Raw genomic sequence first — 144,179 nt, 5'->3', positions numbered from 1 at the left:
TCGAAGTCATTTATGTTAAAGATAGGGTCTGGTGGGGGAAAGTGGTCAATGGGGTAAATTGATCATACGTCAAATAAATGGCTATAGTTTGGAAATAAATGTTTCGAATGAATGTGAAAATTTTATTTTACAATAGGGCAGTTAGAAATTATATTTTGAATACAAAATTTTACAACTGGCCAAATTTTATTTGGTAAAATAAAATATTTTGTGTGAATATGAAAAAATTCAAAATCTAAACACCTCTTTTAACTTTCTTGGAAAATTTTGTTTGTTAGAATTATGAACAGATTGACTGCACAGGAAGCTTCCTACTTGTCTCAAGAACTCTTACTCATTAGCAGTTAGCTGAATCTATTTCGGTTAATTTTTTGGAACAATTTAAGTAAGATGGGGTAAAGTGATCATAATATTAGGCTTAACGAATACTGTCCTTCTAACGTCACTTAATCTTTAAGTATGAGGCAGACATAAATGAAATATTAATTTCACTTAATATGTATTGTTTTTACAGTAAACAGGGTTAAATATACAAATATATGCGTATGCATACTCATATACTCGTGTAGGCACGTATATATACGTATTCACATAAATGCACCAATAAACACGTAGTATATGGGTATCTGCAAGTATTTTTTGTCTATAAAGATATACATTCGACTATACACGAATATACCCGCTTATTACTCGTATATATACGATCACCTATATACTCAGGTAGACACGTATATATGCGTACGTACTCGAAACTCGAGTATACACAAGCATATGATATACATGTAGACAGGGTGAGTTTAAACTATAGGGCAAATTCTTAAAAGATGTAAGAGGGGAGTAGAAGAAGCAAGAATCATAAGAAACATATGGTCACAAAAAAAAAAAAAAAAAAAAAAAAAAAAAAAAAACGCTGACGCGCTACATGCACGCAAAGTCAGAACTTGAAGGATGCAAAACAGGTCACAAATTGATTACACAAAGACAATTTTACGCAACATTTTAGGTCCTAAGAAAGGGTTAAAGTGATTGATGAAATTTGTGGCCGGCTGCTGTAATACATGCGTCGCAATCACAAAGCACTCTCTGTTGCAATAATGAGACTTTTGAAAAACTTTCATCAGTCACTTTGCCTTTGTTGCGATGCGTGTATTAGAGCTACTACAAGCCGTAACTTTAACATCTGCTCTAAATAATTCTAAAAAACTAAAATGTTGGTTAAAATGATCTTTTTTTCCCCAATGGGGCTGTATAAGAGTCCCACCTGAAGAGGCGTCTGGACCATAACCAGACCTAGTGCGCTCCCCTACAATGCATCAGTCTTTTATGTGTCACCATTAAGACGCTGATGCATGACACGGTAGTTTTTTTGACGCCCAGTTTTCACCAGGGGGAGGCACTTGGGCTCTCTTTGATGCGAAATTGCACTAGGAATTTAATTTAGCCTAGGAATTCTAAGCCAAACGAATACCCTAGGGATCTTTTACATGTCGCATAATCATACGACATGAGCGCTGATGAGTTTCTGCGTCTCGAAAATCCACCGACCGGCATCCCCAGGTCAGAACCCGGGTCCACAGACGTACAAGGCCAGCGCCTAACCATCACGCCACCAGCCGGTCAAGTAAAATCATCTTTGTGTAACAAGTTTGTGGCCTGTTTTGCATCCATTAGTTTCTGGCTTAGTGTGCATGTATTGCGTCAGCGACCATAAGTTCATTATGAATCTTTGCTTCGTATCCTCCCTTCTCACACCCCTTTGTTTTTTGCCCCAGAGCTTGGATGCACTCTGTAAGCATACATGTGTATTAGGGGATATACCCGTGTATACATACATGTACTGATATACGTAAATACAGTTATACGTGTTTACACGTAAACATACGTGTATACTCGTTGCTTCCATATGTATGTACGTGAGTAGGCATGTACAAACACGCACTTGATGTATCCTCGAAATAACTCGTGTATACCCGTATATGTATGAATGTATACCAAGATATGGGTAAATATGTCAACTATACACACATATATTCAGGTATACATGTATATACTCGAGATACAAGTGCATACACGCATATGATGTTCGTTTATGCGCGTATATACTCTTATAGACGCGTATATTGTAGGTAATCACGTATACATGCTTATGTATACCCGCATATACTCGTGCATATACTTGTAACTATAAAAATAACCGAAATATACAAATATTACGGTTATTTATAACGGTTTTGCATCTATTTTTAACTATGACCACTTTACCACATGCTATGACCACTTTTCCCCACCCCATGGGGTAAAGTGGTCATAAATACATAGGGAAATGAAACTCTTATAAACTACTTAAATCAATATTTTTCCCCTGAAATTCTATGTATTGTGTTCTTTAATAATGCAATGTAAAATAACAACAAAAAAAGTTGAAGTGTTTAAAGAATTTATTATACTTAATATCCACTTAAGTTGAAAACCTACGATTTTATGACCATTTAAGCCACCAGACCCTATGCGCAGACGATTTTTTTTTTTTGACAATGAAAATTATTTTTTTAAGTTGACATTTTATTGTTTTTATTTATTTTGGTAAGTGCATTAATTCGTTTAAAAATTATTTTTGGCAACAGGGGAAAAAGAAACGATTTTTTTTATATGATGTATTTATTTTAATGAACTTATTATTATTATTTTTTCTGTTAAAGATTATTTTTTTTAATGGAAAGAAGTGTATTAGCTGCTTTGCTTAAAAAGTGCTGCTATTTTATTTGTTCGTTTTTTAAAAGAAAAGTAAGGAATGTTTTATTCCTAGACATCAGCTTAAAATATTAAAAAAAAAATATTTGAAAAAATTTGCGATTTTAGCTTTTTTTGAGAATATTGATCAGGTACTAGAAAGTAGTATGGGTATACGGGAAAGTAGGCTCATCTAGTTCTAGACAGAACTTTTTGTTTAGCATGAAATACAAAACGCATTTCTTCAACTATCACAAAAACTTCCTTCTGCAGATACTGTGCGCGGCTGTATTCATTTGTTGCAATTGCACGATATTTCGTCAATTCCAGTTGCTCCCTGATACCCGCCACGAATCCAGTTTTCATCCTCAGCAGTTGCCACGAAACACCTGTAAAAAAATTGCCCGTTTATAGAAAAGTATAAGAAACATAGCTCCCATAAAGGATTCTATAGTAACGATACAGCTCCTTGTTAAGGAGTGTTTCCTAGGAGAAGCTGTATTAATAACACGTTACGTAAGTAATTGTTAACATCGTTACTAACAAACTTGATTCGTAAAGATTTTCTATAAAACGGTAAGTTTTTTTTTAGTGTACACCGGACGATCGCCATGTTGATACGTGCTTTTTGTGCACGCCATTTTAAAAAGATTATTTTTCTATTAAATACGTAGTTATGAAGATTACTGCCTATTTATTGTCCTCTACCGCAGTTAAATCAAAATTCACTCACTGATTTCGTGCAGATAAAATCCAGAAAAATTAGAAAACTCCAATAAAAGTTCTGGCAGCCGATTGGAAACAATAAACGAGATCGCGGGTCCAATCTCCGCCACCGCTTTGGGTGTAACTTCTTTTTCTTTGTGATGAAAATGTTTTCTGTAAGATCTTGAGTGGAATAAATGACTTTTACCAATAAATTGTCATGATTATATGAAATGGAGGGGCACAATTCGGGGTTCATTATAATGAAATGGAAGGACACAATTTTGGGGTCCCTTTCAATTAATGTGATCGGCAGCTCTAAATGTAACAGTAAATCTAAGCAGTTCTTTTAGTATTGTCCACATAACATATTTATCTTTAACTGAGATTTCCCCGTGGGAAAATGATTCTAAACTGTAAAGCTTATATCGGGGGGGGGGGGGGGCGTAGCTTATTAGGTATATGCCGGTCAGTTTTTCCATGTCCAAATAATTATAAACTTAATTATGAAGTCTTTTCAATATTTTCTGTAACTCCTCTAGTAAAATTTAGTGTTATTTCAAGCAGGAATACGAGCTTTATTTTTGTCGGTTAGCAGTGAGTAATCACACTTTTACCTCAAATAGGGCGCAATGTGAAAATCTTAATTCCAAAAGGGCGTCTTGACGAAAACGTTTAGGAACCATTGCCGCAATCACTTTATGTTACATATTCTCGTCGCAACCTTAGAGCAGAAATTAGTAAATGAAGGAAGCAAGTCCAATCATTGGCTTAGCAAGAGCTGAGACAAAGACGCCAAGTCACGTGACTCAACAACGAGGAATGGTTGACATGTCTGGCGTAAAACTAGAAAACGAAATCTGATTACTTCCAATGCTTTGTTTTAAAATCTCTTACGTGACTTGTAATCTTTGCTTCACGAATGAGTCTTCACTCCCTCCAATTTACCTCTTCTCAATGGTCGCAACTAAGATCTTTGATTACGTTTGACAGATGTAATAAGAATACAGAAAAGGGGCACGTTGGAGCATGTCGACTTGTTTGAATTTCTTCTTTGGCTGAAACAGAAAAATATTGTTCATGCTAGCGCACCGTTGGCTCCTTATTCTTGAATTTTGCATTTTAATTTAAATTTCTATGGTTTTAAAGACTATGTATGTAAATTTAACGTATTATTTTCGTTTAACAGAGCGTTATTCTGTCATTTATAGATTCATTTGGAGGATTATTTTACGTTTCTATTTGAATTTTAAATATTTTCATTGATTTGATATTTTGGCATATTATTTTGTTTATTTCCTTATAACTTCTAAATTTGTTTATCAATTTGTGTTATTATTATTGGTGCAGTTGGGATATTTGTGCTTCCTTGAAAAGCATTGATTTAAAAGCAGGGACCCAAACGCGTCCATTAAAACAATCCTGAAAATCCATTTAAAGTAAGAAGTTTAAATGCAACCACAATCAAATATGGCTGCAAAAATGAGGGTTTCCTCTCAGTTGTACAATGTTGCAAAACTGAGAAAGGGATAGTTTCCAATAGCGAAAACTACGAATCGCCAATACACTCTCTACGCATTTGCAACTTTAAAATGATGATTTTAATTGCTTTTTAGTTTTTATTTGATTGTGGTGCATGGAATACATTTTTTATGACTTTTTTTTTTTTTTTTGCACTTTGTTCCTTTACTACTATAACACTCATTTCAATACCTAGTTTTTCGTGCCAAAAGGGAGGGGGAAAAGGCTTAATAAAGTTACTCGGGGCCAATCAAATTCCTCCAATTCAACTACTGTGAGTAATCACAAAGGTGTGGACTCTCTCATTTTAGGGCGTAGCCTAGGGGAAGAGGAATAACGATTAACTGCGGATGGGATTGTTCAGAGCCATAATGGGAACGGGTAATTAAGAAAAGGCACTTTTTAGTGAATCACATTTATTTCCAACATGGGAATGTTCAGTCGCCGCTTTTGCTGTAATCGTAAGCGCAGAATGAGAAGAAATTAAGTCCACCTTGCCCTAGAGCGGGTATTTCGTGGCGCCACCGAATGAAAGAGTGAGAAATGGCGTTATTTTTTGAAGAAATGAAAATGGGTTTTCTAGACAAATAAGGATAGATCATTTGTAAGAGTTATTTTTGCATTTTTTATTTTAATTTTGGAAACTAGTTTTTAAACTAGTTTGATCATCTGGTGTTCTAGAACACGCTGTCTGTTACTGTTCGTAACTTAATGTTTGTTGAATTAGAAATTCCTTAAGCTTTAGAGAAGAGGTTATACACAAACTTGGATTATCTTTATTTGTTAAGTATTTTGACCAAACAGAGAAATCCAAAATATTAAGGCTCTTGCGCCAAAAAACCCAATAGAGCCAACAAACCAACCAAACTCGTGATATAGAGTCAAAAATACCTATTTCTTCAGCTTGAAAAAAAATCAAGTTATATTGAAAACGGCATATTGCACGTCCACGGAACTTTCTTCTGCATATTTCACATAAATACTCTAAATTTCAGAACAATTAAGCAAAACTGAGTTTGCGCTTTTTGTCTCAAAATCTAATCTGGAGTATTTCTCCTTCAAAGTCCATATTATATACATTCCAATTTTCATTGAATCCTCGTACTATTTCGTTTTTCTAAGCAGGCACATTTAGGGAGGAAAGCGTTTTGTTGAGCTAGCACCTTACAACGATCGGCTTAAAAACTAATCATCGATCGGCATCATTTCTCGTTATTGTCCCATGACTCGTCCCGCGTATAGACACACATAAGCGAAAACTTTCTAAAAATGATTAAAAATATGTTCTTAAAATGCACAAATGGTCGCAGAGTAAAAATCTATAAAATTATTATGATCCGAATCCTTTCTTTTGTGTTCTTTGAATTTAAAAAAAAATGAGGGAAAAATCTTTGTATCTTTGAAAACTAGTTTAGTTCATGCGTAGATAGTTGACTCGCTGCCTCAAAGTTAAACAGCGACAGTTATTAATATAATATTTTGTGTGACCAATTTCATTGTTAGGAGTGAAGTAGTTGGAAAAGATACAACGCTGCAAACATACGTCAATTTTTTCACGTTGTCAGTTAAGAACGGCATTCAAACCAAGGTTTAACCACTTTTTTTAAATCCCAAAGAGGTTAAAGTTGAATCTTGCACAAGACACAAGCTATTATACAGCTAGAGGATTTTGTATTTTCCAGGGAGGAGGTTCTGTTTCATTTGAAAAAAAAAAGCAACTAAAGCTCCGGGACCAGATAATATTTATCCAAAAATTTTAGCTGAATGTGCAAAGGAATTAATGGATGTTATTTTAAATATTTTCAACACTTCTTATAACTCGTGGACAGTGCCAGAGGACTGGAAGCTGGCTGATATAACACCGCTCTTGAAGAAAAGGTCTAAAGGTAAAGCAGGGAATTATAGACCTGTAAGTCTGACTTCAGTGGTTTGTAAGATTTTTGAAACTTTGATCAAAATTAAGATTATGTATTTCTTAGAGACTAATTGTCTGTTGACTAGTTTACAGTATGGGTTCAGGAAAGGCAAATCGTGTTCTACTGCCGTCAAATGGTACAACTTTGTGCCAAGGGGGCAACAATGGACCACTTTTGCCATGGCGAAAATTTTGCTCTCTAGTGACCTCTTTTTCAAACTTAGGAGCTCCAAAAAAAAAAAAAAAATCATCAGGTAGTGTAACCATTTAGATAACTAAAGACGCTTTATCAGAGATTGCCAGTCGTTCTTAGTACGTGATTCGACTCATTCGTGGAAGAGCCAAAAGTCTCTTTTGGACAGACCCTTTATACTGTTTTCCAAGATCTGGTAAGTTCGGATTTGCTTTGCTAATATGTCAGTAAGTACGAGCGCACAATAGTAAATTGATTGCACGCAATGGAAATTTAACCTATTTGCTGATTTGTGCTTCATCTACGTTATTTACTACCATTAACGTATAAAGTTAAGTCAATAATGCTATTATTTACAAAAATGTCATATCTCAAATAAAAATTTGATAATGTAATTCAAACACGCAAAGTTTTTAGTTTCATGAATTTAAATTTTTAGATAAAGGAAAAACCATAAAGGCGTAAACATAAAATGAGAGTCATGCAGAATATATATACGTTTAAAAGTAAGTTGTTTGCTTGTTTTTAAAAATATAAAAAATGAATAATAAACAAGTAAAAGCAAGTAACTATTATTTTGAGTCAAATTTTAATGTGCTCATATTTTTCTTCCCATGATGTGTACTATTTAAACTTAATTAAAGAAAAATATAAAATCGTAAAAATATTTTCTAACATTTTTCTTCATATATTTTTAAAAAAGATAAAAGGAAAGATTAAAATAACTTGCAGTTTTTCCAAACAATAGTAACTGTTTAAAAAGTATATTATCAAAAAAATTCTCTCCTATATTGCTGCAGTTTTAAAAAGATTTAAGGGATAGCAAACATTAATTTCAGTCCGGCAAACATTTATTTGAAAAAGTAAGTCAACAGAAAGTGATGTCACAACCTAAGAAAGGTTCTAGATTAGATTTTCCCTCGCTTGTTAGATGCATATTTCAAAACAACAGCTAGATTTTATGTTTTCTCATAGCAAATAAAATTGTTTACCTTCCGAAGAAAATGGCCGCCGGATAATGTTCACGCTACGTGTCGAAAAACTGTTTTCCCTCTCATCAGTTTCTTTAAAAAAAGTTCAAATAAACTGCGTCTATTGAAGCTCTTAACTTCTTAGCTGCTGGAGCATATATTTCCGTAATGGTTGGCATTTTGGAAACACATATGAACTCTGAGATAAATTTCTTTCTCTGATACGATTTTGTTCCAGAGATACAGTTCAGCGGTCTCGTTAAGTTTTTCTTCTTCGAAATAAACGTCAGACATTGCTATTTTTTGTGAAAAAATAGCATCCTACAAATGACATTTTTGCTAGTGCTGAGCTAGAGGCTAAAGTTTAGAAGCGTGATATACATTTCAAAATGAAACAAGAACAGTTAAAGTGCGAGATAATACCATTAAAAACTTTTCATCCTCGAAGAAAGCAGAATTTTCGTGACCGCAACTGGAAACACATTTTCAAAATTATTATTTTGTGTTGAAAATTATTATTATTTTTTGTTGTTTCCTTAAGTGAAAAAGGCTCCATTATAAGTATCGTAAACTAGAACGTTGATGAAAATTTGAACTGCCTTCAATATTGTTCTCCTGTGGAAAATGGAAAACATTTGTTTCAGAATTCCAGTGAATAATTTATACTTTAGAAAGTATTAGAATTTAAAATACACGTCAGTAGGTGTACCTTATGTGTTGAGATTGGAAAAAATCATTTTCTGATTAAAACATCAATAAAGTAAACTAAAAAAACGTTTTCTAATAAATTAACAATATTGAAAATTGTTAATGATTTTTTTTTCTGTTAAACCTTTAACCGATGAGGGGATTTTTTTGTAAAGTAAATGGCGAGGTGTTTTCTGTAACACTGACATACACTGGTGTCCAAAAGTTAAGCATAATTGTTATTTATGTGAGTAATGTGAGAAATATACATCGAAATAGGGGGAAACGTGATATGCGAGTGCAACACGGTTACAAAATAAGGAGACTACTCAAAAAAACGGTAATATTTACTTTTATCATCCCAAAAAATAGTTTAAATGAAAATTAGGCATATGAGGAGTTTACTCTTTGCACAAAAAATGTTCTTTAAAAGATGATGCTGAAGTTCATTAGTGTATATGGCCACCTCTGACTGCCAGGCATGCTGCACAACGATTACTCATACTTTCTATGAGGTGGTGGATGAGTTGTGGGCTTAAACAGTTCCAAGCATGCTAGAGAGCTCTTTTTAGCTCCGGAGCGGAGCTTGGCGGGGGCGAACGGGCTGCAAGTTGTCTCCCGAGCATATCCCATACATGCTCGATAGGGTTCAGATCAGGGGTGTTCGCAGGCCACGTAATTCGCTGGATATTTTCTGATTCGAGGAAGTCATCGACCACAGCTGTTCGGTGACATGGCGCGTTATCGTATACGAATATGAACTCAGGAGCAACAGCACCTCGAAACAAGCGAACATAAGGCTCAAGAACCTCGTCTCTGTATCTTTGACCAGTGACTGAGAACTGTCTCAAAAATATGGAGGTCGGTGCGGCCATCCAACATAATACCCGCCCAGACCATTACTCCTGCTGACGCAAAGTGATGTCTTTCTCTTATGTTTTGCGGTTGGAAACGAGTCCCCTTTTCTCTCCAGATTGTTACCTGACGAGAATCACTTCGTAGAATAAAGCGGGACTTATCACTAAACATCACATTAGCCCACTGTCCCAGACTCCAATGCCGATGTTGCAAGCTCCAGTTTAAACGAGCGCGTTTATGCGCTGATGTGAGAGGAATGCAAACTGCTGGTTTTCTGGCATACAGACCGACATCATTGAGTCTCCTGTAAACAGTTTGCCTCGAAATTGTTACTCCTGTAACGGCACTGAGCGCCGAACCCAGTTCTCTGGCACAGCTGTCCCTATGACGTCGTGCAGAAATTGCCAGAAAACGATCTTGGCTTGCGGTTGTGACTTTTGGTCGACCTGGTACTGGTCGGCGGGTAACATCTCCCGTATTTGAAAACCTCTGCCACAGTCTCGAGATTACACACTGAGGCACATTAAGAATACGAGACACTTCAGTTTGTGATCGTCCACATTCTAGCATTCCAACGATTCTTCCTTTCGCAAACATGTCCAATTGGCGTCTTTGTGCCATTATTAGTTCTGTTTCACCAGATCCAATGTTTCTTGGTACAGCAATTGCATGAAACGTGCCTGAACTCTCTAAAGCGTGCGAGCTGTTTTATTCACATTCCGAAACGCGCACCTAATTCGCGCATGACACCATCGACTATACTATTTTGCATAAACGTATTGTTTCTTCTTCAAACAATGAATCCCCATAAGTAACTTTATATAATTTTACGAAAATTTACAGATTTTTCTCGCATTTCATGAATTATGCTTAACTTTTGGACACCAGTGTAATACTTAAGTGCCCATACTTGAGACCATTTTGAACTTTTACCTTTAATGGCATGTTAATCATATATTTTCCGTTTGAACGAAGTATTCTATGTTTAGGATGTTCCTTAGTACTTCACCTCATGACAAGGTATAGGGTGTAGATATGTAAAACACCCTTTAAGAACAAAATTTAAAAAAATGTTCATTTTCCCAAGTTAGGGATCTCTCCTCCTTGACTTGGGACACTCTATACTTTTATCCCTCTTTTCGATGTTAAAAATGAAGAATTTCCTACTTTTCACTTTGTTAACGAATTTTTCGTAAATATTTCTGAGTTTTGAAAAAAAAAAGAAAGAAAAAAAAAACAGCACTTGATATCCAAAACATCAGATTTGCAAAAGTCGGTCGTTAAGTTGATTATTATTTTTGACTCTTAACTTACGTGCTCGATACCAGCGGAGGAGGAGATTAAGGGGGATTTATTACATTAAGGAGGTACATGGATGAATATACACTATTTAAATTGCAACGGCTCTGCGCATAGAAATTCTTTAGGTAAAACTAATTGTTTTATTGTTATAATACGCTTAATTAATAAAACATATAGTCTTTTATTTTGCCCACACAGCCAATTCTCCATAACTGTTTCATTTTAGCATTAATATATCTGAAAGTAAATAAAATGTTATATTCCCTTCTTTCGACTTTTCGTACAAACATGTTCAGCTTTCTTTTCTAAATAACCTGGCATAATGCTTTTTACCATAATCAGACACCTAAATAAACATCGAAATTTATTTTATCAGAACACATGGTAAAAATACTTATTAATATACAAAATAATACTTATTTTCATGTCAAGTAAAAATAATGTTACCCTCACCTGGCTCAAAAGACTGAAATTTAACATGAAAACTGCAAAAGGATGCTTTTGACCGCGAATAATCTACGTAATGACTAAATTTGAAAGCAAGCTAACGGTGTTAAGCAAAATTCAAGTAATACTGCATCAATTCTTGTTGCACTGCCTTAAATCATGCTTGTGCCAGCCGATGCAGCATTTCCCCTGACAAGTATATGTTTTTATATTTTATCTTTACCAAAATGTATGTTTGTACATTGAAATGTTTATTGTGTGTAAACATCACGGATTACGTTCAAAATCTGGTAAAAAGGAAGCGTGATGTTGTTTTTATAAGTTAGGTATGATTTTGTCACTTCTCTGGAGTCACTCCTCTGGCAGTTTTTTTGCCAATAGCTTCACCCCCTGACAGTCTATTTTCTCCTGGTGCCTATATTACTCAAGAGAAAGTTCAAACATCTTCTGACCTTCATCTTTACAAATACAAAAATAACGTCAACTGCTTAAATAATGAATATAAAAGTAAACAGAAAAAAAAACATTTACTGTATTATTCACCCACAGACTATTTTAACTGTAACTATTCTCGAATTACTAGTGGTATCGCTCGTTTTTAGCTCTAAATAAAAATACTGATTGCTGCAAAATTAAAGATTATTGAACTTAGGTAAATATGATTACTACAACTCCATACTAGTCAGCTAAGCATGCAATTGGTTTTTTCAGTAAATTACCGCCTTATAGCCAGGGATAAGGCAGAAATACATGAAATACACCGTCAGCTCAGTCATTCCAGCTGAGGACTGCAGTTTCGTGCTTATTAGCACTCATCAGCCCGGCACAGAAGTGACTGAGCTAGAGGTGGGAAACCTCTAAAGGAAGCCAAGAGTGCCAAACAAACTGGTAGCTAATATATCCATACGCACAATAATCCATTATGCACAATATGTGTATGCGATCATATGCATAATATAAAAAATTATGAAGCTTGAGGGTATACACTGTATGTCTAAAAAATGTTTGAGAGTATACGGCGTATATCAGGGGAACACCCCTGATCGTATCTCATCATCATGTAGATTTCTGTATCTTCTTCTTTTTTTTCTCCTTTTTAAAATTGATTCGGAGTAAGATTTTTAAGAAGTTCATATGAAACTTAGTATGGCATTCAGTAACTGAAACATGTTTGTAGCAGAAGAAAGTGATAAACACTCATTAAATAAACATACACTTAAAATATGAGCGTAAAAGTGAATGTAAAATAGGAATGCATTTTCTTGTAATGACCATGCAGCTACACCACTAGCACAGGCCTTTCATATTGGACATACCATCGTTATACTGGGCACACATGTATGAAATATTTAGCCAGCATGAGGAAATTTCGTTTTTAGTTGAAATTAACAATGGTTCCTCATCATTTTTTCCGTTCTTGTAATGACCATGCAGCTACACCACTTGCACAGGCCTTTCATATTGGACATACCATCGTTATACTGGGCACACATGTATGAAATATTTAGCCAGCATGAGGAAATTTCGTCTTTAGTTGAAATTAACAATGGTTCCTCATCATTTTTTCCGTTCTTGTAATGACCATGCAGCTACACCACTTGCACAGGCCTTTCATATTGGACATACCATCGTTATACTGGGCACACATGTATGAAATATTTAGCCAGCATGAGGAAATTTCGTCTTTAGTTGAAATTAACAATGGTTCCTCATCATTTTTTCCGTTCTTGTAATGACCATGCAGCTACACCACTTGCACAGGCCTTTCATATTGAACATACCATCGTTATACTGGGCACACATGTATGAAATATTTAGCCAGCATGAGGAAATTTTGTCTTTAGTTGAAATTAACAATGGTTCCTCATCATTTTTTCCGTTCTTGTAATGACCATGCAGCTACACCTCTGGCACAGTCCTTTCATATTGGACATACCATCGTTATACTGGGCACACATGTATGAAATATTTAGCCAGCATGAGGAAATTTTGTCTTTAGTTGAAATTAACAATGGTTCCCCATCAGTTTTTCCGTTCTTGAAAGGTTGGAAAATGCTTCATGAATTTCTAAGTCATCATCCAAATAACGGAAAACACTTGCTCGTGTCTGGGAATGTGTTGAGTTTCATCAAATATTTACTGAGAACCAGCGAATTTTTTAAAAATGAACATTGATTTTCGATTTACATAAATTGATTTCACCTATTTTCTATCATTCTGCTCAAAACATTTGGGGGTGCGACCGCACCTCTCGACCCCCCTATTTGCCACTCCTGGTAGATAGCAAATCAGGAAACTTGGACAAGATTAGATGATTGCATCAATACACCCGAACCTGTTTTTATGCGGTAGATAGGAACCGCAGAAAAAAATCACACACAAAAAAAAAATTGTTGGAAACTTCACCAGTAGCTTTAAAAAGGTGTATTCACGACACAGTTTAAATTTTTTTTTATGCGGTGGATAGGGATCGCATAAAAAAAGCCACACATAATAAATACCCACAAACTTACAAAATAATCTTTAAACCAATTCAAAATAAACCAAGTGGTGATAATTTTTGCCGAGTTGTCGGACAAAATTTCCGGAATAAGGAAATTTTTGGGAGGTCACAGTGACTTCCCATCGAGGTGCCTATTTCGTCACTCGAAGATACTAGCTCGCACTCGTTTTAAAAATAATTTCGTTAGTTGAATTCCAATCTGATTGAAATTTTAATATAAGGCACACACACAAAAAAGACCGCATAAAAAAAGGTTTGAGTAAACTTTTCCTTAATTATCCGCTTAAAAATATTAAAGAATCTACAAATCAAAATATATTATAAAATAAATTATTGCCGTACATTACTAAATTCGCTTAGGAAAGAACTAATAGTTTTCATTGTTTTTATTAAAAACTATTGGATCGCGTACTCAAAATCATTTAAGGCAACTTTGAAGCTTGCAAGTAACTTCGCATCACTTATCTCTTTTTAGTATAAATATCAAAAGAAATGAAAGGAGAACAATTATGCACTCTGATGGCAACATTGTAATATCAGTTTTATTCAATTCATTTTGCAAAAGAAGTTGCCAACACTATAATCCAATAAGTTGCTGTTTGGATGTAACTCTTGAATCCCGAAGCTATCAAAATACCTCATCTTACATCATAATACTCTGTCTATGTAATAGGGGATTTTTTAGACACAGAAATTTTAATTTTATGGTCGTAGTTACGTTAAATATAACTAGCTCGTTCAGTTTCCATTGTATTCCTGATATGGTACAACTACGTTTAAGTGGCTGGATAACTTCGAACCAGTTAATTAGTTCATTTTTCCAGATTAATGATTCATTCAGGAGGGAGAAATCATTTCAGCACCAAGCGTTGGCTGTAGCGATATTACATTTTTGCCAATGTTTTTCTCATACAATCTTAACTTTAATAATTGTAAATGTTGGTGTTTGGCTGTCTTCTTTTTAAATTCACCAACACGTGCTATGTGCTCTTTGAAAATGATTTTCCAAATTAAAAGTAATACAAACAATATAAAAGATAATTCATTTCCTCGCGGATATTTCATGTAGTTTTACGTCTTATATTCGAACTTTTTATTGTCTAAAATTTTCAAAGCATGTAACGAAACAACATTGAATTCTAAGATTGGAAACTGGTTACTTCATATGTTACTCAGAATCTTAAAATACCTTGCTTAAAAAATATCGCAGACGTTAAAAAAAATAAAGGTGGGAGGGAGGGGGTTGAATGAGAAAATTTTGTAAAAAACGAGACGGTTTTTCTTTTTTTCTTTTTGCGGAAGGAAAAACACTGTCAATTTTATCAGAAATTTTTTGACGCAGTGCAAAGTTTTTTTTAAAAATCATATATTTTATCTGTTTTTTTTTTTTTTTAACACAGAGACGTAAAATACAAAAAAAAAAAAGTATCGAGAAAGCACCATTGCATTAAATGCAATTCAGTCAAATATGCAAGCAAATGCAATTGTGTTTTACTTACCTTACCTTCGGAATTTCAGCGAATAAAAATGTTGCATCTTCAACGTTGTAGGATGAAATAAAAGCAATTCTTTTAGATGATCCTGTACTAATAGCAGCTCATTCCAAACAGTAAAGTAATCACGTTGTTTCTATTATTGTCCGTTCTATTAAAATTCACATCTCAGGGCGAAACGGTTGCCAACACTTAAGTGAATACTATCGCTTCGAGCGTTTTTTTTTTTTTTTTTTTGCTTTTTATATGAGCAAACTTTCCAACATTTTGCACCATCTTGAAAGCGATACGATGTTTTATTCTCGGCGCATTTCACAGGCCACTTACGTGAAAAGGACGCCATTTCAAGTATCGTAAACTGGAACGTTGATGAAAGTTTGAACTGCCTTCCGTATTATTCTCCTGTGGCTATTGAAAAACATTTGTTTCAGTATTCCAGTGAATAATTCATACTTTAAAAAGCATTTGCCTTTAAAATACACGTAAGTAGGTGTGCCTTAAATATTAAGTTCTCAAAAAAAAAAAAAAAAAAAATCATATTTTCTTCACTAAACTTTGAAAAAGTATTGTCAACATATGTATAATGTTTACTAATTGATGAACGAGATTCAACACTGCTTATGTTTTTCGTTTTTTTTTTCTGTTTAACCCTTAACCGATGAGGATAATTTTTTTACAAAGTATATGGTGAGGCGGTTTTTGTAGCACCGAAATTATATTTTTTGTGCACTCTCAAAAATTTATAAGCTTAAGTAGGAAAATTTCCAGTGATTTTGTATCATTTATCTATGAAAACCCGACTAAAGCAGTATTTCCATGTAAGTATGAATTACAGAACATTTGAATGAACAAGTCCAAATCTGCTGGACGCAAGACACCCCTCACTACTTAAGGGATAATTTATTTAAAATTATTTCAGTGGTTGATTAGTTGGTCTATATTGAAATCTATACAAAGAACTCGCATTTTAATTTTTAAATTTATTTGAGAATACGCAAACACTTAAAAAAAAAATCGACTGCATAATCATCTCTTTAAAGCTTAAGGTCGATTACACTTTTCGTAATCCTTATTCGCTGACAATATTTATGATTCCCATAAGGTGAAGTCACTGGTTGTGTATCAACCTATGCTGATTAGAGGGTTGTAAAAAATGGGAATTAAAGTAACCTTCTATGTACAGCAACGTGTGAGACCTCGATAGCGGCAACCGCTGCGCTGGTCGTCATTAAACGAGGGAGGTTTTTTACTTCCTTTTATAAAAAAGGATGTATTGTATTCGAGAAAAAAATTTCACTTAAAAATCGGCCTTAATTTCCATTTTGCTCGCCCCCGAAAGAATATTGATTTTTTTTTCAACCCGACCACACGTGGATACACGCCTAAGAATGTATAGACACCTGAAGAATCCATTTAGACGATTACAACAAGTTTCCTCGTGACGTCCGTATGTACGTATGTGCGCATATGTGTATATGCGTATGATTGTATCTCGCATATTTCAAGGACGGTATGTCCTAGAAAGTTGAAATTCGGTACATAGACTTCAAGTGGGGTCTAGTTGTGCACCTTCTCTTTTGGTTGCATTCGGATGTTCCAAAGGGGGTCTTTTACACCTTTTTGGGGTAAAATCATTGTTAATTTCAATCTTAACTCAAGCGGTGCTATAATTTGGCTAACACTTGGCAATATATCGCCAAGCTTTTGGTCGCCAAGTTTTGTCGTCAACTTGGCAACGAATTTGGTGGTGTTTTTTTTTTTTTTTTTTTTTTTTTTTAATATGGTTTCAATTTGGCCATATTTAGAGAGTTAACCATTGAATCACATTAAAACTGCCAATATTGGAAAAATTTATCTGTATAAAACGTTTTCTTTGCTTCGGTTCGCAACAGACTTGGAATGAAAGCATTTAAAGTGTTTTTTGCTCACTCCGACACACTATTATCTTTAAAATGGAGTAAAAGGAAGTCATGTGATGCACAAATCAGCTCGTTTTTTCTAGATCTTGAAATAAGAGGGCAAAAGTTGTTTGCGCCGCATAAAAGAAAAATATATTGCTTTCGTTGATTGAAATTTGCGTGTCTGGCTAATGCTACGTGTAAGGGTAATATAGTCAAGTACTTTTCCCTCAGCACATTTTTCAAGTTAAATGCACAGATATTTATGCTACGAGCATGCTCCTAATACAAGTTCGTGTGCCTTACACATAGTTGTAGTTTAAAAATCAGTTGTATCACACATGTATTCACATTCTGTAAGCAACGCGCATATGGAATTTAGGAGCGATTGGTCAAACCGTGGAACAGCTCGAAACTTTGCGATCTTATTTACTTTCGAGCTCAGGTTATTAAAACGTGAATCATAGGTGAACGGGTTAGGTAATTGTCGTACTTGCAATATATTACATAAAATAAAGCTGTTCACAAACTCAGCTGAATGCAAGGTTGAACAGTTTTGTTAAATCCAATAGAAAGAGATATCGGTGATATTCATGGATATATCTTTTTAAGTTTTTAACAGAGCTGTATTTCATAGCTCAACTGGTCACTACCGGTTAACCAATCACGTCACAGCTACTGATCACGTGTTTCAATCAACCAATCAACAGCTTGAAATGGTAACCGGTGAGATAACCGATAGATGATGGAACACTGCGGTTAGTAAGCGGATACTCTCCGGTCGACCGGTGAGGTTCGTCGAACGCAAGCATAAAATGCTTGAAGTAGAATTCTGAAAATTGGCTGGTTTACGTATCTTGTCATATGTTTCTTTCACACGAAATTTCATTGAAATCGGAAACGGTGAGGAGGTCAAAAAGGTGACTGACCTGGCATATGGAAATGTAAAACACGTGAAACGTTTCCAGATTTTTTTCAGTACCTTGCCATAGTGATTCCAGCCTAAATTTTGGTGTAATGGAAGAATAATGTTAGAGCTATAAAATATTTTTTTTGAAGAAATTCTAAGGAGGCATTTTTTGAGATATTCAAAGTCAAAAACCACGGTGAATGATTTTGAAACTTAAACCTGTCGTAAGATAGTCAAGGTTTATATCAATAGAGTGCTCTATTCTTTAGTTTTACAATGATTTATGAATTTTTATTCCACTATAACTAGGAGAAATGTTAGTCATTTGTATGTCACAACTTTTCGTTTTTTTTTCTTTTTTCTGTACTTTTTCAGTTTTTTAACAGCTCTATATTTCGTAAAATTTCTAAAGTAGAATTCTAAAAATTGGCAGGATTACTTATGCTGTCACATGTGTCGCTCAGACCAGTTCTCGTTAAAATCGGAAATATTGAAGTCGAAAAACTTATTTTTTTAATTGCTTTGACGTGGAATTGCCCCTCTTTTTTTCATTGCAACTTCAACTTAGTGCTTATTTTTTTCTGCAAATGTCAGTAATGGCATTTGATACACAACTAAAACCCAGGTTATAGCTGGTGATTAGGTAAAAAGAAAAAGAAATCTTAATGAGCTAGAAGATAACATGAAAATTATTATTGCAATCCCTAATTATTACCTCAAATACAACGAAGTTTCATGACGATATCAAGAAGATGCATGGTTTTAAACATCATATTTAAAAATTGTAAACATTGTGTGCACAAAAAACCTTTAGAATTGAGTTTCAAGTCACGTAAAAATGACACACTCTGTAATACAAAAACATTAATCCGTTGAAATTGATTTACCTAGATTTGTTAGCACTTCCTTCTTCAATGGAAAACCATTATACCATGCATTACGTTACAAAAAGCATGTTTGGGAAAAATTGATTGGGGGATATTGAGGCATAGTGGGACAATTTTCATTTGAATAAAGTTCGAATTTCTTTCATATTATTTAAAAAAAAGTTTAAATGCAGGATATGACAATAAAAGCTGAGAGTTGTCAACATATGTTTTTAAAATTTAGCCTCGTTTTTTAAAAAAAATAAATTTTAAAAGGTGGTCAAGTTGTCCCACGGTGGTTTATTTTTTATTTATTTGACTTTAAAAACCGTAATCAACTATATCTGTTAAACCTGTTACAAGAGCATCATATGAGTCAACTTTAATCTTGTACTTTCCAAATAATCTTTTAGTTCAGGCTATGAAATTGTTGAAATGCAATTCACTCGGATTTTTTTGAAGTTCTTTTCTAGTTAGGATTACGACTTTGCTGAAATCCAATTCATTTGAAATTGTTTTACTTTCTTTTTCTCTAACGGCAGTGTTGAAATCAAGTTCAAGCATTAGTCAACTAAATTAATTAAATTGATGATTATGGAGGAAATTTAAAGCTTATTTTAACCTTTAACTGATGAGGTGGTTTTTTCGTAACGTGAGAGTAACCAAAATGTTATATTTCTTGCGTGCAACACAATTTAGCGAATTTAAGTAGGGAAATTACCAGTTGCTTTTAGTATTAATTTTCATAAGTGGCATATCCCGCGACCTATGAACATATCGCATCCCGTTAAAAAAAGCGACACAGCAATAAAAAAATGGAAAAAAAATGAATTTTGACATCTGTAATTCAAATTATGTTTTTCAAATCACAAATATGTGTATGTAGGCATGTGTGTTTGTGTCTGTGTGCAGGCATTAGTGTGTGGGTATGTGTGTTTGTGTGTCTGTGTGCAGGCATGAGTGTTGTGGATATGTCTGTATGTATGCGCGTGAGTATGTAGGTGTGTGTATGTATGCGTGTGTGTGTGTAGGTGTGTATGTATGCGTGTGTGTGTGTAGGTGTGTATGTATGCGCGTGTGCGTAGGATATGGACGCAACCTGGAAACTGTTTTCACTGGAGGATCAGCATCGAGAGGGACCGGTCGACGGTGGCGCTGCAGAGGGAGGCGGAGGGAAAATAAAATAATAGGAACATCAAAACCGTCAAGTAACCGTCAAGTCAATAAGCAATGTGATTGCTCAAAAAAAAAAAAAACTCAGAAAAGTAATGTTTTACGCAATAGCAGCTTTGAGTTATTTCATCTCAAATGCTACAATACGCACAAAAATATTATCTGATTTGCTGGTTAATTTTTGTTGTCTACATTAATAATCCATACTTAGTTTTAAAATTTTTCTCCTAAATTATAAAATTTTAATAATGTCCCACTGTTGCTTTTATTGTTTTTTCGCCACCACGTACCAGTTATGTTAGCTTTGTACGAGTTTTTTGGCAAGAAAGAGAAGTAAATTTAGATTTTAAATCAATAGCTGGTACGTTTTTCCCAAATTTTGAGTTGTGTTTTTCCCTGCCGGGGTGAGATACGTTAATAAAGCCGTATGGGTAAACATTAAAAAAAATGTAAATGCAGCAGTTCATTTCTTCAGAGGTGTAAGACAACCCACTTCACCCTTTACTGTTAAGCGATAATTCGTAAATTTAAAAGAAAACGTTTCCTAATTTCTTGTCAAAAAGTTTTGGTACAGTGGCTGTGAAATGTTTTATGCGTAAGACAACTCATTAGAAAAAGTTATTCCTATCTGGAGGCAATGATTAGAGGGATATACAGTATTTAAAGAAATAGAAAATTAATATTGAGATAATGGCGTAGCAATGATCATACTGATTGAAGGAAGAAAACAGCATCTGGAAAATTTCTATTAAAAATCTAGTTCATATATAAAATACTCTTTGAGAAACATACAAGTAAGATAAACAAGGAGGGAAAAACCTTTTTGGGAAAGAGAAATACTCCAAAATTTTATTCTTGCTTTCTATGATGGCGGTTAACCTAATTGTAATTAAGGGCCAAGTTTTGCCTATGGAAGGAATTCAATTTTTATATAGACACTGTATTGTTTTAAAATAAATTTCATTTCGTTTAGTTTGAAAATTACCTTTAAAATCGATTTTCTGCACGAAGTATAATTGAAATAGCAAAACATATTTAAAAAAAAAAAAAAAAAAAAAATCCGAAATTTGTTACAAAAGACAAACCTAATAAAAATGACCGGAAAGGTGATTTTTTTTAGTTCAATGAGAAATCTAACATTTTCTCTCTTTTATTGATCTATCAACATTGCCTTTTTTGTTTGAGGAAGTAATCCAAAGAGAATTCGTGAGATGAGTGTTAAAAGCACGATTCCTCAGCTTTTACTTTCCAGTCTTCATTTTGGAGAACAGTTCCTTCTAGGTCTAAGTGCTTCTAAAAACGGATGTTATAAACAGATCACGAGATCTAATTGATGGATATTAATTTTGTAAAAAAACTTTCAATAAATAAAAATTCAACTATCTAACTTTTAAAATTTCCACTGCAAATCACTATTACAATGAAACGCAATAGGTTCTGTTTAATACATTAGTGATTATTGAAATGCCATCATATATGGAAAACAAGTATCGAAACTAAATCATTAGGCGACCCATAGAAATCTACACAGCGAACCACAAACGGTCTTCGGGCCGCAGGTAAAAGATCACTGCCTTTTAGACACTTTCCCTGTAACTTATGAGGTGGGCTTTCTTATAACCCCCAAAAATTAGAATTGAGGCAGTGATAATAAAAAATATGTAAGTGGCCATTTTAAAGTTTCGAGTAAAACGCATTTAAAGATAAGGTCATAGGTAGGGTTTCATTGAAAAGTTTTTCTAAATTATGCTGTATAACAGAACCTACCAGGGCTACTAGCACTATCTCTTGCCCAAGACAGAGGAGAGGTTCACCTACCATTTGTCTATTGGTTATCTCCAAATTTTTAATTTTGCCTCTTACATCCCTTTGCTTCTCACTACCTCAATTCTGCATTCAATCGCTTTGTAATGTTTAGATATATGTGGTTTTAGTTATGGTTTCAGCTGCATTTAGGTAAATCAAAACTACAAAGGTCATTAATTAGCTAAATTTTATGGCGTGGACAAGCAAATAACGCTGGGGATGCATAACATTCCTTTCACCACTTACGTTGCATAAAAATAATCACCTATCTGTTAAGGAAAAACTTGTCTGGAATCAGGCCAATATGAGTCTCCTTATGAACTGCCCCAGTGACTTGCAAACTTTCGAAATGCTTGCAAATTTTGAAATCTTTTATCTTTCGTAAGAAAGGTCTTCATTTTAGACGAAGGGCAGAAAGGGATGAAGAGCGGGAAGCATAAATCACGGCGGCTGTCCGCTCGGCGGTCATTTATAATTCCGCGTTCGTCGTTACTTCGGACATGATTCCGTGACTTTTCCCGAGCGGTCTCGCGAAGGTAGAAACGTGACCCAATTTGAGAATGGAAGAGAAGGAGGGGTTCGATGCCAATCGATGCAAAATGAAGATGCTCGTAAATTTTGTATTCTAGTTTTCTATTTACTGAAACCGATAAAATAGCTGCACGTTCCAAAACTTAAAGCTCTCAAAAAGGCAGCCCAAAAAAGTTCTATTGTGTAAACCCGATTCAAATTCCGAAGACATTTTTGGATTTCGACTGAATTTCAGAAATTAATGTAATGATAAAAGTAAGTACTCGTATAATAAAGAAAGCTGACTTTTTTTTAAAACCATCCGAGAATACTTTCGGTCAATGAAAAGTGATTGTAAGTTGCAAAGAACATTTTTTGGGTGATACTTTTAAATTTCGGCGTCAAATTTTATATTCTAGAACATAGTAGCTAATTTGTTATTATATTTGTTCTCCCGAACAATTTTTTACCTAAGGTGTACGAAGGTAAAAGCATCACTAGTTGACACTGCACTATCAGTAGACACTTTTGAAACAAACGTGAATTAACAAGGAAAACACAGGGGCCAAACAATTGAAATTTGTCTTTATGTGTAGCATAACTCTCTAGTGAGGGCGGAGCAAACTCATTTGCCACCTAGTATAGCACCAAGGTCACCGCGATCGTCTAAAGACAACAGTGTCGTCCAATCGTTGAGTGTAATTTCCTCGAAGAGTTTGCTAAGGACAAGCGGAAAGGTAAGCATTGCAAAAACTCAAACACCATTTTATAATTTTGATCAATTTGATTATAATTTTGAGCAATAATGTTTACTCAGTCACCAAACTCCAATTTTTATGTAGGAACTCCACAGAGTCTCATAACTGAGTAACTTATAACCTATTGAGTCGGTATTTAATCTCTGTACTTTTCTATAATGTTCCTGCAGAGCCGGATCTTCGATTTTTTAGAACCCACGCTAAACTTTGAAACTGCCAAGGAAATATGGGTGTATCTTTCCTTTTAGTTTTATATTAAGGTTAAACAGAAAAAAAAACACCCCATTGAAGCGCGGTGAATTTGCCACCTCCTAGAAGTTGCCGTCAGGAGAATTGCGGACAAGCCAAGAGCGCCGGCTCCCGGTTTGCTCCCCCCTATATACAGCACTGTGATTCCTGTATTCATACAATTAGTCACAAATTCATTTATTGGGCATTTTCTGTTTTCTTATTTCAAAGCATGTGTCAATTACTGAAAATAAAGAGTGTTAATTACTAAATGTTCTCGTCTGCGTTTGGTGTCAAGTACTGGCGCAAGGCCTTTTTTTATTTAAATACACATATCAATTTCACATTCCTTTTATTAGTCTTATTGAATGAGTCCCTAGAAGACGGGTATATGCTACAAATTAAAAAAGGAACTAAATATTAATGAAGATCAAGTGTAACATATGCCTTTCTTCTAGAGACCCATTTAATTCCTGCCACATTATAATAGGGGACTACTTGGTGCAGCTATCACTTATTAAATGTTTCCCCAGGATGAATTCACTCCATGCTATGTCAAAAAAACAAGGGAAAAAAAACCTTTAAAGTGTCAATTACTATTGGTTTTACCTTAAATTGTTCTATTGATCTATGAAAAAAAAAAAAAAACACGTTTGTCTGCTGTAAATAATTGATAAGATGTGTTCTTGGACCTGATTCATCAAAAGTGTTGCACTAAAATTAGTACTTAGTCCTTTCAGCTTTGTCTTGTCGACTACCGCTTTTGCCGGTTCCTTTATGCGTATCCAATTCTATATGCATTTATAGCCAACCTGTATCATTAATCCCTTCCCACTCCATCCGAAAACGAGTCGCAGACGGTCTCCGTGTTTGATGAGAAACAAACGAAGGGGACAATCCAATAACGATCCATTACCAAAATCGAAACAAAGGCTGGGTTCCCCGGATTGTGTGTCCATCTCGACTCCTCCCCTCCTGTCCTTTCCTTCGTTCCACTCGGTTCTGATGAAATTAGTAACATTGCAAATGGCTGTCACCCGGATCAGCACTTCTGAGTGGCATCACAATTCCATAACATCTTTCTTTGTCTTGCAAAAGGGAATAATAAATAAATAACATACTTTGTTATGTTGTGCTTTCTATAGGAACATACATTTACACGCACATACAGATGCATACATGCTATATATATATCTTCCAAGTGATGAATTTCAAATTTTTTTTTCCTTCAACATTTTAAAGAAATTAATGACATAAAAAATGACCTTTATAAGAACTTTTTTTTCATGCTAAGCAGAAAGAGTCTTATGAAGTCAGGGGTCTCATTTTCCCCCTGATGACGCATCAGTCCTTGCTTAACGTTATGTATTTATGATCTTTTTTCTATTAGTTGTTTCCCTTTCTTAACCTTTTCAAATTTTTTACTTTATGTTTTTAATATTTTGTGTTTCTTGATGATTCATGCTTTTTCAGAATACACACACACACACACACACACACACACACACACACATATATATATATATATATATATATATATATATATATATATATATATATATATATATATATATATATATATATATATTACCCGCAGCTTCACTCCAGTTGATATAGATTGTCAAAAAATTCAGGTTAATAATCAGTAATCATTATAAATCAGTATTACGTATAGAAGTTGAAAAGAGTTTAGTAAAAAAAATTCCTAAAAAATAGCTTTCGAATTAGGTCAACAATTATTAAATAAAGTCAAAATTTTCCTTAAAATCATGATCCTTGTCAGATTGCAACTGGAACTACGTGGCTATCTAATTTATTGCATTGCTCCGTGCACGAGAAAAAATCGGAAATCATGTCACGCATGTCCGTCCTGAACAAATAAGGAGAACTATACATTAAATTACCATAACAATAAAACAACAGTCCCAAAATAATGTCAACAGTCAATACAAATCCTAATTGGAATCAAGTCCCTAAAGTCCCTTTGTGAGAAAATTTATCCCAATCTCCAAAGTCAACGGTTCCGTTTTAAATACGCCCCCTCCCCCCCCCAAAAAAAAACATTATAACAATCCCGTTAAAATAAAAGCATGCACACCAGTTTTCGAAAATTCTCACTTGAATGAGCAGCATAATACACAAAACTACAAATGGGACCGAAAAATATTCCCTAAAATCTACTTTATCAATATCGTTGGTAGTTTACACACTTTAAAAGTCAACGTAAATGCAATACACATTTGGAATGGTCTTTCGTACTTGATTGTCCTAGTACAAGATGATTATGCTTCTCGGGAATAACAAACTTCAGCTTTCTACGAGTGGAACAACATGTTCTCTTTGGTTAATGGTTAAACCTCGATTTCTGCTCATTTAAAGTTCAATACCTGTTTTTGTAAATGATTGTTTCATTGCACGATTTAAAAATTATTGTTAATATTTTTCCAGGTTTTTTGTAAGTATTTGTTTTTATTTCAGATTTTTTAATCGATATTTTTGAAAGAAGTCAAACATGTTTAGAATTAATAGTTGAGGCCGTGGTAGCCTGATCGGTAGGGCATTGGACTCGGGGCCGGAGGGGCTCGGGTTCGATCCCCGCTGGTCGAAGACCCACCGTCGTCATTAAAGGGGACTGGGCGACGTTAAATATGCTCGTGGTCTCAATGTCCTCCAAGTGAAACGATACCTCTGGGGGTGCTAGTACCAGGTAGCTATTAGCTCTTGGACTAGTTCTAAATTCTCATTAACTGTTCGATCCGGTGATGGTGCTGCCATCTATCGGTATATAAAATAATGGAGGCAAGGCACTTAGTATGCAGTCCTCGACATAAATACAGTTGTAGTCAGTTGTGACTCTTGAATAGAATAGAATAGAATTAATAGTTTTGTGTAATTTTCTTACTCGGATCTAGTTTCTTTCGCTGAAAAAGTACTTCTTTATAAGTCCGCAACAAGTACAGTGCTGGCCAAATTATTAGACTAAAGAGTTTTTTTGTACACTATTTGTACTAAAATACTATATATTTTACTGTTAAAGTACAGTGCATACTGTACAATGATTATTACGTTATTTTATCATAATTTAATGTTTGCAGGTGGCAGCACTGTCTGCTTTGTCTATGTTCTTTGTTTATCTACCTACCAGGAACATAACCTCAATCAGCTTAAACAGTTCACTAGTTCTTTTTATTAGTGTGTTCTGTTATATTTAAAGTTAGTTTTAGGTAATAAGTGAGTATGTGTATGTGAGTATATATAATAGTGAGCATAAACAATTTTTTACCTCCTTTTTTAAAAAAGTTAAGAAATGGTGTAAACCTTGTGAAAAGTATGCCAAAAAGACTTAAAATGCTCATCAAGAACAAGGGAATGCATACTAAATATTAGATAATTATTTCACTGTTCGTTAATGTGTCTATAGTTATGTAATCAATAAAGAAGTCATCTTAGTCTAATAATTTAGCCAGCACTGTAATCGCAATATCGGTACTTCGAGTTATTTTACAGTTTCGTAATACGTATTTTACGAATCTGCAAAATAGCTCGTTTCAGATTTCGTTTTAGCTGATAGAAAGTACCGGTCGTTTCTGTGTTTGCTGAAAATTATAAAAAACATATTTCATGTTTCTGTTTAACTCAGGAAACATCTACTGCTATTTAAAAATTGCATTTCGTTTTCGATGAGACTTCCGATATACATAAAGATGTATATCGGTAGTGTTTTAAAGACATAAAAATTTGGCTTCAAAAGCACAAATTAGTAGAATAAAAACGCATAAAAGTTGCGGAAAGAATACAAAATATCATTTTCACCACTAGATGGTGTGATGAACTGCATATTCGTGTGTTAATGTACATCATGTTTTTATTTTTTCCACTTCCTTGATAACTCACCCTTTTGTGAACGTTTACTTCAAGGGAATTTAAAGATGTATTTGCGCTATCAATTATTTATTCCGGCCATGAATTAATGCAGTATAAAAAGATATTTTTCTAAATATTTGTTTCATCTGTTTGGTGAATTTCGAGAGAGATCTTTTTCTGTTAGCAGTATAACAAATGTTAATTTGTAAACACTGGTATTGGCGCGCCGTCTTGTCTCGCAATTTTTCTAAACACTTGGAGAGATAGTCCAGTCAATAGGTAGAAAAAAAAGGGCTTCCCTTACAAAAAATGGGGTCAAAGATTTTATTTTTTAAATTTGTGTATACTAGTGCCAATATGAAAAAACCAAGTTATCCAACACGAAAGACCTCGGGAGAACTTTTGGGGGCCGAAAACCCCCCAAAATTTGTGACTTTTTGTAGTATTTTCAAAATATCTCAAAAATGGTTAAAATCACAAAAAAACGTCCAATCGAAATGTTAAAGAGGATTAAATTTCCTTCAACTTTTGTCATTACAACATTTTTGTAGCATGAAAAGCAAGCGAGTTACAGCTTCTTGAAAGTCACACTTTTCTGAACCCCTTCAGCGAATTGCGTGAAAGCGCATCGGATAACGGAGGAAAAAAGGAGAAACGCCAGCAGTCTGACCTTGGAAATCATTTGTCTTTCACAGCTGAGGGTAAATGCCTCCGTTCCCTTAAATTTAAACAAAACACCCCCATTCCATCCCCCCCCCCTTTTTTTTCTCCAAATGAGAAGAATCGACTCAATAGCTACTCATGTTGGTCACTTCAGGGTTTGAGCGAGAGTATGTTTTATCAATTTGTGTGTTCTGAATTACAATTTTTTTCCTAGAAATGATTACGCCTGATCAAGGTGTTTTTTTTATTATTATTATCATTATTATTTGCGAAATCAGTTTGCATGAATGCGAAATAAAGATTGTGAAGGAGAAGGGAACAGAAAATCTTCAAAGATGCAGCGCAAAACGGCAAAATGAAGAACATCAGCGTTTTTTGAAGTTCTTAAAAGAAGTGACAATTCACACTGCCTGTCACAAATTTTATATCAATGAGCAATCAATCTCTTCCCTTGAAGTAATGGTTGAACCTAACATGTTAACTAAATTCCTTAAGAAAGATTTCTGGCAAATTTTAACAAAAAGAATTGTCTTATTCTACTTCTTGAGACATATTTCGAAGAGTGTGGCATTGAAGTTAGACAGACTCAAGATGATGCCGACTCACTCACTTACTGCTCTTCCAAAGGCAAAAGAAATTGAAAAGGTTGTTATAGTGAGCGAGAGTACTGATGACAGCTTTAGGACAGCCTTTCAGCAACTTGTTCTTTTTAAAACCTGGAAGAGGGAATGCTTGTGATTTGTTTTTTTCCCCAATAAATCTTTTAAGTTTGACCCCAGCAATATTATTTTCATCCATGCGTCTAGTGGGTGTGATACGACTTCGGCGATCTTTGACCAAGGCAAAATTAAGTTGTACAAAATAGTAAAAAAAAAAAAAAAACATCCTGAAATTAAGGAAGCTATTGAAGTATTTATGGACCCAATCTGTCATCATGATGTCTTCCTTAGCTGCAGCTGGAGAAAACATTTTGCAAATATTATACACAGGTGACGTAAAGTATTTGAACCTATCTTTGAATACTTTGCAATTTAATCTTTTTATAAAACTAGTATACAGGGCTAAGATAAATCTTGCAGGGGTACCTCCAACGTGCGGGGAGGGGGGGGGGGCATGCTGGACGTTATTACTCATATCGATTCTACCACCAAATTCAAAGTTGGTTGGGCAACATAATTGATCCAGAGAAATGGGGTTGGGAACGCAGGACACAAGGTCTAATGCATGTTGACACGAAAAGAGATTCAGTTACTCAGAATCTTTTGAAGATTGTACCTTGTACCTGCAAGAAAAACTGTACTGGAGCCTGTTCTTGTCACAAGACAGGTTTAAAATGCTCCAGCACGTGCAAACACTGCAGTGGCACAAATTGTGAAAATGTTGCAGAAATTTCATCTTTGGATGAGACTGCTGAAGAAGATAATTTGTTCCAGGAGCTTTTGGAATTACCGCAACAAGGAGATGAACAATTAAAGGACCACAGCTTCTTTCTACCCCCTACAGATTCTGAACTGGGAGAACCTGGACCTTCAAAACGGCTTCGAAGAAGATAAACAGCGTATTTTGTTGTTATTTCTCTATTTGCTTTAAGGTCGAATGAATCTCTCTGTAATTTAGATGTATGTATTAATCTTCTACAGTTGCATTTTCATTTTGTAAGGGTTTTTCATGCCTCAAAAAGTCAGTTTCTGCAGAATTTTTTCAAAGTATTCATTACGTATTACTATTGTACCTTTATTTATTCATTTTTTTTGTATATTAATTGCTTATTATCACCCTAATATTTATTCATTCACATTTATATTCGAATATTGCATTTTCGCTTGTAATAGAATAGATGGTACGAATTATGTGCTTTAAATGAATGAGAAGATTTTGTAATTCAATTACAAACTGCAATATAAATCATACGTTATTGGAGTCTGACTGAAGACTACCTCTGTCAGACTAGTAGTATTAGTTCGTGAGCGGTGGGGGAGGGTTTATTATTATTGTATCAGAGCATAGGATGCATGACTGTGTTGATTGTTTGCTTATTAGCTGCCTAATATTCATTCCTTCACATTAATATTTAAAAATCGCATCTTTGTTTGCAATAATTAGACAAGAATGTACGAATAATATCCCTCAAATGAATGTATATATTGTGTAATCCAGTTACAAACAACAATATATCATCTATTATTGGAGTCTGATGAAGACTACCTCTGTCAGATCAGAAAAGTTAGTTCGTGAGCAGTGGGGAAGGTTTTTTTTAAAAATTATTATTGCATCGTTGTATGTGCTTTAAATGAATGCGTATATATGTATTTCAGTTTCATAATACATCGTTTGTTTTTGGAGTCTAGTGGGAACTAATCTGTCAGCCAGAATTGCTACTGTGTCCAGCGGGGCGGGGGGGGGAGGTGAGCAAGAAACTCAAACTACTCTAACTGTCGATAAACTCTCTGAAACTAAAGTTTCTATTGAAGTTCTAATAATTATGACGCCTTGCTTTCAGTGTGAAAGATTTTTTTTTCGGAGTGGAGAAAAACTGCCTATTTTCAGAGAGCTATAGCAAGCTTGTTATTTGTGCTACAAAAAAGTTGTAAATACAAAAGTTGTAGGAAATTTTATGTTCTTTAAACTTTATATTTAAAACTTTTTTCTAAGTTGAACCATTTCGGAGATATTTTGGAAAAAACAAAAAAAGTCATAAATTTTTGTGGTTTTTCGGCCCCCAAAAGTTCTCCCGGGGTCTTTCGTGTTGGATAACTTGGTTTTTCCATGTCGGCACCAATATGTACAAATTAAAAAAATAAAATCTTTGACCCCATTTTTTGCAAGGTAAAATGTATCTATTGACTGGACTAAGATAAAATTTAGCAATTATATAGTACCTCGAAACTTTACATAGGGGAAAGGCATTGTTATTTTAAACGTTACGTATCAAGTGGTAATATTTTCATATGTTTATATAATCATAATAAATTTTTCGAAAGAAAGCAAAGCAGATAAAATAAACTTAACAAGATCAAACTTAATTCGGTTCATCGTTAATTTCAAAGCAGTCCAGTCATTTCAAGAATCCAATAGTTTGCATTATGTTTCTCACTATTATTGATTTTTTATTGTAACATTTGTTCCTTCACTTAATATTTATTCGCATCAAACTTTCATAATTGATGCCCTTTATCGTAAAACTATGAAGTATGGAAACAATACAATATGTATTTGATATTTTTTGAAAAATTTCTAATACGGCTTTTTATACCAGTATTCTGGAATTACGAGATAAATAATATTGAATACCGGTATTGAATTCAGTATTGGAATCACTATCCGTAACACAAGCTGACATTTTTTTCTCTGCAAACCAATAACTATATATGCTGGTTTTTAATTGTGTATAAATTTTTCAATGCTGTTGTATGTGGGGGGGGGGGGGGTTGTAATCTTAAAATGTACAGCGTCTGTTGCCATATATTAGTTTATTTTATTACTTAAAAATAGTGCTTTTATTCTAATTTACCTAACATACTTTTTTTTGCATTGAAAACTGGCGTAATCGTAATGTCTAAAATTTCAATCGTTTGCGTGGTTATGATACTTTAAACTTCAAAAAAAAAAAAAAAAAAAGAAAATCAATGTACGAACAAAGTTTGCATCGTCACATGTTAAAGTTATGAACGTATGTACAATGCGCATTTAATGTCATCGATTAAATAACTTATTAAAAATAAACAATTTTTTTTTTCTATTTTTGTACTAACATTTATAGTATTCAACATAGTTCGAATTTCGTAAGTTTAATGACTAAATAAACGATATGTCCCTAATCTCTATTATCCAGTCGATTTAATTCTTTCGCCGTGTTCCTTCCCTCGAACTTCCAATGAGTCTTTTATTGAGCACCCATTTGGAACAGATTCTTTTTTTTAATTCGAGTCGAACTTTTACCAATAGATTTGCATAATAATGTAGCCGCTTTTTTCTTTCTTTACGTTTCCACTACTTTTATTGCCATTCTTGTTTCGTCTTGAAATTTGAAAAGACATTTTCAGTGTGGGCTCTTCACATTAGCATTTCAAAACAGGGAACCCAGTTTTGTTCAAGCATTTTTGATGCGAATTAACATAAGTAGTATTTAAATTAAATGCCCCATTTTAGACGGAAAAAGAATTATTGTCTCCAACTTTATAAACGAGTTTTTTTTCTAATGTCGTTAATCTTTGCCGTATACAAGAACAATATGGAAGCCTATACATTTGTGTTTTTCTATAAGAAAAGAAAAACAATTATAGATAATATTTCAGAAGAGATTTTTTCTTACAAAGGGTAATGAGAAAAAAAAAGAGTAGCATTTGAAAGAGCGTGGTAAAATATGTTTATAGATGCGTAAATTATTTACACACTTGTCCCTATTGAAGTATAAGGTCTTAAAGTCTGCCAAGTTTTACAAAAAGTCGCAGAATTAAGCAAGTTTCGTTTGGTAATGGTAGACATATTTGAAAAGATTTGCAGATGGATGTCCTACCACATACATACGGTGATATCGTTGGCGAAAGATTGGCATATTCAAATTCTCGCAAAGCCTTTAATTTTGGCGCTTTTTAAGATTTTGGCCGACTTTAAGACTTTATGTCTCGATAACGGGGACACGAAGACAAGCACTTTATGAGTGAAAAAAATGTCTAAGTATAATCTTTAGATTGCTACTTATTTCTTCCCTTTTCATTTCCACACTGCTCGTATGGTTTCTTGGTTGAAGCAGAAAAAAGTATTTGCTAGAAGATTTGATCAATAAAAAAACCACTCTAAGCATGAAGGCTTTCACAGCCGGTGTCAATAATCTTGTTGAGTGTTCCGGGCTGCTGTGCCGTAGTCTGAGTGTTGTTACCCGAAACGTTTCGACCGCAGCTGCGACGATCATCTTCAGTATTAACGTGGTCGAAGCTTTCAGGGAAGCTACTTAATAGCAACTGATGCAGATATCCTTGTGTTGTCCATTTTTATGTGCTAAGAGCAAGCTCTCCCTTCGTTTTGGGCCAGCATTGGCTGATGAACGTTCATCCTTGTTTCTGGTTGGCTGAAACTACAGTTCAACTGAGTAACAACACTCAGACCACGGCACAACAACTTGGAAAATTAAAGTATTATTAAAGAATCACTTGTTAAGTTAAGCTCTGAACGATAGAAAACACTGAAAATTAAGTTTATAATACATTAATAGAAGAGGTAAAAGTCTTTATGAATTTTACAAAATTTATGAAAGAGGTTTTTAAAATAAAAGTTTTTTTTGGCCTTCTGTAAAACACCAATATGCTTATGAGTGACGACTGTGGCCCATTCATACAGTGGATCTCTTCTTCCGTGTAGTTTCAATACAAATCAATAAAATTGTCAGATTAATAATACATGCAATGATGTTCCGTTATTACTCGTGATAAACAAGTTTATCATTGTATTATTGGTGGTGTATATGCTACTAAATATATTCGACTGAAATTAAATTAAATTGACAAACAAGTTTCAAAGTTAAAAAAAAAAAAAAAAAAAAAAATCTGCTTGCATTCATGTACTCAGGAAGGTGGGTCACAATGGTACATTCGAACTTCACACATCACTATTTCAGGAAAATTTGCTTTTAATTATAAGTATTCAAAAACAAGTATAAAACTTACTTATTCAGAAGTTTTCACCTGGCTGGTTTCTGGGCTTCAATCTTAAAACAGAGGGCAGTCTGGTTTGTTTTGCTAAAACTTACTATTGTATCTCCCAATAAGACATATCATTCTAGCCTTAAGCATTGAAACCAGATTATGGAATTAGCGTATTTGTAGATAACTATTTAATTACTGAAAGTAGGTGCATGTTGCATAGTAAACACAAGCATGAATACACGTATTTATGTTTTTAGAATGATTTGTGTGTCTCACCATGTGCGCTTTTGACTAGTGCAAGGAAAGCAGAGCAAAAAAGGCATTTAATTTAATATGAAAGGTAAACAAGCTTATATTTTAGTACATACTAGCAGTACTCACATGGCGATGCCTGTGCTAAGAATTTAAATTAAGTCCTTTGAAAAATAAAATTCCACCCTCCTCCTCTCTGATGTAAAATTATCATTATTCGTCAATTTAAATGCGTGCACACCATTAAAAAAAAAAACTTAAAAAGTTCCTTTGGAATTGAAAATAATTCACCAAAATATAAAATTACATTTACAGTTGCTTTATAAATTAAAATAATGCGCCAACTGTATTTGTTCATCGTCTAACGTTCCAAGCGACCACGCTACCGTAACTCAATCATTTAGCGAGTAAAGCGAATTTTTTTTTTTTTGAACTTTAAAATTTTTTGCACACAAACAAAAAATACATTAAATTACATTGGCAATATCTTTCAAATGTAAAAAATCCCACAACTAAACTGATTTTCGCCAAAATCGCCAAGCAACCTCGCTACCGTAACCCAGCCGATTAGCGAGCGAGGCGAACTCCAATTAATTAGCTATCAATTAGCGATCCCGAATGACAATACAAAATAAAAACGACACTAACTTTACAGCAATTTTTCTTGAATTGTGTTCCTAGGAACCTCAGGGTTCCATATAGATTAATGAAGGGTTCATGTGTTTTGCATTCTTTTTTTTTTTTGAAGTCGAGGTAGCCACTAAACTCGATTGAAACAATGATTTTTGAGTGAAGCGTTGAATCAATATTTCCCAAATAAGCAGCAGAGAAAACATCAAAATGAATTGCGCATTAAAAACTTAATTCTTGTCATTGTATGACCTGTGATTATGTAAGTACAAGTACATGCATGCGAAATTTTTATTAAAATGATATTTATTAAAGTTTAGAGGGATGTGTTACTTTTTGATGACAATAAGTATTATTCGGGATATTGCACATATTCGGTGTTTATTGCAAGCAAGTAAACCATTTTTGAGTATTGAATTTAAACTGTACTATTAAAGACTAGTTGACCCGGCAAACGTTGTTCCGCCATACAAATACTTTCTAGTGAATATTTGAATTGTTAATCAAAAAATAACGAATGTATTGTAAGTTTGAGGAGATGAAATCTTTGCCAGAAAGAGGAATGAAGCGCTGTAGAAGATGATCACTGATAAAAACAAAAAAACACCAACCACTTATTTTCTCAATACAATACATTCTATTAACGTAACGAATAAACTCAATGTTTGATCTCTTAAAAGTTAAACTTAATGTGACAAAAAGAAATAATAGTTTAAAAAACTAAAAAAACACGCTTTTTGTGCAAAATGAACTAAAAAGTAAAAAATAATCTTTGGATGATAAGTATATAAAGTAATTGACCAAACACTTAATTCTAATTTAATAAAAAAAACGTGGGGTGCTGTCTATTCACATTTTTGCATGGACAACAAATGGATGAAATTCAAGATAAGAAGCTCCCACGCTTTTTTGTATTACATTAAAATTAAGTGTTAGGGCAATTAGTTTATGAACTTATCATTCAAAGATTATTTTTTACTTTTTAGTTCATTTTGCAACAAAAGCGTGTTTTTTAGTTTTTTAAACTATTATTTATTTTTCCTTATTCTTCTTTTTTTTCTGTTTAGTTTAACTTGTTTTACAAAAAAATATTCATTTCAACACAATTCAAAATATTTTAGATTCATGAAGTTTGCCCCCCCCCCCAAAAAAAACGACTAAAGGTCTCGGGCAGCATTCGAAATACAGTCTCTCGAACTCCAAAAAGCTCGAATATTAAACTTTATACTCCTTAGAGTTTAATATTCGAGCTCTAAAAACATTCAACGCGCCGATAAATTGCCTGTTGAATAATTGTGTAATTGAGTTAATCCATCGCAGTCATCGATGTATGTGTGCGGAAATCATATTTATATTACTTTGAAAATTTGAGATAGATTTTAATGAAAATATTGTTCAACAATGGCCTGATTAACAATGAATTGCCAATTGAAGGCTCACCTAAATTTTGACATGAAACTAGTTAAAAACAATTATAACTCATGTTCTAATTACCTTGGAACATTGGAACAAATTTGGTCTGAAGCAGAAAATTCAAAGGTTTGTTTAGATTTTTAAAAATATTTTTGGGAGCATTATTTAATATATTTATTTTTTAATTATTGATTCTTTACATTGTTGGATTTATGCCAAAATATTGATTAAAACTGGAATAACTAAACAATTAACAGTTAATTAATGAATTTGATTTTAGAATATTACATTGTCATCGGGTCTGAGGTCGCGTGCCAAATTTCAAAAGAATCCGATCGCAGGAAGTGGGCGAAATTTGAGCTGCAAGATTCCGTTACAAGATACATACATACAGGTGAAGCTAATAAAAGCGTGTTAAAAAAAAGTGATATATTTTTTATCCTATAATATGAAAGTGAAATAAAAAAAGTCAATATTCATTTCGAAGAGCAATGTACGATATTTTTTGTCAGTTCATTTGTCGGCCAACACAAAAAAGCTCGATGGTTTGCCGTTTCCCTATCATTCAATAGGGTATCCAGTTCACCGACGATGCTCTAGGTTTTAGGTGAATTGGGGTTATTCAAGTTTGAATTTGAGCGCATGGCAATAGAGACATTCTTTGTCCATAGCACAAATCAGCACTTTCCGATAAGTGGAATATTTAACCTCTGGCTCGCACTCAAATGCGAGATAATTGTCGTTGTCGATTTCGTTCAGCTTGTCGTGCCTCTTATCATTGGGATGCCCGTCTTGCTGGCATTATTCACAGTAATATGCACACAAACATATAGATCAAATGTTTGTGTCGTTCAAAAGTTTAAATGCACTGCTTTGTGATTCAAAACAAATGCAGAATAAAATGTTAAAATGCGCGACGCGTCGGAGAAATCTTAATGTTTTAATATTTTTTTGTTGCTATCTTCTGTTTGTCTACAAATGCTTCTAATTAATTTAAGCGAGGTCTTTACAATGACTTTTCATCAATGGTTTTTAAAATTATTTCCAATAATGGTTTTTACAATGAGTTTTAACAATGGTTTAACAATGTTTTTTACAATGGTTTTCAGGAAAAAAAGTTCTGGATAATGATATCCTGATCACATAGTATGAAGTATACTTTATGTCCTATTCTCATACCTACCAAATACAAATAAAAAAAATCATAAAAATCGGCCGAGCCGTTTCGAAGGAGTTCAAACACTAACAGCGTGACAGGAGATTTTTATATATTAGATTAACCAGAGGTTTTGTGAAAAAAGCGAATATTGAAAATTACTTATCAACAAAATAAAGAAACGCTGGTCTAGAGCATAGTGCTTTGAAATAAAACGTGTGTAATTACTCTGATTATTTAGGAGAAAAATAAGAAAACAAAAAGTTGCAAACTAGTTGTTAACGGGAGTGTACGACACATTGCGATGCATAATTCATAAAATCAGGATTCTTATCCAGCTAGATGGAAGGTTTACGTGTGTAAATGACCCCCTTTTGAATAAGTATGGTATTTTTATTACTTTTCGTATGAGTCTAATTGTACTCAAGGGTGTTCCGAGTACATTGCATACTAATGCACTGATGCAACTTGCAGGATTTTTTTTTTTTTTTAATCTTGTTACGAACCACCGTGAGTGACTACCTGTTTTTTTGCTTTAAGTATGCAACTATTAGTGGTGGGCACAGGAGTTGTGGAGTGTATTGGCGTTAATATGGATTTATCGTTATTGGAAACTGAGGATTTCTTATTTGGATATAAGTATCTGTCGCCATGACCAAAATATATCTGTCGCCATGTTTGGTCAAATTTAGTTTGAAACTTCTTATTTGATGACATCATACATTATATTGCCACCTTCCCCAATCCACTTTTAAATGAAATACCAGTAAATAAGGTTTTCAAAGTTCCATCATATGCCAAAAATTCCACTAAATAATCAAAGTCATTAAAATATAAAACTATTTGCCAAAATATTAGGGCAAGTCAAAAGCAGTATGTTACCGTTATTAAGGGGAGTCAGAATCTCAAATACTTTCAAAAATTTGATTTTTTGATTTTTATATAGTTTAAAACTCCATTTCAATACCTTTTTCATGATACAAACTTCTTGATCGTGCTCATATTAGAAGCAAGTTAAAACAAACTTTAAAAAAATGTAAACCTATTTTGATGAGGTATGATTTTCCCTTATAAATTGCAATATCTGGAAATGGGAAATGGTATTTTTGAAACTAAATGTTCCTTTTTCTCAGAAATTAATCGTGTTAGGCTTTGAAATTTTTATTACCTATTCCATGCATCTAATTGCATATACTGAAGTAAATTTTTTCTCATACTCGAAAAACATTTTTTTATAGAGCTGATTCCGTGTTGCAAAAGAGCATTTTTTGAAAAAAAATACAGTTACTTACACATTAGAATTTTTTTTTAAATTAAGCTCTTTCTGTAAAGATAGGGAAAAGACATACTTTTAGCTATCCTTTGAAGGTAATCTGATCGTCAATGAGATGGCATCTGCCTACAGCGCAGTTATTGCCTATTCCAGACTCATGAATCCATAACAAAGACGAAACTGCAGCGTCTGGATGTTATAGAGGGACCTTTGGTATGTTGATGGCATGAAGACATTAAATACCATTAAAAATTCAATAAAAGTGAAATAACTCATAATTAAATTAGAAAACATTACAAAATCCATAAATTACAAAATAGTAGACCAAATAAATAAATCATACGAATAAAGCATTAAAAGTTCCATTAGAATGTAAAATGAAGACAACGTTTGGCAGCGCCGCAAACGATATTTTTCTTTGCCGTGAAGACAGAAAACAAACAAATCGACAAGAGCCAGTGTACCCCTACTCTATACCTTTACTATTAACAGTTTTTTTTTTTATCGTCATTCGATCCTTGATTTCCCGCATATGAAACTCAAACTTTAATAAAACTAACTTTCAATTAGCAGAAACGCGGAAAAAATAATGTTTATCTCAGACATACAAACATTTGGTGATTCGGTGCCGGTTTTTTAATTCTAAAGCAGAAAGAACTTCATTTGATTAATTTGCAGCGCAAAAAACTGGCGAAGAAGGACTTCTTAGTTAAACAATGAAAAGGAGTTTGGGTATAAAATTTAAAAGTGCACATAATTAAAAAAAAACGATGAAAGATATGATTCACGCTTTGCTTGTAACAAATATTGAATAACAAATGTTTCAAAAAAAGATAATTCAATAACAGGGCTAGTTTTAAAAATTAACTTTATTGAAAACATATGCAAATATGATTTAATGCCGTTTAACATACAGTGGCGGACAAGCTTTAGACTCTTTTTTTTTTTTTAAATAAAACTTAACTCACTGTAATTTTTCTATTAAGTTCAGTGTCACTTTTTATCACTAAACTAAAAATGAATAATTGAGAAAATAGTTTCGAAATCAGTATGACTCTAGCATGAAGTTTAACATGATGGTTTTATGCTAACATAAAGAAATTTCAAGTATCGTAAGGTTAATTTTGCACTTTCGATTTATAACGGATAGAAATTAATTATGTACTTGATCATTTAATTCTTATTGTTCTGAGGGGTGGAAGTGGAAAATTTTTTTTTTTGACGGTGTTTATTTTTTGATAAAAATTGTTATTTACTCTAAAAAGGTTGGCTTTGAGAATGAAGGTGTAGAATATAATTCAGAGGCATTATTTCTCGGAAAGATTCTAACAACTAATTCTAAACATTTAAAGGGAAACAGTCCGCTGTTGTTAGCTGATTAACGAAAATTACTGTATCATCGTTAAAAAATATTTACTCAAATGAACATATTTAATTTAATGGAAATGCATTGGTTGTTGAAACAGCTTTCCTTCGTTTGGACAGTAACATTGAAACAAACGGAGTTTTGAAAGACATTTTCAGTTTTGATTCTGGGAAAATATTCGGTCGAAAAGTAAAAGCAAATGCTTCAAACTGGTATTTTTTACTTAAAATGTAAAAGTATAAGATTCTGCTTGCAAAAACGCTATTATGCAACTTTTAAAAGAAATTATGCAGTTAGAAGTGTTTTTATGCATAATACTTTTGGTTTTGGAGAAGAAAAACTAACTTTACTTTACGTATCAAAGATTGGTAAACTTTGCAAATCATATAAACTGGTTAAGACGTTGCTACGAGTGAGTGCAACGAGTAGTGTAAGAGTAGTGCATGTCCAGTTATACGATGAATGTGCGAAAACGTGTTGTAAATTTGTTGTCTCGTTCTGATGGGAAAATATTTCAAACATTTTTCATTTTAACCCAAGAGGAAAAAACCTCACTTCGACTTAATAAGAAAAGATTTTCATACATTAAAGTGGCATAAAAGAATCTCAAGGGAATTCCATTAAAGTTGCTTCAGTTAAAAAAGTCTTCTTTTTGAGAAAAAAAGAAATAATTTTGCGACTCCCATCATCTTCAGGAAACGCTTCCATGTGATCATTAAATACTGGAATTTACATTTTTAGATTTTTCTTGGTATAAATGCGTCGCATTTTTCGGTTTATCTCCACGAAAACCGCTCTCGACCGTTTTTACGCAAATACATTTGTAGGTGTCTTTGTTGCTGGACGACGATGAGGTGAGGGTGTACTCGTAATTAAGAATGGCGCCGGAGCATTATGGAATGCATTATTCATGAAGGACGCATTCTCTTTATTGTGGATGGAAGGTTTATTACGTCCTCTGAATATATTTACGTGCTTATTTTTCACATTGCCTCAGATGATTCATTTATGTATCCTGAAAGGTAGAAATCACGGTCGGAAAAGTAAAAACAAAGTGTATTCTTTCTGAAGGGAAGATATGTTTAGAGATTTACTGGTAAAAACCTTTAATTTGCACTCAACTAATATCGAAAGTGCCACATTTTACCAAAAATCATATTTGTTTTTTATTTGCTCTTTGACTTTTCAGTTTTTTTTCCCCTCACAGATCATAGAACGGAAAGAAAACATTCTTCAACGCGCAAGGAATAGAAAAATACTTTTCTAATGAAAACGCAGATGCATAGAAATCAGAAAGACGAGTAGAGGTTAGGTTTACGGCCCTTTAAAAATGCGGTATCGCCGATCAAATTTGATCAGAAGTTTAAAGATTTTAAACAAAAAGAAGTTTCTGGACTAAAGTAGACAAGAGTGGGGGAGAAAAATTATAAAAACTGACGAACTTGCAATATTTGTTTAGACTGGACCTGGATTCTAAATATCAGCAGTAGGTACACATTTATTTGAAAGTAATACATTCTATTTTCCAGTCTTCTTCAAAAAAGTTAAAAATTTCTGATAAATCTACATTTTGAAGGTTTCAAATTAAGGCTTCGGTATTGTACGAGTATGTAGAGAGAATAGATAAAATGATTACAATTTAAACGTGAGCAGGCAGTTTTATTGTACGTAATTTCAGCGATATTTTTAGTTAAGATCTTGTGTATCTTAAACGAATTCGGCTGCTGCCTTTTGTTGTCTCTTTTCTTCCAAACACCATCAGTTATTGTTTCCGTTTTCCACTATATGTGTGTCTCTCTTTTTCTTGTATCTTGAAACTTATCTCGTAGCATTGAGCCTCAAAAAAAAAAAAAAAAAAAAAAAGGAAAACCAGGGCAGAGAGAGAAATCGGTGACCCATTTTCTCCAAAACGACAGTTCACAGGGGATGGGTTACGTGGCAGAATGATGGATGGAGAACCAATCCCAAAAGAAAATGTCCCCTGCCGCTATCGTGTGTCCCCGGAGCGTCTTTCCGATCGGTTTGTTTTATCTATTGATTATTTACCGAAAGTTCAGTACGCCTAGTCAGCAATCTTATTTAGCCTTTCTGCCGTTCGGGTAAAGTAATCTATCATCGCACGTGGAGGCTAATTGATATATATATATATATATATATATATATATATATATATATATATATATATATATATATATATATATATATATTACATCCATTGACATGCTGTCGAAGTAAAATAAAATATGTTACTTTTTTGTAGCCATTGAAAAACAAATGCAAATGTTATGCTATCATACATAAAGACACACCACCAAATCTCTCACACACTCTATTCTCTATATTTTTACTTTTTTATCTACTATATTTTCTACTCAACATTGTAAATGATAACAAGGTTCCACAAGTTATACGGCGACACACTAAATATGATGTAAACACAGTACCGTTAATACAGGAGGATAGTCCACCCCAGGTTTCTCACTTCTAGGGATTGACACTCAAAATGGATTTCAAAGTTTACGTAAAATATAAATACTTGTACTTTTAAAAGCTTTCTCCAACACTATTTGAAATCATGTTTACTCTCTTTTAATTAGCAAATTCTCCAGACAATGCGATAAAAATTTTTAGTTGTCTTTTTACGTATAACTGCTAGTTTAAACTTTCGTTACACAAGATGAGAAATGATTATTAAACGTTAAAAGTTTTATTTTGTGAGTCTTGTGGAAAGGAGGGAGATATCACAAAATCCCCCCCCCCCCTCTGAGCGACATCCGTACTATGAACTCCACTTATAAAGGATGTTCCGTTTTAAACCGCAAGACTTCTTTTTTCGCAACCGTTAGTCCTAGATGGATACTCCCAATTGAAAAAATGTACATTATTAGATTTAGAGTTAAAATATAAAAAGTTTTAAGCAAAAGCAAAAATGAGTCAAATAATACGAAATTTAGTTTCTGATACGGGCCCTAGGTCCCCTGACTTATATTTAGGGAAATAATCTCCATTAATAAATTATACCAACACAAACAAAATGACATTTTTGCTCCCGAAACGTAAGATATATTCGAGTTCAAAGTTTAAGGGACCATACAGAAGATGAGATTGGAGCTTTTCGTTCTTTCAGAAGAATGACAGGTTGTCGAAGAAGTGAAACAAAGTATTTCCTTTTTTCAAATTCTATTCAAAAATAAATGCAAATCTTTTGGTATGATACGCAAAACCACACTACAAAGGCCTTGAACAATTTGAAAACCACACTCTATGCACACATATCTATATATATAAAAATCTCGTGTCACGATTTTTGTTCGGGGTAAACTCCGAAACTACTGAACCGATTTTTATCAAATTTCATACGTATCTGTAATTTGGTCCAACTTAAAAGATAGGATGGTTTTTATAATTTTTAATTGCAAATAAAATGTTTATTACACATTAATAGTGTGTATTGATTTTTTTGTTCTATAAATTCTTAATAGATGGGGCTGTAAGTTATTTAATCGATACAACTCTCACATCGTTTGACTTATTGCTAAAAAGACTATACTGAAAAAACCTCGAAAAGTTACTTATTATTTCCGTAGAACGTTTCGGTGGTTTTTACGTTTTTATTCACCTTCTGAGAAAATCAACTATCTTTGTCAAAACGTTTCCTGAAATGCTACAAAGGGCAGAAATGCACATTTCTCACCGTCGTGAAAAATATTTTTGTCCCACCAGTAGAAAAATTAACTAAACGTATTTAATAAGTGTATCTGCTGGACAACGCTCCGTCTAGCTTGACTGCTTCCTTTGAGAGCGAAAAAACGTCTGGATCACAGAGCGTTGGAAGAACTGCAGACGACTTGCATTCGAGCAAATTGCTTGAGAGTTAAGACTTATTTCTGGCAATGCTTATGTGCATTAATGATTTGCGCGCTTTCTCGGAGAAGCAGGAAGGTGCCAAGCTATGATATTAAATCTACGCTAGACTTCTCTGAAGGTGCCGGTCACATAACCGGCTTTAACCGAGAAGACTACTGAATTCTTCAAAATGATTCCAGGATATTTTCTGGAAGGTTACTGCATTTAAGCGGAAAACATTTCTTTTCTTTGTGTTTTCTCCCCAAGACATTTTTAATATCATTTTTTCTTGCAAAGATACGGTTGCAACAGAAAAGTGCAGTGACAATAGCATTGTCAGGCAGTGTTGCTAGAGATTTTTTAGATGGTAGACGAAGAGCAGGTTCAGCTTTAATGTTGCCTATTAGATATTCATAACAAACGAAACGCAATGTGTAACATTAAAGAAAAAACGCGGAATGACTGTAGTGTTGTGAAAGAGTGCCATCATAATTTGGGATAAGCGTACTAAGCCTCATGAGCAAAAGCGTTCATTCGAAAAACATCATAGGAGTATGCAAGATTTGAAAGGCAACGATACACTTTAAGCTGGCATTGTCTGAATACTGTCTTGAGACTTCCGGCGGACATTACCAGTTATTCCGATTAAATCAACACATGTTTAAAACAATCGTTTTTATAGCGTAATGTCGAGATAATGTGAGTGACCATGAACATGCAAGTACAAATGCAAAAGTAACAAGCTAGAAGAATTCTTTGTGCATGATTGCAAGTTGATTTGCCAAGCTGTTACTTTTAAACTTACCTAGGTTATCTCTGAAGGTTTCAGTGAAATGACTGTTTTGAATTGGAGAAAACCAAGACATTGGGACCAAAACTCCATCCAAAACGAAACTGCGCGTCCAAAACAAAGACAACATTTTTTTTTGTATTTGTTTTCGGGAAAATTTCCCGAACAGACAGGATTATTTGCGGACCGTTAGTTGTCTAATGTTTAATACATATCACGATTCATGTCGTAAATTGTAATTATTCGTAGCAGACACTCATTGGGATTTGATATTTTCTGATGCAGGTTTGAAATAACGAGAAACAGTATTCGTCAACTGTTTAAAATAATTTTGACGACATACTATCCAACACAAGCATCATTTATGTGGAAAACTATATAAATTTTATGCTTGAAGATGTACTCCTTAGAGCTAAACAAACACACTGATGTCCAAATCTAGATTTTACGCCTGAGATATATAACGAAGCTTTAGTGTTGATTGAAGTTTTATGCATTTCAATTTCAAATTTGTTGTTTAGCCATTATGGTGTGCTATCACCTGATTGATTAGCCATCGACTTAGTTAATACTGATTCGCAACGAGAAAAACAGTGCACAGACAATGACGCTGTCTCAGCTACAATTATTGCGAATAATGAGCCATTACTGACAGCTGAAAAAAAAATCGTAATCAGATTATTTTGACCGTTGATGCTGAACAAGGCTAAACAGTTTTCGATAAAAACAAAGCCATAAGCATTCCAACTGATTTTTTAAATTGTCTGTATATTGCAGGGACGCCACTACTCGATTTCCGGTTAAAATTGGTTTACAAATTATTCTTTTTCGCACTTTGAAACCACTTAAATTGTGCAACGGTACACGTTTATCCATCAAAAGTCAACAATTGTGACGGGAAAATTTAAAGGAGAAATTTTTGTGTTTCCACGTAATACATTAATAGCGTCATAGTTCTCAAACACATTTGGAAGACTTCAATTTCCGATTCCTTAGGTTTTTGCAAATACCATAAATCAATCTAAAGACCAAACATGTGGTTTGGACTTGAAACATACATGTTTCTCTCATAGGCAACTATTTATCGCCTACTCACAAGTGGGAAACTTATCATACCTATTCGTGCTAGCGAAAGACAGGTTAAGATACAATATTGTGCACAAGTTAGTGCTTGGATAATTTTCAGTTTTCAAATAATAGAAACAATTTTCAAAGTCCATGTTATCTACCTCATTTATAAAATTTAATGTTTATATGTTTTTAATTTAGTGTATTTTGTAAAGAAGTTATTGATTACAAACAATAGATAAAGCTGAGATGTATAAAATGTAGTGTACATTCTAAAGGTGTATGGTGGTTTAGGTTTAATTTCTACATTCCAATATTTTACAATCAGCTTCGATATTTAATATCACTTTCAAGTTATTATTTTTTTGGCCGAGGTCATATTTGCAAAATTTACTGAGCTTGAGTATAGTGCATTACCATAGAAAATTTAGTTACTTCTTACTAAATTTAATAAGTACTTACTTCAGCCTAACACGCTCATTATCAATCTCATATGTTTAAGAATTGGCTACACTATTTTAAGCTTTATTAAAACATAATTATTGGATTCTATCAAAATAATGAGCAAAATATTATTTTGATTCTTTGCCACAGCAACGCGTGGCTGGGTCAGCTAGTAATGTTATAACTTTCTTAACAGCTATATTCTCCCCAAAAGGTGTTATTGACGGCGGGTGTAAAGTGGTGCAATTACAAAACGCTGCGTTTCGTATCTCGTTAAATGTTGATCGCACTAACGTCAAATTTCTTGTGTTGGTGTTATTTTTCAATGGAGAATATTTTCCTAAATATAAGTTAGGGGATCTAGGGCCCGTGTAAATGTTAAATATTGTATTTTTTGAATCATTTTTATTTTTCCTTAAAACTTTTAATAGTTAAACTCTGCATCTCATAATGTACATATTTGCAATTGGAAGTATCCATCTAGGACTAACGGTTGCGAAAATAGAGGTCTTGCAGTTTGGAACACCCTATATATACAGGTTTAGGACAAATTACTAGGAACAGACAGTTAAAACTGAGTCTTTTTTCGACCGCGCAATAAACGTCCGAAACGTGTTGCAACAGTTTGCCCCCAAGTGGTGGTGGTAGAGAAGGTATCAACCAAGCATTTGGTGGTATAAGAGTTGCATGCAAAAATTCTGTATTTAGTAAAGCGTGATTATGTCGGACTTCTCCAACGTGAAAAAAGGCATGGTAACTGGAGCGGGTCTCGCTGGAACGTCATTGTCGAGAACAGTCAGTCTTGTGGATTTTTCAAGGACCACTGTATCAAGGGTTATGACAGCCTTTACAAATCTGGGCAAGGTGTCTTCTGCGAAGCTCAGCAGAGAGCAAAAGTTGCAGTTGAAGGAACGTGATAGACGAATGTTGAAGAAGATTGTCCCCCCAAAACGCAAGACTACACTGCAACTGATAACGTCTGAAATGAATACAAGCCTTCAGAGCCTCGTATCAGTGAAAATTACTCAACAGGAGTTGTATGCTGCCCACATTTATGGAATAGTAGCTGTTCAAAATCCTTCAGTTTCGACGCAAAATGATATGAAGAAACTACAGTGTTACATAGACCACCTAAATTGGACAGAATTGCAATGGGAACAATCCATTATGGTCTAACGAGTCATCATTTAGTCTTTCAGACCACCGGACGTGTGTTCGTCCGGAGAATACCAGCAGAAGCATATCATATTGACAGCTTGGTTCCTACCTTGAAGCATGGAGGGGGTTCTGTGATGGTGTGAGAAGCAATATCTTCTTATAGATATGGGTCTCTTGTTGCCGTAGGCGAGAATCAGTGGTGAACATTATCGAATTATTCTCGCCGATCATCTTCACTTTAATTTTCACTTTCTTTCCCGGAAAACGTCTGGTGTTCCAAGATCAGAACGCCCCTATTCACAAACCCATCTGTGTTCAAACATGGTTAGGTGAGCATGACGATGAAGTGGGACAACTGACGTTCCTAGTCCCCTCCCTGATTTAAACATTATTTAGCCCTTGAGTGGTATTTTAGAGAACGAAGTCCGAGCATGGTTTCCTCCTCCACGCACTCTAGATGAACTGGAGGCGGTCTTACACGAGGAATGGGTGCGAATTCCAATGAACTATATTCGAGTCCTTTATTTGTCAGTCCCACGTCAAATACAAGCTGCCATTCAGGCAAAAGGAGGTCCAATCTCTTATTAATAAGAGATTTTCATGTTTTTACAGGTGTTCCTATTATTTTGTCCTATACTTGTATATACCAACTGGAGGCTCTGTTTTCTAGGACATTTATTTTCATATCCTTGTGTTAAATATTTCAGTCATCGAGTTAGTTTCATATATGTTTATACTTTTCATTATTGTTAAACATAAAAAAATGCTTGAGGTAAAAAAGAAAAATCCATTACTGTGATCCTCGTTGGTTTGCCAACTTGCAACAGAAAAAAAATCTTAGAATTTCATAGAGTAAAAAGTTAATGTTTTTCGCGAGCGAAGGAAGGAAAAATTTCACGACATTTTGTAAAAATAAATAGGGTGTGTCTCAAAATTCTTCACAGAAAGAGAAACTGCTTCTCTTCTGGAAACTACATTGGTTTCAAAGTAAATTTCAGAAAATTATATTCCTTGCACGGAATTAGTCCCTTTTGCTGAAACCGTAACATTTAAACATCGAAATAGTTTCGTTTTATTACTTCCTTTTAAACAATAAAGAGAGTATTGCAATCGCAAAAAAATATCCTCCACATTTCGGCCTAAGTTTCCATTTTTCTCGCTTCCAAATAACCGTTAAGTGTGTTTTTTCGACCGGTCTGTAACTGCATATATAACTCAGAATGAACTGACGACCGATTTATCCATTTCTGCGATCTCTAAGTTAGTTATCACGAGTTTCTCGTGACATCTATTTGCGTAAGTTTCGTATGTATGTATGTATGTACGTACACATGACTCTTTAACGGTATTCCGTAGAAGGCTGAATTCTGGTATGTAGACTCTGTGTGGGATATACCCTGGTGGACAATTGCTAAGGACGGATTGCAGTGGGCTATGCGGCGTATAAAAATGTAAGTGTAATTCGATGCCAAGTGAAATAAACTAATTTCAGAATACTAGAACATTGCGATGACGATAATTTATTGTGCTCTGATATCCAGAAAGCGTTGAAAAGTGTTCAAAGGACAAAACGGTCATTTTGGGCTGAATACGTAAAAGTGAATAAATGTAATTACCGCTCCCAAGCGTTCCAGCGTAAGACGTCAGTATGGGACATGGCTACGATGGAGAGCGATGCAAGCTTCTACACGTCATGTGATTCTTTACACAACATTATCCAGCAGCTTGTGGGGTAATTTATCCCATTTTTCTGTCAGTTACGGATAAGTGTGTCCATGCTTATTGGAGGACGTCTGCGACCAGCAAAACTTCTCCTCAAAGCATCCCAACCGTTTACAATATGAGTCAGATCCATAGAACGTGCTGCCATCCGATGGGTTGAATATTTTGAGCGAGCTATATGCACTCCTGGACGGCGATTGTTAAAGACATGTTACGTTGCCATCCATGAAAACGAACTTATCGCCCACAGCAGCACAGAACACGTGAACATGAGGCAGTAGAACAACATTAATGTATCACAGCCGTCATAGTCTTGTTTGGAAGCACACAAGCGACGTACGGTCATTGATCATAATCCTACCAATACCATGACATAAAATGTAGTATGATAGTCCTTATTTTTTATGTTTGCCGGCTTGCATGCTATACCAGTCTCATACCAGGTTAGCTGTCGTCCACAATTAGACGACAGACTGAACCTGCTTTCCATCTGAGAATAGTACACAAGCCCATTCGACTTCTCCCCAAACGCGATGCTGAAGATATCATTACAGACGAACTTGTAGACAATGGAATGTACAAAACAAACTAACGGGCGTATAGTCCTTCCGCATTCAAACGTCTGGCTACACTGTTTCGCTATATTTTCTTGCTAAGTAGTAGCTGGAAACTGCTTTGCTACCTCAGTAGCTGTGTTGCGCTGGTTCCTATAGGTTGCTCTTTCTCTCTAGCACTAAGTACCAATCTTCTGTTGACGTCGTATTGCATACACGACCTTCCTCGTGACATTTGCTACACATTCCATTTGTTTGAAATGATTTCCAAACTCTAGAAACAATCCTATGGCTGATGTCTAACTCCCTGGCAACATCTAAATTTTTCTACCCTTCTTCGATGTTGCCAACCACACGGCCACCCATAAAATCATCTAATGAATGTCGGGAAGACATACCGAAAAAGGCAAGTTCAACAATTGATTCTTTCCAGTCAAACTTTGCTTTTGAACAACAATGGTCATCATGTGCCCAACTGTGTCCCGAACTTATGCTAATTTCCATATTTCCTTGCTTTCCCTTTTATGGTTGATAACGTTGTTGTTGCCATCCGTGCTTAGCAATTGTCCACCAGTGTAGTTGTGCATCTCTCCTTTCAGTTGCATTCAAATGTTTTAAAATGGGTCTTTTGTAGGTTTTTGGGGACATATCGGTGTTAACGGCAATGCAAAATTATGTAATTATAATTTGGCGACAACAATTATGTAATTAAATTTGTAAGCAATCCATTGAATCATGTTAAAAATATTGACGCGAAATAACTTAAAATAACTTTAAACAGATTTTGTCCTTCCGATCTGAAACCACAAAGGCCCTAAAATGACCATCAGAAAAGTTATAAGCATTTTTAAGTTCGGGAAAATCAAATTTTAATTGGAAACTTATTGTCTGCCACGAGCTCAGTTTTAATTAGAGGGAATAAAATCGTTGCAAAGAAAAATCTGTTGTCATTTTTTTTTTCTTTGACTGAGAACAAATAAAATTCTTGCTTTTGATTTGAGTCTTTTCCTGCAATGGAAAAAACTAAAAATTTTCCATTTTGTTTATTCTTTCACCATTTATCTTTTTTGTTTAAACTGCCTGCAGAATATAATCAAGGAGTTTAATTGTATTGATAGAGGGTTGCGTTTAATTTAATAGTGGGTTTTAGATTTGCAGTGAACGTTATCTAAGAATGGTTGTTGCTAATGTAGAATTCGACAAACTTACGACTTTATTCGAAGGGGAACTTTTAGAAAAGGGACTTTTGTCAAAATGGATCTTTTTTATGCTTTTCTTCTAAGTTCGATGGGGTTTAAAATAAATTATGATGTGATTTGGAACATTTTGTTCATTCTGGAAAAGGTGTTTAGAGTAATTTTACCTATCGAGATGGAAATTTTTAGAGATGACGTTTTTTGAAAACTATAACCCTTATTCTGTCTGAGATTTTGGGGACTAATGTTGAAATTTTAATGGAGATTTTTAGGGACTGTGGTCATTATTCTGCCGCGAAAGTTATTTTTTTATTAGTATTTCAACCTAATTGTTGAACACACATCACTTTTGTTTTCGAGGTAGACCGTGCAATGCAGCTGGTATATAATATTTCTCATAGGTGATTTTTTGTGAGAACGCCATAACTTCGCAAATACACCATCAAACTTCATATATAAGGCATCATTTTCAAGATTTTTCTTACCGTTTTTGACAAAAAACAATAACACAACTCGTATAGTGATAGTTTTTTGAAAAAATCAGTTTATGCCGTTTTTTTCTCTTAAATTAATACTAATTGCTTTAATGTTTGCGTTGTCAGTGTGCCATGCAAGAAATGCGAACATCATGGTTTCAATCCCACTATGGGATTTGTCGTTTTTGGATGAAAATTTTCCTCGGATTGCTCGTGATCCAAATTTCCGAGAATAAACTACCTAAACTTACTGCTATATTTTGAAGATAAGTAGTAGTGTTTCATTAAAATCAGAAATTAAAACGTTTATTTTAACATCATAATTGCAGTATCATGATTAACATTTCTTAAGGGTGGTGTTTTTGTGTGTGAATTTTCAATACCTTCCTTTAGTTCGAAAAAACTACAAAAAGAATGAAATATTTCACTTTATTTTTTATCGCCGTCGGTAGGAATTCACATTGGGTCTGTTTTTCGATAAAAATACCGTAAAAAAACGTTTTTTTTTAAATCAATCTGTTTTCCGATCGGTATGTATATATACGTAGGTCATTCAGAAAGTTAGTTGCACTTCTTCGTTAATCTGTTTCGTCTAAGACAATTTTGATGAAATTGTATGACAATACTTTACACATGTACTTTTATCGTATGACGGCTTCCTCAAGACAAGTTCAGTTTTTTTGATTATCAGTCGCAAACATGTCTCAACAGCTGCAAGTAGCGTTCAAGTTGGCAATACGTGCGGTGATTCAATTTTGTAAGCAAGAAGGTGCAACTGCACTGAAATTTATGTGCAGTAGCATAAAGGGTATGGCGAAAATGCAATTTCACGTTAAGCTATTATGAAACGGTGCAACATGTTTGAGAATGGACGTACAGATATTGACGACGCTGAGTGCGAGGGAAGACAAAGTTTAGGTGGGAAGTGTGGAATCACCTTCCCAAGCCAACCTAATCTTTCACCTCCTGAACTGGATGTTTTTGGTCCCACAAAACAAGAACTTTCAAAGCGATGATGCCATTCGAATGACGAAGTGGAAGCTGCAACTCAACAACAGTTTTCGGTCATTAGACGCATTTGTTTGCAGAAGGCATCGAAAAACTTGTACCATGCCTTGACAAGTGCTTAAATAACGAAGGTGGTTACGTTAAAAATTAGATATTGGATGGAACTTCCAAATAACAATAAAATTATTGTAAAATTTCAATTTTTTTGAGCAGTGCAACTAACTTTCTGGCTTACCCTTGCGCATATATATATATACAGAGTCTGTATAAAAAGTAATGAGACTGAGCTGTGTTCTAAGAATTTATTGCAGATATTAATACTTACACCTAAAATTCTTCAAAACAAGATCTTTGGCCTAGCACACATTTATCCCAGTGAGTCTTCTAAGCTTCGAAGGCTGCCTTGTAGTCTGCTTCCAGAATGTCCTTTAAAAATTTTGTACCAGAGCCTTTACGGCCTCCAGAGCTCAATGGTGATGCCCTTTTAGTGATGTTTTCATCTTCGGGAATAGAAAAAAGTCGGCTGGAGATAAATGGTGGCTGTAGGCGGGCTAGGGCAGCGTAGAGATAGCATTATTGACCAGGAAGTCTTGGAGAATGAATCAAGTGTTTCCAGCATTTCTCAAGTTTTCAGCGATGGTGCTGTGAACTGTCATTTCATTAAGTCCAACTTCATTTGCAATTGTTCTCACACTTAACCGGTGGTGTTGCATGCACACGTTCCACATTTAAGTGCGTTCCGCTGGTTGATCGACACCCTGTTCCAGATTCATCCTCGACGCTCTCCCGGCCATTTTTGGAACTCTTGCGCCACCAAAACACATGCACCTTCAACAGACAATTATCTCCAAACACTTGCATACACATTTCTGAAGCCTCTGAGGCCGATTTACCAAATTCCACACAAAACATAATTGCATAACGCTGCTCAAATGTTATCTGCATTTTGGAGCTGGAACCGACGTTTGCAACAGAGGTCCACTATAACGACGATGCTGTCCGAACAAAAATTCCCAGGCGACTGCGGACCGGAGTGAGTCCCACCAGTAACCCAAACCACCGACCTAATCAGTTTCTGCACACTTGAGAGGTACAGTCGCATCAGTAAAAAATGAGTCTCGTTACTTTTTATACAGACCCTGTATATATATATATATATATATATATATATATATATATATATATATATATATATATATATATATATATATATAATATAGCTGTGATGTCTCTTTTCAGCAAGGCTGGACGCCGTGAAGACGTACATGCGCATGCGCCGCGTACCAGAGCACCTGACAGAAAAAGTGATCCGGTGGTTTGACTATCTTTGGCTGACGCAGAAGTGTTCGGACGAGGAGCGCTCGGTGGGTTGTTTGCCCGACAAGCTTAAAGCCGAGATCGCCATCCATGTGCACTTGGACACGCTGAAGCGCGTAGAGATCTTCCAGAACACGGAGGCCGGTTTCTTGTGTGAATTGGTGCTCAGGCTCAGACCCGTCCTCTTCAGCCCTGGTGACTTTATCTGCAGGAAAGGTCAGTTGAAAGTTCCGTTTATCCTTAAGAGTGTAATGTAAAATAATATGGACACTATGACGGGCTATTCAATCAAATAAAATCAAGAATGAATAAGGTAAACTTACAGCCCTAGATAGTAGCTTTAGTAGCGACTTGTCTGCCATCTCGGGGCTATATGCCCGCTTTCTTTCTATATATGCTATATAATGAAGTTCTGTCTACCCGTGGGTTGCATGGAGCTGGCAAACGTCCAGTTAAGACGAGTGTATCTGAATGGGGCGGGAGGAAGTAAAATTTTTGTAAGTGTGTTCCGCTTTCTCTGACACAATGAGACTCTGCTTAATTCAGAGGCTAACATACATCTGCAAAAGCTGACATCCCCGAAAATGAATGAAAGCGTCCATTTCCGCCTATAAAACGGATGTTTATAACGGGGCATATCAGTGACGTTTTCACAACGTCAAGAAGTGATCGTTTACAAATTAATTGATGCAGGGCCGTTGAAGCAGATATAACTTTTCCATATACTAACAACATTTTTGTTGTTTTCAGATTCAACCTTAGTTTAAATATATCTTGTTAATGGTTAAAATTAACTCGAGCCTAGTTTAAAAAAAAAAAAGAAAGCATTTGACATGGTTGACATTTAAAATGTTTGATAAGGCATTAAACATGCGGGCAATTTTCGTTTTTACTCAGAAAAGATAAAAATAAAGTACAAGAATCTGCAATATATATATATACACTGAAGTGACAAAATTCATGGAATAGCAATATGCAAATATACAGATGGCAGTAGCATCGCGTAGAACAGGTATAAATGCGCAGTGCTTTCGCAGAGCTTTCATTTGTGTTCAAGTTGTTCATGTGAAGAGATTTTGAAGTGATTATGACCGCACGACGGGAATTAACAGATTTTGAACGCGGAATGTTAGCTGGAGCTAGACGCATGGGTCATGCCATTTCGGATATCGTTAGGGAATTCAACATTCCCAGTGTGTCAAGAGTGTGCCGAGAGAATCGAATTTCAGGCATAACATCCCACCATGGACAGCGCAGTGGTCGACCTCGTGCACTTAACGACCGAGACCGGCGACGTCTGCGTAGAGTTGTGAATGCTAACAGACAAGCAACACTGCGTCAAATAACCGCAGAAATCAATGCGGGACGTACGAGGGACGTGTCCGGTAGGACTGTGCGGCGAAATTTGTCTTCCTTGGGCTATGCCAGCAGAAGACCGACTCGAGTGCCTTTACTGACAGCACGACATCGCTTTCAGCGACATTCGTGGTCACGTGAGCATATCGGTTGGTCCCTAGATGAATGGAAAACCGTGGCCTGGTCCGATGAGTCACGATTTCAGTTGCTAAGAGCTGATGGTAGGGTTCGAGTGTGGCGCAGACCCCACGAAGCCATGGACCCAAATTGTCAACAAGGCACTGTTCAAGCTGGTGGTGGCAGCATAATGGTGTGGGCTGTTTTTGCATGGCATGGACTTGGTCCTCTGGTGCGACTGAACCAAACAGTGACTGGAAATGCTTATGTTCAGCTACTTGGAGATCATTTGCAGCCATTCATGGACTTCATGTACCCCAACAACGATGGGATTTTTATGGATGACAATGCACCATGTCACCGGTCCACAACTGTTCGCGATTGGTTTGAAGAACATTCTACAGTTCCAGCGAATGATCTGGCCACCTAGATCGCCCGACATGAATCCCATCGAGCATTTATGGGACATCATCGAGAGGTCTGTTCGTGCCCAAAATCCTGCACCATCAACACTTTCTCAATTATGGACGTCTATAGAGACAGCAGGGCTCAATATTCCTGCAGAAGACTTCCAACAACTTGTTGAGTCTATGCCACGTCGAGTTGCTGCACTTCGCCGGGCGAAAGGAGGACCTACACGATATTAAGACGTATCCCATGACTTTTGTCACTTCAGTGTATATATATATATTTTTTTTTTGGTGTTTGCATTGCATTACCACTTTTAATGATTCAGTTTTGGTTCTGGGAAAATGTTCGGTCGAAAATTGAAAGCAACAGCTTCAAACTGGTATTTTTTACTTAAAATGTAAGAGTATAAGATTCTGTTTGCAAAAACGCTATTAAGCAACTTTTAAAAGAAATTATGCGGGTAAAAGTGTTAAAGTGTTTTTAAGCGTAATACTTTTGAGTTTGGAGAAGAAAAACTAACTTTTCTTTGCATATCAAAGATTGGTAAATTTTGCAAATCAAAACTGGTTAAGACGTAGCTACGAGTGAGTGTTAGTGTATGTTCATTTCCACGATGAATGTGCGAAAACGTGTTGCAAATTTGTTGTCTCGTTTTGATGAGAAAATATTTCAAACGTTTTTTTATTTCAACCCAAGAGGAAAAAACCTCACTTCAGCTTTGTCAGAAAAGTTTTTCATGCATTAAAGTGACATAAAAGTTTCTCAGGGGAATTTCATTAAAGTTGCTTCAGTTAAAAAAAGTCATATTTTTGAGAAAAAATTAAATCATTTTACGACTCCCATCATCTTCAGGAAGCGCTTTCATATGATCATTAAGAACTGGAATTTACATTTTTAGATTTTTCTCGGTGTAAATGCGTCGCATTTTTCGGTTTATCTTCACGAAAACCGCTCTCGACCGTTTTTGCGCAAAGACATTTGTAGGTGTCTTTGTTTATGGACGATGATGAGGTGAGGGTGGACTCGTAATTAAGAATGGCGCCGGAGCATTATGGAATGCATTATTCATGAAGGACGCATTCTCTTTAGTGTGGATGGAAGGTTTATTACGTCCTCTGAATATATTTACGTGCTTCTTTTTCACATTGCCTCTGATGACTCATTTATGTATCCTGAAAGGTAGAAATCACGCTCGGGAAAGTAAAAACAAAGTGTATTCTTTCTGAAGAGAAGATAAGTTTAGAGTTTTACTGGTAAAAACCTTTAATTAGCACTCAACTAATATCGAAAATGCCAAATTTTACCAAAAATCGTATTTGTTTTTCATTTGCTGTTTGACTTTTCAGTTTTTTCCCTCACAGATCATAGAACAGAAAGAGTACATTCCTCAACTCGCACAGAATAGAAAAATACTTTTCTAATGAAAACGCAGGTAAATAAGAATCATAAAGACGGGTAGTAACATAAAAAGGTTTTTAGTTTCAATGCAGGTGATAATGTTAAAGACTTTTTATCAAGACCTTTTATCAGCGTCAAACTAATTCAGCAAAACGCTTTCTGCAAGTTTTGCATTTGCAGTTCGATTTCAAAAAAATAAAAATATATCCAACTATTGGATATTTAAGTGAGGATTTATGCAAGGTTCAACAGTACTCACATCACTTTACGTCAACATTCGTTAAAAACTCAAATTTACATTACACCATTATAAAAATAAATAAATAAATCAAACTTGGGAAATATCCTCATCACCAAGAATGGAAATATAATTGAATCGGAATAGATTTAAAAGGTCTATGATTAGTCTTTGACAGTCGGTTGCGGGGGGTGGTGTTACTAGTCGGGGTAGTCGAAGTGTGAATGTTGTCTCATCTTGCATGTTCTCGGATTAGCTACCTTAAATGTGTTTCTTTTTTTTTCTTTGCCAATAAATATTAAACCGCACATTTACCTAAATGAACTCAACTAAATGGAAAAAACAATTACATATTGTAGTTGGTAAAAATGGATCGTGAGATCCTTGCTTCAAAATTTAAAGTGTCAGTCTCTTCAATTTTGATCCCTTCTCAATGGATGGTTTGAGAAAAAATCTTGCTCACGAATTCTCAGGTTGCTCATTTTAATGCTAGTTCTGGAGGGTTATAGGGTTAAAAAAGCAATCCTGAAGTCATTTTCAGAACTTTCTTTAAGTAGGAGAACTTGAGGTGCAGGGTGAAATTAATTCGTGCACAAAGACGCGTTAGTAATGAGAGGTAATAAATAGAACTATGCTAACAATATTACGAAATTATGATTGCCTTCTTAGTTCTTTTTCTTCAACTGTAGGGTGTGTGGTATCATTTATTACTCTTGCGTTACAACTTATAACGCCGTTTTAATAAAGGGTATTTACATTAAAACCATTGTTAGAATATGCTTAAAGTACGTTTAATTGTCTTTAATTTCATGTATACTTTTGTTCACCATTTTCGTCGAGGATCTAGGTCTTCCTAACCTCTACCATTTCCCTAGGGCAGACTAAAGTACTGTCCTTTTCTCATTAACCGGCTAAGAACTGCCGGCTAGTTCTGGAATTCCTGACTGCTCTGAGATTATAACTGGCAACAGGTTCGTTCATTTAATATTTTACCTGGAGTTCTAATACCTACTGCAGAAGTTAAGGAAAACAATAAAACAGCGATTTGAGAGTTGGTGAAGTTGTCTTACGGAAGCAAAAAAAAAAAAAAAAAAAGAGCTGTTGAAACTATTCGATAACGGTATTAAAACTAAACTTGGACCCTCCTCCCCGCCCTTCCTCTGAAAAAAAGGCTTAAAAAGTCGAAGGTGGTGAAAACCCAAGAGAAAAGCAGAGTAAGTATGAGAATTTATCTAAGTTAACTTATACCTCGTGTAATTTTTGCTGCAAACTACAGTCCCTCAAAAAGGTACCCAAACCATAAGACGAATCGAAAATGATAAAATACACATTTCATGGCTGACATTAGTTCCTAAAAAATTCGTTTCAAAAATTTTATATTTTGAAATAGATTTCAATACCAGGGTAACATTTCAAACTCTGAGTGCTTCAAAGGTGGACCACATGCTGCAGTTTTGAAGCTTTGTGATAAAAAAATATCATAAAGAAAATTAAACTTGTATTACTAAATGTAAAAACAATAAGTAAGATAATTCAGCTAAACAGAAAAATTACGAAAAACTACTTCTTTATAACGAGCAGTTTTTTCAGTGCATAATTTCCTCTATAAATTACCTAGAACGAATTTTGCCTAGTACTGGCACTGCAACTTTAAACAAACAATAAGTACTGAATTATTAGTGTAGCAAAGACAAGTTTCCTTTCTTTGCGTCTGCTGGTAAGGAAAATACGTTCATATTAGTGTAGACAAGAAGTGACGGCTTTCGTTTTTTGCATTTAAACTCATATCAGTAAAAACCACAACATAACTAGTTTTCTTGTTGTTAAAGGGAATTATCCTTATTATTGTTATTGTTATTATTATCTTACATCTTTAAACGAGCAGTTCTTGTGGGTATGTATATATTTCTTATCTCGGAAACGGCTCTAACGATTTCGGTGAAATTTTGGATTTAATTGTAGTTTAGCATTCTAAGTTCATCTACATCAGCGTTTTTTTCTGTAAAAACTCGATTTTTTTACAAAAAACAGTTTTTTAATATAAAGTCTAATTAAGTTAAGCCTTGAAGTAAACTGTGAATTGACGCATCAGGCAGACGATTTGCAACCATAACAATGAAAATATGTCTCTTCTTGCTTTAAAATTTATACTTGCTCAGGGTTGCCAGGCTTGGCTGATATTAGCCACTTTGGCTCATTTCAATCACACTTGACTAAAAACAAATTCAAAAGCACTATGTAAGTAGTCGATGTAGGGCTTTTTTTTAAGCAAAACTATTGCTTGACCGTCTTATTTTATTTACCTATATCCTTTTTTACACATCAAATAGTTTTATATGTTTTTTTTTTAATCACGCATCTAAATTTTATTTCGAAAAAACATATGTCTAAAGAATTGATATTTTGATAAGACAGTTGTTGTCATTTGTTGGAATGGTTTGTGGATCATCAGTTTTGATGGATATCATGCTCTGTGTAGCATTTTCTGGCGTAAAGTGACCAACTATACTAGAAGTACTTATTCAAAAAGAACATCTCGATTGGGATAAAATCGTAAAACGCATCATAGTATGAAAGGAAGTATTTGGTTAAAAACCAATTTCACCATAGCAAAACTGGGTCCAAGGTCAAAATATTTTAATTACCGATAAGAAAATTGTATAGCGGAAACAAATGTAACAGATAGTTTAAAACAAAATGTTGATTTAATTACATTCAAAATCTTCTTTGTTTGATACTTAAGTGTTATAAGAAGGTCGAGTGCTTAATATTTTGTTAACGTAAAACTTTTCAAAAATATTTGGAAAAGTATTGAACCTTAAAAAAACACGAGTTGACAAAAAAATAATTCTTTTAAAGCCGAGCGAGGCTCGGTCGTCCAGGTACTATTATTATTAAAGGCCATATGACTTCTGTAAATATGTTTTCTTTACCGACAAAGGTTCAACACAGAGAAAGCAACCACGTTGCACAATTCCAACTTATATTCAAAGGGTATAATTTAGTCAGTAGAGAAAACATATTTACAGAACACATTTAGGCTTTAATAATAATAACAATAATAGTAATAATAACACATCGCGTTAAAACTATTAAGTTGTGGCCATCATGGAACTTTCTTCTGTATCTTTCTTATGAATTCTGATCCCTCCCCATGCTTGACTAGGAATCAATATTCCAAACAAAAACAAAATTAGACTCGCAAAAACTTGACGACCATCTTAATTCACTAATTGTTGCTGAAGCAAAGCAAAGAGGGAAAGTTGAAAGTTATTTTAAAAGCCTTGCTTAAAATAATTACAGATATTTTATTTGTTAAAAAACACAAGGTGATAAAAGTTAAAAAGTTTGAATCATTGAGATTTTCCGGTCATTTTCCAACGATTAGAATTACGCGAAAGACGCAGAAGACAGTCTATTACGTTTTATCTTTCTTATTGTTGAATTAAAAAAGCTATTTTAATGCGCACAAAAAAAAAGTAAATGAAAAAAAAATCAGCCCCTCTTGAAGCGATTGACACCAAAATTGAATCAACGCCTGTTTACATACGGATTATCTTTTATTCTAAATTTCATCCGGAACGAAGCATTACTTCTTGAGATATAGCACTCACAATGAAAAAGAAAGAACGTTCGATTGACCCACCCCCTTTTCAGCATTGACGTGAAAATAGAATCAGCTCTTGTACCCTCTAAGGGCTACTTGTCGATAAATTTTTGTTTGATAACGTTAATTATTTCTTGAGATATAGCAGTCACAGGGGACGACAAAAAACGTACTCGATAGCTCAGCCCCCATTTGAGCTATTGACATCAAAACAAAATCTGCACCTGTATCTGTTATCGGCAACATTTGGACCAAATTTTTGTGTGACACTCCATTGCTCCACCACCCTTAGAGGAATTCGCGCCAAAAGCTAATGCGCACAAGTGCACATAAATGCAAATATGTGTACAAAACACCAAGCCCACGCATACAGACACACGGACGGACGGGTAGACGGACGGCCGAAGAGAAATTTTCCGAAAATGGTCGAAAGAGATTCAGCTCAACTCAAAACGTTCGAACCCATCAAAACTCAAAAATCGAAAATTTGCAGGAAACCCATACTTCCTTCTATATATTAGACATAGAAAAAAGTAAAAATGCTTCTTGTCGATTTCTTTGTAAAATGACTTCATTGAATCCAAATCTGACCACCCCTCATCACGTCTATTTTTCTTTATTTTTTGAGTGAAACTTTTTATGCTAGGGCTCTAAAATTCTGATCCGCAACCTTTTTGTGTGATGGAAGTGACATAGTTGTTTTTAATTGTTGCCAGAGACAATGAATAGTAATATAAAATTTAAAATACTTCCGCTTTTGAAGTATTATCAAAAATAAACAAAACTAATATGAATTATAAAGTTAGTTTTGTTTATAAAGTTAGCAAACTAATTCCAAATTTGAGCGTAAGCAAACGTACATTTATCAAAGATTTTTTTTTATTTACGTCAAGTTTAAAGTTGAAAAGCAAAATCCAAAAGCGCTTAAGTTTAGCCTAGAAATTAGTTTGTTAAATTTTATTTACAATATTAACTTTTAAGTTACTATTATTTTTCATTGACAGAAATTAAAAAACTGATTTCGAGTCTCGATCGATAATCTATTTTCTTCATTTAAATACATAATTTTGTTATGAATATGTATAAGTCAGGAGCTAAAAGAATAAGAGCGTGACGTGAAAGAAAACATTCGAGTGCAAAATGAAAATTTTCAAATCTATCACGTGTTTAAGGCACACTTTTTTAAAAACTTTTTATAACACTTAATTATTTCTGTAAATGTGTTTTCTTTACCGACAAAGTTTCGATGCAGAGAAATCTACCTTCTTTTACGCTTTCTAATTACATTTACGCATATGATTTAGATTACAAATGAACTTAAGTATGTTTTTTAAGTAGCATCAATATGTTTTACTTTTGGGGATGCAACTCCCTGTTTTTCTTCCCTTCCGTCCATTGTTTTCCCCTATAAGATGTAGTTAAAATGTTCCTTTCTTTGCATCTGCTCTTAATTAAAACACTTTTATATAAGTGAAGACAAATAGTGACAGGTTGCATTTTTTTTGCACTGAAAATTTGTCGGTTAAAAAGAAAAGAAAAGAAAAGATAAGACAAGAAAAGAAAAACATATTTACAAAATTTATTTAGCTTTTAATAAAATAAATAATAATAATAACAATAATGAGAATAATTTAATTACAATAACAAGAAAAACAGCTTTGCTGTATACATCAGGAATTTTTCTTCTACATCTTTTCGTAATCAGTTCTGTAAATGTGTTTTTTGACTGACAGAGTTTAAATGCAATGAAAGCACCCTTTCACTAATTTTCTACTTTGATATAAAAGTGTTTTCCTCAGCAACAAATGCAAAGAAACTAACATTTTAACTACATCTTAAAGAAGAAAACAATAGAGGTGATAGGGAAGGAGGATATGCATCCCCAGAAGTATAACTATAAAAGAATACCTATGTTCATTTGTAATCTAAATTATATCTGAGAATATAATGTGGAATTGTGCAAAGAGGTTGCTTTTTCTGCGTTGTAACTTTGTCGGTAAAGAAAACATATTTACAGAAGTCATTTAGTCTTTAATAATAACCCTTAACAGAGGAGGTGCGATCTCACAGATCGCTCCTCTGATCGCCCCTATTTTGTTTTCAATCCGATTGAATGTTTTTTCCCAATAGATTTTTGTTTTGTGACCTTGAACCCTTGCTTATTAGTTGCTTTTGGCAAGTTCATCTGGTTTAAATTTCATTGCATTCTTTAGAACACACTTCCCCTTCATAGTTACAACTTTCGTCAGTAGTAGACATGGGTCTTAAGTAAGAACCGTGAATATAGGTTCATTTATCTTATCTATGTTATGCGGAAGGGATGCAAAATATTCTAGATGAGAGTTGAGATTTGTTTGAAATGTTCACAAACGCTACGTAGTGATGTACTAGGGACAATGCAGGCTGAATTATTCCTCGAAATACGAAACGAAATACTAATAGTTAAAGGGCTGTCAAAATTTTCCCGTAACGTGATATAATCAATTTTCAGGTACTAAATTGTTCTGTTTATATTTAAAAACTAAAATGAAATAATTTATAAATAATAGATTCATTTTTATTACGATTAGTTAGTTATTTACTGCAGCATATGGCTTTTTCGAAAAATCTTAAGTATCTAGCAAAGTTTCCCCGAAAAAAGTATATTTTAATTAAAAATTCAAAAATAATTTTTCCCGTGCGAATAAAAGTTCAAAGAACATCTAAGGGAAATTGCAGGAATGTATCTTAATTACACGATTTTTTAAAAAATTGTAAATAGAGGCGTCTCTGAGACCTCACGTCCTCTGTTACGTCCTATCTTTTCACCTCCTCTGTTACGGGATAATAATAATAATAATAATAATAATAATAATAATAACAATGCTTATAATTTTTCTAATAACAAGCAAAACAAGTTATGTTGTGGACATCAGGATATTTTCTTTGCTATCTTCTTGTACATTATCAAATCTGTAAGTGGTTCTTTTTTTACTGACAGATTTTAAATGCAAAAAGAAAAAAAAACATTACTACTTATCTACACTGATATTAAAGTGCCTTACCAGCAGATGCAAAGAATAGAACATTTTAACTAAATCTTGTAGAGGAGAACAATAGAGGGAGAGGGAAGGAGGGTGTACATCCCCAAAAATATAGCTATATAAGTTATTCATTTGTTATCTAAATTATACCTTTGAATATAAGTTGGAATTGTGCAACGAGGTTGCTTTTTCTGTGATGAAACTTTGTCGGTAAAGAAAACATATTTACAGATGTCATATGGCCTTTAATAATAATAATAATAACAATAACAATAATTAGGATAATTCCCTTTAATAACAAGAAAACTAGTATTGTTGTGGTTTTTACTGACAGATTTTAAATGCAAAGAAAGCTACCAGTCACTACTTAAGTACACTGCTAAAAAAGTGTTTTCCTTACCAGCAGATACGAAAAATAGAGCATTTTAACTATATCTTATAGGGGAAAACATTAGAGAGGGAGGGAAGAAGGGTGTGCATACCCCAAAAATATAGCTACATATATAAGTAAATGTTACATTTTTAAGAATACCTATATTCATTTGTTATCTAAATTATATCTGTGAATATAAGTTGGAGTTGTGCAAAGATATTGCTTTTTCTGCGTAGAAACTTTGTCGGTAGAGGAAACATATTTACAAAAGTCATTTAGCCTTTAATAATAATCATAATAATATTAATAAGAATAATAATAACAATAATAAGGATAATTCCCTTTAATAACAAGCAAAACTAGTTATGTTGTGGTTTTTACTGACAGATTTTAAATGCAAAGAAAGCAACCAATCGCTACTTAACTACACTGCTAAAAAAGTGTTTTCCTTACCAGCAGATACAAAAAATAGAGCATTTTAACTACATCTTATAGGGGAAAACATTAGAGAAAGAGGGAAAGAGGGTGTGCATACCAAAAATATAGCTACATATATAAATAAATGTTACATTTTAAGAATACCTATATTCATTTGTTATCTAAATTATATCTGTGAATATAAGTTGGAGTTGTGCAAAGATATTGCTTTTTCTGCGTTGAAACTTTGTCGGTAGAGGAAACATATTTACAAAAGTCATTTAGCCTTTAATAATAATCATAATAATAATAATATCAATAATAATAACAATAATAAGAACAATTCCCTTTAATAACAAGCAAAACTAGTTATTTGGTGGCCACCAGGAAATTTTCTTTGCTATCTTCTCGTGTATTATCAATTCTGTAAGTGGTTTTTTTTACTGACAGATTTTATATGCAAATAAAGCAACCTGTCACTACTTATCTACACTGCTATAAAAGTGCTTTCCTTACCAGCAGATGCAAAGAATGGAGCACTTTAACTACATTTTTTAGGGGAAAATAATAGAGGGGCGAGGGAAGGTGGATGTGCATCCCCCAAAATATAGCTATATAAGAAACTGTTACATTATAAGAATAATTATGTTCATTTGTAATCTAATTTATATCTGTGAATATAAGTTGGAATTGTACAAAGAGGTTGCTTTTTCTGCTTTGAATTTTTTTCGGTAAAGAAAACATATTTACAGGTGTCATTTAGCCTTTAATAATAACAACAACAACTATAATAATAATAATAATAATAATAAAATAATAGTACCAATAAGGAAAACTTCCTTTAATAACATGCAAAACTAGTTATGTTGTAGCCATCAGGAAATTTTCTTCATTATCTTTTCGTACAAGTGTCAATTCTGTGAATGTGCTTGTTTTACTGACAATTTAATGCAAGGAAAGCAACCCCCGTCACTACTTATCGACACTGTTATAAAAGTGATTTCCTAACCAGCAGATGTAAAGAAGGAGCATTTTAGTTACATCTTATACGGAAAGACAATGGAGGGGGAGGAAAGGAGGGTGTGCATGCCCATTAACATATCTATATACACAAATGTAAGATTATTAGAATGCCTGTGTTCAAATTTAATCTAAATTAGATCTGTAAATGTTATGTAATTCCACAAAGAGTTCGCTTTTTTCATGTTAAAAGTTTGTCGATTAAGAAAACACTTACAGAATTCATTTAGTGTCCTATATGCAAAGTCTAAATTAAGATTGTGTGATCAAGATACACAATGGAAGTAAAACTTTTATCTATCCTTTTTTTCTCAGTCTGAACTTCCACTTCATCCGCTCATTTTCTTTCATGCCACGCTCTTCTTTTTACGTCCTTGATTTTTCCGGACTATTCTAAAAAAATGTTAGCAGCTCTTGATGCCATGAAAGCTTTACAAATATACGTTTCAATTTTCTAAACAAAGTTTAAGTTTATATTTTCAGTTTGAATGTAATGGCATATATCTGTGTAATTTTCCAGGGTATTTTAAGAAGTTTTTAAATGTTTCTATGACTGGCAGATCTGAAAAACCTGTGTTCTTCCTTTTTGTACTCTTAGAAGTAATCTTTTAAGTGCTGAGGCTGTTTTCCAAATTTTCTGGCTAAAGTTGTTTTTTTGCCACGCCTTATTATCTCCAAAGCTTTGAGAAAACAGTACAATTTGAAGGAAAAATCGTTACGATGGATTTAAAAATTTCGTTGTTGTAGAATATTACTTAAACCTCACAGAGAATGGATTTGTTTAAAAAGTTATTTGAAGAAAGAATGTAAAGCAAAATTGCTTTTGCCTCGAAGTGCATAATTTGCCTGAAATTTGTCTATCAGCCGCTCTACTATTATTTTAGTTATGTAAAATAGGATGAAACAAGTTTTTAAGAGTCAAATGGTCATTTCTTTTTAAGAGTCTCATGCAGTAGCGTAACTAGGGGTTGGCAGAAGTGACTCTCGCCAGGGACGCAGCAGCCAGGGGGACTTCATTTCAACTGATAAAAAAAAATTAAAAGTTTTTTTTTAAATCTTAAAATTTGAAAAATGGTTTGAAAAAATTAGAAAGAAAAATAGCTAGACACACATACATAACATCTACTGAGAAGGAACATTGGGTATCATTGAAAACAATTCTAAATAACCTATTTTTTAAAAAAATACTAAGGACTCCTGTAGTTTTCAATTATTACAAGAGAAAGACTTCAAACGAAGAAAAGTGCGGCTCAAGTCATGTAGAGAATGTTTTATCATTATCTAGCTTTCAGTCATAAATTTGAGTGTTGAAACATGCATATTTTTCTTAATGGGAAAGTTTAGTTTGAAATGACTTAGCACACATTTCTTCGTTTGAGAAGTCTTTTTCTTGGAACAATTGAAAACTACAGGAATACTTAAATTGTTCTTTCTGACCCAGAAGAGTTATTTGGTAATTTTAATTGCATTATGAAAAGTTCTTAATAATTAAAAAAAAATCTGTTATTTTATTATTTTTAGTGTAAATGTAAAACCTATATGCACGCCTAAAACTTTAAGCAATTGGAAATAAAAACTAATCCATTTCTCTCTCTACGATTTATTTATTTGTGTACTAACTCATTTAAATATAATGGTTTCCCAAATTAATTTATGTTTCACAACATACAAGTTACTCGAGATAAAAATCCTAATATATATCTTTACTTAGTCCTGCTATCGATTATTGGCGTAGGTGAGGATAAAAACCTACGAGAGCAATGAAAGTGCAGAGCAATACATTCCATGCCTGCTGCAGAGAAGCCTTGATTCAAACTTTTCGTTATGAATACTATTACTGTTGCAAGGCAACAAAATTTGTAACAATGGGTTTTATATTTAAATATTTAATGGGGAAATTACATGAAATTTGCTGTTTTTTCAGCCTAACCTAAAAAATAATTTTATTTTAGAACTTTAATTTTTCAGCACTAAGTTCTACCTTTAGATAAAGCAAATCATTTAGTAGGGCTCGACCGATGGCATTTTTTGGCCGATGGGCCGATGCCGATTGTTGGCCGATTGTTCAAAGATGGCCGATGGCCGATGGCCGATTGTTTCCCTCAAATGGCCGATTGCCGATGGCCGATGGCCGATGGCCGATTGTTTCCCTCAAATGGCCGATTGCCGATGGCCGATGGCCGATGCCGTTGGCCGATGGCAAAAAAAAAAAAGTAAAAAAAAAAATAATTTGAATTTTGATATTTTTAATTATGTTTTTCGCAATCACCAGTTGCGACAGGACCCTACTCATTGGAGTTATTGTTTCTAGAAACTGCTCCTGTCCCCCAAACCTGCCATTCTCCTGGGCGGTTACGTGTGTATAGTTGTGTGTGTGTGTGTAGGCGCTCATGCATGTAAAGGCTTATGTGTGCGTTGAACTGTGCATGCACGTAGGCGTGTGTGTTTCTCTGCGTGTGTAAGTTCTTGTGCATGTGTAGACTTGTGTGTGCATAGACTTGTGTATGCACATAAGCGTGTGTGTGTGTGTGTGTGTGTGTGTATGAGCGTGTGTAGGACATGGACGCCACCGACCAGGAGAAGCGGATTTCGGGGGACATTGTACAGGATCGGAGGAGTCGCGCCTGCGGAGGACGGTGGGCGGGAGTGCTGCAGAGTCGGGGGGAGGGAATAAAATCAGCGTAACGTCAAGGACAGTCAAATGAGAACAATAAGCAATCGTGATTGCTCAAAAAAAAAAATCTAACAGAAATAAATTTATAAGTTTGTCAGGGATTTAAAGGATCATTATGTCAGGCTAGGACTAGGTCGGCACGACATACGTGACCTAGAAGGTGCGTACGTGACAGGGCGAAGGGGCTACGAGACCCAAAAACTGCATACGTGCGTCCCCGAAGAGAGAACGACACAGTTGCGGTTGCGGAGGCTGCCGGTTTTTCTACGGGACCAAGCGAGGTCCGAACTGAACTTTAGGAGCGGGAGAGTTGGGCCCGTGATCCTGAAAGAGAACTGTAGAGACGGGAGAGATTGTGCTCGTCGTAAAGGTTGACTGTTACGAACGGGAGAGTCGTGCCCGGTCCCCAAGGTGGATTTATAAAAACCGTGAAAGACTGAGCACCGTATATGGTATCAACGTGTACATATGTGAATAGTTGTTGTGTACATAGATATAACTAAATAAATCGATATTTAACCCAGAATCTGTGTGCCGTGGAACCTAACTCATTGATTCAATTCACTTTACTTCCTTTCTACGAATAATGAATTGTAATCACAAAAAAAAAATCAGATTTCGACCTAAATTTCTATTTTATGAGTACATTCATGTGTACCTAAAAAAATATTACCCTGAATTGTTCACATTACCGAAGTAGATCTATCTACAAAATGGTCATCTTAAACGACTATGTACTTCTGCCAACGTTCGTATAACTTTTAGAAGGACTCCTGGAAGAAATTTATCGCAACCTCCTGTAAGGCCTCTAGCGCTGCTGCTTTAATTTCATCGTGGGGAAGAAGGCGACTTTCACGTTGAGGATGCACGGTTCGATTGGTCAATACTCTGATATGACAAACAAATAACATAACGTTTCGTCAAACTTAGCTCCGTGTGACTTTTACCTGTTCCCAGCAAAAAAAAAAAAAAAAAATCAATGACGCCGCTTTCTTCTGCATCACAGAACTTAGCAAAAATGGCTTCCAGGAGTGTTTCCAAAAGTTATATGAACACTGACAGAAGAAGTACATAGTCCCTCAAGGTGACCTTTTGAAGGTGGATGTGCTTCGGTAATGTGAACTATTCTGGGTAAGATATTATACAGCTTGTCCCCCGAACTTTTGGATCGTAATACGTACAATCTGTATAGGGTGTAGTTATGCTTCTCCTTTTTTGACTGCTGTACGATGGAAAACAAAGAACAAGAGAGAAAAAAAAGAAGAAAAACAAAGAGACTGTTTGATAACCAATTGATTTGTTTTTGTTTTTGTTTTTTTTTTAAATTGAACATATATATATTGAACACTAAGATTTCATTAATATTTTAATAATGTATGGATTTAAATACATTAAACATAGTTAAAAAACATTAAATTATGTTGTTTAATCATTCAAAAAAAATTAAGAATAAAACTATGAAACCGTCAACAAATTACACAATTAAAGTGGAAAGATTGCACGTAGACTTTTTTTAGTCATCAAATTAAACAAAAAAGGTAACAGATAAATTACAATGTTAAATCATAATAGGAATATTTTTATACTTATTTAAAATTTATGAATAGAAAAGTTTGCATTTTTTATAAAAGCAAAACAGTGACATAAATTATGCGGAAAAAAGAAATAGTCATGAAAAGAGCGAGGTTCTTAAAACGCAGCTACAATAAACAAACTCAATATTTACACCAAGTTAATAACTGAATACATATACTACTTGATCTGATGTTTGCACACGTAATATTGAACAAATTGATTGTTTAATCTTTCATGAAGCACTACAAACAAGTTCAAATTAAACTTTTCAAAGTAATAATAATTTTTTGAAATTTAAAAAATTGCATAATAGAAAATCCTTGAAACTTTTCTATAACATATTATCTTTACTAATAATAAAACAGAAAGTCTCTCTGTCCGGAGGATGTCTGGATATCTGTGATGCGCATAGCGCCTAGACCGTTCGGCCGATTTTCATGAAATTTGGCACAAAGTTAGTATGTAGCATGGGGGTGTGCACCTCGAAGCGATGTTTCGAAAATTCGACGTGGTTCTTTTTTTATTCCAATTTTAAGAACAAAATTATCATAAGATGAACGAGTAAATGACGAAATTATCATAACGTGGAACTGTAACATGGGCACAAGCCAATTGGCGAGAAAACTCACCATACATTATTTGTAAATATACAGGCGAACCAAAAGACCTTTTAATTTTTCTATTACGGGCGAAGCCGTGCGGGTACCACTAGTTAAAAATATGATGAAAACGAAAATAACTCATTCATTGATTTTATATAAATACATAAAAATAGTTACTTACAACAGAAAAAAAAATCGATCGCTATTATTGATGCAAAGAAGATGGCGCATTACGAAATATAGGTAAAACAAGTATAAGAAATACGCAAAATGACATTTCTCGACCAAAATAAATAATCGCTAATTATTTAAGAAATACTTGAAACGACGAGGGTGGGTTAGGAGGGTCACCCTCTGATTTTGGAGTAACTCACATTAAACTTCGGTCACAAGTTCGGCCTCATTTTTTTAGTACAGAAACGCTACCACCAACGCTTCGAGAGATTCTGAATCTACTTCAGCACTATTGAAGAAAAAATTCAAAACTCCCTTTGACTTCCGAATTACGTCACCAACCATTCAAAGCGTCTTTAATCAATTTCGTACATTAATGCTCTAAATTCTTCCTAAACAATAGATAAAGCTTGAAAAAAATATCTCTAATTTTATGAATAGTGTTAGTTTTAAGCAACTAAGAAGTACAACTAGAGTTTAATTTCAGAAATTGAGGGAGCAGGATGAGGGGCACGCAAGCGTTCTCGGAAATACAAAAAATAGTCGTAAAAAATAGAGTTCAAAACAATCATAAACATTGAGCTGAAAAACCCTTTTAAAACTTGCACCCGAGTTTGTTTTGACGTGCAGTGGCGAATTTTAAACATAGCAAATGTTGCAATTGCGCGAGAAGCCCCATAACCATAGGAGCACCGTAAGAGTTACAAAAACGCTTATGATAAATGTTTCACAACTTCTGTGATTGAGAAATAGGGCCTCAAAATGCATTTCGACGGGCCCCAAACTTTTAATTCAGCCGAAGCGATACAGAAAAGAATGCATTACTGTGATTCATATTACAAATATCGAAAAATTAAAAATTACCGTCGGTTCAACGGGAATCTAACAAAATGAAACAGAACCGGTTTCGCCATCTGAAATTTTTTTTCCATAATCTCCAATTCGGCAATATATCACCAAATGATCGTCAGTCTGAGACGCTATATTAGTTTTCCATTGAAATAAGTAATAAATAGCCACAAAAGATGAGTATATAGGCTTTTTAGAACACCCGATCGAAAACAAAAAAGGGAAGTGCACAACTGGAACGTACGCACACCCCACATGCAAAATTTTAGCCTTCTACAGCTTACCATTTTTGGGTTATGACTTATGAGAGATACACACGTACATCCAGTCGCAAAAAACAACGCAATAATTAACTTGTTTGGTACCTGAATGCAGTATTAAAAACTCTTTCAGGTGTGACTAAATAAGAAATTCATATTGAAATTTAAGTAAACAACTTTATATGAAAACAATAACTCCCTTTACTTTGTATTAAAAAGTAAAGCAACAAAGGTCCTTTTTTTTTCAAAAACATCGGCCAATTCAATCGGCTTTTCGATGTATTTTAAGGCCGATGGGCCGATGTTTCCTGCAAGTTAGCATCGGCGGTCGATGCCGATGCCGATGGCAAAATTGTTGAACCATCGGCGCCGATGCATCGGCCAGGCCGATGCATCGGTCGAGTCCTATCATTTAGTGAAATCCCGAAGTCTCTAAGTGGTCCAGTTGCTGAGTTATAAGCAAAACCAGGCCTCAGATTTCTCCGTGACAATCATGCCAAGTGTAATAAAAGTGCTTAATAAGAATAAAATTACAATGCTGCCTCTAATTTGTCGAATAAACTGATAAAAATGTTTCAAAAAAAAAAAAAAAAAACTTTTTTGGAGGTCACAATTGTGGGTGACCCTGTGGGGGGGGGGGCGCAATTTCTAAAAAACGCCTTAGGTGCTACACCTCATAGTTACGCTACTGCATGCATGATAAAAGTCTATATATCTACAGTTAAACTACTTCAAAGTGTAGCGAAATGTTGCTGTATCCAAATTGCAAGAAACATTCAAAAGGAGTTGAGGCATTATTTTCTTCGGAAGCACATTATTCGAAGACCTAAAACGTATAAAAAAAGTATAAAGATTAGGATTAGGAATGTTTCAGACTTCTATTCAGTTGCTCTATAAATAATTGAAAACTCGGAATTTCCTATAACATAAATTTTACAAAGTTTCTTTGCTTTAACATTTTAAATGACATCTAGAGGGTTGCATTATTAATTATTCCACAACAGGTAGGGGCAAAATAAATAGACTGTGAGCTCTTTTCACAAATGTGTCATTGTATTCATCATTAAATTCAATAAAAGTGATAAACAATTGTTAAGGTAGGTCGTCCCTTTCAAAATCGATATTCTTAAAATTAATGATTGTTGCATGGATTATTTTATAAGCAAATACTGGGCATTTTATTTTTTTTAGCTATTGTATTCACATTGTTTTGGAAATTTGCACAACTCCAGAATTTATTTCATTTGATTTTGTACTTTGATTCTCCACCTTTTCAAAAATGCAAAAGATATCAGTGCTAAATAGATTCTAATTTCTGAAACAACTGTATCCAACATTGTAAATATATTTGCAATCTTTATGCTGGATATCGTACGTTCGATTCCTGCCAGTGGCCTATGTGTTATTTTCTTATCTTTTGTTGTAAATCTTTCCTGCGTGTGTCCGGAGGTAAGGTGCATGCTGTCCTGTATGTATGGGATGTTCTTTAGGGTCTGTATAAATAAATAAATAAATATATCCCTAGAAGAGAATATTTTTGTTTGTATCAAAAAAAGAAGGTCAAAACAAAGTCCAGTCGACGATTCCGATAATTTATTTAGCGTAAACTTAATGTGATGTATCTTAGATCAAAGATGAACTTAGTTATTCGTTATATTTTAGCTATGTGAACTGTCATTATTAAATGTACCAAATACAGATTTTAATCTGTTTGCTCCTCAAAAAATTAATTTTTGATCAAAATTACGCTAGTAGGTAGTGTAAAGACGAAAAACTAAAAATGTGAGAATTATGAGATGCAAATATTTTTTATTTCGGAGACCTTGAGAAATATACAAGATAAAATAAACAAAAAAAAAAAAAAAAAAAAAAACCTTGGCATACATATTGTTTTTTCTTCTCTTTCACGTGAAAATACTTACTTGACTTAAAAATTTAGTTTCCTTGACATTAGATCCATTACCTCATCCTTATGATCTGATATACGTTATTGTTGAAAACAAAGATAAGTTCGAAACATTTTCAGCTTTCAAAAATAGCTGACATTGACAAATGGAAGTAAAAATACAGTTGCAAATTCTCTTCAGGGCTGTTTTAGAAAGGTGCAAGCCTTCTAATAGATTACTTGATCGCTCTAAAATAGATGCTTCGGTGATAGATGACGCAAGTCAAAAAAAAAAAAAAACTTCAAGAGTCATTAGTCTACTCAATATTTATTTCTGCAGTTGTTTCTAACTGAAAAAAATTCACTTAATATGTGGGTTCTGAACAGAAATTAACCAATATACTATTTGAGTGTCACAATAGTTTGTGCACCTTGCAACATGTCTAACTTGAAATGAGTGATATATTTCAAGACTTGAATTTTCACAAATGCTTAGAGGTAATTTTAATGTCAAGTTTCAATGGCACAAGCATTTTATCTTATTTGAAATATAATTTTATGCTTCCATTAGCTAGAGCATTTGCGATTTCTAAATTATTAAATCAACTTTTGCTCTTAACATTTTATATTATACTTCATCACTGCACTAGTCAGAAAAACATTTCATGCGAGCAAACAATTGAAATGCGTATAGTGTTCTGTTGAGTTCAGATTATTAATGTGTACCTGCAATTAGGAAGCGTAGACCGTGGAATAATTTTAAGCTTTAAATCTTAATCCGCGTAAGTTATGGAGCACATAGCTCCAGCTCACACACACACACACAATAAGCACGGCTGGAATTTTCGTCATTATGCAGATGTTGTTTATCAAAAAAGCTTCTTGTTCAAGCAATATCGAGCGGAAATTAAATACACACCTTTGTTCCAAATAATAAATTAAATTAAAAAAAAATTATTAGGCACGAATTTGCAATTTGACTCATATTTCAATGATACAAGAGACCCAATTCTCGAAGCTAAAGAGCGCTTATGAATCAGAAGATATCCGACAAAAGGTGCAATACAGAACAACACGCAGTTTAAAAAATACAACTATCAGATTCTGTATCATCTTTTCATATTCATAAAGCAAGTTTCCCACGTAAGTGTTGTATTAAGAATATATGTGATCCCTGCATTGATTGTGCGTTGGCAGACAAGCGTCTTTTACAGAGTCTATTTATTTTTGATTAAGAATTTATGTAATAAGAATCTGCAACAAATGTGGTAAGACTTTATCCAGAAGGACAATTAAGGCAAGCAACAAGTCTCTAGAACCTAGCAAATTAATGCCCGATGTGTCTTTCAGGCTGCTTGACGTCAGTTGCAATCGTAATGTGTAACAGTGAATATAAAATCAGACGAAATAAACATCTACTCGCAGTACTGTGATAGTCTGAGCTCGTTCTTACACAATATACGTGATGATACTACTTTTAATTATTCAGTGCTGCATTTTTATAAAAAGCTGCAACCCGATTCTTTTATCAGAGCACAGCGAAATTAGATTTTAAGTCACACAACCAAAACTCTTGGTTTTAACACATAATGCTAATCCCCTAATACGATATTTTATGTACATGAAAGGATCATTTCACCAAAAGAACAGACAGAAGGTAAATTCTTGCTGTGATAGTGTCTTATATACATTTGTTATTGTAAATTAATAAGAGCTTAATAGTTAAATAAATGTACTTTAGACAAAATGAAATATTTTTATCAATGTAAAACCAATTCCCACCGTAGTGATATTTTCTAACATAGATAGCACGTTGACATTCCAGAATAAATTGTACTTTTCTCCTCTCAGAATTTGCATCACTTCCAAAAGATTCTCTTTAACCAACCCTTATCTTGTTCGCCGGTTCGGGCAAATCGGCTGTTGTCAGAAGGGAGAGGGTCGTGAATGCATGACCTCTTTCGAACTGCGATTGAAAGCAGCTGTTTAACTCCGGAAGAAGGTATTTCTGATTGGATGATCGATGGCTTTAATCTTTAGACGATAACATGCAATTGTGTTCAGGGAAATAACAGCTTTTGCTGAGTGGGATGAAGAATGGTCTTGATAATCTAACTAAATTATTTTTCTTATTTTGTGCAAAAATGAAAAATCTGATGAGAAAACTAAACGATTTCCTCTTAGGGACATTAAATAGAGTGCTTTCTACATAAGAAATAAACCTGTGTTCGGTTTTAGTAGTAACGGTGAAAATAATTCGGGGTATCTTTGAGACCCATTCTTTCTACTTACCACAGTCTCACTCATATTTTAATCGTTGTGTGTTTTAGTATAAACGTCAAAAAATATATCTAAAGAAATGCATAGTTATCCAAACTCAAAAAGAAATGCTTGATAAATCTATTTAAATTGAATTAATAGCCTGATTCAAATCTATCCTGCCATTCAGGGTAACTTCGGAATACTTCAGAAACGGGATGCAAATATATATAAAATAACAAAAGTACTGCAAATTTAATGCAGCAAAATATACTTCCTAAATGTTTAAACCCATCCTATGTTCTTTATAATATCAGACAAATTATATGATTTGTAATATTAAGAATATTACAATGCAGGAAAAGCACTTTCAATAGCCTGATTCAAAGCTATCCTGCCATTAAGGGTAATTTTGAGACGCGTAAGAAATGGGATGTTAAATAAATTATTTCAACGAAATTGCTGCAACTTTAATGCAGCAAAATAAAATTTTGAATGTCTGAAAACTTCCCCATTTGTAATTCACTATATAACCGGATTTTTAAAATTTATAATATAACCGTATTACATTGCATTAAGAGCACTTCCAAAAATTTCAAAAATAGCTTAAACCAGAAACTTCAGAACTTTTGAACGACTCAAATACTTGGGTATAATATTGTCAACTCTCTCATGTAACATAACGAGAAGAAAACTGTTTTCATATCCTTTCCGCAAAAGTGCAAGAACTTCTAGTTTTTTTAATGTAGAGTACAGTAAAAATTTTGAAGTAGCGCAAAATGAACCGACATTACCCTTCAAAACGCTAAATAACTGCATAAAATTCAATAAATAATATCGGAATCCATATTTTTTGTAGTCAAAACACTTTTTCAACCACTTGCAGTAAGTTAACAGAAACGTAATAGGAAGTATGTGCCACTAGCTGACGAAAATTGTTGCGAAATATTCGCTTAATTATAAAGACAAAATGAGTACGGCCCTGAGAAAAAATTTTTGATTCGAAAGTACGATTGAAAAGAAAGAGAGGCATGAAAAACATGATGTTGTACCAATTGATACTTTATGCGAAATTTCAATCGTTCAGAGCTAAACACTTTTCAGTTAAGTGAGATGCATACATGCATAAAAACGTCACAAAAAACTCGATAAATGAAACCATATCGGGTTCTCTACAAGCATAAAATTTGTCATCTTTGTGCAAACTGAATATGGAATCATCGTTAATGACGTAGTAGGTCCAATCCGCTGCAGTTCTATGCTATCCAACGCAAGACTAACTACTACAAATATAGGCGACTGTGGGAAAGCCTTAATCCCGCCTCTGCCTTTACTGGCACACCGCATCTGCAGCTGGAGGCATACTATAGGGTGCCATGGTTGTGCACCCCCCACAATTGCACCACAACACTATGACAGCCTATTGGTACTTTTATGTCACGCTTCAGTCACAGTTGAAACTCATGGCAGGGTTCTCATGAATCGTTTTGTAGCAGAACAACGCTTGAAAACACACATTTAGATTGATGGGGGAGTTCTTACTCTTAAGCACCATCTCCAGCGTGATCGATCCCCTGATTTGTCACATATCAAGCATATTTGGGATCACTGCGGACACCTCCGAGTATGATTAAATTAGTAGCGTGCAACGAGATGGCGTAGGAGATCGTACTAGTCGCTAGAGGTGGATCAACGGGGTACTTGAACCTTCAATTATTTTGACTTCTCCAGCAGTAAATGATCATTTTGCATTAACTTTCATTTATCAATGATGTTATTATGTTACAGAAATTTAGTTTCATGCTGACAACTCCTTCCAGGGGTTTCGATTGCTTTGCTGTAGAGTGTATCTCACTTACTCTATAAGCACGGTTTGTAGTAATTTTTAAAGAAATATAACTCTAGAATAACCTTAAATGAAATTCGTCATGTTCTAAAAGTTTTCTTAACTATTTTTAGCTTGTTTTTAGTGGCTGTCACCAAAAAACTTATATGTTGTTAATATATCACGAAACTTTCTTTTACTTATTTCTTACGAATTATTGGCTTTTATTTCGTATTATCAATAACTAGCAAATTTTCCTCGTCCTCTTCAATCGGCCATGGCTCGACTCCGCACTGGACATTTAAAGTGTTTAAGGCTTTTAAACAGGGAATAGATTTTCTCCCTTTGTTCCTGGTCCCTTTCTGAAAGTCCTTCTCATCTTCTTGCTTGTATTGGTGCCTCATGGAGGCAGCTGTGCATTGATTAGAATTTTATTTACGAGGATCTAGGACGTCGGGACCTTTTGAACCTGGTGTAGGATTTTCAACACCAACTGGAAAGGTAACAATAATAAGTTTTGCTATTCACAAAAGCAAGATCAAGTGCTAAAATAAAAAAAACAGCGCCTTTTTTTCAAAAGTAGTGCAAAAGGATTCAGCACACCTAAAAACGTGCAAATGCGTCGAAATTTGAATATCAGAAAATTTCACGAATCCAATACTTTCTGCTATTATATTTCATGTAGAAGTAAGATGAATTCATTTCACTATCGATATTTTTTTATAAACATCGCCCAAATGTAATTAACTTTTCATTAAAAATGGCACGCATTTTTCTTTAAACTAAATATACTTACTGCGGTGACGTCATTACTAAGAATACATTGCGTGATCGGTCGATCAAAAATACTGACGCAATTAAAGAATGGAATATTTCATAAAAAAGGATAAAATTACAGCTCTAAACATGTTAAAAAAATCGATAAAATTTCCTTGGCTCATGCTTCTGAGCAAGGTTTCAAACTCTAATGGGGATAAATAATAACTATCTGCATGAAAAGTTGACTCACGAGTTACTCCAAAGGATAGGCTATTTTAGTTAAAATGATAAAACGACAGCATTGAGTATATAATTTTTTTATTAAAGCAAATAATGTGCAGCATTAAATGATATTCGCGTATTTGGCGTAAATGGTGAAATTTGAAACAGTATGCTTTTCCCTTTATAAAAATCTGTGAAGAGATGGTATCATAATTTGCGATGAAGGGGGAAAGCAAAGTATATAAAGAATTTTTCGTGAAAAAGGTAACTTAAATTACGTTTCATGCAAACTAAAATGCTCACAATCTAGCCAGGTGAATTCTTACGGAAAAATTCGACTAAATTTTGAAATATTGTGCAAAATGCAAATATCAGGGTTCACAATTTGGTAAGGTCATGTTGACTTCAGTCTATATATATATATATATATATATATATATATATATATATATATATATATAAATCAAGAGATACAATTTAAAACAATTTTAAAATAGAAATTCAAAGAAATTGAAAAAATCAACGACATTAAAAAACTGAAAGAATAAATACAAAAGAATATATATATATATATATATATATATATCAAAAAGTTAAAGTACAACATGTTTTTCGAAGCTCACCGTTAAAAAGATGGCAGTAAGTGCATAGTTTGCATGAATGATAATAACGAACTGTAAACTATTTATGAAAAAACGATAGCCGTCAATTTGCTTTTATAGAAAGGAACATGCCTTTATGAGTGAGAAAAAAATATGCAAATATCAATTTTTCGTTGTGTTGATTTTCAACTGTTGTTGGCAGTTTCGATGACAATATTCAATAGAGTTTAGAAACGTTTTCAGAGACGTAGTTTGCCTGATTCGTTAAGGTGGCGGGCAGTTGGATGGATGGAAATGGGATTGTCTCAGGCTGATGCTGCTAGACATCTCAATGTGTCTCGTAGTGTTGTTCAGCAATTTTGGGATCAATACCAGTCAGGAGATTCTGTGTCCAGAAGACCTGTTCCAGGACGACCACGAGCTACAACACCTGTAAAAGACTGTTTTCTAGTTGTTTCATCGTCCTCACAATGCAGGTCCCTATGCAAAGCGACCAGTTGTGTGCGTTCCGCTCAACGGACCACATCGAAGGATCCGCTTACGCTGGGCAAGAGAACATGTTTCCTGGACCCAGCAGCAATGGGCTTCTGTGCTGTTTACAAACGAGTCCAGATTTACATTGGAGAGTAATTCAGGACGTCTAATGATCTGGAGAGAACAGCGCACTAGATACCATCAATCCAACACTGTTGACAGGCACAGTAATAGAGATGGTGGAATCATGGTTTGTGCAGGAATCTCGCTCGGTGCTCACACGGGCCTGCGTGTGTCCCATGGAGGAACTATGACTGGTGTGAGATATCGGGATAAGATCCTTGATCCATATGTCCGCCGATATGCTGAAAATTAGACGCAAAAAAACCGGTATCTCACTCATATGTATCTCACTCTATCACTAATATCTCACTCATATATATACTATTAATAACATAAAGCTGAAGAGTTGTTTGTTTGTTTAAACGCGCTAATCTCAGGAACTACTGGTTCAAATTGAAAAAATCTTTTTGTGTTGTCCATTTACTGGAGAAGGCTATAGGCTACTTTTTTTTTTTTTAATGCGTTTCGAACTATATGTTTAATTAATTGCTAAGTTTCTTGAATTCCTAATAGATGGTGGGGTAAGTTTAGTTCAATGAATTCTGATAAATGGCGGGGTAAGTTCTCAAACCCCGCTAAGGCTCAGACGAGTGGCGCTATTGTGAGACTGTTGTTTTTGAATGCGGTTTTTTTTTCTCGATATTCAGGTACAAATTTGGTTTTGTAGGATTTTTCAATTGGGATTCGTTTTATTTATTTCTCAACTTTTTTTTTTGTTTTTGTTCTTGTAGTTCAGGATAATTACTTATCCAAAAAATCTAAGTAAATAATTTGATTTGTCGTATTATTCAATTGTGATAATTTTTTTTATAACGTTTTCATTAGAGTATTGTTTATTTGGCGATACATTTTAAATTGCAGAAAGAAACCGCTTCACTCGCTAAAGGGCAATGTTACGGTAGCATTGTTGCTTGGCGCGTTAAGCGATGAATTATATAATTGAAGGAATATTTTGAGTTTTAAAGCTACTGTTTATCTTTTTATGTGTTTTGGAAAATATTTTTAAATTCCAAAATTACTTTAACTGTTTTTTTGAAATGGTGGGTACGCATTTTTGATGAAGAAAAATGATTATATATATATATATATACATATATATATATATATATATATATATATATATATATATATATATATATATATATATATATATATATATATATATATATAAAATGAGATATATTCAAAGAGCATTTTAAATATAAATTCAAAGACACTGAAAGAAAAATTAAAGATTAAATTCTGAAGTGTACTGTGCCAGCGCAAAGCTGCTAGAAAAAAAAACGGTAGAAGCATGTTAATGAATAGACAATCAAAATAAATTGGAAACTGCAAAAGCAAGTACATAAAAACAACACCAAAATGAAAAAAGGTTAACCAGGGACCGATACTTTCTCAAGGGGAGGACCGGTCCCTAAGTTCACAGTGTTCTATATATATATATATATATATATATAGTCGAAAGTTTTAGCCGGTTCGATGAGATTTCGAGTTATCTAGAGTTGACTATATATATATATATATATATATATATATATATATATATATATATATATATATAGTCAACTCTAGATAACTCGAAGTCTCATCGAACCGGCTAAAACGTTCGAATTACAGGAGGTTTTCACTACAGACTCAAGAGTTGGGGACCTGATGAAAGCTTCGAGATAAATTAATATTCGATTTACAAACGTCGAGTTAATTTTAAACGTTATACTGAACTTTCAACATAAATGCTAGTTACAGTATTAGATACTATTTGTTTTAAAAATTGAAATTGTAGCAAAAATTGTTTGCATAATGCGAATCAATGTACCCTGGGCGTGGGGCGCATTTGTTCTCTTTCAAAAAGTTTTAAAATCTAAAAAACATTTAAAAAATTGAAAATTAAAAAAAAAAATCCGAGATGAGGAGAAATATTTAATAAAACTTAAGATAGAAAATCAAACTGTACGATAAAAAATTTTAAGAGATAAAAATGAAAAGATAAAAAACGGACCGACGTTTCTCGGATTCAGCTATCACAAGAAACTTACATAAGAGTGTAAAAAGTATAACACATTTTAAATAGTATTTAAATTTTTTAACTTACTTAGAATCATATATTAAGGTCAAAATAATTATTGTTGCAACACTGTTAATTGTCGAAAATTGAGTGATTCTGTTTTTCTTTCCGCTCTGCCCTCTATTTTGGGATGCAAGTTATGCATGCGTTAATGAAGGAAATTAAGAAGGCGGAAAATGAATAATCGATGCAATTAGTTTTCCTTTTGCCGAGATCATCTGACTATGAATATTCAATGAATGGTATTAGATTTTGACTTTGCGTCAGAGTAACGTGAAATTAAATACACACTAAGAAGAAAGTTTGCAGATCTAGTGAATGAATACAAAATAAATTGCATGCTCCAAAAGTTCTTTGATGAGGAATTAATTCTGCTTTAATGTGGTGCATAGAAATGATGTAATAGATTTGTTTAAAAATGCTCAAGCTTTTCATTCTAATCGGGTAGTGCTTGGAGTTTATTTTTATATTTTTCTGACTGTTGAATTTCATAAATGCTTAATACACACATGCACACACACATAAATATATAAATAAATAAATAAATGCATATATATTCATATATACAGAGTTTTTCCGTTTTAACCTGCAAGACCTTTATTTCCGCAACCGTTAGTCTTAGATGCATACTTCCAATTGCAAAAATGTTCAAAATCAGATGCAGGGTTAAGATACTGTAAGTTTGAAGCAAAAATAAAAATTAGTCAAAAAATACAAAATTTAACTTTTTATACGGGCCCCAGGTCCCCTAACTTATATTTAGGGAAAAGATCTCCATTGAAAAATAATTCTAACACAAAAAATTTGACATTAGTACGACCAATATTCACCGAAACGCAGCGTTTTGTGACTTACACCACTTTTCACTCGCCGTCAATAATCCCTTGGGGGGAGGGGATATATAACGGATAACAAGTGTTTAAAATTATATGTGTGCATAGTTTGTGGGTTTTCAAATTGTTCGAGGTGTTTTTTGCGTATCACGGCATAACATTTACATTTATCTTTGAATAGCGATGAAAAATATAAATACCTTGTTTTTCTTTGACGAACTGTCATTTCTGAAAGGGCTATAAGTTTCAATCTCATCTTCTGTATGGTCCCTTAAAACTTTAAACTGGATTATCTCCTTGAGGTTTGATCGCACAAATGTCAATTTTTTTGTGTCAGTAATTGTTTTCAATGGAGATTATTTTCTCTAAATATTAGTTAGGGGACCTAGGACTTGAATATTGTATATGCTACTATTCATAGTATCTTAGCATTAATACTTTTGATTTTGAAAATCTTTTCATTGACATTCCCCACAATCTCATAATCGACGTTTCAGTTAGGATTTTTGACAAATATGAAAAATACAACAATCTAGATAAACACTCTTAGATAAACCAGTTAAATTTTGTATTTTTGAGAATTTCTAATACAACGATTCAAATTTCTACAGACAGATCAACGGAATCCCAATGGGTACGTCTTTTTCTAGTGCGTTTGCCAATATCTTTTTTCATTATTACGAATCTATTTTTTTAATGAACAACAGTATAGAAGCTTTTAGATATACAGTGTTATATGTTTATATTATAGTGTTCGCCCAGTGGTCGAAATTCGGCCATATTCATAAATGAATATTTGAGAAAACTTGTATGAATTTAACTGTTTCCAACTTTTTTATTTCTACTCTTACTCATGTTTACTGCATATCTGAAAAGATACAATTTTTATACGGACATACAATACCACAGTAATAATTTATTCCAATTTTCTTTCTACCTACAATTTAAATATAAATGGATGAAAGGAGATATTTTGGTGATGGGGTCGTTTCCGAAATTTTCAAAGTATTTTTTACTGAAAGAGGATGCTTAAAAACAAAGGGAAGCAAAACAAACTTTATTTAAATAATTTGAATAAATTTAATCTTTTTAAACAACTATTTTAATCGGTGCGCAAATTGAAATTAACTTTTTGGCATCAAAAGTGATAAAATGCCATCATTGATGCCATTAGCGCTCAGCACAAATTATCATAACCCAAAAACGCGGTTAAGAGCAAACCGTAAATATTTTGCGCGGCAATGAAGTCGCACGCCAAAGTACATCACTTGTAACGTCATAAAGACCACGTCTTATTTTTAAAATCGGACATTAAAAAACGTTTTAAAAAAACAACTGCTGAGAAAATAGAAGTTTTTTTGGTTCAACATTTTTGAGCAATCACGATTGCTTATTGTTCTCACTTGACTGTTTTTGATGTTTCATCATTTTATTTTCCCACCGCCACCTTCCGCACCATTACCGTCGACGGACTCCTCACGATGCTGCACCTATAGCGAAAGCCGTCTCCAGGTTGCATCCATGTCCTACACACACTCACATACATACACAATTATACATACGCACACACATACACAAACACATACACATACACACAATCATACATACAGACACCTACACATGCACACATACACACAACTACCCACACATTCATACCTACACAAAGACACAAACACATATGCCTACAAACACATACACATACCCCCCACACACATATTCATACACACAACTACCCACAAACTTATGCCAGCACACAGACACAAACACATATGCCTACACACACATACCCCCTACACACAAACACACATACCCCACACACACATTCATACACACAACTACCCACACACTTATGCCAGCACACAGACACAAAGACATATGCCTACACACATATACCCCCTACACACAAACCCCTCACACACAAACACACACGCCTACATACACACACTCGTGATTGCGAAAAACATAAATTGAATTCACGATGTCAAAATTCAAATTAACTTTTTTTTTCTTATTTTATCTATTTCAGTGACTAAAAGTAGTACTTTCGATTGAAGGAAACAGCCCCATTGAGAAATTGGTGTGGTCGAGAAGTTGCTGGCTTGAATGATTTTATTTTGGATATCATGTTGCTTTGTACTAACCCTATGCAAATAAATATTTCCCTACTCTTTGTTTACGTATGCGTTGGAAACAAAAAAAAAAAAAAAAAAAATGACGCCAATGGATAAAAATCACCAGTTATCCAATTTTCGAAATCTTCCCGTATGAAATGAAGCATCAAAACTCAATTTATACGTTAAACTTTTGTGTGAACGATGTTACTTATAAAACGTCTACTATTACTGAGTAAGTTGCTTCTTTGTCATTAGAAATATAAATTTCCAAGTATCAAATGAACGAACTCTACTTGTGTCAACATATAACTGTCCATTCAAAAACACTGGGCGTCGTAATAAGAGTACATTTTTTAAAAAAGGTCGACTTTGTGATTTGTTTATGGTTAAGGGCGGTGTATAACTGATGTCATACTTTTCAGCATTTTCGACCTTCTCCCTCCTTTTGTTACGTTTTGCACTTCACTATACTCCCTATTCCCTTTGTCACATGTCACGCTGTGTTTCATAAACGTTCCTATTACAAAAAGGCTTGTTGTCACGTTCACCCCACTGTATGCCCCTCTTGTCATGTCTTTCCTCTCCTTTGTCACAAACTGTTACTATTTCGTGAACCCCACCTTAAACCAGGACTTCATTTGTGGACAACCCGTATTTTGTGGCAACAGTATGCAAATATACATTTTCCTACTCTTTGTTTTCGTATGCAAAGTAAACACATTTCTCGAGATGCAATAGGTGAAAAAATTTTGACGTCAATAGATGAAGTGCGCCCGCCAATTTAACAATTGTCGAAATCTTCCCAAAAGAAATAATCCTGCAGAACTCACAGATTATACGTAAAACTTCTGCATGAACAATGCTTCTTTCAATAAGTTTAATATTATTGAGTAAGTTGCCTTGACCTCTGCCGTTTGAATTATTAAATTCCAAACAGTCAAATTAACGAATCCTACTTGCTACATTAAAAATTGCTCATTCAAAAACACTGGACGTCGCAATAACAAAGTAATTTTTTTAAAAATCGTGTTGGTGATTTGTTTACGGTTTAGGGGAAAACTGACAAATGCACTTTTCAAAATTTTTGCTCTCTCTCCCCTTTGTCGCTAAGTTTCACCTCTCACCATAAGACCTATTCCCTTTGCCACATATCACATTGTTTTTCATAAACGTTCTTATCAAAAAAAAAGCTTGATGTCTCTTTCTCCCAATTGCATGTTTCTCTTGTTATTTATTTCCTCCGCCTTGTCACGAACGGTTACAATTTAATGAACCCCACCTTAAAGAGGGACATCATTCGTACTCAGTTCCTTTCAAATAGACATTTCTGTACTCGTTTTTTACGAATGCAAAAGAAAATTATTTCTCGTCCTGGCATTGGTGCCAAAATGGATAAAGTTCGCCAATTTCACAATTATGGAAGTCGTTCTGAATGAAATGATGCCGCAAAACTCCCTTAATACGTAAAACTTCGTACAAACACTTTTTTTTTTTTTTAAGTAGGCACGATCTTGCCGTTAAATATAAAATTTCCAACAGTCAAATGAATGAACTCTACTCACGACAACATATAATTTGTCAACGCGAAAGCACTGGACGTCGTAATAATACGCCAATTTTATCAAAAGTTTTACCTTGAGATCTGTTTCTAGGTGATAGCGAATGCAGGTGTTATTGTGAGCTGGAACTTAAAGTCGTCCCTCTCTCCGTAAAATAATTCATTTAAATATTAAAACCGTGAACACAAAATCAAAATAAAAATATTTTAAATGCCCATAGTTACCCAAAAAGCTTTAATAATAAAAACAAATGCAAGTATTTCATTTCTCTATGCTCAAGCGAAAAATGGCAACACCACAATATTATTCAGCAATTTCTTCACGCTAACTACATGTCGCGTGAAAAAGCAAATAAAAATGAATTTTCACTAACTTTTAATTACTTCTAGTGCTGTTTCTAGTCAACATAGCGGTTTCGATTTTAGCGCTGTAAAACCGGGTAAAACGTGTTTCAAAGCATTTTTTGCGAGCTTTCCAACAATACCAAGCTCAAAGCATTAAAATGCATTTTTCGTGCAGAAAAAATGAATTAAAACTTAATGTTTCACGTTTCCAACAATGAATTTCAACAATGAAAAAGAGATAAAATTAAAATTTTTGAATTTCGCTAATTAAAAAACGTTTATAACTTTTTTTCTAGTGGATTAAGTTAATGGACCTTGGGCGCCTTGACAATTTTTTCGTTAGGAGTTTCTTAAAGACCTTTCCAACCATATCAAATTCGAAAAATTGAATTTCTCGTAGAAAGAGCCATTTAGGACGAAAATGCGTTTTTCATTAATATCTCCGTTAATTAGAGTTCAATTTCAAAAATTTTTATTGATGACACTAAAACTCGGCAATAGCTACCGAACAAAAAAAGAATGAAGGAAATCGGTTCATAAACAGAGGAGAAATCGGTACCGAAAGAAAACGGCTTGCCTATTAATATATAAAGATAGATGACATCATTATTTTTAACAACAATGATTTTCACAATTTATGTAAAGAAATTTACTCAAATGAACTACTGCTGAAACAAACAAATAAAGATGAGTCAGTTAACCTCCTAGTCGGAATCATGAAATATTAGACCAAAAATGTTGATATTTGGTACACAGTATACTATTGTAAAGGGTATCTTATAGACAAAATTTTGAGTTTGTAGGAGAAAAATTAAAAGAGTTATGGCACGTCCAATATTCCGGACCTATATTTTTGAAATCAATATTTCATATACAAAAACGATAAAATACCGAACAAACTCCATTATAAAATATTCTACAAACAATTATGAAACATAATATAAGCGTTTGAAACGATTAATTAAAAATTATATATTTTTTAAAAAATCAGGAAAAAACCTTGCTTTTCAGATGAAAATCCATGGTTGGAAAAATGAGCCACTCTCTATCTCTCAATCCTCAGTGTTGTCAATCCCGAAACGAAAAATAATTTCACTGATTATAAAAAGTAGAATGTAAAGAGTCAACTACAAAAAATCAACTAATTAAATAAATTAATAAATGATTAGCAGCTGTTTAAAGTGTATGTCCGGTATACCGGACACCAGGTCTGAAGGGGTTAAATACTAAAGATCCCAGTATAGCTTTGTATGATAAACGTAATGATTTTGATTTCAAAGCATATTCTTTAATTCATTCTTACAGTTGTGTTAGTAAAAAAGTGTTCAAAAATATAATTATCTCACAAATTACTAGATATGAAAATATCTGCAATAATAAAGCATATCTGAAGACAAGGATTCAAAATTTAGGTGCAACCCTAACTGAAAACCAATATCCGGCGCATCTTACGGAAAATTTCATTTGCAAGCTTATGGAAGAGAAGCGGAGATCATTTTAATTGTTCCATGGATTTAATTGTTACGCGTTTTCTCTTTTGCTATTGAGTGGAATTGTGAATTTTTCTTTTGTAGTTTAAATTAGTTGTGAAATTGTTCTAATTAACTTTCTATAAAACTTGTATTTTTGGCTTGTTGATGTTCAATTTATTTGCTTTTTGCCATGCTTATATTTTGGACTTTCAGTACCCCCTATTGCTTGTTTTGTGAGATGTCGGGGGCTAGTGCTGTTTCTTTAGGCAATTTTGCCAGCAGCATTCACAAAACATCTCATGGTTTTTTCCCTACCCTTGGGGAGTACCCCTTGATGAGTCCCCAGGATATTTTGGGATTTTTTTTCGTTCTTTCTTGTTCAATAATATATTGCTATTAAATTTATCGTCTACCAGTATCATAGAGCTACCTATGGTACCTATTAAACTGAGTTGTGAAGTTCAATTTGTTGCAATTGCAAGTTTTTGAACAATATAAAGCTAAAATGCATTTTTAAGACTGAAAGTTTTGGAGGGAGGGGGGGGGGGTGATCCAAGGATTCCCCTCCTATCTTCTTCCTCACATCATGGGGTGTATGTTATACTCAGGGTTAGGTTCATAATGTTAATACTTAGAGTTAGTAAAGAGTTCCTATTAAACCAAAAACCTGAACCTCATTTTCTTTCATTGTGTTATATATAAGTTTGAAACAATTAAGAGGACATCAATTTCATACACTTCATTACTTTTTTGACCTGTCGACGACCCTTCGCATATGCGTCTAGGGCAAGTTACATAAAAAGCGATCAAAGTTTTTCTTTGTCTATTGTATATAAGCCCACTTGAAATTTTGTTGCAACTCAAATGTAATTATTTCTGGAAAATGGCTTTTCTACAATAGCCACTTAAAATTTCGTTATAGAACAAATGCAGTTGTTTCTGAAAATTGCATGCGAATTTCATTACGCATAGACGATTAAAACCTTTTGTGTGTGTGTTAGTGTGTGTGTGTGTGTGAGCAGGGAGGGGAGGGGTGACACTACAAATTTCTGCACCGGATGTCCCTTATACTAGGTATGTCACTGTTCAGTCCAACCTCGTTATTACGACACCTCTAGGACTATCAACAAAGTGTCGCCATAGCCGGAGCGACGTCAAAACCGGATAGTTTAAAATTTCATTATTAAATATTAGTTCACAATAAAGTTAGATTTAATGAAAAAATTAATGATGTTTATGCTTTTTAATAGATTCAACTTATGTAAATTTGAATTATTGGTGAACATAACAAAATATTTAAAAAAAACTTCACTTATTATTTATTTATTTTATTTATATTTTATTTATTTATTTATTTATTTGAATTCTACATTACTTTTCAATAAGTGTTTGCTAAACTTTCGAATAACATTTTTAGCACTCATCCTTTCCACGAAATTATCAGCAAGAAAGAAACCAATTCAAGACTCTTCACTTTTGTCCAAAATTTGATTAGATTTTGACGGCCTAGCCCCACTTTCGAAGGTGAGGAAACCCTTTCAAATTCTTTTATCAACTTTAGAGTTGTGTGTCCCTTTTCAATATAAAGAGGAGCTCCTATTTCTTTTTCTCTCATGGGAGAAGCTTGTAGTGACCACCTACAGCTTATATTGAGGTAGCTATGGTCTTTCTCTTCTCCTGCTATCTCCCTCGTCCAGTATTACAAAAATCCACCCGCTTTGAATACCTTTCCATTGTCCCTCTTGTCAAAGCCTGAAACGTGTACCTTTCAGAACTTATCTACTTGTCCCCCACCATTTTTGAGGTATCATGCCTGGTCAAATCTCTTGTCTGAGTCCGAAGTTTCTACAACAAATATTTCCAGATGTTTTCATTATTTTACGGAAAAATTTTCAATTGCAAAGAAATATTTGATCCAATCTGCGCAGCTCAAAGTGACGTCATAACCGGAATTGCCCCCAAAAAAACTGTCGTAAAACCCGTAGCCACTTAACATTAAAACTATATGGCATAAGTTCGGGACTTTGAAAAAGGGACGTGACATCCGGAGTATTGTGAAATCCGGGTGTCGCGATAACGAGGTTTGACTGTATATACATATGTATAAATTCCTTAATTTCCTTCATAATTTATTTATAAACCAAACATAAATTATGGATTCACTGTTTAAGGATGAAAATATAATTCTTTATATCACATTAGCTAACAATTGTACATATTTTCGATGCATAAACATTTTTTGCTTGCTAGAATCGTGTATTTTTTGTTTAAGATCCAAGCAAATTGCCCAATCGCTAGGATTTTCAAGAAAAAATTCTCGATCTTTAAAGGAAAGTGGATGGTGGTTGCTTGCAAATTACATCAGAAAAGAAATAAACAGTTTCCCACACTGTGGATGTTTTATTTTTTGTTCTTGTAAATATCTTTTTTGTTGTTCTTTTCCCTTCAAGTAAAAGCGCGATATTCTTTTTTCTATCCTGGAAGCATCCTCTCCCTTTTTTATTCTTTTTTTCGCAGGAAATAAAAGAAAAGCTTTGTTTTCACTGCATTTGGTTCTTTTGTGTCCCTTGCAATCGATTTTCGGCTCAAACCTTCGTCACTCGCTCGATATTCTTTCAGTTGCAACGTAAAATGAAAAACACAGAAATGAAATTTTCCTTTTCGTGTGATACAAAAGAGCAATGTTTAACCATATTCAGAACGCGTGCTCTGATTTTTGATCCCACTTATAATTTAGCTTTATATTAAATATTTCATATACTTACTAATTTCGAAATGAATTAAGGAATCATGAAGTGAATCATGAGGAAAAGTTACATTTACAGAACAAGCATAAGATAAAATTGTGATTCTAAAATTTGTTCTGTCACTAATTTCAAGATTTAAAAAAAAACCACTAATGCAAATGTAACATAAAATACATTTTACCGTTCAAGATATCAGAAATTCACCATATTACCATATCACCATTTTACCGTTACCAGATATCGTAAATGTAAGACATACATTGTTTTTCAACTGTAGACCTCAAAATGGGTGACTAAGTACTGAAGTAAGCACGTTAAGTACTTTAAATATGGGAGCAAATTTACACTAAGAAATGTTGCTCACATTCACACCAACCTCACGAAAGAAAGATGGACACTATTTCCATGTATTTTAAAATCTTGTGCGTATATGGGCGTATATTTAGGGGGCGTAAGAGGCTCTGGCCCATCCAAAAACGAGAAGAAATGTTAAATTAAGCATTTCTATTTGGTTGGCTTTAATTCACTAAAAATTTTCGAGCAATTAGCTGAAAAAAAAAGAAAATTAAACCATTATGATAGGAGAGGGCAGACGAGCTAAAGTTAGTGGCCTGTGAAGCTTGAGGTGTCCGTATCTTTCAATATCTTCTTCATTGGCGTAATAAGAGGACAAAATCAAGTGTGGCGAATTAGAACCCGCGTTTCCGGCAACAATTTCAGCTGGTAACAAGTTCAAGTATGGCACCAATAACGGATTTTTTTCCAAACATTAAGATTTGAATCTTGATGAATCCAACGGGATTCATAAGTTCCAATTTTAGACCGTTACTTTCCGAGCATCCAATCCCCACTTCACTCTCCAAACATTACTAAAAATTGCCCAATAGGGACTTACGTTCACAAAAACTATGGGAGGAGAGCGCCTTATCCACCCATTTTCCAAAAACTTCATCAAATTTAACCTAAAATGAGGTTTTAGTTAGTTAAATTAAAAAAAAATTCCATAAGGGATCTCCTTCTCCCGTCCTTTGCTTAATGTCTTCAAAGATAACTTCAAAATGTGCTTTCAGAAAGGACCAGGTCTCAAATATCCTATTTCTTCCTCTCACTAAAGATCATTTAGAATTTCATTTTAGAGCCTCATTGACAACATATTTCCATTAGAGTCCTTAAACCGCTTTCCTTCCTCACGCGTTACCAAGCATAGCCAAAAGGCATTTTTAATCCTTCAATTTCGGAAAAGTTCTGAGAGAGAGAGAGTTCCCTCTTACTCCTCCGTTAAACTTATAGCTTAAAATTGAATTTTAAAAGGTTCAATGTCACGAAATATCTGGGGCATTTCCCAAATCCTATGTCTTTTCTTAACGTCATAAAAAAATGCCTGAAGTGCATTTTTAAGATATCAATTTCTAAAACTTTCCCGGCGGGGCTCTCCGAACCACTACCCTATCTCTTACGATACGACCAAAGATTATCTGAAATTGGAAATTTAACTTTAAGTTATCCTTTAGTATCGAAAAATTTCAAAAGAAATTCCTGGAGTTCCGTTTCCCTTAACATCACCAGAGATTAACTGAAGATGTGCATTTAAAACTTCAGTTTCAGAAAGTTCCCAAGAAAAACCCATATCATTTAAAATCAACAAATCTTGCCAAAAATCAATTAAAACTTTGAAAAAAATTCTGGACGAAACCTGAATTTCCTCGTCCTCTATCTTCACCAAAAGTTGAGATTTCAATTTTTAAAATTATTCCCGAGCAGTGCCGTCAACTCCTTTCCTCCTAATACCACGAAATATTGACGAAAAATGCGTTTTTAAAACTACAATTTAAAAAAATTTCAGAAAGACTTCCAACAATGTCCCTTTTTCTGTCCTTCTGCCGATGTAACCGAAGACATCTTAAAATAGTGTTTTCAAGATGTGTAACTACTATAATCTAACTTTTCTTCGATCCAATAAATTACACACAAGTGATTTCTCATTGTTAAACCTGAATTCTCCATTTTTCTGTCCTTAAAAAAATAAAATAAATAAAAGTGATTAAAGAAATTTGTAGAAAATTTAATAGAGTGGCAGTATAAAGTCCTCTTACCACCTCGGAAAAAGTTGAAGATCTGGCACTGGGTGCTTCTCTATCCAACAGCTTCAGTTTGCAAAAAAAAAAAAAAAAATCCTTACCGCTTGGTCATTATGGCCTCCTCAAAATTAAAACATGCATTTGCCTCAAAAAGAGCGTGACTAAAATATACTTGGATATCCGCTCTCAGAATAATGCTGTGGAATATTTTCACGTAATCATTAGGGGAAAAAAAAGGATTTCAGATGCATATCAAAAGTTTGCAATTCAAAACAACCACATATTTGCAAAAGTTCATGCTGCATTCACATTACTCGCAAAATTGATTCCATGGCAGTTATAAGCAAAAGGATGTAAGTGACAAAATTAAAAATTTGGATTTATCCAGCACTAATAGTAGGTGATCTTCTCCTCTGTTATGGGGCATGGGATAGTACTAGTAGCCTTGGTAAGTGTTGTGTTACGGCATGATTTAGAAAAACTTTTCAATGCAAATCTGCTTAGGACTGGAACTTTAAGCGTGTGTTACTCAAAGATTGAAAATATCCCCTAACTTCCTTTTGTTACTCATTGCCTCAACTGCTCTCTGCAGTATATCTACATGTGGCACTGTTTACAGTCCTGGTCGCCAATTTCCAGTTGCTTTCATAGGAGGAGATGTTCCAAACACCTCCTGACAACCCATGACACCTGCTCCCATCCTTAAACTGTATATAAAGTATAATTAACAAACTCTTGAACTATCCATTCTCCACTGCAGAATGAAAGCAAACATTACACTTTTGTATTTTAAAAATGGTTGATGGTGATACTTATGCCACTCGGAATCCCGAGCTCGAGAAGCGGGGCTACTCGTTTAATCGAGCAGTCTGATTTGTCTCAGACAACAAGATAGATGGCATCATCATCTATAGACAGTTCGATAACTTGGAAACAAATCAGAAACCAAATAACTTCTGGCTTCATCGCCAAAGGTATAGTTTCATTTGGAGGACTTTGTAACTCCAAGTATATTTAACGTCCTCTAGTCACCCTTAATGAAGATGGCGGATCTTCGACCAGCTAGGATGGAACCAGGGACTCTCTGATCACAAGTCCAACGCTTTACCAATCAGTTCACCGCATGCATGTATACCTCCCTCCCCCTCATATTCATGTGTTTAGCTACGCTTCTTATAATATACACGATATTGCTAAAAATATTAGACTTTTATGTAAATATGTGTATAATCATCTGCGAATGCTAGTGCATAATTTCATTTTTGCATCTCTTTCACGAATCGGTGATTAAACATTATTCTTTACAAAACCAAAAAAAAAAAAATCAACAATTATTTACATATCTTGTAAATATTTATCATCATTAACATTGCTAAATTCTCATATATTTCATTTTGTGTCTTTCTCATATTCAGTTTTTAATACTTATTTGGAAGCTGAAAGTTTGTTCGCAAAGGAATTTCATTGTCTGAATAAATCTATAAATAATTAAGTCTCATTCGGAAACCTAATTTCAAATTAGAAACGTCTAAAAAGAAGTAAAGAAACTGCGTCATAGAACCATTTACGGGAAGAAAAAGAGAGAGAACTTTTTTTCCATTTCCAAAAGCAATCATTCTAAACTTTTAGTGATTAAAAAAAAACGTTCACTTGCGGATTTAATATTAATTTACATACGAGATGTAATCAATAAAATTATTTAATTAAATGTTATTTTATGATGAAGCACTCTCACTTCATAAATAATTGTTCAAAAAAGTTCGTGAATACTTTTGTAACGTATCGAGGGAATAAAAAAACCCTCTTACTTAATGAAAGTATCAATAGCAGTTTTTCTTAAATTCTTTATAATGTCTCGAAATCAGAAAGAACTTAAGTCTTATCGGTAATTAAAATTTCTTTAAAGATAATAGTGTAAATAATGCTTTTTAATTTAATTAGCAAATATGGGATTTAAAGTGCATTAGAAATGTTTCCTTGTTTTTGCGGTTTGCTTTCTCTAGGGATTCGTAGTTTAAGTTCCATCATTTACGTATAAATATATAATTCAAAACTGTAACCGCCAATTTCAAAAGCATGAAAATTTCAAAAGAAAAATCTGTTTTAAATAGTCGCGAGAAGTTGTTTCTGAGAAAATTTTCATTTCAACAATATTTGATGCTAATTTTTCTTTAAAAATATTTATCGCAAAGGTTCGCCAGACTTCAAGGAAGTAAAAATTTTGCTGAAGTTTATTTATCTCAATTGGAAGCTTCATAATGACGACTATACCCAAGATTTCATTGCTTAGGGAAATGTTAGATTAATAAAGTTAATGTACCCTGTAGGTAATGAGCGCCCCTGAACAGGAGAATATATAACCCAGAGGAATAATATGCCTGTTTCTTTATAGACGATGAGTTTCATTCTTTTCATTAGAAATGATAAAAATAACAATAATAAAATAATTTTGAAAAGCAACATTAAAGCATATTTTGATCCCCCTGTATCTTCATTGTAGATAAAACTAGAAGTCTGAATATTTAGTGATTGATAGGACATACCATAACAAGCTGCGTTTGCAAACTACATACTACTTACAAGTAAAGTTTACGAACTACTGCCAGTCAAAGCTCTTGAATTTTGTCACTGACATATTCATCATTGACAAAGTAGATCATGTTCAGCAGTCAGACAAAGTTCAATTTTTAACTCAGTTAGTATTTATCGTATAAAAAGGAGAAAAACTGCAATTTTCCGAAATTTTTGTTATATAAAGCAGTTTTTGAGCTGTATTCTACTATTGTAAATTAGTTATCGGGCAGATTGCGTTTTCTCGCTATCAAAAAGGAAAAATCAGTCAGAGCGTGGCATTAAAAAAAATAGGAGATATTTTAAAAAATAATAGTAGAGACTTTAAAAACATTATAGGAGCTACTTTAAAAAATAATAGTAGAGACTTGAAAAAAATACAGGAGATAATTTAAAAAAGAATGGGAGAGATACAGAAAACTACGACACCACAAAATTGGACGAACGATTTGTACATGATCGAAATAGATTGATTTGAAGTTAGTATGAAGATATTTTACTTTTTGCAGTTTATCTACGGGAAGATTTTAAAATACTTGGATTCTTGGTAATTTCTTCACATTTGCCAATTTTACTTGACGACTGAAGATTAAGTAAGAGCTAATATATTTTGGACTATGCTTTATTGACGAAATAGAAAGATTGGTATACAAAATTTGACGATCTCAAAAAAATTTCAATGAGAAATGAGTCATTTTCTCTAAACTCATCAATTCTGAACATGAAAATTAAAAAAGAAATCTCGAAAACTCTTTTTTTATTGCTGTTAAATAAATTTTGTCTTTCTATCAATAAAATAAAGTCAGCAAAAAATATTTTTTATGTTTAGTGCTGGAAAATTAGTTTTTAAATTTTATGTTGACAGGGGAAGGACTACCTGTTACAGGGAAATGACAACCAGCTGCAGAGGCATGACAGTCTGATGCAGGGGAATAACAATCAAGCATAGCGATAACAAACACACAATAAACTTCATGATTTCAACATTTATTAATTAAAACAATAAATAAGGTGCAGAGTTTGAAACGTCTCAGGATGAAAAATCTTAATAGAACTCATTTTCTAGTGGTTGTGTTTCATAGGGCATTGGTGCTGAAATTTTGCATTTTATGTATTCTTTTCTATGTAAGCAAAGATCACCATAGGCTGGCTACTTGTGAAATTTATTATATCCAACTCGTTCCATTGCATCAAATTCATATTTCCCATTGCCTGTTGATTGTATTACTTTTCCCGGATATAACTCTCCATCAAGCAAATAAAGTTGCACTTACAGAAATACATTTGATTTTAAATTTAGCTTTGTTCGTTTTTGCTGCAAGACAAGGACAATTGGTAAACTTTCATGACGTTTGGAAAGGGCTTATCAACTTGAGACAAGCGTTTATCCATATTTTCAATATTATTAGAGTTCACAATTTCAGTAAAACTCCTTTTACTTCCGACATTCCAGGTATTTTCTTTGACGGTAGGGAAACCCTCTTTCAAATTATTTCGAAGGCTGGCAAACATAGTTCTATATTGACTTGTAGGAATGTAACTTAAACCGTGAGAGGTAGTAATATAATTAGGGATTGCAATACCGGACCAGAAATTCAATACCGGTACTCGGTATTTTAAAAACCTAACACCGGGATACTGGTATTAATACCGGTATTTGAAATTTCTCAAAAAATGCTTGAAAGCATATTGTTTCGTTGCCACATTTCATAATTTTTTACAAAAATTGTGTTATTGATGAAAAGGTATAGGGAACAAATACAAAATGAAGGAACCAATGAGGCCCGAATGACAATGATACAATGTACCTATCATTTTAATTTCGTATATAGTGTGTGTTGGCTATTTAGTTTAGATGTTAAAACATGTCATTACATGTCAAAACATAAGAACAAAGTTTATGTCATTTTTTGTCTGTTTTTAAGGTGAAAAAAAAATACTATTTTGTATCCCAAAATCTACTTATTTTGTTTGGAGTAAGTAAATATATATGGGTCAAAATTAGAGGGGGTATCTTGACTGCATTTTCTCGGAATGTTTTGCAAATTTTATGACTGGAAACTAATGGTAAAGTAATCATTTTTACTTAATTTTATTGGAAATTCATAGGAATTTCGTATTCATAGAATGCAGTTTGAATTTTGGCATCCCTGTTATGTGGACGAAATTATAACGACAATTTCATTTCAGTGTTCTAAAAAGCAAAATTTGCCAATTTTCTGTTCTGCACACTGCACTACATAACGATATATATGCTTAGAATTCGATTGGGGACGTCACATTCTATTTTTACAGTTATGCTGCTAGATACAAAACTTAAAGAATTTGCGAAAAGGAAAGTGGTTAATGGAAAATCTTCATGACTTACTGTGCGTCAAATAACAACAAATCTGAATGGACAGAGACTGATCATTTAGAGTTTTCTCAAAAATATCGGACCACATTGACGAACAGGTAGGAAATCTTCTGTTTCTGTACGTGGGAAATACATGATAATTAGAGACGAGCTTGCTCAAAAAAAAAAAAAAAAAAAAATCATGAGATTTTTGGATAGGAATTCAAGGTACGATGCAGTCTCCAAACTGTCCAATATGTTTTACAAAAAGAGAAACAGTTTCATGGTGTGAAACTATGACACGAACGACTCTTAAAAAAGTTTATAAAAGACCAAGGTATGAGCGGGCTAAAAATGTGTTGTTATGGAATAAAAAAAAGTAGGATAATGTAATCTTTTCTGATGAGAAAAAGTTCAATTAAGATGGATTAGATGGTTTTTACTACTCATGGTACGATCTCTGTGAAGGAAAAAACAAATCAAATATCAAAGCGTACATTTGGAGGCGGCTGAAAAATGGTCTGAGGAAGTTTCACAACGTACGGAGACTATACCAGTATTTTTTGTGAAGGGCAGAATGAATTCTCAGAGTAATACTGATGTATTCAGCAGTATATTTAGTAACTAAAAACCCCATTAATTACGAGTTTAAACAATTTGTGCTTATTTCGTGAAATTACTGTACTAGCTGGTTGAAAGGCTCGACCTTAGTTTAATTAAAACTTTGTATAACCTTCTGGTCCCAGAAATATGAAAAAATGGTATTCATCATTGAAACAAAAAGGAACTCATTTTATCCATCAAAAAAGCTGGGATAAAAATTTCTCAAAGCGTTCTTCAACTACCATAGCATCAAGACTGATAAATGTGACTGAAAAAAAGGAAGATATTATTGATTATCAGGGGTTTTCAGGGCAAAACGATAGTTATCCTTATAATGTTTTCCAGTTTTATCAATGATACTTCTTTATTAATCACGGTAAAATATATATGTTTTGTAGTTTCAAATATTCTGCATTCCACAATGATTTCTAGCATAAAAAGGTATTTTGTGTATAAATTTCACTGAATTATTTCAGAAATATTTTTTTACTGTGCTATTTTCTGTCTGTCCTTATAATTCTGACCATCACTGTATAAACGCTGTGTATTTAGCATTATATTTCAGCTTAGTAATGACATTGTACGATTTGCATTATAGTCCTATGTTATGATTACTAAAATGATGGTTTTGCGCCACCCATGGTTCTAAACTCATTTTGACAAAAAGAAGAAAAAAATAAAACAGCATTTAAAAAACTATGTATATCAACACTTTGAAACTCCAAGTATTGCCGATAAAACGTATGAGAAAGTATGCTGAATAATTTTATCATACAAATATATCTAGAGATTTTTTAAATTTAGCTTTAAAATTTAAAGGTGTGGTTTTACCCCTTTTTTCCGCTATACATCTTACAAAAAAAAAAAAAGGCAGCTGAATTTTTCAAAGATTTTTATGAGTATATTTTTGGTTATTCAAGTACGTCGATCATTTGAACTCAATTGTTGTTGGTTCAATCTTTTTTTTTTTTTTTTTTCTTGTTGAATCCAGGGGTTGGATTTCGATAGTCTTTTTCCGTTAAAAATAATCGGATTACCGATTTTTCGGGGAACCGTTATCTTTATTGGCAAATTACGACGACGGGTTGAAATCTGTAAAAACCTCTTCTTATCAGAAACTTCCCTTTCGAGTTGATCGAAGAACACATTTGACATTTACTGCTTGTAAGAAAAAGTTCCAAATCTTTTGGAACGTCATTTTGTGAAAATAATGAGTATGGGAATATAATAAGAGCTCTGGTATATATATCTTACAAAAATTAATTATTGTAACAATTTATAATCTAAATTTTTACATTTTAACTTAAAATTTTTACTTTAAACAAATTGTCAGCTTTTTTTTTGTAAAACTTATTTTCTTCTACATTTAATGTACAGAGGAATATACTGGAATCGTCAAAATTTTCTGATTTTGGTTTTTGACGGAATTTTGGTTGAATCTATTTTGACCATTTTTGGTGAAACTGTTTGCTTGTATGTGCATGATTTTTTTTTCTTTTGTAGCTACTCTAGCTCCAAAACTGCAGCCTGATATTGAACGAAATTTGGTATATATATGTAACCATTCCCTTCCTTATTTCTGTTCATTAGTTTTTGTTTTTTTTTCCCTAGCGGAGTGGAGTAACCTCACGTGTATCTAGGGTTTCCAATCCCGCGCCGATTTCAGTCCCACGGGATTCAGGGATCGTAAGGAGCTAATTCCGCGAGATCCCGGGATCTCGCAGGATTGACGTTGATTCTTCGAATAATAGAAAAAGTTGTGCTTTTTAGGAAGGACTGCTTTTGTTACTTGAATTAGTAGTTTTTTTAAATTCTGTACACCAATTGAAGAGCACTACAAAATCAAATTCCATTTAGTAATTATTGTTTGGTACGTAAAAATGCGGCTTAAAAAGGTCAAATGCATCTTAACCAAGCATCGCTAGTACAGGATGAGAAAATATTTTTCCTCAAAAAATAATGTGCTTGACAAAAACACGTGCAGTGGCTCCACTTCTACAAAAGATCCCCATTATCTTCATCATCTTCTGAAAGAGATTTTCATACTCTTATGCTTCTCCCCCCCTCACAAGAACTGCGAATTTCGGATAAAAACGATGGCTATGTATGTTTTGCTGTATCTAGTTTACCTTGCATTAAGAATACCATTGTTGTTTTATAAATGTTGGTCATTGAATCAATGAAGTTGGTCCATTACTGCAAGGGGTGTGTACTACTTGGTTTCACCAAGTCGTAGGCTCAGTAAAAGTATTCGGATAATTTCACTAATTTTACCTCTCACTTTAAAGAGACTTTCAAAAACTTGAGGAGATTAACTTACTGCACTGTCATGCGAGTCATCCTGTGTTACATCCAAGTTTCCGGGGTCTCTTTTAGATTCGTGCCGAAAATATAAATAACGGCAAAGTTTTACATTGCTTTCTTCTTTGCAAAAAAACATTGTGCACTTTGTGTTACAAAGGTTTTGAGTGCATTCCTTAAGCTTACAAAAGTTCTCCAATGCTGCATTGAGGCTACCCCAGTGCCGGTTTTGCAATTTCTCTATTTTTTCTAAAGCGTAATTTTAAATAATTTAAATTTTAGTGATGGTTTTTAAAAATGTTTTAAAATTATACGCATTTTCTCAATTGCTGAACATATGAAAACTGAATCCTTGAATGATAATACCAATTCACTCTCAGAAAAATAAATTCAATTTTTATTGTGTTCTTAAACGGTAAACCCACCGTTCATTATATGAGACACAAAGTTTTCTTGCTCTTCTTGCAGATATAAGAGGAAAGTTGTGAAAATTGTCATTTTATGCGTGGCAAAAGTTGGAAAGCGTTTACATGGAAAAAAATTGCGGGATTGAAAATCCCGCGGGATTTGGCTCTTAACCCCGCGGGAATAATCCCACTGAATATCATGCGGGATTCGGGATCGGGATTTCGAGATTGAGAACCCTACGTGTATCGTTGATATGCGTGAGTGCTTTACCTCTGGGCGTAATTGACGGATTTAAACAAAAATTGTGCCATAAATATTCCTCAAAAAGTACAAATACTGTTTCGATTTTCGCGATTATAATTCAAAGGAGGGAATAGAGCTTTCGAACGTTTCTTCTTGTTACTGGTAACTGCTATGACTTACAAAGTACAGCAAGGATTCAGACTGCACTTTGTCCATAGTTTACTTCAGAAGGTACAGAACATGATTTGATTTTTAGGGCAGGGAGCTCTATGGCGCCCCAATAGGAGGGAGGGGGGGGGCTGTCGAACGCTCTTTTTTTTCATTCCGACTCCTAGATCTCAAGAATTAATGCAACGGTTCAGATAAAATTTCGAATAAAAACGGACTCAGTGCACTTTTTAAATTTTGGTAGCAATCACTGTAACAAGGGGGTAGGGTGACTGTTTTTTTCAACACCCGCGATTTATAATATGTTTAAATAAATCAACATTGTTTACGATAAACTAACGGTTGCTTCAAGAGCAGTCAATAGATAGTGTTCGAACAAGATTTCAAAAAAATGGATTTTTTTAAAGGATTCTGTTAAGTCTAGTTTCACCTTTGTTAAATTTCCCAGAGATATTAATTAAAAATCAAATTAGCTTTCTTTCGCAATTTAGATGATGAAAGGATACTCGGACTTCTAAAATATTCATACTAATTCGAAGAGTTGTTGTCATATGATGGAATTAATTTTTACTTGCAAATTACACACAACCATAATTACAAAAAAAGTTTTGTAAGCTTTAAATAAAATTCCAAGCGTTTTACGTGATTGAATTAGTGGCAGTCGATTGGAGAAATCTTAATAATTTAATATTTTTACATGTTACAATCTTAAATTTGTCACAAATAAATTGTTTGTAATTAACTTGAACAATGCTTTTGAACGGATATGCTATCTTTTGTTGCAATTTATTCTGCTTTTACGAATAGCACAACTTAGTAGCTCAGATTATACCTGTACGTAAGAGCCAATAACTTATAAGAAATATTTAGAAGAAAGTTTCGTGGTGGCTGCAATAAATTGTTTTTCGACAGCATTATACAACGTACGTTTTAAAACCATTATATGTTGCGTTGTTTATGTATTTATTAGTGTTTTTGTCATTTATTAATCTGTTTTATTTTGTATGCTTGGTTGCTCTTTAACATATGCCATATTTTATTTTGCTTCATAACTAAGGTACAATTTTTTAAAATGCGCAAGTTGCTAGATTCACTTTTTCACTAGATTTACGGTTTGTTTTCTGTGCGTTTGAAAATTTTACGCCAAAATGACCGCCTCAGCGGCTGTTTCAATAAATTTGCGGTGATATATATAAATCTGTATCCACCTAAGTAAATATTAAATTGAATTAAACATTTTCTATTTCTCTCTCTTACTATTTCATTATTTGACTATTTATCTATTCGAGAGATTTATACACATATATCTCTATATTTACAGTTATCTATTTAGTTTAAACTAACCGTACTACAAATTGATTCGAACTCAAATCCGCGTCAATATCACTTTCTTTTTCGATCCGCTCCACAAAACGAAGTTAACATTGCCAAGATCAGGCTTCTTCTTATTAGCGTTATACTGTAAAGTTAAAGTTGTGTCAATTTTCACTATTGTTATCTTAACCTGACTTACGTCACGTAGATTTCATCTATTGCAAAATATCATCTCTAAGAAAAAAAAATAATTTGAATTTTGTCATCTTGAATTCAAATTATGTTTTTCGCAATCACGAGTGTGTGTTTGTATGTGTGTGTAGGGGGGGGGGGGGGTATGTGTATGTGTGTAGGCATGTGTGTTTGTGTCTGTGTGCAGTCATGAGTGTGTGGGTAGTTGTGTGTATGAGTGTTTGTGTGCGTGGGGGCGGGATATGTGTATGTGTGTGTGAGTGTAAGCATATGTGTTTGTGTCTATGTGCAGGCATGAATGTGTGGGCAGTTGTGTGTATTTGTGTGTATGTGTAGGTGTCTGTATGCATGCGTGTGTGTATGTGTTTCTGTATGTGTGTAGGGGTATGTGTGTGTATGGTGTTTGTGTATGTGTTTGTGTGTGCGTGTGTGTTGGTGCGTTTATATATGCGTGTGTGTGTAGGATATGGACGCAACCTGGAGACGGTTTTCGCTAGAGGAGCAGCATCGTGAGGCCGGCCGACGCGACGGGTGGTGCTGGCAGAGGGTGGCGCCGCGCCGGTGGGAAAAATGATAGCACGCCAAAAACAGTCAAATGAAAGCAATAAGCAATCGTGATTGCTCAAAAAAAGTTCCTGCAAATGTCCAAATTTTACTTTCTTTAGTTTTTAAATTTGTTACAGCAACTAGGAATTGTCAGTTTTCTTATTGAGTTAATCAGCTAAGCTTTAATTTTAAGCGCAAACAAATTTCGAAAAAGTTAATTTTTAAAATAAAGCAGCGTTAAAATAAACTTAAAAAAACCCTTTATTTTGACCATAGTTTTAGTATATGCATTTATTATTTTCCGTAATAAATGTATTCAGTAGAAAAACGTAAAAAAAAAGAATAAATAAATACGTAACTTTAAATAAAATAAAATTAAGTAAATGTGAAAAATAAATAAAATTGAGAGGAAGCACAACACAAAAACTTCTTTCTTTACACTGAAATTTTCTATATGAACGGAATAACCGGTACTTTTATTTAATGCTTGCTATGTCATATTTGGCTACCTGTTCTTCTCCTGTTTTATCACTCAAATTTTTCCTTAATAGTTGAAAGCTGATATTTACAAAGCATAGAAGGGTATTTCTTCTCATAAGCAAATTTTGTTTTTAATATAAATCTCCCTACCAGAAATCGGAAAATAATTTGTGTTACAAAATTACGACGCATATTTTTTGTACTTGTCTGTAACCGCGTAAAATTCAGTATAAATCTGCTAAGTAGAAGAAAAAAAAGTTTCACGGTCTAAGCTGTTTGAACTTTACCTCTTCGCATTAAAAAGAAATTGCCAGATTCCTCCCTCCCCAGCAGAAAGTTTATTTCCTCGTAAAAGCGCCATGAAGCAACTTCCGGAAATTCTCTGAAAATTATCTCATTTGCTTTTGTGACAGAACCTACGCTTGTGGAAATGGTACATTTGAATCCAAGGAATCATCGATTGGAGTAGACGGAACATAAAAGTCATATTTTAACTCCCGATCAGGATAAGGTGGCATCGATTCTTTTAAACCTAACCTCCCCGACTCGTTTTCAGGAATTAATTCTCTCACTCCTTTCTCTTACTTTTCCTTCTTTGTTTCTTATCTCGTTTACAGATCACTTGCCTTTGATCTCAAAATTGGTTTTCCAATAAAACTATCGTTTTCGGCTATCGACTTGTCTGCCTCCCTCTTCTCTCATTTGTTAGCTGACGGAAAAGATCAAAAATTATATGCTTTTTTTTTTCATCGGAAATTTGTCTAAGTTCTTTCTTACAAAGCGAATGATATTTTTCATTATCAGAATGTTTATTATCTGTTACTATGTAGTGGAGAATGGCTCACCTTGGGAAACTGCGCTCCTCAGGGCAGTTCATTTGTTGGTTCTAGAGTTTTAATTAAATTTAAGGTGCTGCATGTGTAGATACAGTGCAGTCTTGACTAATTTTCAGATAAGTTTTGATTTCATTGAAAAGAATGTGTGAGTTATTAATACTTTATTTATTTATTATTATTATTATTAATTAATCAACTAATTAATTAATTAATTTATTTTTTTTTTGCAAACGTGTCTAAAAATTTTCATGTGAAAGTTTCATAGATTTGAGAAAATTTTGAAAAAAATTGAATAACAGAGGAGAGATTTTCCTACCATTTGCACAGGTCATTTAATTTTTTTTAATTTTTGCAGTTGCACCCCTTTGCTTCTCAGTGTCTCATTTGAAAAGTATATTTTAATTTATCTATTTAAGTACCTTCTAATCATACTAATCTCAATTAGTATAATATTAGCAGAATAATCCTGTAACAAACACGGCAATCTCAAACAAGTTCTTGCATGTGAACCATTTAACAGTCAAATTTTTGTAAAAGACTGCTTAGGTGCTTAGTTACAACAATTTCCGCAAAAATAGAAATTACCAATATTAACAAATAATAATACGAATAATAACAAAGACGACAACAAAAATTCAACAATTCTACACTTGAACTTCATAAATCTCAAAATAAATACCATCAGTAACTTTGCTTTAAACGCTTTCGATCGATAATATTTGTTTCATAACAGAAAAGGTCGTCATTAATAATTTTCTAGGAAATCATAACCGATTTTGACAATCGCTTTCAAGTTCGTAATATTAAGAAAAAAAAATGGAGTTATGGAACACTATGTTTTCCTACTAGACCTAACTTTATTGTAATGGATTAAGTTGAATCCAGCAAATAGGTATTGGAGCATAATTAAGCGAAATTGCTCAATCATGAGTATTGTGACATTGTCCGGGACATTCGTCCCAGAAAATGAAGGACTCATAATAAGCACAATAACATTTGGGGCTCCATTAACTCGATTATGAAATCCGGGGCCCGCCTCCATTGTACAGGCTCAACGCTGTGACTTATTAGTAAACGGTCGGGTTTGCTATTGATTGGAGCGGACATGGATGAGAGCGGATTAAGTCTGGTGACGGTGCTGATGAATGCGTTTGCCTCCACAAGTCCCGAATGTTAAATGTGTGTGAATGAGGAAGATATCAACATGGAATATTGATAAGGTGGTAAGAGTTGTATCTTTATGAGATGTTGAAGAGTAAGTTGCGCGAGTTGCAAAGTATATAATTCATGGCTGATGGTTTATTAATGAACATATTTATATGAAATGCGCAATGCCTTGTCTAAAAATGAAGTTTTTTTGCAGCTGTATGCAAAACTAAAAATTGCTTGGTTGCTTAATTTTGTCGAGAGTAAAAAAATAATAATAAAGTCATTTGATATGAGTATATTTTTTGTCAAAGAACTATATGCGCATTTCTATATGCTTGTTGAGATGTTTATCCCTATCCATTTGTTTATGAAATTTTTAAAGATTATTTTTACCGAAAATAGTTTGTTTAGTTAGTTTTTTGTTAAAGGTTTTTTTTTAATACTTTCGAGAAATATTTCAATGAATCAGCTATCACTTTAATTCATAGAAAGGAGAATATTTTAAGTAATGTATTTCAAACTTGACTTGAGTAGAGACTATTTTCAGTAGAGTTATTAAATATTTAATAACTCTACTGAAAATAAATAACATGAAAATTAATTTAGAAAAATCTTGAACACGATTAAAACTAGTTGGAGAGTATGTATAATATTTAATCACACGAAACACATATTAAGTAAATTTTTAATCCAGTTTAAAAGCACCTTAACAAGCTGCACCGCATCAAGCTTAGTTTATTATTTCCTTTACGTACTCAGAACCATTACCTCCATAATAGGGGAGGTTGGGTAGTAAACCAAAAATGGGCCCAATGCGTTTTCTAATACCCTGTACCCATGGTAACTGCTATCAATACTTACGAGCATATACTCCGAATGTACTCGGCGCTTGATGTCGTGCTATGGCGCGTTTTGAGCCTGCAACCCTCCTATTTTAAACCCCGCGCCCAATACACTGGGTGACCCACGATCCTCAGTTACTATAATAGGTCCCAGAAGATGTTTTTTAAGTCAACACGTCCATGAGGCAGAGATTTTCTTTACTTGCCAGGGGATTTATCCCATTGTTTAGAGTAGATTAACACATAAGATAAGAAAATTACACTTTTGCAGCTTATTTTGAGTGGAGTCTTTTTTTTTTTTTTCTTTTGCTTTTTGAAAGAACAGGGCCGATGCAGTTTCAAGATTATTTTTTTTCCCTATGACTACTGCGAAATTTATTCAAATTAAAAACGTTGATGCAGCCTAATTGTGTAAAATCATAACTCAGACATTTGTAAACAGCTTATTTGATATGTGACAGCTCTTAAGGAACGTATAGGGCAAAGAGATGCAAAGTCATGATAGAAAGATATTCAGTCAAACGAGTGAAATTTGAATGATGTTGAAACTCTTCCGCAAACAAAAAAATCTTGCCTCAAAACGCGTTGTTGTTCTTCCTGTTGTTTACACTAATTCTATAGACCCTTTCATTGCTGTAACTCAAACTATTTTGCTTTCAGAAGCCTCATGTGAGCAATGTGAATCAATTAAGATCAAGTTGGTTTAACCAATGCTTTTTGTAGTAACTGATTATAGGCAAGAGAAATTATTATAACAGTTGAATGCTCATGATGTTTTGCTTGTTCTCATACTTCTCTCATACTTCTTTCCCTCTACATTCGCTCATTTCTTTGAATTAACGCATTTTAAATTTGTCGTTAGGGCTCATTATTGGTAAACTTTACCTCAGCATATTTAGTTAATAAAAAACAGTATGTAGGGTAACAACCCTTGTAATTGGCACTTTAAGCGTTTGTCCTTAAATGTACCTCTGTTTTCATTTCTTAAGAAATATTTGCTTGTAAATATTTTTGTATCAAAGAATGCACACCTGTGCTTCTATTCAGTTCACTAAAAGCAAAAATATTTGAATAGATATTTTTATGAAAATATATGTATAAAAAGTTACCAAAATCACCAGTAATTGGCACCTGATACTCCAGTGTATGACACTTTGAGATCCAGTGATTGGCACATGTTAATAGAACTGGAAAATCACTTTATTTTTCACTTTTTGATTACAGACAAATTTCATCATCATAAAAACATATTTAATGTTAAATTAAAGTAGGTAATTTTACATAAATTAATGTTAAATCGCACATCTTGACGTTAAAATCGTGTTTTAGAGAAATAAAAATTTGGAATGCTACTGGAAAACAAATATCGAGGTTATTGCTGTTTCATCAGTCGGCATGCAGTTTTGATTGTAAGAATTATAACTGTTTGCACATAAAAAGGAACATTGAACAGATTATTCAAAGGGACCACAAAAAAAAAAAAAAAAAGAAAAAAAAATTGGAGCAGTTTTCTACAGTCGCAATACCTGACTGTGATGGCCAAACATATTTGTTTTTTCTTGTTTTTTTTTATTTATTTACCAGAAAATTCTAGAGGATTCAAATCAATAGTAAAACTAATGTTAATATTTTTGCTGCAAAAGTATCAGAAATCAAACTAGTGGCACATTGCACAACAAATTAGGGACTATAAACACATGTGCCAATTACTGAAGACTAACAAAACCGAAGCACCACTAAATGACATCCATCATTTCTTCATAAATCCAAAAAGAAACGAAAATTTACTTCTACCCACTGAAAGTAACATCTTTCAACTAAACAAAACTTTCGACAACCAAAATTTAATATAAATTTTAAGTCAGATTTTAATGGATTGATGTGCATGCTTCCCTTAAACCAAAGAAGAAGCTTTTGCAACTAAAATGGCTGATTCACACACAAGCCACAATTGTTTCTCATTCCTACGCACTCTTACCATTTAGTACAAATACTGTTTCGATTTTCGCGATTATAATTCAAAGCAGGGAATAGAGCTTTCGAACGTTTTTTCTTGTTACTGGTAACTGCTATAACTTACGAAGTACAGCAAGGATTCAGACTGCACTTTGTCCAGAGTTTACTTCAGAAGGTACAGAACATGATTTGATTTTTGCGGCAGGGAGCTCTATGGCGCCCCAATAGGAGGGAGGGAGGGGGGGCTGTTGAACGCTCTTTTTTTTTCATTGCGACTCCTAGATCTCAAGAATTAATGCTACGGTTCAGATAAAATTAGAATAAAAACGGACTCAGTGCACTTTTTAAATTTTGGTAGCAATCACTGTAACAAGGGGGTAGGGTGACTGTTTTTTTCAACACGCGCGATTTATAATATATTTAAATATATCAACATTGTTTAAGATAAACTAACGGTTGCTTCAAGAGCAGTCAATAGATAGTGTTCGAATACGATTTCAAAAAATCGGAATTTTTTAAAGGATTCTGTTAAGTCTAGTTTCAACTTTGTTAAATTTCCCAGAGATATTAATTAAAAATCAAATTAGCTTTCTTTCGCAATTTAGATGATGAAAGGATACTCGGGCTTCCAAAATATTCATACTAATTCGAAGAGTTGTTGTCATATGATGGAATTAATTTTTACTTGCAAATTACACACAACCATAATTACAAAAAAAGTTTTGTAAGCTTTAAATAAAATTCCAAGCCTTTTACGTGATTGAATTAGTGACATTCGATTGGAGAAATCTTAATAATTTAATATTTTCAGGAAAACAAACATCGAGGTTATTGCTGTTTCATCAGTCGGCATGCAGTTTTGATTGTAAGAATTATAACTGTTTGCACATAAAAAGGAACATTGAACAGATGATTCAAAGGGACCACAAAAAAAAAAAAAAAAAGAAAAAGAAAAAAAATGGAGCAGTTTTCTACAGTCGCAATACCTGACTGTGATGGCCAAACATATTTGTTTTTTCTTGTTTTTTTTATTTATTTACCAGAAAATTCTAGAGGATTCAAATCAATAGTAAAACTAATGTTAATACTTTTGCTGCAAAAGTATCAGAAATCAAACTAGTGGCACATTGCACAACAAATTAGGGACTATAAACACATGTGCCAATTACTGAAGACTAACAAAACTGAAGCACCACTAAATGACATCCATCATTTCTTCATAAATCCAAAAAGAAACGAAAATTTACTTCTACCCACTGAAAGTAACATCTTTCAACTAAACAAAACTTTCGACAACCAAAATTTAATATAAATTTTAAGTCAGATTTTAATGGATTGATGTGCATGCTTCCCTTAAACCAAAGAAGAAGCTTTTGCAACAAAAATGGCTGATTCACACACAAGCCACAATTGTTTCTCATTCCTATGCACTCTTACCATTTAGTACAAATACTGTTTCGATTTTCGCGATTATAATTCAAAGCAGGGAATAGAGCTTTCGAACTTTTTTTCTTGTTACTGGTAACTGCTATAACTTACGAAGTACAGCAAGGATTCAGACTGCACTTTGTCCATAGTTTACTTCAGAAGGTACAGAACATGATTTGATTTTTGCGGCAGGGAGCTCTATGGCGCCCCAATAGGAGGGAGGGGGGGGGGGGTGTCGAACGCTCTTTTTTTTTTCATTGCGACTCCTAGATCTCAAGAATTAATGCTACGGTTCAGATAAAATTAGAATAAAAACGGACTCAGTGCACTTTTTAAATTTTGTTAGCAATCACTGTAACAAGGGGGTAGGGTGACTGTTTTTTTCAACACGCGCGATTTATAATATATTTAAATAAATCAACATTGTTTAAGATAAACTAACGGTTGCTTCAAGAGCAGTCAATAGATAGTGTTCGAACACGATTTCAAAAAATCGGAATTTTTTAAAGGATTCTGTTAAGTCTAGTTTCAACTTTGTTAAATTTCCCAGAGATATTAATTAAAAATCAAATTAGCTTTCTTTCGCAATTTAGATGATGAAAGGATACTCGGGCTTCCAAAATATTCATACTAATTCGAAGAGTTGTTGTCATATGATGGAATTAATTTTTACTTGCAAATTACACACAACCATAATTACAAAAAAAGTTTTGTAAGCTTTAAATAAAATTCCAAGCCTTTTACGTGATTGAATTAGTGACATTCGATTGGAGAAATCTTAATAATTTAATATTTTCAGGAAAACAAACATCGAGGTTATTGCTGTTTCATCAGTCGGCATGCAGTTTTGATTGTAAGAATTATAACTGTTTGCACATAAAAAGGAACATTGAACAGATGATTCAAAGGGACCACAAAAAAAAAAAAAAAAAAAAAAAGAAAAAGAAAAAAAATGGAGCAGTTTTCTACAGTCGCAATACCTGACTGTGATGGCCAAACATATTTGTTTTTTCTTGTTTTTTTTATTTATTTACCAGAAAATTCTAGAGGATTCAAATCAATAGTAAAACTAATGTTAATACTTTTGCTGCAAAAGTATCAGAAATCAAACTAGTGGCACATTGCACAACAAATTAGGGACTATAAACACATGTGCCAATTACTGAAGACTAACAAAACTGAAGCACCACTAAATGACATCCATCATTTCTTCATAAATCCAAAAAGAAACGAAAATTTACTTCTACCCACTGAAAGTAACATCTTTCAACTAAACAAAACTTTCGACAACCAAAATTTAATATAAATTTTAAGTCAGATTTTAATGGATTGATGTGCATGCTTCCCTTAAACCAAAGAAGAAGCTTTTGCAACAAAAATGGCTGATTCACACACAAGCCACAATTGTTTCTCATTCCTATGCACTCTTACCATTTAGTAACATGAATTGAAGTTGTACTCTTTAAAGTACATATACATTCAGTTGATATATAACCTTCTATTTTTAAATGATTTCATATGAATCTTGTTTTAGGACTTTCTTATTGGAAGTGCCAATCACTGGTGACCTGCCAATTACTGGTAGTGTTACCCTATTAAGCTATTTTTTTATTTAAAAAAAAAAAAAAAACATGTACAGGTGGGACTTAATGGAAGCCATCTTATGAATTTGTGACCCTTAAATATAGAATTCAGAAAAAGTACAGATTGGCCACGTATTATATAGAATTGGCAAACATCTAGTTAAGACGAGTCTATCTGAATGAGAGGGAGAAAAGTAAAAAATTTATGCGCGTGTTCCGTTTACTTGAATAAGCCTCTGCTTAATTTAGATGCTAACATACATCTGCAAAATCTGGTATCCGGGAAAACTCACAGATGCGTCCATTTCCGCCTCAAAACAGGAAGTTTGCCTTTCCATCTAATCAGTGATCAAACAGTATCTCATGCATCTTATTTTCCTTTTTCTTTTTCTTTTCTTTCTTTCTTTTTTTTTGCCGATTCATGAAATTAAAAAGGCAAGAAAAAATGCTCGTTCCCAAAGCTAAAAGAAAATAGTCTCCTCCTTGTTTTAAGAATTCTTTTTCGTAAAATCAAAGTTAAAGCTTTTATGTATTAAAAACAGGAAGAGAGTACTTCAAAGACGTTTAAACCATTAAGTTTTGAATTTCATCTACTCCACTTTAATCACAGAGGAAATAGATAAGCATTACCATGTACATATGAAACGTAGGGCAGTCATACGTTTCCTGTTCATTTATAATTAACTTTGATTTGTAACCTGATGTACTTGATTGGGGTAATGATGCCTAGCAGTATGTTAATGCTTCCTAATGTAAAGGCTTTGTCATGTTTCATAATGTGCTGATTATGCAATGAGATTAAAGTTAGTTAATAACAAATAAAGTGAGTTAATAACAAATTTCGCACTACAGCTGTTGAATATTTCAAAAAAAAAAAAAAAAAAAAAAACCAGTAATATGTTTTGCGGAAGTCTGCAAGATGGTTTGCAAGTTCACTCTTTCTTTACCTTTCTTCATTCATAAAAAAATTAAGAAAGAAGGGGAAAAAACCGCTATTCTTTGTTCCTTTTAAGATTTATTTTCTTTTTTTGAATAAGATCAATTCAATTTTACCGACGTTCAAGGATAAATACCTTTCTGTCTTTCAAAGTACTTAATTAATGCATAATATTTACTCATTAATTATTATAATATTTACCCATCATAACTTATCCATTGGTTCAAAAAATATTTATCTATCCAAACTAAAAGTCATTTATCCGCCCAAACGACAACATCGACAAAATTGAGTTTATTGATTTAGATATTTGTTTGTTAGATAACGTTGTAATTGATGACTTTTATGATAAAAGACTTTAAAAACTTCTAGAAATGCTAACATCTCCAGTACAGTTTTTTTAGAACTTGTTAGTTAACGAAATTAAGAGAATAAATACAGTTTGCATCAAAATAAATTTGTTTGTAATCATCTTAGTTTTCTTAAAACTGCTTTAGGTAGGGGAATGTGGGGCAAAGTGAAACGGCTAAGATGACCGAGTTTTTTCAAAATGAACAAATTGAAAATTTGTTTTGAAAATTGCAGTGCAAAAAGAAAGAACATTGTATTTTGTAATAAAACTTGCATTCAAGCATAAGTTTTTTTTGGCAGTAACCAAAAAAGTTGGAAATTTTTCAATTTTTGTTTATGGAACAAAGTGAGAAATGAAATATTTTTCTAATTAAATAATTTCTATTTGATCATAAAAAGTGTTTTTGATCAAATGAATTCGTATATTAAATCTTGAATAAATAAATGAAAAGAAAATGGAACAATGAAAGAATAGTGTAATTAATCAATTAATTAATCTATGAAGAAAAACACATGAGTGAGTAAAAGAGTGAGTGAATAAGAAATTAAGTGAATGGATGAATAAATGATTTACTAAATGAAGGAATGTAAATGAATGAATTAATTAAATGAATACGTATGTTTTTTAGTAAATGATTGAGTGAGTAAACGAAATAAGCTACTTTACTTTGCCCCATCCACATCACCCCGCGTAACTTGACAATTTGAGCAATTTTATTTAAATATGAGTAAGCTTAATATTAACTAAATAAATATTGCATCGCATATTTTGGTTTCAATTCATATTTAAAATGTTAATAACAATAATTTTATTATTTTATCATAGCAAATAAGTTTGATTTAAAGCAAATATTACAATTATCAAATTTTGAAAAATGCCTGTATTATTATACGCTTTATTATTCAGTGGTATTTTTTCCTGACTGGAATAGACTACATTTGTGCAACAACATTGTCAAAATAATCCCAGATAGGTGGCACTAAACGCAGAGTAAATATTGCTCATTTTCACTTTGCCCCGTTATTTCACTTTGACCCACATTTCCCTACTATTAATGTGCCTTCTTCTTATTTATATTACATTAGACAAGTATGAAATTGTTTATTACAGAAAGCCTTGTAAGCATACAGGGTGAGCTATGAAAGTAATAAGCATGATTATTCATCGCAGTGAACTTCAACGAGCAAGGAAAAGTAGCGGCGCGTCTGCCCTTCCGTCGGTGACTAAGCTCAGCTCACTCCTATTAGTCATAGCTTTATGAAATATTCCGCGCGAATTTTGTTTGTACACTATGTAAGACGGCCCTGAATGTTCTCTAAAGGATCCCATTGTTTTCCTTCAGGTTTTTTCTTTAAGCTAGAGCACTTTAAAAATCAAAAAGAGCCAGGCCGGGACTTTAGGGTTGCGTGGGAACAAGGCGCATTGACCTGGAGCACTGTTTTAGTTTCTTCGCTAACACTTTTTGCTTGAGCTTCGCACAGACCTCCCGTGTTTGCAATACTTGAGTATTTTCCCAATATTGAGATGTTCATTCTTCCAGGGGTTTCTATGACTCTTAATCGACAGTCTAATTTTAAAATGTCCCGCACATGCTTCACGTTGTCGTCAATCCTGGCCGTTGTTGGACATTCATAACAGAGTTCATAGGGGCAAGTCTTCCCCGCCCTCTTTGAAGGAATTGCATCATTTCTCGACGAAGGCTTATTGACAAGTATTCATCTTTGAAGGTCTGTTGAAGCATTTAGCATGTTTTTGTGACATCCATTTAAATTTAGCACAATGTAGCCTTAAGGGCTGTAGCTAAATTTGCTCATTTTGTGATATTTTATTGGGTGAAACTGCAGTGTCTGGACACCATTATGAGCTGCTTGTGATCTGCTTATAGTTTTGTCTAAAACCTGATAAGTTTTCTTTTTTTTTTTTTGCAGGTGAGGTAGGCAAGGAGATGTACATCGTAAATCGCGGACGACTCCAAGTGGTGACGGACAACGGTCGAACCGTGTTGGCAACCCTTCGGGCAGGAAGCTACTTTGGCGAAATCAGCGTCCTTAACATGGGAACGGCGGGGAACCGGCGTACCGCCTCGGTACGTTCCGTCGGCTACTCGGATCTTTTCTGCCTCTACAAGCAGGACATGTGGGACGTCCTCAAGGACTATCCAGCCGCTAGGGTCCGACTGGAAGCCATCGCGGTCAAGAGGCTGGAGAAGTATAAGAAGGAGGAGGACGGGAAAAAAGGTGAGTTCTTAAAATTTTTTAGTTATTTTCAATATTTTTGGAAGTTGAAGTGCCTGAAAGATGAGCCTACTATATCGATGGCTCTCAAACTGGATGCTGCATTGTGGTCCCGTACGAAGAGGCAAGGGGGTGCCGCGAAGTGTCCGTGGTATCTATATATATATGTTAGGTGGGTGTGCTAAATAAGGATATGTAGACTAATAATAGCAATCCCCCTCATTTTGATGTAGCATAATAAAAATTTGCTGTATCTTGTCTTTATCGTCATCAGAAAGCCTGGCTGATGACTATGTCTTTTGAACTAGCAGTTTTTGATTGCCAGACAACAATGTAGCCTTAGTTATTGCAGAAAAGAGACGTCAAAACTATCTTATCCCATTTTGTTGTAGATTTTGTTTCTATGTGGTTAACTTTAGTTTACTAGCATAAAAAAAATGTTTGTTGTTCTTTAAGTCTAATTCATGTAGTTGTCGAGTTCAAAGAGAAAAATGTCTTTGTGTACCGTCATTTTTTTCTATGATTTGATAATCTAAAAATAGATAGTGGCCCAATCAGGCCATCTGATGCATATGCAAAAGATGGTGCCAATTGAGTTATAAATGAGCGTGATATTTGGTTATGAACAGTAGGATGGCCTTATTTAGGGCACTTAACTTACGTAATAGAGATGGACTAAGATGCCATGAGAATATTCTATTTCGACAAAAAATGTCGTGAGTCGAAAACGTTTGAGAACCCCTGTACTATGTTTTGAGATAAACTGGCTACAAGTGTAAAATAGTGAATAAAACGAGCAAAATAACTGGTCGCTGAGGGATAGCATTGTAGACACTAAAATATAAATTTTATATTTGACACTAAGAAATAAAAGCTCTATAACTTAATGCGAACTTATGAGAGCTATATGCATCTTAGGTGAGCCAATGATTACCAGTGTTTCATAGGTAGACACCCTCAAAAATTAATTTTGAGGATGACATTTTTTAATCCCGAAATGACGATACTGCTCTGTAAAACACATATGTCATTTGCAAATGGCTGAATTTGACGAGATTACCTGGACTCATTGTCGTTGTAGGCACTGGATGAGGAAAAGTTTTAATTTTCAAGCAAGACTAGTTTTTCATATACACGCGTTCAATCTTAGAACTAGTTTAGATACGTTTTCCTCCAGTGTTTATTTCTTTCTCTTTAACCACATTACCCTAATTCACTTCAACTTAAGGAAATGAATAAATAAATTAATTAATTTTAGAAAAGAGATAAATAGTTTTAGGTAATGTAAATGGAGACCATATGCATATTTTCAACGGGGCCATCTTAAGAAAAAAAATATATCAACTAATTCAGTGAGATTACTTTACATCATCTTTTGTATCATATCATTTTTTAACATTTTTTAGTTTTGCTTTTTTTTTCCTTTGCATTTTTTTCCAGAACAAGTAAAGCCATTGCAGTGTTGGATCGAAAAAATGTTTATTGTAGGTTTTAAAAAGGAATTCTTTTCTTTTAATTTAGCATCGTATTTTTCTTCCAGAACTAATAATAGTTAGAGCATAGTGTTTTTTACATGTTGCAAGTGATACACATGGGCCACATTTTGAACAAAATGCTCCAAAGGTGACCCACAAGTTAAAACAAATTTTGAAAAGATTCAACATAGAAAAAATATTAACCAAATATATCTAACCACAAGTTATGAAAAATCACCAATGTTTAACTTGTTCAACTTTGGCTCACTTACCTTACAGTAAATGTTGGTTCAAAAGTCCCCAGTCTAGCGTCAGGTCCTTTTTAGCTTACTTTCCCAGGAAAAGTCAGAAAAAGAAGAAAAAAGCATGAAAGAAGGCTTAATGCATCTTAAAAATGTCGCAAAAAACAAAAAAAATCAAAAAGAAATAAAATAATTAAATAAATATCGAAAAATTAAAAATTGGAAAGTAGAGTATTGAGATGGGGAAAAATGTCTGTCGGTCTGTCTGTCTGTCCCCTCCTAATAACTTTTGAATGAATAGTCCGATTCGAACAAACTTTTTTTTCGAAAGATCTCGGCGATGACACCTCATTCCCATATTTCACTTTTTGATTTGAACTATTTTTTGTTCAATTTTGAACAGTTCAAAAAAACTTAACATTAGCGCCTATGGGGAAACTAAAAGTCAATGTAGATTCCGTACTTGAAGGCGGATTTATTTCAAACAAATTTTGTTGGAAATAGCTCTTGACGCCAAACTCCAGACTTCAACTCCGAGAATTTAGAGGCACATGACTCCGACTCCGACTCCTGTGTCCGACAATTAATCGGACTCCGATTCTTACTTCGTAGCTTTGGCAAAAATTTATACACGGAGGACAAATGACTGACTCCGATTCTTGAATATTCGTCTCCGACTCCTTTATCCCAGAATGAGATTGACTCCGACTCCGACTCCGCAGCTATGGTTTTCACTCTGAAATAATTATTGTTGATATGATTTGTTTTTATTTTCACGCTAAAGTTTCAATTTAGGTATTCAGTTTTCGGCGAATAAACTCGAAGCCATTTATGTTTCTACATAATGATATGCGCAGACGATTTATTTATTTATTTATTTTTTTGACAATGAAAAGTATTTCTTTCAGTTGACATTTTATTGTTTTTATTTATTTTGGCAAGTGCATTAATTCATTTAAAAAATTATTTTTGGCAACAGGGTAAAAAGAAACGATTTTTTTTTGATATGATGTATTTGTTTTAATAAGCTTATTAATTTTAATTATTATTTTTTCGTTTTGAAAGCTGTTAAAGAATTTTTTTAAGGGAAAAGAGTGTATTACCTGCTTTGTTTAAAAGGTGCTTCTTTTTTTTACGCATCTAATTTTTTTAGATGTGTGAGGAATACTTTATTCCTAGAAATTAGCAAAAATATGTTTGAAACGATTTGCGATTTTAGCTATTTTTGAGAATATTGATCAGGTACAAGAAAGCAGTATGGGTATACGGAAAAGTAGGCTCGTATAGTTCTAGACAGAACTTCTTGTTATCAGTATTTTAAGAGTTAGATTTCAAGAAATCGTGACGCTCCATCTCACAGCAACACAGATCGTTATGACGTCACAAGCTCTCTTGTGCATGTGTTCACGGTGTCCGGAGAAGATGAATCTGACATCCAGGTCCGTCATTTGGGCGATGAATGGGGAAGAGGGGAGAAACAGAATGTAATTGTGTATTTTTGTATGTATTTTGTTGTTTTTTCCCTATCAAATGTATTGAATACGAACTCTTTGCGATTAGTTGATCACTGGTGTTGTAAGTCGAGAAGTAATACTTACAACACAAGTGATCTATTAACTTGTTTAAAAGTTTCCTTTTACTTAGGGTTTCTTTGAACTGTGTGAGAAAATAATATATTTTTCAATTTAAAGAATGAAAAGTTTGTTGTTTCGCCCTCTAGGCCAGAAAACTTCATTTAAAGTGTAGCAAAACTCTTCAATTTTATTTCATAGCAAGATAATATTTTTATATTTTTTTGTGTTATCTTTAGTGTAACAATATGTGATGAAACATTTAAAGAAACTCAGTATACATAATTAGTATCAAAACAATAACCTCTTAGATCGTGAAGTTTACTGTGAGCAGCGTTTCCTACTTATTTTGTGAAACAAAATGTAGGAAACTGATATAACATTGTAAGCAAAGTGTATCACTTAATCTTCTGCAGACCGAAGTACACTAAAAATGTACAGCTCCATGGTTCTAAAGTATCCTAACTGACTGAATATAAGTTGCATTTTTCATTGTTTACTTACTGTCTATGCGTGTTTTTTTTTCAGTGTCTTCGTTCAGCACAGTGCCCATTGATCCTGCATCTCTGGGGCGCAGCCGGAGCACGCCAGGGCTTGTGGAATCGCGGGGCAAGGTGCCCCTTGAGGACATGACCATCCTGGACGACAATGACGAGAGCCGGCATCTCCGGAGCGACAGCTCAGCCCCACCCTACGCTGCTCCCCCCAACTTCCTCTCCGCTCCGGGGGCGTTCTCCTACTCCTACGGTCCGGACTCGAGGCCTCCCTCGCGCGGCAACCTGGCCCCTGCTTCCCCCTATCACAGCTCGAACCTGGAACCGACCACTTACCCGCCCCCTGCTGCCTTCGGGCCGCAGGCTTACCCGGGCCGGGAGGTGTTGCTGGCTGAGGTGAAGCGCCTTCGGGAGCGGCTGGTCGGGTTGGAGGCCGACAATGCAACCATGAGCCTCAAACTGAGCCAGCAGCACTGGGACGTGGAGAATCGTCTGGCCGAGATCGAGCTTCAGCTGTGCACAGCCACGGCAACCACCTCGCCCAGCATCCCCAGTCCAGACGACAACAACCAAGAATCCATTATATGAAACTAACAGACACAAACATGGGAAAACGAGCAATCAGTGCGATTACTCACGCCGGTCGATGTTCTTTCGATGTCGATTTCAACCGTCATGAGGACGATGTCGCGTCCGATTCACCAATCAGGTGTATACACGTGACCGAGTTAAAAACGATGGCAAAGTTAAATCCGAGGCGTACGAGAATTACACTGATTGTCCGACTCTGATAAGATGACATCTGACCTTGAGGGAGCAATTTTTTATACGAGGATAGGAAGCAACAAAGGAGAAAATCCGTTTACATAGACCTTTTTTATACAAAAAAACCCCCTCCTTTAACCCGCATTCTGGTTATTTCCCAGGCAAATATGGACCTTTCTTCCTCCTGCTTTCAACTTGAGTAAATACGGGCGTTTTGCACAGAATGCACTTCGCGAAACGAGTTAGTTTATTTTCCTAGCATAGCCACTAAGGAGGCTGGGTGAAACCGCTTTCTCGGGTACAACCGCACAAACTCTTTTCACACGTGAACGATCATTTTTAATTTTTTTTTTTTTTTTTTTTGAGTTGGAGTGTAGAATTGTGTACAAAAGCGTCATGCGCATCGGCTAGAGTTTTATTACGATTTCAGTACATTTTTGGCGACGATAGTTTTACAGCTCCCTCTATTTTGTACTTAGATTTCGCACGTATCTTATCTCCCTTTTTTTAAGCGGCCTCATAGATTCAAATAAAATTTCTTTTTACTTTCACTACCATAAACGGAAAGATGATTCTTTTTAAAAGAAGTAGAATGATTTAGATCATTTTAAACGCTTCAGAGAGGGAGACGAAATCTGACGAGGATTTTACAATTAGCCATTACCTTAACTGCGTATAATGATTTGCCAAATGTGAAATAGATAAAAGAGCCGACTATATACAAATGCAGTAAAACCTGTGAAGTTGATCACCCTTGTAAATTTACCACCTGTCTGAGTTGACCGCTTTTTCAGGCACAGAATTAGCCCTTATCATATAAATCAATCTTTGTAAGTTGACCACCTGTTTAAGAAGACCACTAAAATAGTGCACCGCAAGTGGTCAACTTGCACAGGTTTCACTGTATTAATGTCATTTCCCAAAGCATTTTCATTACCTTTATTTAAGCAATCTATTTCCGAAAGCGTACTATTCGCTCCTCGGAATTTATCTTATCAGAAAGCAACAGCAACAGATATGTGTAAGAAAATTTGAAATACTGTCCAAAATGCTTGTATGTTTTTCAGGGAAAGAAAGTGTATAATCTTTGTCTTCTTCAATCAATTTTCTCAAGATAGTGGCTATCCAAACATCAATTTTATAGTTTAATTATGCAGTATAAATACCATTCTGAGACTTCTAGAACTCTGTAGGGATAAAAAGTGTTCCTAAGAAGCCGTACATAAAAAAATTATTTTTTAAATGTCCTGTAATGTTAAGACGCAGCTCAAAAAGACATGCTCCGTTGATTAAGAATATAGTTTTGGAAAATATATAATTTTTTTTTCTGGATTTATCGAAGGGGAATTTTATAGCTTTATTGCTTTTTTTTCAACAATATTTATGAGCCTCATATATCCAATAAAAAGTAATAATTAGTCAAATTTAAACCAAAATGTGAATGAGTAAAAGCTGAGTAGCGAGTCATGTATTTGCACGAGATTTATACATTTTTAACACGTAAATTTTTGGTGAGGTCTTCAGTATTTTTTTAGCAGACCCCTCTTACCCTTGCCTCACATCAGGGGTCAATATTGTATTCAGAATTGCGTTCATATTGTCAATACTTAGACCTAGTAATGACTTCCTCTTACACCAAAAAAAAAAAACTGAACCCCATCTTTCCCTGTGTTTGAAAAACGTTTGAAATAACTAAAGGATCATCCATTTCATACACCCCTTACTTTTTTGACCTCTCGACGGCCTGCAAACCTGCGTCTAGAGCAGGTTACATCTATTAAAAAAAAAACGTTCATAGTTTTTGCTTGTCTTTTGTACATTAGCCCACTTAAAATGTCGTTACATAACACAAATAGAGTTGATTTTGAAAATTGTATGAATTTTTATGTTAACATAGAATATTAAAACTTTTTTTTCGTTTCTAGGAAGAAGGGAGGTGGGGGTGACACCCTAAATTACCGCCCCGGGTATTACCCAGGCTAGGTTCGCCACTGTATATAGTCAGTTGAGGATACTGTGTGGAAAGAACTCCCTAAATGTTTTTATAGATTTTCTTTATTCAACAGTCTTAGTTTGAATTTTCAACTTCTAATAATGTCTGAAAATGCCCGTAAAATGATACACGACCTATCCACATACATTATGCTCCACTATCAAAGAACTGCACTGGCGTGTTGTCAAGCCACATTTATTATCATGCATGTATAGTTTGAGATTTTCTAACATGTTTTTTACAATCAGTAAGTGAAAATTTGTATTAACTGCTAAATATTTATACGTGTAACGTTAATATATCGTACAAAATTAGAAATCATGAGGTTTGTGGTAGAAAATCTTTTCGCCGGATATAATAGCACGATATTGCGTTTCCTGTGAAAGAAATTAGGTTTTAATTCTGATGAAAGGGCTACACAATGGATGATAAGACGAATATAAGAAGATGAGGATAATAAAGAGTGATAAGAAGATGTGGATAAATAATGGAAAAGTCTTGAAAGAAGAAGAAAAAAGATTACGTTATATTTTTAAAGGCCTAAAATATTTTTAGAAATTACTCTCTGTAATGGTACTTTCTGTGAATGAACAGAATTTAAAATTCGAATGAAATTTTTCAAACATGAATTTTTAATTAAAATTAAAACTTTTTTTTTCAAAATTTTTCTACTGCTCAAAGGAATTTAATGGCTGATTTAAAAAATTATTCTCAACTTCCCACTCTGCTTCTTCATGGACATGTTTGATATTACTAATGCCAATTTAATCTATTACTTTCACAGGTAGCCTCAGTCACCTCCAAAACGAAGTTAATGCAGGAGCTTTTTTTTTTACAATCGAATTCATCTTTAAAAAATTCAGTGAAAAAGCTTTTCACAGACGACCTCTGAAGTCAACTTTTTACTCGTTCACCTTTTTTTTTTTACTTTTCTGGTTAGAATTGTGACACAATCAAATCAGATTAACGACTGATCCCGAAAGCTCATTTAGAGGGAAGATCAAAACAATTATTTTGAAAAAAAATGGCGAATTTCAACAAAATTTCTCGTATTTTGTAGCCACAATAATTTCCTATGAAAACCGAAAAAAAAGAAAAAACAAAAAAACAAAAAACAAAAAAACACTTGATTCAAAAAGAGGTCACCATGAATGGTCAGTCTGCTTGATTTACAAACAAAATCTCAAAGTTCTTAAAGTCTTTAGAAAAAAATGATATCTAGAATGCATCTTTGAGAAAAATAAATCTTGCCTCAAAGTAATTTAATGTTATAACAGCTTGAGAATAATTACTACATTAAATACATTTTCTTATATATATCTGTGCTTAGGTATTGAAACAAAGCAGATCAACTCTCTAGCCGATTAGGAAGCCTACCTTATACCATCATCGGATTTTTTTTCGTTTTATTATTTTTTTGCAACCTTTTCCCATCTTCCAGTGACTGGAAACTATCGTATAAAACTCATACAGCAAATCATTACTGGAACATTTGCGAAAAATCAGTTTGCCAAATACCCTATTTCGAGATCGCAGGTCATTTTCTCCGATATTTCAGTTCCGTGTGATGGACCGGAAAAAGTTCAGTCCCGTTGCCTTGCTATAAACTGGTATGTGTCATTCCAGAGGTATTTTATCGAAACAAAAGTGTTATGTGCTGTAACATAAAAGAAGGATGTAAAATATTTGCTATTCTCTTACGAACTGTGCAGAAATGTAAATTGGATAAATAAAACTGTATTTTCACTTCTCATTTGCTTGTCTCTTTACAAATGCACGTACGATGAAAAAAACATGGTTGAACATTTCTTAGAGTACTAATATCCAACCAACTAAACAATCAACATTAAATTTAAATAGTTCTTACTAAGGTATTTTACTTCATCTGATTTGGTCATGCTTTTTAAAGGCTATAGGAAAGCTCGTTATAGAGACGTAAAATCTTAAAAGTCTACCGAAATGTTAAGACAAGTGCTAAGTTTTAAGATTTAGCGACAGATTCAACGTACCGCACGATTACAATGTTTGCAAATGGCAGGATATCCATATGCCAAACGTGTGAAAGATGTCTGCCATTGTTCACGAAAATTCAATAAGTTGAACGACTTTTCTTAAAATTTTTACAGATTAAAAGACTTTATATTTCGAAAAGGGGACATGAAAACAAGCAATTTATGCTTTAAATTTCTACGTTTTGTATTTTTTTTAAAATTAATTTACTATTGTTTTGTTTCTTGATAAGACTTTGAGCAGTATTTCACACTAAATGACCAAATATACTTTATATTTCGTGCATTATTGGTTTTTTCTCTTACTATATTACACTATTTCACTCATTTTAATGTTTCCTTTTTTTTCTAACGGAGTTGCGGCAGAGACTCTATTTTTTCAGACCTAGTACAATCCACTGAAATGGCATCCAGTCTTATACAGAGTGAGTTCGATCGAATCTGTCATACGAAGGGGGGTGGTAGAACAGCCCAAGCGGAGCATAGAACCACCCATTATTGTGTCCAATCCTTATCTGCAACCGAGTTATGGTAGATATAAGGAAAATGAGAAGAAAAAAAACACAATTCTGAGAAAACGATAGATTTCTGAAATTCCTGTAGAACCTACGCACAAAGTAAGTACATATTTAAAAAGAACAGACTAAATCCTACAAAATGACTTATTTTCCATCAAGATAGTCGCCTTTTTCAGCGAGTTACAATATTTGAAACGTTGGACTTGATTCAGCTTAAATATTTGGTTTGGCGTAATCGGAGATCATTTGATTGGTCCGTATGTGTTTCGAGGTAACCTAAAAGGAAACACATATTTAGAGTTCATTGAACATCATTTGCCAGACCTTCTTGATGCTATTCCTGCTCCAGAGAGAGCGGAAATTATTTTCCAACACGATGGAGCCTCTACACATTCTTCAAATGCCGTTCGCAATTTTCTGACTGAATGGTATCCCCAATGGATTGGTCGTAAGACATTATATTGCGATTTAAAAAATATGATAATTATTAGGAAACTTTTAGAAATCGAAAAAACGCAAATGGAACAAGGTAATCCCGTTTTTTGTTTCCATGCAATGAAACCAACGTAAAAAAAGTAAGCTGTTTCCCCAACTAGGATTTAAAAAAAAAAAAAAAAACAAGAAAAGTTTACTCTGATTGTAAATAGTGTGTTGCTATTGCTTCGCGCCAAGTTGGAAGTAGAAAGCTTTTCGTTGTGCAGTGACATCCTGTTAAAACGAACTTCAAACGACCGCAAATATTATTCGTTATAACGGGAATTTCTGTGTAATGAAATTGAATCAATATAATTACAAGTAATCCGAGACAGAAAATTTATTTCACTGAAACGGATGTGGTTGTATTGGTATTCGTTATAACAGGATTTCAATTCATATAAGAAATATGCCTAAATTCAAAAACAGCGACTTTTTTATAACGCGAGGAAATATTTCAGAAATTAGAAGCCAGCCACTGACATAATTTTTCGAAATTATTATTTTTTTTTACTTATTTTACAATAGTTTAAAAATAGAGCAACTTAATCATTCTGCTTTATCCAAAACATAAACTACTACGTGAACTGAGAATCTTTCAGCTAAAACCAGTGTTTGTCCATAATACTAATGTCCATTATAAGTTGCAGACTTATTTGTATCGACCGTTTAAAATGTTTCTAGTTTCTGTAAAACGAAAGAATAGGTGTGCGTTGATGCGATTCCAAGTTAGTAAACGTCTGCTTGATGGGAATAAGAGCCGTTGAGGCAGAAAAAAACAAATCATACAGCCACCATTTTTGGTCAATATTCCGCCGTACATCAATGCCACAGCATTTTATTTTCACTTTATTGAAGCATACATAGAACACGGATAATGCATCTGAGGGAGGCGAGCTATTTATTTAACTTTGATCTGTACTACAATCTCATGAAATGTATCACTTAGCAGGTGTAATGTGCAGTATAAAGTGATATGAAAAAGTTTTTTTTAACGGTAAAGCGTCCGGTTTTTTATGAAAACGAACTTCAAATTCAAAGCTTTAAACAACAACACTCTTTGTTTTTTCTGATTTTTAATTAAAATTAAAATTTAATCAACACGTTCTTCATTTTGGCCGATGTTTTACATTTGAATTGAGAAAAACGTACCTTTAAAATGTCTTAAATATTTTTGCATGTTTTGATACTGTTGTTTTATTATGTAGAATTTCAAACCAGTCCAACAATTAAAAAAATACTTTGAGTGGTATAAAATATTTCTTCAATTTTTGTTTTGAGTTAAGAAATTAATTTCGAAAAAAAAAATCTGAAGCAATATTCTATTTCAATTAAAAAGTATCTAGCTGAGCTTTAAGAAAGTAGCTCAATTTCAGCAAAAAAAATTGAATGCTTCCTTCTCTTTCTGCTGCTTTCATAGATGAATTTGCCGTAGATTATAAGCCTGTGTATTAGTGTTATTTGATAAATACATCATTTTTACTTAAATTATTAACGCATAATAATAATAGTATGTATATTCTAGCTTTCAAACAACTAAATGATTGTTTTACTTGTGTTGGATTTTGTAAAAAAAAAAAGTTAAAAATAGTGAATTCTAACTGGAGTTTTAAAGTTATGGATTTTAATGTGGATATGGGTCTTTTTTTATAAAATGTTTACATCATAGACATGGGAACCGGTTCGCTCGCGCTCTCTTAAGGTACATCACTTGTATTTTTTAGTGTGCATGATTGCTGAATTACTAAGGGAGTTTCGTTTTTACCGAGTTGTAAAGTTTTAAAACGAAACGCATAATAAGAAACATACAGTGATACAGCACACAAAACTAATTCCCCACTAATGACTTACGTTTGTAAAATCCGTTATTGGGCCATTCTACTAAAAAGTCAACCGCTTGTCCCGCATCATTAGTTTCATTAAAAAGTGATAAATTTTAAGGGTTTTGACGCAATTTTTGGCTTAAAATATCACATAAGTTTGTAATTTGTTAAGCAGAAACTTTTTTTCATTAATATTGTAAAGTATTATTTTTAATATCATATATGAGGCGTCACGTGTGGGACAAAATGATCGTTTTCCGTGGAATAGCCCTATTCCATTAAAAAAAAATAATTTAAAACTCTATTTTTTTCTTGAAGTTAAAGCTCAATAAATTAATAAATAATTAAAATAAAATAATAAAAAATGAACAAATAAATACACCCAAACCTGTTTTTATGCGGTCCTTTTTGAGCGTTTTTTTTTTTTTGCAGTATATTGAAATTTCAATCAGATTGGTATTTAATTGACGAAGTTATTTTTCAACCGAGTGCGAAGTAGTATCTTCAAGTGATGGCATAGGCACCCTGATGGGAAGTCATTGTGACCTCCCAAAAATTTCCTTATTCGTGAAATTTTGTCCGACTACTCGGCAAAAATTATCATCAATTTGATTTAAAGATTACAGTTTTGTATGTTTTTGAGTTTTTTCTGTGTGAGACTTTTTTTTTATGCTATCCCTATGCCCGGCATTAAAAAAAAGAAAAAAATCAACTGTGTTGCGAAAACAACTTTTTAAAGCTACTCGTGAAGTTCTGAATAATGTTTTTATGCGAGTTTTTCTATGCGGTCCCTATCCACCGCATAAAAACAGGTTTGGGTGTAAATAAAAGAAATAGAAAATAACCAAATATAGTTGACTCGGTGAAAAAAAAAAAGAGACAAAACATGAGCAAAATGTATTCTTTTGCGTGAATGTAGTTCATAGTTATCTCAAAAGAAATGTAGGCTATGAAGCCTAAACATATCTATATTACTTATTTCATTTTGATAAAATCTAATGTAAATAAATATTCTGGATAGGTGTTGACCTTTCTTTATCTAAAACAATTATAAACAATTAAACCATTTTTTTTTAAAGTTTCTACTCATAAATTTTAAGTATTTTCAAGCATAAATGATATCAGACGGCACGCGGCGTTTAATAGGATTTGTATTTATAACTGTGGTTTGAATTTGTTACATTTTAAAAGTCAAGTACATACATAAATGAAAAATAACGATATACGTTTCCTCGCTTTGCATTCAAGTAACTGCAAATATATCTGTACAACTTGAGTAGCATTTGCTTAAAAGGAAAAAGATGAGTCCAATTAACCTAATGGTATTTGGCTACATACAAGTTAATGTATGAAGTGTCTAATTAAACAAATGCACATGAAAATTTCCGCTTTAGATGTAACTCATGAAGACCTACTCTTTTACGCAGTTATTTTCTCCCTTTACACTAGCTCATGTTTATTTTCCTGTCACTGAAGAAAATACAAAAGATAAAATGTCTAGCATTATTTTTTTAACCTTAACCTTAAACACTCGAATGTCTTGATCTTTGTTACATCTTTTAATTGCAATCTATTTCTTCAATTAATATTCATAGCAATGTTTTAATGCCTTGGTTTTCGTCAGTTTATATTGCTCTTGTAACACTGTTGTGAATTCTTAAGATGGCCATCTTATTTACTTTTTAAAATCCCTTTTGTGTACCCTTGTCGTTTCTTTAGGCGAATCATATGGGCAAATCAATTCATATTACGAAAAGTGCAAGACATCCTAAAGCATCTTTGGGTTTCCAGGTACTTAGGTGCAAGCAAAGAGTTCTCTAGGCAGCTGTGAGCCACCTAAGCTACGTAATAGGCCCTGGTTGGCTGTCTTGTAACTCTGGACAGTCCAGTTGAAACAGTTACACAACTATCAGTTATGTGCTTTTGATCTGTACTCAAATTTTCAGTATTTTCCTTTTCTTTTGCCAATGTAGAAATACATGACAGACGCAACATAGAATGATAGCATAAATAGGTTTTGACATGCCATCAGCTTGGGTTTGATTGGGCCAGAAAGTTCTCAGGTTCAGTACTTTATCTTATTTTTCAGGTGTCTGACCGGGAGTTCGCTCGTATGAAAAATGTACAACAAAAATGTTGCAGTTCTTACTTCATTTCCTTCTTTTTTAAAACACCTGCAGTGACACCATTGTTTTTTTTTCTCATGTTCTTACGGGAGTGCCTTTTCACGCGACTGGATTTAGTTAAGAGATAATAACTTTTTTAGATAATAAAAAGATTTAACAGTGATTAAGAACGAATTCAGCGTTACTCCCGTTGCCCTTGAACTCTAATCAAACAGAGAAAAATTTATACGCAATAATTAGTTAATTTATAATACACCACGCATCTAAAAATGCATCAAATATGATAAAACAATATAGTAATAGCAGAGAAGTATGGCGAAAGCGAAATTTTTACTATTTGAGCATTTTTATTTAATACGTCAAAAAAACTGAAAATTGCGATAGCGCCCTGTCATTGGAACCTTTTCTGTGCAACTCATAATCGAAAATAGAAACATATTATTTTTCCTAATATTGGCTAAAAACACGAAAAAACAGCATTTTTTCGAAACTTTAACACAATTGCGGCAAATCAAGAAATTGTCAGAAAAAATTCAAATTTTTTATGTGCACTTTGCTCCACCAATGGCACTTTTTTCCGCACAACCTATCATTGAAATAAAGAAAAAAAAAAAGTTGTTTTTCGATCCACCCAACTGTGTTGTGCAAAAATAGCAATTTATAACTTCCAACATTTTATCACAAAATTAATTTCGCGACTAATAAAAAAAATCCTGTTGAACATCATTAAAATTTATAAATTATCGGTGATTGAATGAGCCTCATTTCAATTGTTCACGGGCGGGGACGAATGGTAACGTTACAAATAATATGTTTTTATCACAAATCATACTGAGAGACTGCAGTTAAGTGTGCAGATTTGCATGCAATTCATGACGTTTCGTCGTCTATTCGAGTACAATTGAAGTGCGGCTCATTAAATCACCAATATCTTTATATATTTTAAAGAGATTGAACTGGATTTTTTTCAGGAGTTGTCAAATTCATTGAGTTACGAAATTTTGAAAGTTTATATGACTAGATTTTGCATCTGCGCAGTGAGAACAGAACTGTTTTAAATGTTCATATCTCATCCAATTTTCAAAATTTTTATTTCAAATTTTAATATTATTATTATCTTGTATGTTATCAAGTTTCCGGGAACTTTGGCAAGCTATGACGGAAAAATTTGCTTGTATTGAGCCAAAAACATGCAAAAAAATAAATAAATAAATAAAAATAAAAATAAAAATAAAATAAAATGATAAATTTGAAATAAAGGCATAATTCTTCATGAATATAAGTGAACTATCATCTGAAATTTACAGTTCATTCCAATCGATTTACTACGAAGGATAACCAAAAAATGCTTTTGTTTTCCTCCATTTGTTGCTGGTCTCCTAAATGCATAGTTGATATAATTTTTATTGCAAAATGACAGCAGAATCATGCCTTTTTAGTGACACAAATTACAGAACACTTAGTCTCTTGTTTCTCAATTTGTAAAAATGGGAATTTTCGCAAGTGTATCGACATTATGAGCATAATTTAAACATATTAAATGAAAGACATTTTCAAAGAAAGCAAGTACGGGAATGCTTTCCTTTTAACCAAAAGAACGAGAAATAACAACAGTTACTGTTACTAGTGGCATTCTTTGTCGTTGTGTTCTGTATTGAATATATAACTTTCGGTGATGGAAAAAGGATGTCAGTTGTGTGCAAAGCTATGTCACATTTGCGAACATGTCTGCATTAGGAAGAAAAGGACTGTTCATCACCAGTTTCGAAGTTGATGTACTGTTGGACTACGGAGCTTAGTATTAATGAGGTGCGCTGCTAACCAAATAATTTGTGGAAAAAAAAAGGGGTAGAAAAAAAGAAAGTGCAGGAACTAAGCTACTTCGAAAACTGAGCCGTATTCTTGCTACTGTCCACATCTGGCAAGTTGAGTTCCTTTGCCAAACCCATTAAATGATTCCATTATTTGGAATAGGGGTGAGGAAAATCGTCTAAGAACTTACGATTTAGTAGGCAGTGGTATATTGCCCAATTAGCAAACAATATTACTATTCATGTAAGAAGTAGCAAGAGGCACAGGATTTTCTCGCCAATAAAAGGGTTGCAAAGGTAGCCCAACTCTGCACCTAACAACTCCTCTTATTACTGATTGCTCTTCCTTGGAAGAAATGGACTTGCTCAAGGCCATAGCTCAACTTCTCAGAGGCGCAGTACGCGTCCCTTTTACTTCTGATCCTCTGTTTGTCATTGCTAGTATTTGAGGGATCAGATAATTATGTGCGTTCGTGCTTTAATGGTTGCAGATATTTTCAGAGCAGTAAACTACAATGGAAACCTGGAAATTAATTTCAGCGGTGTTTTTCCATAGGAATCAATAAAGCAAACTAAATTATAAAGTCAGTTTTAGAAACAATTTTAATAATCCAAAACGTTTTTTATTTTTCGCAAATGACGTACTTCAATGTTGACTCATACTTAAAAAAAAAAAAAAAAAAAAAAAAAAGCTTTTGCAAATCGGTAAGAATTATTCTTTGCATAGATCACAAACATGTAATAAAATGTCAAATTTTATAATGTTCCCTTTTTTCCCATTGTATTTAACTTCTAATTACTTTTTGTTTAATTTTTGAAACAAAATATTACATGCTATAATTCATTTCTTCTCGCTAGGTGTTCGAGTAGCTTTTTTGTTTCACCATTTAAATAGGAATTATTTTTTTTCAATTTAACTTTGTGCTTCAATTTGAGAGTAATTTCCAAATGATGTATACACTGCAAATAAACCTGCACAATTTGGAACACTTCGTTTTAGAAAAAGTGATCCTAATATGTGAATGTGCACTATGAAGTGTTCTGAATAAGCTCCGTCATAAGGAAAGTGTTCCGAATGTGTTCTGGATACTGAATCCCGAGTGCCAACACACGAGTCCAGGCAGCAGATGGTTCGTCAACACATTTGAAAACATGTTTGGTCACATTTGAGCACACTTGTAAAATCATTGCTTTCTTTACTGCAATGAGAATGGCTAAATGAAGATTGGCTGGTTGTACTATATACTGTATGTATACACTATTGAATTAAATGACGTTATTTTTACTGTAAATTTTGTTAAATTTTTTTCAGTAAACCTCACTCATAAACTTAACTGAAAGAACTTTGTGCTATGAAATTGTGACGTATTTCATCACGTGTGCCAAATTCTGCGAAACTATGCAGAAAGTATTAGTAAACATTGATGTCGATTTCAGAACTTTCAATCTGTAACTATTTTGGTCTGGTTTGGAATAATTTAATGCAAGTTACTTATTTCCATTACTATTCATTATATTATGCTTAAACATTTGAAAATTGACTTAGCACTCGCAGATCGTTGAGCTCCATATTTTGTGTACATTACGCGTTAGCATTTGTACATTAAGCACATCTACATCTCTGAGCATTCGCATTTTGTTTTAAATAAACTTTTATTCATCATACTGTTTAAGTTGTAGAAGAATCTAAATAACTGAATTTAAAAATTATACAATTGTAATCCAGTTGTTTGACCATCGATTATACTTGGAACAAGGATCCCTAACCTTTATTGTTATTTGTTACACTTTATAAATTTATGAAATTGGAGTCTCACAATTTAAATTTAACACAAATACATAGTAAAGCAAAAAAAAAAAATGATGTTTGAATTTTTACTCTAAACTAACGAAATATATGCAAAAAGTGATATCAGCTATGTTGAGCTGATTTTTGAAACTACTAAAGCTTATATAGGCTTGTATAAATGTATGTGTGTCTCAGTACATATATCGGGCCTGGAATTGTCCAAAAATAGGACTGGGAAACAGAAGGTTTAAAACCACTGGTTTAGAAGATAATTCTGAGAAAGTTACCTTTTTTTTTTTGCCTTATTTAAATAAATTTTTCAATTTTTTGTTCGACACGTTAATAAAAAGTTTTATGTTTTGAAAAATGGCCATGTCCTATTTAAGAAAAATGTACAACTTGATGAACTAAAATTAAATAACATATGATGAAAATTTTGACGAAAAACGTGTAATTATTGGATAAGTAAAAAGTTCATTCTGTTGCAGATACTAAAGAAATATTTCAATATTATACATATATTTCATGCAAACTATTTAACACTATAAAAGAGAGGCTCAGGGGGCCACAAAATGGAATACTCGGGGCTTTTAATCAAAAAAATTCTAATTTTAGCTTTAACAACGCAATTTTAGGCCATATTTTTAATGTTCGGGCAAAGGTGTAGGGATACCTTCCCGAGATATTTGTTGAAGCTGATGTTTTTAAAATAACGTTTAAGACGATTAAGCTGTCTTTGGGTGATGTAAAGGTGAGAAAACGAAAGGAGAAGGGGGGGGGGGGTCTAGAAAAATGAATTAAACTGGAGTTTTAAAATTGCAATTTTAGATTGGTCTTTAGTAAACTATAACGGTAAGAGTTTCCAGGAATGATCCCCTCCGAAAACGATTCAGAGGTTAAGAATTAAGAACATTTTTAGGGGGACTTAAGGGGATATCCAACCTCAATATTTCAAAATTTAATTTTAAAAGTATAGTTTTAAGCTGAACTTAAAGACGTTAGAGGAAGGAGACTTGGATAATCTCGTCGTAAATTAAAAAAAAAAAACAACTGATATCTTAAAAACATTTCAGCTATATTTGATGATAAAAGGGAAGGGAGGAGGGGGGGGGGGGGGGGCTCTAATTCCAGAAAAATATTATCCAAGAGAATTTAGTGTTAAAGGGGACATATATTATTTGTGTTCAACTGACAAAGTTTATAAATGTAAAAAATAGCTTTTATAAATTAAATTTTTATGGAATTTTACAATAAAATCGTCTTGCATGTAAAAACTAGGATTCTGCAATACAACTGTCCAGCAATGGGATGTAAATTTTAAAATCTGTACGTGTGTCAAATAAATTAATTAAAAAATATTGAACTGATATAAAAACTGAACGATTTCTGCAGATGCGTTTCAAGATTTCCTTTTATTGAAAAGAAATGAACATACTTCTGTTCAAGCGCAAGTTATGTAAGACTTTTTCCTGACGTCGTTTGTATTGAAATTTCCAGACATTTGAAACTGAAATTTATTTTTTTCGTATTTTGAAAAGCTTTGAAACAATGAACCTACCACACTAAATTTAATTAAACGTTCGACTGAAAAAAATAAGTCATAGTTGAACAACACTCAATTAATAAAACTTTTGCCGAAAGACGATGTGGATTCCACAATACTACTTTCAGCAATGTGATGTAAATTTTAAAATGTGTATTTCTGTCGATTAGGTTAATTTAAAAAAGTATTTTGTTTTACGACAAGATGTGTTTAGTAAACTGCAAAATAGGAGTTCAGAGGTTCTAAGTGCATCAGTTTAAAATGCAAATTAAATACGTGTTTTAATTTTTAGCTGCATTAGGGAACTTATTTCTTCCTCGAGACAATTTAACTTTTTAAACAGCACTCTGTAGCTCAAAGTAGTATTCATATTCTCTTGATGTCAATTCTGTAGATAGCATTCCATCGAATTGAACACAATGGAGTTGAATGTGCCATTAAAAAAAATAGCAAGTTACGTTTAATAACTTTTGATCAACCTAATAATCGGATTTGCTCAAAATTTTACTCCAGAAGTAATTTTTCCAAAAAAATCATACTGAAATAACAATTTAGAAACAGTACCAAGTGAAATATTTGTCGCTCAATTTTTCACCAAGTGGGCGTCCATCCATAAATCATTTCAGAGGCACATTCAACCTAACATAATTGTTGATTCGATTCGAACGAATTCTATCAACCAAAAGTGAAGCCAAAAATTTCCTTTATTCAACCCAGAAGAAAATTTCTCGCTACGTGATTGGTAGATAGAATTCGATTGAATCGCACATAATCGAGAAAAATATGCTTCTTAGTCTTCATTGAAGACTACATCAATTTGGCTCAAAAAAAGAAAATGTTTAAACGCTTCTTTTGGAACCTATGTGCACACCAAAAACGGAGATGCACAACCAGACTCCACTCAGTCTACATACAAAATTTTAACTTATTACGGCACAGTTTTTCAGTTATGCGAGATACACTAAAATCAGGGGTTAATTCGTGCTTTTTCTTACTGGAACGCCGTTACTTTTCAAGAAAAATAATTTCGCTTCCACACAAAACTGGCAAAAAATCGTTATTCAATCATTTATCATTAGCGTTTTTGGTACTGAATCAGTTACGAATTCACCTCTGATACACGCGTACTTACTGACGTCACGAGAAAACTCGTGATAATGAATTCAGTAATTATCAAAAATGGGCATTTTGATTGCCCGTACATTCATATGCACTTGCAGACGGATCGAAAACACTAAGCATACATTTGGGAATGAGTTAAATGGAATTTTTTGACCTAATTCAATTGAAATTGGTTTTTTTTTAATTTAATGCATTTACTCCTGTACTTTGCACAAGGAAGAAAAACTAAATACTAACTAATAGGTAATTCTATCTTTACAGTGAAGTTTCACAGAAATGATTAGTTATTAAAGAATTTCATTGCATTTTAGTGGTATAAGAAAACACTACTTTCTTTAATGGTCATTAATCATAAACCGAGCAGTGGACTATTGAGTAGCGAAGTAGTAGGAACGTAAACAAATTAGATTTATAGACAGTAATAAAAAAAGTTTTTTTATCTTGAGGATTTTTTTTTTAATTTATTTATACAACCATTTGTTTTTGACACATTTTTGTTTACTTTTTACATTATTGATTGGCTTTGAAAACTTACTTATGGAAATTTGTATTTCAAATTTAGTTTTCATTTCTGTAGTAAATATGAATTTGTACTACAATTTTCTCCTACTTTTCTTGCTCGTTTGTAATTTCGCTGTGAACTATTCAATTGGTTTTGAGATGCCATTAGATTTTATATTTTCATACTAATAATGCAGATTAATAATCATAGTCACTCAAAGCCTAAATTCATCCTTAAGCCTGCTGTCTCAAAAAAAAAAAAAATGAATTTAGTAAGTATTTTTTCTTTTTATAAGCTTCTTTTATACTTGGGTAGTACACCTTCCTGGAGGATATTAGTGATCGGTAATTATTCCGAAACATATTCTAAAAACTGTACTAAAACTTGTGCCAAAAAATGTTTAGCTCAAGTGTTTAAAAACCATTCTTTTACACTATCCATAAAATGTCTAAAAAGTGCGCTAAAAAGGATATACATGTTCCGAGCAGTGTTTCTAGAAGTGTTTTGAAAACTTACCGGAAAAAGTGTTCTAAAAAAGGGGACAAGTGTACGTGTTCAAAAAGTATTATGACATGTGTTCACAAAACGGTTCTAATAACTATTACAAAAATAGTGTTCTCAAAAAGGAGACACGTGTACGTGTGCAAATAGTGTTCCAAAAGTGTTTGATTATTTGCAGTGTAGTATTCGCATTACGAAAAAAATGGCTTAGTACTTCTATTAATTAATTAATGATATTATTTATATGACCTTCAGCTTTTTTTTAGCAGTTGACACGAGATAATCTTAATTAACTTAATTTAAAACCTCACATAAATCTAAGGAAATAAAACTAGCAATACAAATATTTCGGAGTTAAAAAAAGTAAATAATAAAAATGATCAGATTTCTTTTTTAATATAAAGAAGAAACTATAATTTTTCTTTCAAAAGGAAAAACTGCTTTTTTGCTTCTTCTTTTTTCTTCCCTTTCCTACTGTATAAAGGTAACGTTTTATATCAAAGTCTAGAAACTTCATAGTGCAACAAAAGTCTATACGTGAGGCAGTTGCGTCCATTTTTTTTTTATCTTCAAAGAAACTACCACAGAATATATTGAACACAGATCCAGACGAGAGTTTTCTTTTGATGATCTATGAAAAGAGTTTTTATTTATTTATTTTTTTTTCAATTCATGTGGCACTATGACACGCTCGTCACGTTCTGAGCTGTAATTGTCGTCATCATCAGTTTTGTTTTCACGCGAAATGATTCAACTAGAAATTTTGTCCATTCCACAGTGGATGTGTCTCTGTGTGTATGTATGTAGAGTGTGCCATTATTTTTGCAACGGTATCATTTTGAAAATACACTCACGCATACAGATATAAAGAAATAGTATAGATATTATACAGAGATGCCAGATTGACCTCGACTAAAAAATACCTTGACGACTATTTCTTTTAGGACGGGAATATAAGAAATATCTTAAGAACAAATTCTGCTGGAACAGGAATCTTTTAGACGCCACGTTGCACTGAATTTTCCTATAGATTGTAAAAAATCATTTGCCTCGAACCTAAATATGTGTTTCTGGCTCCTAAGATTTTATCCAGACATATACGTGAATTGTGTAAGCCGCACACTCGGAAACTGTGATTATTTTCTGCAAGCGCTTCTTACAAAATTCTACACAAATGTCAATGTTCCACGAAGATTGCTTGATTTTAGCAACCATGGTTTCTCCTGCTTTCAATTGGTTTTGAAGTAGGTGCCTAATGCGAATGCAACAACCATGAAATGCAGGATACCTTTTCGAAGAAACTTAAAACAGCGAAGATAGTATGGGTAATGAGTGGGATTTAATATTTATTTTAAAATATGTAAAAAATTAATGCTGATTTACTAGAATTAATTTTTATTAAAAAAAAAATCATAGTTCAAATTTCTCATCAGAGAAGAATCCAGTATAATCATTTAACCTTCACTAAACTATTGTTCTCCATTTCTTTCATATCTTTTTATATTAGAAAAAAAAATGTGTTTTTTTTTTTTTTTTTTTTTGATTGCATTCTGGTTAGTAGGTGAGAAAAAACTTTATGGAAAGAAATTTTAAAATCTTGGTTTTGACGTTATAAAAAGTTGTTAAATAGAAGAATAAGTATTTATTTTCGAAAAGCACAAAAATTTGGCCCTAGTTCCAATGTATATTTTCCAGCGATATTTTAAAGCAAGAAACAGTTTTTAGATGCAGATTGTGAAAACCTCTTCCAATTTGATGTCGGTCTCATTATTAATTTAAAGTTAAAATTTAAATTATAGGATACTATCAAAATCATTATAGAAATATTCTAACACCCTCTGCACCAGGATTTCCCATTTGTTTTTTCTATGTTTCATGGCTTTTTTATGTAGATTAATAAAGCAACTACTTGTTTTGTCTATTTCGAACATAGTCTTATAATTTGCTGTCCTTCAAACTGAAACTCTAGATGAAATTTCAAACACAAACTGTTTTTTATCTTCTGATCAGTGGTAATTTTTATTCAATGTCAACCGAATAAAAGTAAATGTTCAAAGGCACACATTATCTTCCGCATTTTTAGGTATTTTCTTTTAAATATCAGAAAGATCAATTTCCCGTAAACGAGCAAATTACTTTGTCAAGCTCATTCGTGGAATCATGTCCTAAATCTAAGCCTCCCCCCCCCCCATGCGACATTAGGAAAATGATGTTAATCTGAATTTTGGGGGCAATGAAATTTCTTGTTGCTTTTGATTTTAAATACAAGATGCGTTTCTTTAATAAATATTTACCCGACTGCGCGTGCATAACGTTGATGCAGTTTGTAGTTCTTATGCAGATTTTTTTTTATTAAAAATTCTAATACAATTTCCGATTTTTTGCACCACTTTCGGCGAAAAAAAAAATCACAGCTAAAAGTGTTTTCTTTTTTTAAAATAAAGCTCAAAAGCACTGGGTTTAGTTGTTCATTTTCATTGATAAGTTTTTTTTTGGTAGAGCGTTTAGCTATAAATTAGCTGAACTTCGGGTCCGCCATTATAGCTTATTTGGATTAATATTACGCATTACATGTGTAGTGCAGCTCTGGTTAGTTGAGCTTACCTTGACTATGTTTACCTGTTTCAGGGGAGTTTAGTGAAAAATAGACGTGTTATTGGCTTGGATTTTAGTTGGAATATTTTTGGAAAACTACTAAGAAAGTTTCTCAACTCAATTTAGCACCAATTATCGCTCCCTATTTACCAAAACAGAGGTAAACATTGTCAGAGTCGGAGCTCAAATTCTCAGAGCCTCACAATACACATTACAATATATAACACACGTAAGGCAATAACACAAACGCGACGGGAGTTCTCCTTGGCATTTCAACTCTTGTATGCAGGCTACAGTTATTATTCAGATAAACTGACTATTAATCAAAGGGTGTTTTTTCTTTTTTTTTAAAGCTTTAACTCCTTTCAGATTACTAAGCATAATGTAAGCATAAAAATATTAGATTAAAAAATTCAGACCTCAAGGGAATTCTTTTTGCGCAGAAAAACTCTTAATTGTATGCTGAAACGTAGATTTTTCTATTAGCAGTGTTCGACCTTTTGTATACATAAAAAACTACTATGCCAAATTTAAATTACGAGTCTCACCCAGTAAATCTTTAACTATTTATTCAAATACGATGCAAAACATCAAATTTATTATCAACTTCAAAAATTAGAAATCTTTTTCTTATCCTCTGCTTTCGGCGGAAAAAAATGCAATTTTTCTATGTTAAAAAAATTACACTTAAAAAATGGATTCCGTTCAACTGGTTTTGGTTTTGAATTTTAAGTGTTCGATTAAAAGAAAAACATGCGCTGGCATTCAAGCCGTAACGGTTAAAGCAGCCTGCTATAGGATATTCTATCAATTTTCAAAAATAAACACATTTATTTTCAATCTAATATATTATTTCTGTAGAATGTTTGTTTCAATCGCTACGCGAGATCTTCCTCATTCCTTAATCAAATTCCATGTTTTACAAGTAATTTTAAAGCGTATCAGCTGGCTGATGACAAAACATAAACGCATGGTCTTTCTTTTTTTTTTTTTTTTTTTTGGCAAAAAGCTTTTTGGCTGTTTTTTATTACATATTGCTTCAATGAATAGCACTCGAAAACGAAGGCAAAGTTGCTCGGTTGGTTGGAGTGTCATGCTGACAATCAGAATGGCGCCAGTTTGAATCCGTACCAATGTATATCTCTTCTTTGTGCCTCTTTTTTTTCCCTCACTGACTCATATAGGCAGGATTGTATTTGACACAACCCGTTTTTTTTTCACATGCACAACTACTGATTTTTCACGAGTCACTCATTCACACTTTTAATGATATTATGTTTGCGTTGAAAATACGTACACGCAAAAAGTGAGCGATGGTTACATCATCACAACGTTGTATTTAACGAGGTTTTGTCGCTGATTACATGCCTTCTTTTGTACCTTTACTTTTTTCCGTTTACTTAAATCCGTTTACTTTTTTCGATTCTTTTTCATAATGTTTTTCTTTGAAATTTTTCAAGAGAGAAATGCCACATGAAACGATTCGAAGCAGAGTGCGGAGTTCCGCACGGGTCGACTAGTTAAGTTTTTAAAGCAAAATCTGTCTTCTTATTTTTCGACAAAAATCTCACAACTTCAATTATGGCTAAAAATAAACATGGGAACCCTCTTGTGTCATGGAAAAGAAAATTTGATGTGATTACTGCCACGTGTGAATGAGAAATGGCATTTTGTGTTTAGGAAACGGAGGTGAGAATTTATTATGTGACATGACTCCTTGTTCTGCTAAAACGAACCAAAACACAATATTAAGTATTTGAGACACTTGTGAAAGGTATAATAAATAAATAAGTATATACTTTTATTTAAGCAAGTTATTAAGCAACATAAACAATCACACAAGGTGCGTGACGTGGCACGGAGGTGAAAATTCACATGTTGTGAACCAAAAATATACTAAAATAAAAATTATTATTAAAAGATTGTTGGCAGGTTTAAATGGATATATTTTTGAAGAAATGAAAAATCATTGTTAAATGAATTGCTCCTTAAAGTTTTTGCTGTAAAAGCCGTGTGACAGAAAATTTACACTTTTTGAAGAATAACCCATATATATTACTCATATATTACTACCCGCAAGCCAGAACTACATGCAATGTACCTACTGCCCGATTATCCCATCCAGAGACTACAGTTCAATCCTTGTTATGGGCACATCAATCTGGAAAGTGGAATAACCGAGCTGGAGGCGGATTTTATTTCATTGAAGCTAATGAGATAAATTTATTTTATCGCCTTTAGTTTGATGGGCTCTCTCAGTTTCATTAAGATGACATTTTTCTCCAGTTCGGTTATTTTCTATTCCAGACTGATGAATTCATAACAAGGACGAAACTGCTGTCTCTGGATGCAGTCTCAAGTCGTCGGTACATTGCGTATAATATTTTTATTGTTAGAATGTAAGTACGAGGAATGTAGTTTTTAAAAAACAGCTGATTCAATACACTAAAAATTATTTTTAAATAATGTCTCTAGCACATTTAATAAAATTTAATACTACAGAATATTTTAAATACAGTATCTATTTTTATGCTTCAGAGAGATAGCATCAGTGCTTAAAATATCTTGAAAGTGTAGCGGTAAATGATCTAAAAGTATCTTCCTTCTAGAAAAGCAACTTTTTCGCCATCTGCCCGAAACGTTTCATTAACTCTTTTCTCAAATATATCGCCTAGTGAAGAGGTAAACATAATATGTGGTTTCTGAAGTGTGGCCAATCTTTGGAGCTTATCGCCAATGCTAATAATCTGAAACCACACAGATGTATCTCCGTCTGAGCACTCGTCGACTCTTTTGAAAGGCATAAAAAATTTAAAGAAACCAAACAAAGTAATTTCCTGGATTTTTTAAACCTTTTCTTGCGATATTATTGACTTAGAGCACATATAATCCTACGTGATAAAATAAAAATCTAGTCTGATGATATGGCAGTAAATAAAAACTCGAATCTGAAGCTCATTGTTCAAACTGAACTTTATCTTGAACATGTTTGTTGCAGCGTATGCGTAAAAATCTACAAAAGCAATTATAATAGTAGTAGGGATAAGAGTATTTTATAATTGGCAATGAATTTATCATCCGGAAAGCAAAATTTTCTGAAAAGAAACTTCGAAAGATTGTTCTGGAGGATTCCATTCAAACTCTGCAATACCGTAAAAGCGGGCTACTTTCACCCGTATTTTGGAAATTTGCACTTCTTTTCTCAATAATTTTGTAATTATTCGAATTTTCAAACTATGGAAATTCTTTTTACACATTTAGAGTTCTCTTAATTTAATTTTTAAATAGTGATAACTTTATTTCCAAGCATTATTGCCCGTTATAATTGTTTTTATTTTGGGCCAATGTTACCCATGTTTTTGGGTCATCTTGACCCAAAGTGGGTTTTGCTGTTTAAAATCATTATAGAACTAACTGTCGCCAAAAAGAGACGTCTATTCATACGAAAAATGATTCATTTAAAAGAAAAATACATTTTAAAAGATGATCGAGTCAAAAATGTTTGTTTTAAGAAATCTTTAAAATTTTGTTTAAAATGCGACAGAGAAGTCATCTTTTCCCTAGTTATGTATGTTGAATAATTTAATAAACAGAACACCATCTGTAAAACAAAGGATCATAAATTGTCTGCCACTTTCAAAACTTGTCACTTCCATTTTTTTTTTGGGGGGGGGGGGGGGCTCAACATTAGCTCCTTCTTCTCTCACATCAGTAGCTGTCTCTGGAAACCTGAGCCCATTCCATTCTACTGAAACAAAAGTGTGTCAACTTTCTAACAGGGCTATGTAGTCGGAGTCGGACTGATTTTGGTGTAAAGGAGTCGGAGTCGTTTGAAAACATGCCGACTCCGACTCCAGGTTTTTTATTTCTTTAATTTTCACTAACTACCCTTACATTAAAAAAAACTGACTACCTATTAATTTGATTACAAACTAGTAAGAAGAAAATGCTTGTCATTGTGGCAATCAGCAGGCTTGATTGTTTACCGAGCTTTCTGTAACAGCTACCTACGTCGTCTCCTAGTTTGCTTCCTTTTTAAATTTATTTAAGTGATAGCAACTTTCAGCAAACAGTTTTGTTGCCTAACATTTCCTAAGTAATTACTTTCAAATAAAAATACTAATATATTTTTTACCTCGATCTCAGTTATAAAACAGTAAGAGGAATGTACGAATCGCTTGAGCAAGTCGTGAAACTACTGAGAGTGCTTAGTAAATTCAAATAAATGTTGGTTTGGCCGATAAAATATAAATGTTTTTTTTTTTTTTAAATCTAAAGACTATCTAAGAAAAATTGGTTATCACTTCATAGTTCAAAATAAAATCAGTACATGATTTCTTGGTTATATTATTCAATAATTGTAGTTAATCCTAAAATTTTCTTATTAAGGTTAATTCTAAAGCTGCCAATAAAACTAAAATTAAAAATTGCGCCAAGAAATGTAGCTATAGTAAAAGCTATTCGTACAAAACTGTAGGGGAGAGTTGTACCTTGGGACATTGCTAGTTTCTAAGAATCTATTTTTAGCAGCCAAGTTTTTGTAATCTCTAATATCAAACTTCACCACTAAATGGTACCATAGTAAAAATCAGCATCAAAAGAGTAAAATTGACCATTTTGTGAAAGAAAGATAATTTCATGACTAAAAAGTAAATATTTTCTTCATTTTTATTTCATTTTCTGTCTTTGTATTTGTAAGTTTAAAGAACTGAATTTTATTTTCTTATAAAAGAGAATCACTTTAAATATTTTGCTTTAAGAAAATGATGATAGTTTATCTAGATTGACTATTATTTTGGTTTTTCTTAAACCACGGGGTGATTGTACCTTGGGAGAGTCAAACATTTTGTAACTTAGGACACGTTCCAAGGTACAATATATGCATGGTTCTAAGTAATTAAGATATGTTTAGGAACATGGAACAATGTTCTAATCTTATGTAGTCTTTTAAAACACTTTTAATGTTTGATAACAATTCATAATTCATATAATTAATTATTCATGATTTAATTCATTAACATGATTTTTTTCTGGTACAACTTTGGTTTAAGTACATGGCTCTTTCCTGAATCATGAAGACTTTCCCATAGTACAACAGGATGTGTCCCAAAGTACAATCGGGACCTTGGGACAGATTGCAACTTTTACTTTAAATGGCTGGCAATATTTTATTTGGAAACTGTCTGAGTTTTAAAGAATATACTTCATAGAAGTATGTTGAGCTATTTTAATGTGACTTTTAGATTTTAAATGTAATTCAAATGATTGGGGCAAAAATTAAAATATGAAAAGTGTCCCAAGGTACAGCACTCTCCCCTATACTGCAACATTTTGAATAAAATTTGCTTCAGACGTACATCTACCTGACCTCTCCCCGCAATATAGTGCAATACTTTCGTTGAAATTTTTAAGATTAAATTTAAGATTTAAGGGGATATTCATGGGGAAATTTTTCAGAATTAAAGTATTTCAATTTGTATCAGCTCTGAGATTAAGGGGTCTAAGGACCTTTAATCTTCAGAATTTTCGATTTTCTGGAAAAAATATGTTATGCATAATTTTATTCTGAACAATTTGATAC

The 144,179-nt window shown here is 33.6% G+C and overlaps 1 protein-coding gene across 1 annotated transcript; it reads left to right on the top strand.

The window, feature by feature from the left end:
• Positions 1 to 53,230: 53,230 nt before the first annotated feature.
• On the top strand, positions 53,231 to 119,615 carry LOC129225225 (cyclic nucleotide-gated cation channel subunit A-like; the record flags this gene model as incomplete). Its single annotated transcript, XM_054859836.1, has 3 exons — positions 53,231 to 53,528; positions 114,940 to 115,248; positions 119,080 to 119,615. Coding segments are annotated over 3 exons (1,143 nt in total), but the record flags the coding sequence as incomplete, so codon positions are not given.
• Positions 119,616 to 144,179: the final 24,564 nt, after the last annotated feature.

Source organism: Uloborus diversus, chromosome 1 (genome assembly GCF_026930045.1).
Source record: "Uloborus diversus isolate 005 chromosome 1, Udiv.v.3.1, whole genome shotgun sequence".
Lineage (NCBI taxonomy): Eukaryota > Metazoa > Arthropoda > Arachnida > Araneae > Uloboridae > Uloborus > Uloborus diversus.
Note: the sequence above shows the minus strand (reverse complement) of the source record. Positions and strands in the feature narration are given on the sequence as shown.